At 43.4% G+C, this 144,179-nt stretch overlaps 1 protein-coding gene and 1 pseudogene across 5 annotated transcripts; both read right to left on the bottom strand.

Annotated features, from left to right (window-relative positions):
- Positions 1-12,736: 12,736 nt before the first annotated feature.
- Positions 12,737-71,647, bottom strand: RNF152 (ring finger protein 152). 5 transcript variants are annotated; one of them, XM_054984916.1, is made up of 3 exons: positions 71,587-71,647; positions 69,967-70,092; positions 12,737-14,691 (listed from the first exon to the last, which is right to left on the bottom strand). In XM_054984916.1, exon 3 carries the CDS (start codon positions 14,511-14,513, stop codon positions 13,902-13,904), a length of 612 nt encoding a protein of 203 aa, XP_054840891.1. In that variant the 5' UTR covers positions 14,514-14,691; positions 69,967-70,092; positions 71,587-71,647; the 3' UTR covers positions 12,737-13,901. The 5 variants fall into 5 exon arrangements, with proteins under 5 accessions (XP_054840891.1, XP_054840892.1, XP_054840894.1 ...); XM_054984917.1 differs by having other exon boundaries at positions 71,565-71,644; XM_054984919.1 differs by lacking the exon at positions 71,587-71,647 and adding an exon at positions 70,627-70,718.
- Positions 29,201-30,374, bottom strand: LOC129333902 (T-box transcription factor TBX5-like; annotated as a pseudogene).
- Positions 71,648-144,179: the final 72,532 nt, after the last annotated feature.

Below are 144,179 nucleotides of genomic sequence, written 5' to 3' on the forward strand. Positions count from 1 at the left end.
AAAAGGGAAGAAAGAGAAGGAACAAAAATCCAGAGAGGCTCTGGCTAAAAACACATCACAAAAATAACGACGCCCGTGCAAATTTAATTTTCTTATTTTGCTCACGCACCCTTCTTGTGCTTCCAGGGATTTTGAGATGCTACCGTTTTATGGTACAACCAGTTGTGTGACGCACAGAACAGGAGCCATAAAGCACCTAGAGTCAACCGTGTTATCTCTAATGTGTTTGTTATAGCATACAGCTGGGATCCATCTTTATTGACTGGAGTCTAGACATAAAACTAAAACTTTTCAAGGGTCACCTTCTTAGTGCCGTCATGTTAAAGATGCTATAAAATACAGCTTTGGATCTCTGTGGGGTTGACACATTAAGCAAGACATCAGAACCAGTGTCTCTTACGAGTCCAAAGTTTTGGCTAACTCCGGTTCTGCTAGTTTATACACCATTTCAACTCTTTACCCAGGCTGGATTTGAGGTATGGCTACCTGGCATCAAAGAGGCAAATGGCTTCCTCTTTAGCTGAAGTTTTGCCGCTGGGAAAAGCAATCCCAAGAAACTGTTTCCTGTGGCCACACCAGCCCCTGCACTGAACTTGATTGACTCTCATTCACCTCCTCTGCAATGATAATTTTCATAATGCAAGTGATTGGGCCCTTGGGGCAACGGCAGCATGCAAGCAGGGGTACAGGAGGACAGGAAAGGTAATTAAACCTAACTTGCCACCCAAAATCCTTTTTCCAACCTACCATTGCTGCAGCCATGTCAAAGGAGACAGGTTGTCAGGAAGGGGTGGAGGCAATCCTGGTCTTATCCCTGATGTTTCCAAAATACAAACTTATAAATTAATTAACAGATGGTATATAACACCAAAGAAACTTTCCCAGATTTCTTCCACATCTCCACCTAACTGCTGGAAAAATTGTGGGGAGGAAGGGAACTTTGCCCATTGTTGGTGGAGATGTAAACATATTGAATCATTTTGGAAAGCAGTGCTAAAGGAAATTTAGAAAATAACAGGATATGAAATCCCCCTGATGCCAGAAATTATTCAATTGGACCAATGGGATAAATACCAAGACCAAATTTCAACAATAAGAAGAGACCCAATAGCCACCCTACTAGTAGCCACAAAGAGTGCAATAGCTACCTTTTGGAAATCCAAGTCTACACCCTCAATTGATAACTGGCACAAAAAAAATCTGGGACCATTATATATCAGAAAAGTTATATGATAAAATTTACCAAGTAGAAAATTTTCCAAGAACAACCAACTTTATTGAGAAATGGTTTTCTTTCTTTGAATACCTCGAAAATAACAGTTCCTTACCTGGTCTTAAACTCTTTCATACATATGCAAATCTGTAAGTAATCTGTCAATTTAATATGTTAGAATTTACTTTCTCCTTATATTTGTTCAGATAGATGCTCAGATATAACCCTCTAAACTGCTTTAAAATGCACTCAATTGCTACTTATTATGACATGTTATGTGGTTATTAATTTTGATGTATGTATTTATTAACGGATTTTAGTATTAACTTCTTGTATGACTGCAAATTCATGATTGTATATAGTTTAATAGTTTATTGTTATCATTTTTTAAATACAGATATATTGATTAAAAAAAATGGATGGGAATATTGTCTTCTGCATTCACAGTGGCAGTGAAGGCAAGAAGCTACCACACCAGTCACCTTTGGAGGCCTTGTAGATGCCCCTGCCATCTGAGGGTAGATGGGCAGCAACCTCATAAAGGGTCTTCTCGGTTGTGCCCCCAAAACTTTGGAACTTCCTCCCATGTCTCCTTTTATTGTCTTCTTCCAGAGAGTGAAGATTTTCCGGTTTCATTTGGCCTACCTCCACTAAACTCAGCCCTCCTCCCTGGTTGTATTCATATGTATAGATGCTGATTTTGTGTTTGTATTTTTAAATTTTATATGTTCATTTTAAATATCATTTTAATGCTTTAAAGTTCTAATGCCTGATGTTCACCACCTGGGGACCCTGTATGCGGGGAAAGGGAACATATATGTGTTTTAAACAAATATATAACTTCCAGGCTCTCCCTTCTCTTCATTGTCTGAGCACATGATAAAGAACTGTTTCTGAGTATGGGTTCCATCCAACAATCCAACGGTGGTCTTAGCCAACAGGCAAGCGGAGCAGTTGCCCCAGGCCTTGTAATTGGCGGGGGGGGGCAACTGTCCACACACCCCTCCCAAAGGAAGGAGGAAAGAAGAACAGGCTCCTGCTGCCATTCACACCTACCTCATCTAGGGTTCGGGCAACTGGCGTCCAGTGGCAGCAGGGATTCCCACCTCTTATACAAGGTGAGAATCGCCCTTCGTTTGGCCCTGGTGGTGGGACTGGCAGTGGGGTGGCACGTGGCAGTGATTCTGGGGTCCCATTCTGGACTTTTGTCCAGGGAGGGCCCCAGGATCACTAAGACAGCCCCTGCAACCAGCTTTGCCAGTGGTGAAAAAGAAAGGTGTCCCTTTTGACCACCCCAACTAGACAACTAGTACAAAGGTTATTAATATAGCCCTAGGCAGTAACATCAAAAAAATACAGGATTAATACATACCCTTACGAGAAACACAATAGATATATGTACATACCTAAAACCAGGGCTTTTTTCCCAGCAGGAACGCAGTGGAACGGAGTTCCAGCACCTCTTAAAAATGGTCACATGGTCAGTGGCCCCGCCCCCTGATCTCCAGACAGAGGGCGGGGCCACCGGCCATGTGACCATTTTCGTCTAGGGCGATTTAAACTTTAAAAACTCCCCCCTTGTTCCAGTTGATCCAAAGTGATGTCATTGTGCGGTCTTGAGTTCCACCACTGAGTTCCATCACCTCTTTTCCCAGAAAAAAAGCCCTGCCTAAAACATTATGTAAAATAAACCTCATATGATGTATAAAATAGTTATTATAATTTAGCTAAAATTCTATGAGGAGCAACCAAGGCTAATTTCTTAAATTAATTGATAAAAAGGATAAAACTAGCCACCTTAAAGGTAATCTCTGGAATGGCGTCAGCTGGTAGAAAGTATATACAATCTTCCTCTGTACTAGAAAAGTTAGTAAGGTAAGGATGCAAGAATTTCTTACAGGTGGATTCATGATGAGAGCAATGTAGGATACAGTGAATAATATCGTCTACCTGTTTTAAATTGCAGGAGCAAATGCGCTGTTCCAGGGGTAGTTTTGAGAATCTACCCTGGAGATAAGCAGACGGCATGGTTTGAAAATGGGCTTGCGTGAATGTCCTTCTCTGGGAGGCATTAAGAGAGATCAGCCAGATAATGGGAGAAAATTTTATTTTTCTTAAACCAGGGGTACCAAGGTGAAAATTTAGATTGCCCAGCAAGGCTGATATCTCGAAGGGCATCCTGAGCAAAGATCCACTCATGCATATCTCCCAAATCCCATCCAACGAGGGCAGAGAATACAATTTGGAAATAGTGGAGAATACTTTAGACCACAGGTTCACATCCTTGTAGTACTGGAGACAGTAGCTTACCAGGTGATCATCAGAAATATAGACAAGCTTCTTATAATACTCTGGTTTCTCTTTTCTCTTCGGATCGCATAAATCTTTCACCTTTTGACCACCACAAAGTATGGTTGCCAGCTCCCTACCCATAGTGAGGGAACCCCACCTCCCACCCCAGACCCTGCTCCCCTGGCCAGGTGGGGGAGGGGGAGGAAGAACCTGGGGAAAGACATGCACGTGCGCACACACTCCCCCATGGAGCTGAAAAATGACAATTTTCTGACGTGATGGGGAGTGTGCACATGTGAGGGGTGCATACACCACTGCGGTCGATCCACCCAGCTCCCTGCTTTGACCCCCGGGGAACCTGGTGAGCCTTCCACAAAGTGTGTGCTGCAGATCATAAGACCTGCATGAAGAAAAACCACAGAGGATAGGGGCTGTAGCAAGGTAGGAAATGAGGTAGGGTGGAAAAGTTCACTGGAGCCAATCATATGAATTTACCCAGTAACCAGGGGTGTTTTGCTCCATTTGTACTCCTTTTTCCTGACCCATTGGTATGACTTTCCATGGAAACCAGGCAGCACCTGTGCAGTATCACAATGACCTCTCCTACTTACAGTGAAATCAGTGGGCTTCGACTAGAGTAACTCTGCTTTAGGATTTCACTGTTGGTGACAAAACTACCTTCATTGTAGCTTGGGTAAGGTTGCCAACTCCAGGTTGGAAAATCCCTGGATATTTGGGGGTGGAGCCCAAGGAAGGCAGAGCTTGGAGAGAGGGGAGCTCCGCAGGGATGTGATTGCCATAGAGTTTGCCCTCCAACGCTGGCATTTTGTTCAGGGCAACTGATCTCTGTAGCCTGGAGATCAATTGTAATTCCAGGAGATTTCCAGGCCTCACCTGGAGGCTGGCATCCCTAAGCTTGGGGTCCTGCTCAGAAAACCAAGTTTAACAGTGTGATCCTAAACCAAGCTATTGGACTCCAAAAGCCCCCAATTTTTAGCATTGTTTGTGATGCTAGTTTGTCAGTGAAGTACACGTGGACTGTGAAACTTGTCAACAACCACAATTACCTCCATTTCCCTATTATTCCAAGTTAAGCATGAGTAATAGGAACTAAGTTATTTGCCACTAACTAATGACCTACTTAAGCTTCACTTGGACACAAAAGCATGAGAGTTTTAATACATTTTGGGCAACAAACTAAGTCTAATTTCTGTGTCGTTTGCTTCGGATAAATGTTCACTCTTGTTTTCCTTATAAATTAAGAACCCATCACTTCAGGGGTCAAAATGCCATTGGGCATTTGATTAAATGCATCGCAGCAGTGTGATGGCTGAAATGGCAAATCTTGGTGCGCAGCCATCTCTAAGAAATGCATTTCCAAAATCCGCCCCTCTGAGCTGCTGGCTTCGTATCTTGCATCCAAAGTTTTTCAAGGAAACAGGCATGGCACTTATTTATGTGTAATTCATCATGACAGGAAGGAACTTGCAAGATCAGGGGTTTCAAGAAAGAGAGCAGAAAGGATGACAAGCCATTCCTGTCTCAGAGTGAAGAATTACAAGTCGCTTTTGGGGTCCCTGCAATCGGTCTTCCTTGAGAAGATAAGCAGAAAAGCCCAAAGGCGCCAACTGGATCAAGCATCAGTCGTAACAAATACAAAACAGTATCCTGACTCTCTCCTGGAGAGAGAACTTGGAAGAGTTTCTGCTGGTTTGTCCTGAGCACACGACATTGTAATGTCGAAATCCTTTTAGCATGCCACCACAATGATATTGCTGGTTACACCCTACACTCCTAACGGCCTTTCTGAATTGAGATAGGATCAGAGCCAGTACTGAAACCCAGGTGAAACAAACCAAAGCCAGGCAGGAGACTGAGCCGCAGCATTGAAAATGCAATCCCAACATGATGTTGAAGAACTAGATTCTCTTTGCAAGAATCTTCATTTCCTTCCTTTTTAGCCCTCTTCAGATGCTCCATCCACCTAATGTCCGGAAAGCATGTGTACCAGGAGCGCACTTCTGATACAGTGGAAAAGAGCAAGAGTCCAGTAGCACCTATAAAACTAACAAAATTTGTGGTAGGGTATGAGCTATCTGAAGAAGTGACCTGTGACTCACAAAGCTCATACCCTACCACATTTTTAGTCTTATAGGTGCTACTAGACTCTTCCTCTTTTCCACTGCTACAGACAAACATGGCTACCCATCTTGTTTTAACGTCTGATATAGTTAGTCATCATGTATGAACAATGGCAATGTGTGCATTTCCTTGCTCATGCCACTTCGGTACACACAAAACAAGAACCTGGGGGGGAGGAATCCATTGGTGTTTGTGTGTATTGAAGCTGTGTGCAAAATAGGCACACTGCCCCTCATCACACAACACGGTGACCGCATATATTGTGAACATCACAGGTAGTGCATGCTCCCTCTATATGCAATTGCCAGGATCCTGGTACATATAGATGTAAAATCCTGAAATGATCTTTCTCTTTCCAGACCATTTTGACTCTTCACCTCCTTGCAATTTATCTGCAAGAACTTGCTTTTTCACATACATATGCCAGACCTCTTCCTTCTCGTCTTAACAGCAATAACTGAAGAACTCGAACAACCAATGATCCGTCCTGTGCCTCCAGAGTCCACCCAGCCCCTGATCCATATAGTTTTGCAATCTCCTCTTTTTCCAATATTTTTTGAGCTGGAGACTTTCTTACTGCTATTACCTCTCTCCAGAGCTTCTTTTCAGCGGGAACGTGGTAGAACGGAGTTCCGGAACCTCTTGAAAATGGTTCCCCTACTCAATCTAAACTCCCCTCTGTCTGGAGATCAGGGGGCGGGGCCACCAGCCATGTGACCATTTTCTCCGAGGGCAACCCACTGAGTTCCACCACCTCTTTTCCCAGAAAAAAAAGCCCTGCCTGTCTCTGTTCTTACAGCAGAAATAGCAGAACGGAAGGGGTGTGAGATGTGAATGGGGGAGACCATTTTGGTCCACCACAAACGTGTGGCAGCTTCTAGCATTAATTTCTATAGCTCACAAAGTTCCAGTGGTCCTACTATCAATTTAGACAGTCTTAGCAATTGTTACAAGGGGGAAATGTTATAAACGTGCATTTTGTATGTATGAATATAAGAATCCTGAAGCACATTTCTTTTTTTACTTGTAATTGTTTGAGTGTATTGGTAACATATGTTTTACACTCATGATTCTAACTAAATTCTTTCTTCATTCCAAACAACTTCTTAGAGAACACCTGTCACCTGAAATCCTCTAATACACATCTAAAATCTTTATTATCTTTCCCCCATGACAACTGTATATTATATTGATCTCAGAATGTTAATCAGCGGCAGTGGTGGAAACAGTAAGCTGTGGATCAACATTTTTCTTACCGATGTAAGAAAATCCTATGTAATCTCTGGTAATGTTCTTGTTCAGGAGCCTGCTTAGGGGGGTGGGGGTGGAAATTAAAAACGCAAAAATCAACTAGAGAAATAAGACAACTGTTATTGATGCTTTGATGAAATGCAATTGCAAAGTGCCTTTCCTGAATATTTATAATGCATTCTATTGCTGCTGGCAAAATAAGGCGAAAACCCCTGCATGGGGAAGATACGAAGAAGGGCTGCACCTGAAATGCCAATCAGCTTATTCAACAGCTAAGGAAAGCATTAAGCAATTTGTTTGGAATTGGGTCAATATTAGTTTGAAAAGTCTTTTTGTTTGTTTGTAGAGAGAGAAAGGCAGGCAACTAAGCCTAAAGGACCATTTGCTACCAAGGAAAGGTCATTAATATATTGAAATTCCACTGCAGTCCTTCAACAGATTCTTAGCCTGATAAATACTAACAAGAAGCCCTTTGTGCATGAATTCTTGCAAATGCATGTTGCCTGGCACATTTACTGAACTGTCTCCATGCATTTCCAAAACAGGTATCTGACAACAAGGTTACAAAGCAACACATTCTCATGTCCGGCTGGAAAGATACAACATTGTGTAACAAGCAAGGTTTATTTATGAAATATAGTAGAAATGCTCCTTCACGGAGTGGCACACAAGCTTCATTGTTGGCCCAGTGTTAACTAGTCATTGTATGATGTTAAACTATGATCCTGGCATGTTAAATGGGGACTAGGAAGACACATTTCCATCTGACAAGGAATTAGCACATACGCCTTTACAAACATCAGTTCACTGTATATATTAGACAGAGCCTAACTGGAACAACAAAGATAGAATCAAGTAGATCCCTATGGCAAGGTCCTCCTCAGCACGTGTTGAGCCCAAAAAGCAGATGACGATGGAGTATGCTACTCGTGCTTGGTCTGGTGTGCCCTCTCCCTACCCTACCCTCAGAAACTGAAAGTGTGGCTGGATATATACATTATGCATTAGGAAGGAGGTAGACCGCTGAACAGTAAAATGGACTGCACCACCACTTCACGGCAAAGGAAGAGATCTGATCTGTTCAAGTTCCCTTGCAACTACAGAATTAGCAGAGCAGAAAGAAGGCATCTCTGCATGAAGTGATAGCTACTTGGAGTTCTTTTATACTGTGATAAATTATCACTTTGCTGGCTGTCGTATCTCTAACCACCTCCACAGTTTCCACAGCCTCAAGAAGAGGCTGGGTGAATATTTATCAGAGATGCTTTAGGCTGATCCTGCACTGGGCAGGGGGTTGGACTAGATGGTCTGTATGGCCCCTTCCAACTCTGTGATTCTCTGAGTATGAGTATTGCTTATGTAGACTGAACTCAAGTGATTGATTGGATGAAGAATGTCGATCCAAGAAGAGAATATAAGCAGAATACTCCCCCTGCTGGAAGGGGAATACCAGGGTCACTGCTTTAGCCAGGCCAAAAATCTTCAAGACTAAGCTTCTTTACCAGGCTTGTGGTCCAAAGCTAGTTTTGGTCAGCCTGTTTGATGCAGTGGTTAGTGTCAGACCAGAATTTGGGAGACCCCAGATCAAATCCCCGTTCTGCCATGGAAGCTCGCTGGGTGACCTTAGACCAGTCATACACTCAGCCTAACCTACCTTACAAGGTTGTTGAGGATAACATGGAGAAAAGAACAATATATGCCACTTTGGGTCACCACTGGGGAGAAAAGCAGAGAATAAATGAATAAATAAATACATCAAGGCTTAGTCGAATGCTGGGAGACTTCATTTCAGATAACTGTGACAAAGGGAGCTTCGACTCTTGAAAAATCATTCCCTAAAAAATCTTGTTGGTCTTTAAGGTGCTGGACTCAAAATCTTGCTCTTCATTTCAGGAGCTGGTCATTGAGTTTTCCCTGGCTGAGTAATGTGCCCTAAGCTCATTGCTGAGGGAAGCTATGGCCTTCCAAGCAACATGCTCCATGCTTGTATGAGTGCCAAGCAGCTGGGGGAGGGGCAGGGCTGACTTTGGGCAGTGGGGGGGGGGCGCAGAAGCAGGCACAAGAGGATAGCAGCACCAGCTAATGCATGCAAAACACAGTTCTGTTGCTTCACCCAGCCCTTGTTACATGGGTCTACTTAGTGGATAAGGCAACAAAGGCATACTAGTTTGCTCAGAAGGGTCTGCCACGTAGACTTGATCCCACAGTGGGCTGTGAGGGATGGCACAGAGGACATCTCACAGCGAGAATACACTGTGAGCTCATCTCACTATTGCTAACTCAGCATAGTTTGCCTGATTTTTTATTTTGCCTGAGAATGGTTAATTGCTAACAAAAGCAAGCACCGGAAGTCCAGAGAATCACAGTGCAGCCAACAAATGCAGCCATGGGACAGGCTGGCTTGCCGCTTGCTTGCTATTCAGTGCTTACTGATTGCGGAAGAGTTGTACTCTAGAATTGTGTTACGACAATCTGTTCTCACATAGAAGCTACTATTCGTGACAGGGACATGAACAATGCCTGCGTATCTTAGGTGGTCACAGCACTGTTTGTGGACTATGCAACCAGATGTGAGTGTATTGGCTCCACCTTCTAACATGTCTAGAAAATTTAGTTCAACAAGTTAGCAGCCCTAATTACAGGCTGCTGAGGTAACCCTCAATGTAGACATAATAATGATGATGATGATGATGATGTTCTTTTTATATGCCGCCCTCCGGGACAACTTAATGCCCCCTCAGAGTGGTTTTCACTCTGTTGTTATTATCCCCACAACAAAACACCCTGTGAAGTGGGTAGGACTGAGAGAGCTCCAGAGAACTGTGACTAGCCCAAGGTCACCCAGCTGGCTTCCAGTGGAGGAGTGGGGAATCAAACCTGGCTCTACAGATTAGAGTCCCGCGCTCTTAACCACTACACCAAACTGGCTCTCGTATGCATAAGCATACAAAACAGGCTATATGCACATCATTGCCCCACAGAGGCTCTATGGAGGCAACAGAGATGGCGGTAGAACAACATAGTGGTATAGCAACAAGTGCAAGGACTGTTCCATATCCTCCTTTCCATGTTGCTGTGAACCAGAATTCTTAAAAACCAAACCTTGGCACACCTGTTCCTGCACTATGAATGGCAGCTAGCGCTTGGTCAACCAGTTCCTTTAACTGACCCAACCAGGACTAAAATAATCACAATCACACATTATCTTTTAAGGGTAGGCGCAGAGAAATTGGATTTTTACCCCATATCAGTTTCTATAAACTTATGATCAACTTATGATAGTGATAAACATCTGCTAAGGGTCCCTGGCCCCAGGGAGGCCCGTCTGGCATCGACCAGGGCCAGGGCCTTCTTGGTCCTGGCCCCAGCCTGGTGGAACGCTCTGTCTAATGAGACCAGTGCCTGGCAGGATTTGTTATCCTTTCGCCGGGCCTGCAAGTGTGTGTATTTTTTTAACTGTGCAAATTTAATGTGCTTTAATTGTATATCGTTGTAATCCGCCCTGAGCCTGCTGGTGTGGGGAGGGCGGAATATAAATCAAATGCATAAACAATTTAATATAAGGAGAAGGTTATAATGCTCTTATCAAATAGACTAAAATAAGAGAGAAAGAGGAACATTTGAGTAATTTCCTGTCCAATTTATTTTGAGATTTTCCAGATCTCTCTTGCACAAACTCTATGAGAGCAGGTGGATATCTGGAGAGGTGCAGCACTCTGGTCATTACAGCAAACTAAACATCTAAACAATTCATATATTTTTTTAAAAAATCTTCAGCTACTATATAGTATCCTTTGGGCTTAATTCCAGGCAGGACACAGCCTTTGAACTTCTAAATCTCGGCCCCAGAAGGTGTGGGATGACTGAATACACCTATGCTATTCTACTGGTATTTCAGCACTCATTTTACCCAAGAATGAGTCTTTGCAAGGGTGTACAGGAAGAAGTAACAATGAAAAACAAGATCCTTCCACTGACGACAAAGGTTCTGAACACTTCTTCCTTTTCAGGCTCTATAGAGAGTGCGTTAAAAATTGTACTGCCTTTAAACCTATTTGTGTACTGACTAAAAATCCAGATCTCCCAGCTGTCCTCCAATGAAGCAACTCAAGAAAATAAGTTTTTTTTTTTAAAAAGCACCCAAAAGAGGAGCAAGTGAAGATATAGCTTAACGCTTCTGTATCTGGCACTTCAACTACGGCTAGCTGCTTCCTTTTGCATTACACCCTCACATATCCCATTTACAACATCTCTGGCAATTAGTCCAAAGGCTCATGTAAACATTGGCCAAAAAATCCAGTGCACAATGCTTCCAAGGATGAGAGTTCCTCGTGAGGAAATCATAAATGGAGTATCTTCTTGGAGTTACATGACAACAGATAAAATGGACAGTTTGCAAGCTTTAACGATAAAATGCACTACTGGATATGTTAAGCAAAACATGCATAATAAAATGTACACGTTTTCATCATTAAACAATGTAAGATTTCTGCATTTTATGTTGATGAGGGGGAATGTACAGTGAAGGTACTGCAAGTGGGTCCCCAAAGGTACAGTGAGTTTAGAAAAGGCTAGGCTAAAGGTCTTCTGAGAGGATGGTTTCAAGGGGGGGGACTTGAAACGAGAGCATCACCTACATGCTTGAGGAAAGAGTTCTACCTTTTGGGAACAGAAAAGGAAACAGTAGCATTAGTAGCTTGGGACAGTTGAGGGAGGTGGATTTAGAGGAGCTAAGATTATGAGTAGAGAGTTTACTGTATAAGAGTATGACCAGGTGACCTGTCAGACTGAAGCGGCATGGCCTATCTAGAGCGGCACCATGCAGTTCTCATTGGCGTTCCCCAGCACACTCACACAATTGTCAGCACTGTGCTGAATGGAAGGAGGTGGGAAGAGGGTGAGTCGAAAGTCTCCCCCCCACCCCCCAACAAGAACTGGGATGGAAGAAAGGCTAAGAGCACTTCCATTTGCACCTGCTCATTCCCACTTACAGAGACGTGTTATTTTTTAGAAATTTATGTTCCCAGTCCAGGAGTCAATCTACAGCTCTCTGTTTACATGCTCCTGACTTGCCTTTCAGGAGAAGTCATCACACCACCACCATGGACCCTTTCTTTTGCAGGGTTCACAATGCCCAGCAAGCCGATAGCATCCCGAGAAAACCCTTTGTCTGTATAAAGAGAAATTGCTCATGTAGGGTAGCAGGCATAAATTAACAGCCTCAGACAATTCCCAAGTGCTCCAAACAGTCTGCAACAAAGCAAGTTACATGCATTGTCTCAATATGATTGATAAGATAAGGATGTCCCAAGAGCTTTCATAACAGTACCTCCTCCCAGCTTCTGTATCAGTGTTATATTTTTCCTGAAGGATGTTGGTGTTTTGTTGAGATTCACAGAAAGCTATCAAGTTAGGCCCGTTCTCATCTAGTAATAATACTAATAAAAAATAACAACTGTGCTTATATACTGCTCTTCCAGACAGATTAGTGACCCACTCAGAGTGGTGATCAAAATCAGTGTATTACTATTTGAACAATACAGCTGGGGCTGAGAAGAGTGGCTTACCCAAGGCCACCTGCTGAGCTCATGGCAGTAGTGGGATTTGAACCAGCACAGTGCTGATTCACGGCCCAACCACTTAACCAGACCTATCCAATTGGGTTTCAGATGAAGAGAGATCTCCCCTCCCACCACCACAGCCTTCTTTAGATATCCACTTGACCAATACTTCTTCCTTGACCAAGGTGGCCAACTATTTCACTCCAATTGCCTCTATTTCCTGTCCCACTGTTTGACAAGGGTGACTTTTTCACACGGTAAAACCTTTAATGAAAGTGGGGTGCCACACGACTATTTTATTTTGCATACTCTTCATCATAACTACAGCCTCCATTAGCATCTCACAGGTGCAATAATGAACAAGAATCTATAGACCTCTCCCAAAGAAACACTTCCTTCATCAACACAGTTCTCAACCTACATTCAACAGTACAGGCAGGCATATGTGAATAAAACTCTTCCAAATCTCTTGAGGAAGGCCAGTCTACGCCTTGAGTTTGGCCATCTTGCTCTGGAAGTGCAAGTTCTTGAGATATCCCTTTTAAGAAGCTTATTTTGTCCTCTTGAAAAAGTACGTTTGGGGTTTACAGTTTCAAGTAACATTTTTTCACAAGGATATACGCAGACAAAATGTTTCGGCTGGATGTCTAGATAGCCTTCCTCTTTTCTTTTATTGCTTCTCTGCTTGGGTCCCATTTCAGTTAATAAAAATGCACTTAAACTATAGAAGGAAAACAAAACTGCACAGAAACATACACATATATTACATCTGGAGTATTTCCAATGCTTAAAAAAAAAATCTTTCCTTTCTATAACTACAGCACAGATTTAAGAAAACCTTTTAAAATTAATGTGCAATTTAAAAGATACCACCCCACTCCAAAGCCTTATTGAACTAAAGACTACTTTTTCACAATTTTCTCTGTTGCTGTTTAAAAATGAAAGAGCTTTCCCTATGCCTGGAAAAAAGCGCTGGATAATCTGACTTTCATGACTCAGATGCTTAATTCTACTTGAGCATACAGCATTTTTGATTTGAAACTGACTACTCGGCTGGGGCGGGGGCGGGGGGGGGGGGAGTTGGAGAGATCACATCCTATACTTGTACAGCAGAACCAGACATCTTTAGTCTCATAACATGATGAAATCATTGTAAATTACAGCTCATTTGTTAAGTGATTATGGTGATGCATGCAGTCTTCCTTGATACAGTTACCAGCAGATAAGCACTGAACGTGCCCCATATGCCGCCAACGTGTGTCACGGTCCTACTTTTTTTTTACAGCAGACTCTAGATTTTGCTCGGCGTCAAGCACTCGGTACTGGATAACAGTCCATGGAACAGTCCCAATGCTTCATCTCATGGGATCCTGCCTCCACCATAACCACCCTCCCAAACCCCGAAAATCAGCCCACAGGAATGTTGCCACTGCAGCCTCCTTTCAGCCGCAGGAGATCACAGTGAAACGCTTAGAGATGCACGACATGTTGTGGAGGACAATGCCCAGGAGGAAGACCAGGACACACGCCACCAGGATAACAGTGCAAACCCCTGACCAGGTTGAGCTTTTCACCATGCCCCTCCTGTCTTGTTCCTCGTCTCCTGCACCAGGGGGAATCCCAGCCTGCAAGGGCTGCTGCTCGGCTGGGATTGTCACCACAGTGACGGACTTCTGCTGACTACCTGGTAAGAGGCGACAGCCAATGTCTCCCGGCAGCAGGGACCTCTCCTTGGAAATAGGCAATGGCAACATGTAGCACCCATTGCTAGGAAGTTTAATGAAGACTGGAGTGTGCTCTGAAGTGTGGGGTATTGCGATCACGGCAATGACCTCTGGGTCATCTGGCAGCTGGGAGACAGAAAACCCAGGTGGCAGTTTAGTGATACCTCGGCACCACGGACACCTCAGATCTTTCTGGCTGGTCCTCATCTGCTGAAGGCAGACAGAGCAGCAGGTGTGTTTACAATCCAGCAATTTGGGCCTCCGTCGAGGACTGTAGTAATTGAAACAAATCTGACATTCCAGCAGAGTGTCCTGGGACAGAGTCTCCATTGTCGTCCAGCGGGCAAAACAGAAAGAGATTATCACGTTGCTTTGAAGTCCAGTCTAAAAGCTGCTGCCCAGAGTCCTCTCTGCTGTCCTTTCAAGGTGACTTCTTTGTATTCTGCCACTCGACAAGAAGGAGATTAGAAGTCTGTAGGGAAGCATCTGTCTAGAAGTCCATCAGTATCTGAGAAGAAAATTTAAAATGAACAAGGTTAATCATAAAGGTCTGCTGAAATACTGGAGGAAAAAATTCCCCAACCCATCTTTTCATTAATGCAAGAGGAACAGAAAGGGCTTCTCAAACTTTGCAAAAATTATCATAAGGGGGATTTCCCACCAGCATATTAAGCATAAGCAAATCAAGGTCTCCTATTACAGACGCCTAAAAAAATAGCCCTGGGCTCACTGATAAGCCAACTTTATTATAAAGAAGCGCTGAAAATGGTATGAAAGCCCAATAAGCTGATTCGATGCGTTATTTCAGCCAGTAAAAAGAAGAATGTTTTGCACGCAGGAAAAAAGGAGGTGGAGGGGGTTGTATATCTGCATGCAGATTTTAGGAAAAGTCGTCATAAATAATTCCAGAGGGCAGCAATGACTGTTGCAAAAAAATAAGAGCTTTGCGGCACCTTACAAACTAACGACATTTTATTTCAGCATAACTTTTTGTGGACTAGAGTCTACTTCTTCAGATGCAAGGAGTAGAGCCTCGTTTTGCAGACACTGAAGCTGTGAAGCTGCCTTTGGCTGAACCAGAGCCTTGGTCCATCGAGGTGAGTATTGTCTACTCAGACTGGCAGTGGCCCTCCAGCTTCTCGAACAGAGGTCTTTCATATCACCTCCTGCCTGGCCCTGTTAACTGGAGATGCCGGGGATTGAACCTGGGACCTTCTGCATGCCAAGCAGATGCTCCACCACTACCCTAAGAAAACAGTCTATTACGTAGGAAATTTTAAAAAAGGAAACAGTAGGGTCAAGGGTTGATAAACTACAGGAAGTACAGAGCAAAATGCAATCATATAAAAATTGAAATTGAAATCAAGAAACACACAGAGAACAATCACTACACTAGATCAGAGGCTGAAGGGGAAAGGGATCACGAAACACAAAAAGCACTGCACAAAGTGTACTTTTCTTGATTAGTTTTGAGTTTTACAGATTTGCATTTCACCATGTACGTCTTGCATTTAATGTCCCCCAAAGTTCATTTTTTTCCCTTTACATCTTACACAAAACGTCTGCATAGTAAGGATTCACACGTTGCATGTGAAGACATGGGCTCTAGTCCACAGAAGCATATTCTGGAATAAAATTCTGTTAATCTTTTAAGGATTCAAAAGATAGTAAAATAGTAACAAAAACTGGAAAATGAAATATTATTAAGATTTCTCCATTGCCTCTGCACAGGTGACATCATTCTGTGATTTTGAAATAAAAAGCTATTAACATGACTTTTGTTTTTTGAATGTTCCATGTATCTATGCAATTTTGCACATCATACCGAAGCCCTGTTGACATTTACCACTAGCAGCGTGGGAGCCGTTTCTCATAACAGCCAGTCCTGGGATGACATAAGAATCAAGGAACCATGTGATGGGACCAAATCCTTTCCAACCAACCACAGCCCTCTTTCCCAGCCAGAGGGTTATCAGGAGGAAACAGCTGCCCCCATGCATGTGGGTTCCTCTATTCTAGTTTAGGGTAGCATGGGAAGGTGGTCAAAGGAACAGTTACCACACTACAAGCATTTGAGCATGAATACAGCAAGGAGCTTTACGGCTGAGCACAGGAATTTAGCTTTCAGTTTGGCTACCCCTCCAACTCCTAGTTGTACCTGTTGCAGCAGTATTTATAGCCCTAAGTATAAGAAACTTTTGTGCCTTGAATTTTTAGAAGCACGGGGCTCTGACTACTCAACTGAGTGGATAAGAGGTACACTGAGGATCTGATCCCAATTATTTCTGTAAGAAAGACGTTCCAACAAACAAATTTTGAACCATATGGGCTCCCATAGTGCTTATTTTTTAAAAATTTGTGTTTACTCCAACACAAGTAAAGTTTAAAGTCATATGTGAGATTGGTACAACTCCCTTTTTTCTCTCTCAGTCCAATGGTTATATTTCATTTGTAGGATATCGTACTTGATCATAATCTATGTTATGGATAATTACAATAAAAGGTAAGGACATACACTTTGAGGAAATAGTGAAGCATAAGAAACCTGAAAGGCTGATATGGGTCAGAAGCAGGGTAACAGGACAGAAACACAACCTGCATCTAAACATAGGGCCAAACTACAAGTGATGCCTGACACTAGTTGGACACTTGTCAGCTCCCCTCAAGTTTTGATGGGAAATGTAGGCAGCTTGGCAGAATGTAGGACAAGTGACAGTTGAAAAGTCCACTGGACAGCAGTCGGAGAGCCAAGCTGCAAGACCAGGATGCCTACATTTCCCATCAAAACTTGAGGGAAGCTGACAAGTGTCCAACCTGTGTCATTCGTCACTTGTAGCTTGGCCCATAGAAGGAAGTTGTTAGCATATGTGTTGGTCCCAAAGTAACCAGAACACAGTCAGCATAATATCTTTTATTAGAGCCAACTAATAAGGTGGAAATTAGGTGTTAGAGTCCAGTAATAGTTGAGTGCACTGGGTATTTTATACCAGCCTATAGAGAAAGTCACATCTTTGAATGCTCCTCCAACATAAAGCCTCCCTGAAACTAGAAAGCTATTATCTACCTCACAAAGTAGTTGTTGCGAGCATAAAATGGAGGCAGAGAAGGAAAGCAGTCTATAAATATCTAAATAGTGTACCAGGGAAACAGATACTGCATATCCAAGCTGAGGAGGCATTTACTAAAGTGATAACTACCTGTTGTGTCAAGTGGAACAGTCCTACTGTGTCAGGAGGACTACAGCCACATTATTTCCATGCACGTGTGTATCTTTAGCTCTAGATACATGAAACTGCACAGTCCCCAAGCCAGCAAAAGTAATGTGTGAACAATATGTAAAAATCTATGATAAAGACAGACTACAATTATTTTATATTGATAGTTTAGATTTTAGATATATATAGATAGATAGATTAGATCTGTCAACATTTCAGCCCTTGAGCTATATCTAGTTAAACACAGATGCTTCACTAGGTGGTGGGTGAGAATGGCAAAAAACAGCAGACAGGAAAAGAACTAACTTCCCTCTAAACTGAGCTTGCTCCATACATATAGTGCATTAATGATGTCTGTACGGAATACTCACTTTAGACTCAGGGCCAAGCTACAAGTGACGAATGACACTTGAACGGCAAGTGTATTTCTCCCTATTCACTTGCCCTCCACTCAATCCACTTGCCGTTCAAGTGTCATTCGTCACTTGTAGCTTGGCCCTCAATCCAGAAATTCTTAGACAAGGCAGTAGTAACATCTAGTTAATGGCCTTACTGTAAAGAATTCCTTTAATAATATATTAAGTTCTGTAACAGGAACTGCTACAATTTTTATACAAGCTGAGTTCACATAGACATCCCCTCCCCCCCACAGACCCCTACACTTTTAAAACTGCGCAACTCTGCTGCAAGAACATTTCTACTTGGGTTTCTTTTTTCCTTATATAGCATTGCCTGTAACCTTTTCCTTCCATACAACAATTCACAGGTGCCACTTCAGTCATTATTGCTACCAACCCCACAGGTTCTGTGTCCTGAGCCTGGGCCTCTGAAGCATCAGCGGTTTCCTTTGACATTCTACACAATCTTCTACAGCTTTTTTGTAACACGAATAGTGATTTCTGAAGAAACAAACAGGGTAGATACCACTTCTCAACCCAGTTGTTACAATTGTGGTTGCCAGCCTCACGGGGGGCGGGGTGGGGCTGGAGAGCTCCCGGAATTACAACTGATCTCCAGGCAACAGAGGAGGTTGCACTACCCACAATTTTCCCAATACACACGGCCACCACTTTGTGTGACTAGAGCAATAGGTGTCTTTTCTAGCTTTGGTATGTACACACATGTACTCTCAATAAATAAAGATGCCAACCTCCAGGTGTGGCTAGAGATCTCCCAGAATTATACCTGATCTCCAGGCAACAGATATCAGTACCCCTGGAGATAACGGCCATTTTGGAAGGTGCACTCTATAGCATTATACCCTGCTGAGGTCTCTCCCCTTCCCAAACTACACCCTCCCCAAGCTCCATCCCTAAAATCTCCAGGAATTTCTTAACCTAGAGCTGGCACCCTATCAATAAATCTGGGTTTCTAACTGCATGTACCAAAGCTAAAAACTACACATTCATTCAAAATGGCAACCATGCCTAACGGGAGGGTCACAGGTAACGCAATCACCCCCTTAACCACTGTTTGAGTACAAGAACTAATAACTGAAAGGAGCTTGTATGAGCTCTGAATTCAAAAAGAAAGTTCATTTATTAGACTTTTATCTTGTTCTTCCTCAAAGAGTTCAGGTCAGCACATATGATTTTCTCCTCCCTCCCCACATTTTATTCACAGTTCTCTGGGGTTGTTCCCCCACATCTGCCCTCCAAGATGCCAGGGAGGAGGTTAGGCATGGGAGGCAGCGACCAGCCAACCCAAATCTCTCCAGACCAGAGTCAACACTCTTTGACTACTCTGGCTCTAATCCAATAAGAACATGCATTCCTGTAGTAGCTTGGTGTAACGAAATAAGAGTTTGTCATTCTGAATAAAGCTTTGAACCATATGTTTTTAACCAAAAAAAGGCAAAAAAAAATTCTAAGAGATGAAAAGCTATTGGTACGAAAGGTTAGCCAGACTGGAAAAGCAATATACATATATATCCAGGGCTTTTTTTCAGTGGGAACGCGGTGGAACGGAGTTCCGGCACCTCTTAAAAATGGTCACATGGCCGGTAGCCCTGGCCCCTGATCTCCAGACTGAGGGGAGTTGAGATTGCCCTCTGCGGCGCGGAGGGCAATCTCAACTCCCCTCTGTCTGGAGATCAGGGGCCAGGGCCACCGGCTATGTGACCATTTTCGGCGAGGGCAATTTAATCTTTAAAAAGCTCCCTTGTTCCAGCTGACTCAAAGTGACATCATTGTGCGGCCTTGAGTTCCACCACCTCTTTTCCCAGAAAAAAGCCCTGTATATATCCAACCCACAAAAGTTTTGCAAAGTTTTACAGAGCTAGCCCGGTCTCATATGAAGGCATAGCTGACTTCAGCAGCAGTCAAAAAACATTGTTTTATCCTCAGTACTTTGAATTAACTGATGACAGCCAAGAAAATGTTGCTGATGGAGGACACCCAGAGCTAGAAGAGAAGAAGATTGCCAGGGGTATCTTCAGGACTCTCCAAGTACAGAGAGCAGGGAGAAGGGAGGGCTGGGAGGCCAAAAGACAGAGAGACAACCCAGATCAGGGTTAATACCCTTGGCCAGTAAAGATCTGATCTTAGCTGAAACCTCTGCAGGGCTACGCTGTATCTACTAACGATGATCAAAGCTAACTGAGTATGAAAAAAAAACCCAGGTAGAATACAACTGGCAACCAGAAGGAAGGTACACTGGAAGCAAGAGAAGGAAGAGAAGACTTGGCTTCCCTGGTATGGCCTACCCCTCTCTTCCTATTTGTTGTACTTATTTTTTACTCACATGCAGAAGCAGAGCCAATAAAATGAGATCACTAAAAATAAGCAGATGCAAATATCTGGAAAATATGACCAGCACTGAGAAACAGAGTGAAGATTGTTTCTGCAGCAGCACACGATGAAACAGAAAAGAGTTTACACAGTCAATGGAAAATATCAGAAGGGAACAGTTGAACCCAGGAGACCTACTATTAGCATTGATGATTTTAAAAAAACTACTTTAACAGACGCAGGACAGGAAGAGTCTTTCACATGAGACTTAAAATGGAATTTGCTATAGTTCTGTACCACACATCACCATTGGCCAGAATGCTGACTGGCATCACAAATGCCTCTCTCTTCCATACTTTCTGACACATTATCAGTAATCAAACATTATCATTAATGAAACGAAAGAGGCTGAGAACTGATGGCATGGTTGTATGAGAAAAACACCAAAGAGAACACTAACAGAAGAACATTAAAAAGTACCACCAATATCTGTGCAGGCCTCTTACAGTCCCTTTATCTGGCTTTGACTTAACCTCCAGGTAGTGGCTGGAGCTCTCCCAGAATTACAATTGATCTCCAGACTACAGTGGTCAGTTCTCCTGAAGAAAATGGCTGCTTTGGAGGGTGGACCCTGTAGCATTATACCTTGCTGGGATGCCTTCCCTCCCCAAACCCTGCCCTCCCAGTCTCCAACCCCAAATCTCCAGGAATTTCCCAACCTTGAGCGGGCAACCCTACTTTGACCTACGACAAAGAAGCAAACAGCCATTTTCCTGGTAGCCTGTGGCAAGTAACAGTCACCTTGAGCTTCAACGTTTCCAGTTCAGGTAAGTCCCCTTGCACAGTTAGCATTACTTAATTTTTAAGCTCCTCCCAACCTCCAAACCATACATTAAAGAAAAAGGTTAAAACGATAGTATATTAGGAATTTAAATGCTCTCCGCTATCACACGTCTGCACTGGGCCACAAAGTGGGTTGCTAACACAGCTATGACGAATGCTGAAGTTGCAAGCTTATGCCGTGAATTGCATCCTCTTTCTGTAAGGTTAATATCAAGCAAGACAGCCTATTAGAATGCTTCACCTTTTCCAAGGAAGGTTCATTATGCAAAACTCCCCAAACACATTAAGAGTCCTTAGAAACCATTACAGGCCATATATGATTTATGGCAGAGTGTTACATTAATGTGTTTGTTGCCCTGAAGCTGTTAAAAAGTGGGGAGGAGGGAGGTAGAGATTGAAGGGGAGACGGTGGCATAAGTTATTAACAGAGAAATTAATTGCCAGAATCATCTGTGCTAAACTATAAACTGGATATAGCTGTTCGGAGAATTTTCAAATTAAAAACAGAAGGGAAATTCGTTTGGAATTTGAGTATGAGATGTTTATTCTGAAACAAAAAACGGCATTGCTGCTGCTCTCAGCTCCTAAATTGTTTGACTTCTCTAAACATTCCCCATGGAGAAAAGGGCTCTCCTTATTTATAGACTCTCCTGTGGTTCTAATTGCCAGAAGTATCTCAGCAGCATACAAACGAAAATGAATGTATTCCCCTGTGTAGAAGGAATGACTGTATCAACACACAAACAGTGACATACATAATGGAGGGGGGGGGAGGGATTCTTTTCCCTAGTCATTTTCAGAAAGGGTTGTAAACAACTACTAGTCTATAGTAAGCAAGGAATTAGGCAGGAGAGGTAGAAAATGATTTATCCTGCCCCTTTAAAGCCCCAAATTTCTTAGGCTGATGTGGGCAGGGATTTGTTTAAAAGATTTTGTAGGCTAGCCACTTTTGGTGGACTTATTTGCAGGGCTACCTTAAATAATCCTTGATGTGATGCCCCCCAATGTATTTCCTGGAATGAACTTCCTTCTTCCCTAAAGCATCTCTTCTTGAAAACATAATGCCAATTCTGGTTTACCTTACTGGAGAAAAGGACATCGGACTTACCATGAAGGATTACTCTATTTGAGGTAGGAGACAACCTGACGCTTCTCCCATAATACCTGAGGCAGGATATTAGGTCAATTTTTCTGCCCCTGAGGAAAGGGAGTGACTCCCCCTTCAGTTCAGAGCTTTCCATAGAAAATTACAAAGTGTGTCATTGCTCTTTGCAGCCAACAGAACTAAACTTGAAGAAAAAAAAAACTATCAGCAAAGGGGCATAAAACCAGCTTCTCTTCATAAGATCAAATAAGCTATGACCTTCAGTATGTTTGGTGTTCAGCTACTAGACGCTGGACCAAACAAGATGCTGGAAAATTTGCCCATCAAATCTTCAGTTTGCTTTTCCTCCAGAAGCAGCAGCCTTCGGAGGCCCCAATATGAATCACAACTATGTCGCAGTGAGTTAACAATCTCTTTTCTGAGCTCAAATGGGCCCCTCCAGAACTATATGCCCCACTGGGAGAAGCATGCAGCAAATACCAGCTCTGAGGGCCAGACACCAAAAAAAGTAACAGGAGAATAAAGGTTAACTCCCCATCCATACCAATCATGGATCTTCTAGCATCTCAGCTGATCTAGGCTTCATTTAACAGGGAACAAAGTTCCCCTCTTTTTCTTACTGATCTGTTAAGTCATTTTTACAACAGCCTCTTTTAAAGCAGAGATACTTTCCATTCCGTTTGGAGTTCTATGCCCTTCATTTGAAGCACAGCTTTCCAAATAGAATAAAAGCACAGCCTCCCCAGAACCTTTCTTCCCTGCCTTATTCACTGTCCCATTTTGGCATGCTCTTAATAAATAACAGCCTTAAAAAGATGCCTGAAAATCAAATCTCATTTAAAATAAATCTCTTCACAAACACACTGCTCACCAATGTAAGTCAGCGGATGACTGAGCTGCAATCAGGGTGTATTAAGACAGCAAACCTGTTACAGAAAATAACTGCACGGCTCTTTAAGGCAAAAAACTGAGTTGGCCCTAACATACAGAAAAGTCAAGAATTCATACACATACAAAAATTACATTCTTCAGATCCTCACTTAAATGCCACAAGAAGCAAATGTACATCTAAGGAAACAATGCCACTTCAAATGAAGGTTTTAATTGTTTGTCATTCCGCTCAGGTTTTCCTGCATTTGTGAGCAAGGTTGCGGAACTTGCTCTATCACACGCAAACATAATTTCCTGAGGAAGTGTTTTGTGTGAGTGTGTGTTGCTGAAGAGAATGGCCGAAGCTTTTGTTGTTATTGAAAGAAATGGCTTCATCGAAGTGGTGGGGAAATAAATTAACTCACATCGGTCTCTTTTGTTCACCTCCTCATTCGGAATAATAAATATGCACGCATGCTCATGAAAACGGCAGTCACCTTCTTCAGTTCATAATGGAGTGCTCAGATTATCGGTGAAAGAAAGAAAAAAAAGTCATTTAAATACTCACCTTTGTAAGTATGTGTTCATATACTGTGAACTTTTCAAAAAACCTTATGCTTTGAGGGAATACTTCCCATGTGAACTCTTCTGGGAAAACTCTTAGTTCATGTCTGGTTTCTCTGGCCTTGGTGAAGTGAAGGTGCATCCTAGAGCACATCCAATCCTCATCTCTGGTTTAGGGTTGCCAGCTGAGCTCTGGTAACTGGTGGGAGTGGGAGGGGCGGGGACATGCAAAGCAGACACATCATGACACGGCCACAACATCACTTCCGGCACAAACCTGGAAGTGAAGTCACCGTGTTGGTGTGACGTCCTATGATTCCACCAAACTCACTGCTGTGATGCCAGTCTGCCCCCTGCCCCTGCCCCGCTGCTCTACTGAGCAGCAGCAGGCACCAAGGCAGGAGATCTCCCAATACAGCAGAAGACCTGGCCGTCCTATGCTGGCTCCTCATTGCAGAAGTAATCTGGCGACGATGCAAAAGCTGACTTCCAAGGAAGCTTATTGGCCAGAAGCAATTTCTTGAAATCTCCAAAGAAGCTTCCAAGGAACTATAGTGTGCCTCTTAAACAGAAGAGTCCACTGGCACTTTTAAGACTAACTTTATTGGTCAGTCTGACGAAGAGAGCTGTGGTTCTCGAAAGCTTATGCTACAATCAAGTTGGTTAGTCTTAAAGGTGCTACTGGACTCTTTAGTATTTTGCAACTACAGACTAACATGGCTAACTCCTCTGGATCTATGACCTCTTAAACAGAGTTTGGAAAACTCTGCTTTACTCTATTTGGGCTTCAACTGGTTAGTTATGATCCTTAACTGTGTTGCCCCATAACGTTAAGTACGTTGCTCCAATGAGTTAATTCATTACTTTAAGGTTTTATTTTTTTTTAATTTAAAAACGATGGTTAGGGATACCCCACTCCGCATTCCGCATCATGGCCAGTCACACACACTCAGCCTAAACTACCTCACAGGGCTGTTGTGAGGATAAAATAGAGGATAAAAGAATGATGTAACCCGCAATATGTCCTCATTAATTAAGTAGATAAATAATCAATTTGTGCCAACAGGCGTAAAAAGAAGTTGCAGCTCCACTCCATCTAGGAAATAGGAGTTCACTCCAAATGACCTGCAGTGTCAGTCTCAAAGATGGTCTCCCAGTGTTAGAGGCACTCAGGTTCAGCTGTGTACCTCTCTCAGTCTTCTTTTGTTCTGCCAGCACCAACACAGCTAAAGGAGCATAAAAAGAACCATCTTCTCCACAACCCTCCAGGAATCTCTGCCACAATGAACCAGGAAGCCCCTGTAGCATCTCTGCCTTTATTACTGCAGGCACTGGAATAGTGCCTCTTTTGTGCTCACCAGGAATACAGTTTGGTGGCTCCTTGGGGTGAGCATTTTACTGTTGCCTCAGACACTTTCACAATGAGGAAATAGGATGCGGTCCCAGAGCTTCCCTGAGACATTGCTGGGTTCTTTGACGTCATCATTCCACAAACAGCAAGAAAGACACCTAGCAGCAACAAGCAGTTGAGTTCTAACAACAACAACTGATTTATATACCACCCTTCAAGATGACTTAACACCGACTCAGAGCAGTTTACAATGTTATTATTATCCCCACAACAAACACCCTGTGAGGTGGGTGGAGCCAAGAGAGCTCCTAGAAGTTGTGACACACCCAAGGTCACCCAGCTGACTTCAAGCGGAGGAGCGGGGAATCAAACCGGGTTTTCCAGATTAGAATCCTGCTCTCTTAACCACCACACCAAACTGGCTCTATTCCCTTCAGGCACTTCTCCTAACTGGATACAGGAATATATACAGAGGTGCATCAGTGACATCTGGAGAAATCTGTCACTTCCCTAAAGAAAGGGAGTTTGGAAGAGACTCCATCAAATATGGGAAGCACAATGTCCTTCAGGACCTCAGCCTTCCCAACCAGCATCACCTACATCTTGCCAAGATTCAGTTTCAACTCAGTCAGTTTTAGCCATTTAACCACAGCAGTCAGGCTGTGGCTCAGGAGGACCTCTACAGCATCACTGGGCTATTTGGACAAAAAGAAATATAGAGCTGGGTGATGTACGCAGAGGCCATACCTGTTGATTGGGGACAAAGCTTGCTGTAACAATCCTGTTCCCTGCTATACAAATTCATTCTACCCAACCCACCCAAGGCGTGTGAAAGGATCTTCTGAGTTGTTCCTTAGCATTAAAATCATAGCATGAAATAGTTGGGTTATTCAGGCCGACTCCTGCATTGAAATGCCAGGGATTGTCTTGACTTTCAAGCTGTACCTGTACTGTTGCTTTGTATTAGATAAGTCTTCCAGGTTCTATTCTATGTGCCTGACCCTTACACTGATGTGCTCTGTAATACTCACAACCAGGGCTTTTTTCTGGGAAAAGAAGTGGTGAAACTCAGTGGTGGAACTCAGGACCACACAATGACATCACTTTGGGTCGGCTGGAACAAGGGAGGAGTTTTTTAAAGTTTAAATTGCCCTCGTTGAAAATGGTCACATGGCTGGTGGCCCCGCCCCCTGATCTCCAGACAGAGGGGAGTTTAGATCGCTCTCCGCGCCACTGGCGTGGAAGGCAATCTACTCCCCCATCTGGAGATCAGGGGGTGGGGCCACTGGCCATGTGACCATTTTCTAGAGGTGCTGGAACTCCGTTCCACTGTGTTCCTGCTGAAAAAAAGCCCTGCTCACAACATTCTCTCATGTACATAAGTGCATGCATGCGGATACACACACAAACACACACTTCCCAGCATACTGTTGCTACATAATTGTGACCCTAAGAGGTGACACCTTGGACTACCTTTCTATGTTCTCTCCTGTTTCTTCTTGCTGTTTGTGTACTGCTTTACCCGCCTACTCACTCCCAACCCAGCCCAGCCCAGCCCAGCCCAGCAATTCTTGTAAAGTCTAGCTGGACTGGACCTTTTGCTGCCTTATTTGATCCTCCTGTTCTTCATTTAATTTGGGTCTCATAGTTTGACACATCTCTCCCCACTCTTGACCGCTTGTCTAGTTCTCTTGACACCACATCTTGGTTTTTTTCCAGTTATCAGTATAGTAGTTGCTTCTATTATGTCTTTTGTAAAATCAAGTTGTGAAAGCCAGGGCTTTACCTTAGTACTTTTATCATCTATCTCATATGCATAGCTGGAGTTTATAGTGCTTGAAGTTGCAGACACTGGTCTCCTGTTACAAAAGATGTCATAACCCTTTCTGAATGATCATAACCTAAGGGGAAGGCAAGGGCCATTTATTCCTCCTTTTGCAATTCTCCATGGTTGCTAAGGGCATAAATGCCTTCTGGTGTAAGCGAAGCACTAGTTCTCAATTGCTTTTATTTCTTGGGTGTGTGTAATATATAGCACTGCAGTTCTTCCTGAGCATGTATGTGGGGATTTTTATTATCGCTTTTTCTCCACAAGTGTTTAAGATGTGTTTATATAGTACCATTGCTTAACTATAGTTGCACTCCATCAGTGAATTTCAGAAGCACATGGGTATTTATACAAAGGGATTAGAACTGTAGTATAATCAAACTGTTCAGAAGGACATTTTTATAAGGGAATAAGCTTGTAGCCTATTGCAACGTTTATTGTATGTATCATCTTGTTTTTACTGCATTTTCTTCTACCTTTGTTATCCACTTTCTGCACTGTTTATATGTCATGCCTTAGAAAGTTTTCTGTTTGCATTGTTTTCTAATTCTGTAACCCTAGCTCTATTGCTTTGTTTACTGGATCTTTATGATGTCTGATTACATTCTTCTTATATTTTGTAACCTGCCTTGTGTCTCAGCAAGAAAGCTGGGCTATAAATAAACTATACAAAATAAAATAAATGTTTATATAAAGCTTTCTTGGTATGTTACAAACCTTCCATGCATGTATGTGAATGGGACCAAGCAGAATTTGTCACCACCACCTTTCTCTCCAAAGCATACATATGTTCACTGTACTTGGTTAGGAAGTTTGGAAAGCTCTAGAGTGTCTACATGCCAACAACAACATGAAAAACTACCATCATCAATGCTATTCCATTTCCATCTATATGAATTAGATGCTTAGAACATATACTTAAAACTTGGTCCTGAATCTAAAATGGTGTTTGTCGAAGCTGCATTCTCATACTGCATTTCCCATACAATCAAGCAGAATTATTCCAGTCTCAGCCCACTAAAGATAAGTCTCCTAAATCTGTCAAATGTTACCTCTCCTTTTTAGAACCAGATGAAACCTGCTGCATTGCACAGGGGCTCAATGGGAGATGAGCAATGGTGGTTGAAACACATCCCCAAAGAAATCCGTAGGAAGCTCCTTACACATTTGCTGCAAACAAACCCTTTTGGGACCTCAAAGAAAGGACCTTAGACATTCTTCAGATCTCGCAATTATTTTGAATTTCATCTGATAAGAGTATCTTCTCCTAACTCTTTCCATATCTGATCCAAAGCCTAATGCATTCCAGTTCCCCAGTTAAAATGCATCAGTAAGCCAATGATATAACAGCTGCCTTGCTCTCCCTTTCCATGCAAACAACTGGAGACAACAAAGCCAGTTGAAACTTGTTCCCTGGCTTTACTGCAGGTTTTCAAAGTAGGGGAAGGAGACTGCAACCTTCATAGACAGAAGTTAATGCCGGACTTCACCATGAAAATGTCTTATCCTTGGGAGTTCTACAGTAAGGAGTAGAACGGTGTGTCATGCAAGTCGGTATAAGACAGCATAAAGCAGCAGCCAAGGGAAAGTAGTAGTTAAGAAGAGGTGCTAGGCCAGAATAATTTATTACATATCAATAAGGCCAGTATAATTTATGATGTAATATATCAATATCAACTGCGAAAAAAGCATAATGTATTCTAGCTGATTTGCTGTAGCTCTCACATGTGCCAAAAGGCAGCCCCAAAAAAATTCTATTAGTCACCTGAAGACAAAAAAATAATGGGACAAACATTGGTTCAGAAACAATGCAAACTACGTTTGGGCATAAAGCCTGTTGAGGGTAAACATGGTGGTCAGCCTGTTGATGGTTTTTAGGAATTAAAGAGGGGAAGACATAGTTCCATGATCTGACCACATAATGCATTGTCCATCTCTTAGTGCTTGGATATGAACATTCAGTTAAAATCAGTCCCACAAAAGCACTGTTTTGCAGCCAAATTCCCCAGCCTCTCATCCCAATTGCTGTGTTAGCTGTTTTTGCTCCACTCTGGCATCACACCCACACCATGCACAGAATGGTACTGATGTGGAAGAAGGGTCCAGGGCACCTCATGGAAACAGAAACTCTGGTGGTTGGAGGCAGCTGAGAAAGGACTAGATGCTTGTTTGAGGTCCACACTGCTGGACAGTAGGCTGGTGAGGGACAGAGGTTTGGTGCTGAAACATGACATGTGTGTCCCCAATTTGCAGCAAGATATGATTAGCAACAGTGGTGAGGTGGGATATCAATGGCCTGGAGGTAAAACGGGCAAAAAATGCTGGCAGAGGAGCCTGTCCATTGTCTGTACAGTAGTCACTAGACAGAGGCAGTAGAATGGCATAGCAGGCCACTTGGTACACCTGTCATCTTCCAGGCTGGGCATTGCCTCCACAGAGCTGGTGTATATACAGGCTTTGCACTGAGCCGACCCATTCTTGTAAGAGCTGGCTCTGAGGCCTGCTGCTGCGATTAGCTGGAACGGTAGAAAGAATCATCTTCAGCAGGGGATATTTCCATGTAGGGCTTCTTGTAGGGATGCACTGTGGCAGGACATTCTTCTCTTGGTGCAGTGGCTATTGTACTGGGATATGGGCTGGCAGATGGTAGCAGGTCCTAAGAGGTGTGGAGACACTATTCTCATACTGGAACTGAGAGCCAATGTTAGAAGAGGCAGGCAGAGCCTGGATCTTGCCATTGCAAAAGCAATGGCTGGAGTCCACTTTCTGCCTGGCTGCGTTCCTGGGATCACTGGATACTGTTTGCTTTGCATTCTTGACATTCTGTGCCGCTCCATGTCATCACTCAATCTTTTCACAAAGGGCTTGTTTTCAATCTTGTGATTCTGGTAAGAGGTCTCAGCAATAAAAAAGCCTCTCTGGAAAAGGTATGGGTACAGAAGGCTGAGTTTTCGGAACCAGACATGTTCTTCGCATCAGCCTTGACAATATGGAGCCAGGGTGGGTATTTGTGCATAGAGCTGAAGATGATCTGGAAGAGAAGATGATGGGCAGGTGTCAGACAGAGGCAGAAAGCCGCTGCCACTGCTGCCGACCCCAGGGGTTGGTTAGGAAAACCAGCAGGCCAAGCCAGGTCAGTATTTCATCTGCTCCAACATCCTGACTCAAATAGGGACCAAGTAGAAGCCCCTGAGAACCAACAAACAGGGTACTCCTTTACTGTGCAGTGCTAGTATTCGAAGCTTTACCACCAGTGGACATGGAGGTTCCCTTTAATCATCTTTGCTAGTAGCAACTAGAGGACCTATCCTCCCAGTAAAACTTCTGGGGTTGCACGTGGCTGTCCTCTAGTTAAAAAGATAACCCACAGGAAGTACTTTTGCAGGCCAAGAACACTGAGGCTACATCTACGTTCCATTGGATGCTACACTATAGCAGTCATTTGCAATTGAACTGTCTCACCCGTGCAGGAATACCCAGTTGTGAATGATCACTACAGTGTAACTATTACTGAAATATCCAGAGGTGCATGGATACAGCCTGAGATATCCTTCACGTGTTATTAAATCGATGTCTGGAAACAGAGAAGAGCTGGGTGAGGAACCCAGAGAGAAGAGCAGGAGCTGTGGATGAGGATTAAGGCTGCTTTGATGTAACTTCAAAGCAGAATGGAGAAACTTAGCCATCTTCTTGGTGACATCAGGAATTGTTCAACAGTCTATAGACTTTGAGCGAGTCAGAGTTATATTACGGAAATAAGCTCTAAATGTATTTATGTATTTGTTATGCAGTATTCTTTTAACTTTGTTGTTTCTTTTTTGTAAGTGGATAACTTGAATTGCTGCTATATGCCAAAAAAGGCTAACTTGAACTTCATTAAGGCTGCTGTGGAAACACAACTTCTCAGTTACACTCCCCCGGAAGGATCAAATGCACAACTTGGGAGTACTTCTAGACAAAGAGTCCTTCCAAAAAAAATGAAATGTTAAAAGATGTCCATAACGCCTTTATCATATCAGACTGGCTCACCAGTATGGTGACAAGACAGCCACCTTTCCCTAAAAAAACCCATTTCCTCTGTAATGAAGATTGAACAGCCAGTCTAGATATTCAAAAAACCCAAGGTGCTGCTGCGGGCACAGAAGTTTCACAGTGGTTCCAGTTCCAGATTGTGCACAAGAGCCAGTCCAACTGGCAAAATGATCGATGAACTGGCTCTTGAACATCTCCACCACTGTCTCTAGAAACCACCTAGTCCTGGACCAGGACGTAAATTCCAATTTTCCTGCTAGAATGAAGCCACTGAACAATAATGTTCACATACTATAAAAATGGGCAGCCTAGCCATGGTTCTTTGCTCTGTTCTGACCCGTCCATGTTGGCCGCATCTCACCACCACGGGCTCAAGGTAGCTAGAATTCAACTAGAAATTATATCTAGCACATTTGTGCACTTTGCTTTATTTCCTGTTCTGCCTTTGGAGTTTGTTGAGTCCATTTGAATCCCTGGTTAGATCTGTACTTATTCCACCATCCCTAATCCTATCTTGTATCTAAATAAATGTCTTCTTGTTTCTATTTAGAATAAGAGTGCGTACATTCATTTGAGCCCTCAATACATGTCCCGTTACTTCTCAGAAATTATTTATCACAGCATTTCTATGCCACTTATCTCCCAAGAGAACCAAAGCAGCTTACAGAAATGTTTAGACCCAAATTAAACAAACTAATTTAAATAATAATAAACCCATTAAACATTTGTAGGCCCCCAGGCTAAGAGCCAACAACCTTTGCCTCTTGCCCTTCAGCTCATGCCTTTGACCGCGCTCAGCCCATGAAACCTTCAGGCAAGGAGACAAAAATATAGTTGAGATGTTGTGCAGCTGGCAAGATGTTCACCAACAATTCCCTTTCCTAGGGTTTCCATTTTCCAGCTACTCTCCAGAGAGAGGACAGAGAGGAACTGACAAACCCTTGGCAGAGTGTACTAGGTGAGAAATAAGCCTTGTAACCCCCACCCCTATTTCCAGGGTTCCTTTGTCCTTCAGCAACCCCACTCCCCTAGCACTTGTCACAGAATACAATCCAGAATACATTCGCTCACTCACTCACAAAATCCACTGTACAAAGACATGGACTCCCTAGCTTTTGCTTTCACCCTGAACATTTGCTTTACTTGGAAATATATGGATTAAGGTCATCCATGCAGCCACTTTGTGGTGGCACCCCCAACTCTTTCTCAAAATGCCACAAGCTCAAAAAGATTGTGGTCTACTGATTTAGGTGGCTGCTTAGAAAGCTGGAAGGAAGGCAGGAGTGGGCAACAAGAGGAGAGACACATGTTTGGTTCTCCAAGTAAGTACACTGAACTATTTTCTCTTCCCAGCAGAACCTTGCTGCAATACTCCTGTTGTTCAGAAACAAAGTAACAAAGGATGACAGTCCATGACAAGGAAAAGGCCAGACCCACAGGCAAAAACATCCCAAACTCAGTGTGTATGGCAGGGAGTGAGATGTAACGTGCAAAGCACAGATGTGTTTATTGCTGCTGCTAGGAGCACTGGGGTCTACAGTTCATTTAGGTGAGTCAGGGGTACCTGGCTGGTATTGCAGTATAAATGTGGAAGTTAAAAAGTGAGGCTCAAAAACACAGACATCCAATTCAACCCAAACCCAGTCTTCCACAGGACAATTTCCAGTCAGCTGCCCATATTCTTCCTGCATCCAGTACATAGAAACATAATCACAGGGCCAAGCTACACATGACGAATGACACTTGAACGGCAAGTGGATTGAGTGGAGGGCAAGTGAACAGAGAGAAATACACTTGCTGTTCAAGTGTCATTCGTCATGTGTAGCTTGGCCCACAGACATGAGTACTGAAAAGCAACAATCTGCTTCTGAGAAGATGGTATTATGAGACGGCTGCCTCTGCCACACTGGACTCTTCAATACCCTACACAGCAGCAAGTGCTTTGGGCATTTACAGCCTCAGAAATGTAGCTCAAGCCCCAAGAGCCTTGCCTTTCCAAAGATAGAAACCCAGACTGGGAAAGACATCTCTGAGTGCGGGTCAGTTTGTGAAGTTATTTGGTGTTGATGGAAGACAAATAAAATGCTCCCACAGCTCATTGTTTGGGCTTCTGATCCTTTAAAAGCTACAGGTAAAAAACCAAATGGGGCTTGGCACTTAGGTTTACTGCTAGTGCTGCAAGAAAAGGGCATTACTAAATACGCATGCTGTTTTAAACAGAGAGAATTAAACTAAAACACCTATCCCATTCAAGAGCCCTGTGGCACAGAGTGGTAAGCTGTAGTACTGCAGCCCAAGCTCTGCTCACGACCTGAGTGCAATCCTGGTGGAAGCCAGGTTCAAGTAGCTGGCTCAAGAATGACTCAGATCAGAACTACAAGTGACAAAAGGCACAGGTTGGACTCTTGTCTGCTTCCCTCAAGTTTTGATGGGAAATGTAGGCAGCTTGGCGGAATGTTGGACAAGTGACAGTTGAAAAGTCCATTGGACAGCAGTCAGAGAGCCAAGCTGCAAGACCAGGATGCCTACATTTCCCATCAAAACTTGAGGGAAGCTGACAAGTGTCCCACCTGTGCCTTTTGTCACTTGTAGTTCCGCTCTCAGCCTTCCATCATTCAGAGGTCGGTAAAATGAGAACCCAGTTTCCTGAGGGTAAAGTGGAGATGACTGGGGAAAGCAATGGCAAACCACCCTGTAACGAAAGTCTGCCAAGAAAACGTCGTGATGAGACGTCCCCCCATGGGTCAGTAATGACTCGGTGCTTGCACAGGGGACTACCTTTACCTTTATCTACCTATCCCATTCAGAAAGTAATACAAGTCACCACATGCACACTGAAATCCTTACAAACTAAAAGAAATTTCTCTGAAAAACAATAAACCATACTGGGTTGCAAATGAAACCTCCTTACTGCTATCATTCTGTTTAAACACGATTTATTCCTTGTCTAGGTACCATGACAGTTTTAGTTCAATACATGTTTCATGTTGTCAGTGGCTCCAATTTATATTTCAGTTGTGACTGTACATTGTTAACAAACAGGGATTTTACAGGTTCGGTTTCTGTGTTTAGGGATTCTGAAAGCCTTTTTTTTTTTTGGTGTGGAAACTTATGCTGAAACATACAGGCATTTTACTTTAAAATATATTGTATAAAAATTGGAAAAAAAATATTATGCCTTGGTATCTTTCCCACTGGCACAACAATGACACTATAATGGAAAATAGGTTTGCTTAAACCAGATTGTAAAAGCCCAGGGCACCTGAAGCAGTTTTTGAATCAAGGTACAGGAGCACAGGAATTCAACAAGCATTTTATAATGCAGAAAAGAAACTTGCTGCTAATAAATCAACAGTGCTGCGTTAAGCAACAGTGCCAATGCATTTTTCATTCTTATTTTTAAAACGGGCAAACACAGCCAAAGCACTAAAGCAGAGGCAGCAGAGAAAGCAGCGAAAGCAAAAACTCAGTGTGTGTCGTGTGTGGAACATGCATCAAAGAGACACCCTGGCGATAGCAACAAAAAATGAGATGCTTAACTGCTGTGTAATGGGCAAACTGCTTATGCAGGAAGCAATGCAGTCTTGCAAGCGACTATGAATCTAAGCAAGATTAAGAAAGAATGTTCACACTGGCCAATGAGATGTCTGTGGAAGGGAGACATTTGGAAACCCTAAAGAATTTCCTGAGAAATAAGTACCAGGGCACCTTCCAGATACCTGCCACATTAAATAAGGATCAGAGGCCACTTCTTCAGATGTCATGAATGGATGCTCACGATGCAGTCATGGTATTTAGGAGATTTAAGGGGGGGAGAAACAGCTGGGTCAAGGGGCCATGAAATGCAGAAAATACCGAGTGAAATGTAATCATGTAAAAAGTCAAATGCAATCAAGAAAAGTTCAGAGACTATTTACAACTGCAGTAACTGGCCAATTCTGTTCTTCTGCTAAGCTAGTTAATACCTATAAGTAGCTGAGGAGTCCCTACAAGCTTGCGACCAAGTGAGCTCTAATCTTTACAAGTGCCACTAGACTCCTGTTTATCTTTGCTTCAACAGACTAGAACAGCTACCCTTTTTAAAAGGCAGAAAGTTGCTTAACACCTGTATAAACAAATGTAGATGTCTGGCACAATCCCATTCACTCATACTCCATTCTACAAAACAGATAAATACACAAGTCAATGATTGCTGGAAAGCCAAGTTCCTGAATCACACACATTCGAATCACATCAACTTAAAGGGCATTCCAGAACTTCGCTCTCGAAAGAGTTAAACTGCTCGCTTAAAAACAAAAAACAAAAAACCCCTACACAACTACCCCCAAATAAAAATCAGTGCAATTGTCTAAAATTGCAAAAACCACAACAAGCAATTAGTCACCATTTTTCAGTCCCTTCACATCATCATCTAGAAATGCTGACTCATCTCTACTCGAATAGCCCATTGTTGTTATCTCTCACATACAGATGTGCTCTTTCATACCTGTTGGCAGAGAAAGTGGATTGATTACATAAGTCATTGAAGTTTTATTTGCTGTATTTGCAACACCTGAACGAAGCTTCGTTGCTTTTCGTTGTCATGGTGAAGTACGGTTAGAGAAAACTGAGAAAGGCACGAGAAAATCTACAGAAAAGGAAAGTAGTGGCATGCTAGTGAAGCATAGTGATTCGTGTTGAACTTGGACTGAGGAGACCTAAATTCAAATTCCCGCTCAACTGGAAGCTCACTGGACGTCGTCAGGCCAACCTCTCTTTCAACCTAAACTACTTCACAGGGTTGTTGTGAGGAGAAAATATAGGATAACCATCCGTTAATGTTACTGAGTTCCTTGGAGGAAAGGATAGGATCTGGGGAATAAACTTGCAGGGCACTCCGTCCTGATCACCAAAAGATGGTAAAATAATCTGAAACGAGCCCGTTTTTTGGTAAAATTGAGTTCAGCCATTTGGACATGATGACTTCTAGACTCAGGGTCAAAGTAGACATGTAGGTTTTTAAAGAGTTGGGTCTGGGTTCCCCAGGCCCAATTACAGCAGTTAAAAAGTAAATGGCTGTTAAAAAATAAAAGAGAGCTCAAATGGCATCAGAATGCCTCTGTGGGGGAAGGAGGGGCTCCTCCCTCCCCCCTCAAGCTATTTCCCCATGTCACAATAGCACAGGAGAAGTTACCCCCATTTTTACTGCTCCATGTGTACAGAATATTCCACAGAAAGAATAGGGGGAAACTTCTCCCATGCTATTGTAACATGGAGAAATGGCTTGAGGGGGGAGGGAAGAGCCCCTTCTCCCGGCCGGAGGATTCTTAGGCCATTTAGAGACTCCTTTATTTTTAACAGCTACTCTCCAAAGTTGCTGTGTAGCTGCAGGGAACTCGGGTTCCCCAGACCTAACTCTTTAAAAACCTGTGTGTATAGCTTGACCCTAGGGTTACCAGTAACCCGCTTGGGGCAGGGGATCCCCTGCTCCCACCACTGCTTACCTAGCCAACAGAGAGAAAAGGCAGGGGAATGCACCTCTCAGACAGGCCCGATTTGGTCCACTGTGGAGGACAGGAGCACTGCTGGGAGGGCCCTGAAGAGATCCAGAGCTTCACAGTGGGCCAAGTTAGGCCCTAAACGAGTCCAATTCGGCCCCAAGCAGTCCAAAATTGGTCTTCTGTGGAGCACGGAGTGCTCCCAGGGGTGGCATGAAGTACAGCACAATGATGCCACTTCCCAGAAGTGACATCATCGTGTAGCCCAGGAGCGCATACGCAACCACTGCAAGAAAGGTAAGTGCCAGATCTTCCACCTCCCACTGGGAAGGTAAGGGAACCTTGCAACCCTACCTGGCCCCCAGATGTTCAGTAATTATGATTTTTCATCTTCTGCTGAGTGTTAACAAGTTTCCTGATAACATCTCGTTATTTTTTTTTAAGTTAAAATTCTAGTCCTCAAATAAAAAGAACCATAGCTACAGGAAATTATTAAAGATTTCAAGGGGGAAAACATTTAACTCAATTAATTTGCTATGTATTGTGTCTTTCCCTTATATTCCCAAATCATGTAATTTAGATAAAGTACTTTAGAGACAGAGAATATAATCTGAATGTAATTTACATTAATCTCATTTAAGAATAACACAGCAAAACATGAGGAATGTAACAGGCTACAGGTCTACCAAACTATCAACTTGGTCAACTGGAGGAAGGATCAGCTTCAGACAGTGAGAAAGGGAAGATTTTAGAAAACGAAGGTGTTGGTCATTTCAGGCTGCTGATTTCTACTGAACAACTAATACAAATTTAGGAAAATTGGCTACTAAAAAAAAATACGGGCTAGTAATTTTTGTATATTTCTTCACAGTGTTGCTGTATGTTCAAAAGTAAGTAACGCTGCACAGGTATGGTCAATGCAAAGATCAGATATAGATTGAAGGGACAAGAATTCCGTCACCAAGGCAGAGAGGTAAGCACACTTAAAACCATTGATTTCAATGATCTTAAAATATGCTTGCTGGATTGTGGCTATAACTACATACAAATTTTATAACTCCCAGATAGCAGTAATAATCATCATTTTGTGGTTTTCCTTTAAAAGAAAAGCGAATTCTGTCATGATGCTGATTTATTTTGCTTTAGTAATAACTGATCATCTTAATGAGCTGCATTCCAAGTTCTTTATCAACGGACTGGATCCTGATGGCTTTTCCACTCTATCTCATCCAATTCCTATCCCTGCTATAGACCCCCCCCCACACACACACACACATGCACAACGACATGGTTTTTTGTGCATGCAGGCCCTATGATCTCCACACTGCACTTTTGGTAGTCATCAGCAGAAAGCCCTGACCTGGATGGTCCAGGCTAGGCCAGTTTGTAAGATCTTAGCTGCTAAGCAGAATCAGTACCAGTCCTCACTTGGATGAGAGATCACCAAGGAAGTCCAAGGTTGCTATGAAGAGGCAGGCAATGGCAAACACTTCTCCTTTGAAAACCCTATGGGGTTGCCCTAAATTGGTTGTAACTTGACAGCACTTTCCATCAACAGCAGAAAAAATAGTTGGCTCCAATCTAATATATTTTCCTTTCTGATGAGAATGGTTACTTGTCAAATGTCTAATTCCTTTTTACATTACAATAAAATATTATTAAAATATGTTTAGAATAGTTCTACAAAAGAATGAGCAACAGCCTCAGAGGAAAAGGAAGAAATAGGCTACTGGTTCAGCCTCACGGCATTTCCCAAAAGAACACAGAAACAGAGACGAGTATATTAGGTAAATGATTATTTGGGGGTCTATTAATAATCACAAATGTAAACACAGCTCACAATAAGGTTGTCTGGCAACTGCCAGGAGGTTTGGGGTAGAGACATGCAGGGGGACACAACAGTGCATCTGCCATTACATCACTTCCAGTGAAAACTCAAGTGACATGGGATAGCTCTAGGAATTGTTGGAATCTCTATGGTAAAGCCATAAGAGTTTCTGGTGATTCCTAGAGTTATCCTCAGTCACTTCCAGATTTTCTACAGAAGCGACATAACAGAACATACGATACTGCTGTTATTTTTCTCCCACCACCAGGAACCTAGAAGTGGGGCACACACTGCCCCAAACAGGAGACAGGCAAAGCCTAGATCACACCTAGGTGAGGCTTAGTAAATATAGCCTAATAAATATGTCTAGGAGGCATTTTCCACATGGGGACTGGTTTGTGCAATTTCCCTCTTGCAGTTGTAACTGCTAATATAGCATAGCGGCAACAAGGCTTCCACACAATGAGTTTTCCTGAAAGTTTTTTAATTGGCAATTTAGTAGTATATATTGATATACCATTATACCAAAATATGCACCAGGTTTATGAATTCCCAGCTTTCATTTTTAACATAAGATTCTTGCCCCTTTTTATTGAGGAGATATGCTGTTTTCCATATATCCAGGGGTCATTTCGTAGAAAAAGAGCTGGAGGAACTCATTAGCATAACTCATTAGCATATGCCACACCCCTTGACATCAACGGAAGTGTGTCATTAGCATAAGTGATTTGCATATGTCACACCCCCTGACATCACCTATCCTGGCTGTTTTGGACCCAATCCTGGCCATTCAGTGCTGAAATTGGGCCCAAAATGGCAAAAGGGGGCTGAAAATGGCTGAAAAGGGGCCGAAAACGGTCAGGATCAGGCCGCTGCTGAGTGGGAGAGTGATCAACCACCTGTCAGAGGCCTGGTCCAGGCTGTTTCGGCCCCAATCCAGGCTGAAACGGGCCCAAAATGGCTGAGAGTCAGGTAGGCGGGGCCACCTGACATGTGACCTCTTTGGGGAACTGCCGGAACTGTGTTCCTGTGCATTCCCCCTCGAAATGAGCCCTGCATATATCTCTGCCGGGAATTCAGAAAAGCTGATGTGTCCTTTTGGTATAGCATGTATCAATATAACACTAACAATCACTGACTAAAAAGAGAAAGAAAACCCCTCTGCAGCAGGGAGAGGAAATGGTTACTGCGATGAAAATGGTTGCCTGTGAACAGGACAAGGAAAAATTTAACTTTTCCACTCACATGACAGTCATCGAGTTGCTGCAATCTATCCAATATCTTTGGAGCAAAGCAGGTTGGAGAAAAGCTGGAGAAACCCTGGGAAGTGCACAAATATACCACCAAGCTTTGAGGAAGACGAAAAAAACCACTTCCAACAGCCCTGAACTCGGTCAAATGACCTGTGCAGAAACACCTGGGATGAACTGAATTCTGTCTGGAGCTTGCCCCAGCAACGGTAACGGCGTTGCAAATATTTAATTCCACTATTACCTCTCACTGTCAAACTCTCCATAGTTAATCTCTTCCCCTCTTTCATAATTGTGGGTTATTTTAAGTTCCTTTTTTAACACACTTGCAAAATTTGCAAAAAAAAGGGGGGGGGAGGAACACTAAAACTGTTAAGCAGCACAGAGAATCATATTAAACTTCTGATAAAAGAAATTAGCAGACAAAATTAACTAAAATGTCTGGAAGCATGGCTACACATCTGGCATTTAAAGAATGCTCTGATAATGAAGGAAGAATAAGTTAACAGCCAGGAAAAGACGTGGGACAAAAAAATTAAACCTTCACTTACACAAGGAAAAAGGTTAGCCACGCAAAAATAAAAATAGGCAGCGGAGAACCCAGTGACGGATCCCATGGTAAGGACTGTGCCCTCTCATCACAAACAGATCAATAGCAAAGCTGGTCATGCATTTCTGACATTGGAAGTTTGAGCTGGAAAGAGAGCTTTGTAACAAAGGTCCTCTACTACTATGTACCACTACGTAATGTAAGAATTGAAAGTTTAAAATAAGCAAGCAAAGCCCTGTCCTCCGATCTCCATTAATTTGTTTAATTTACACCCTGCCTTTCTCCCCAATGTTTATGCACAGTAATCAATGAACATGTACATAGTATAACCTTTTTGCTGAATTAAAAAAACTGAAGAGTTATAGTTACTAATAAAATAGGTTCAGGTGGGTAGCCCTATTGATCTCTAGTTGAAGAGCAAGATTTGAGTCTAGTAGCACCTTAGAGACCAATTAGATTTCTAGGGTGAGAGCTTTCCAGAGTCAAAGCTCCCTTCATCAGATGAAGGGAGCTTTGACTCTCGCAAGCTCACACCCTGGAAATCTAGTTGGTCTCTAAGGTGATACTGGACTCGAATCTTGCTCTAACAGAATAGGGTTAACCAAAAGGTTTACATGCCTTTCTGATTTTCCTTACCAATAAGAAATGATATATGCACAGAGGATTTCTGTTATCATTTGGGCAACGGCATCTGCCTTTTGACACAGTTATATTTGGCCAGCTTGGAAAGGAAGGAACATGAAATAACATCTGCCCCATGCCTATCAATACGTGTCTTGCTTGAGGGCAGATAGTTGGTAATATGCAGGGGTCATTTCATCGAAAAAGAGCTGGAGGAATTCATTAGCATAACTCATTAGCATATGCCATGCCCCTTGACATCACCAGAAGTGTGTCATTAGCATAACTGATTTGCATATGCCACACCCCCTGACATCACCTATCCTGGCTGTTGTTGACCCAATCCTGGCCCTTCAGGGCTGAAATTGGGGCCCAAATGGCAAAAAGGGGCTGAAAATGGCTGAAACAGGGTCCAAAATGGTCAGGATTGTGCCGCTGCTGAGTGGGAGAGTGATCCACCACCCATCAGAGGCCCGATCCGGGCCATTTCAGCCCCAATCCAAGCTGAAACGAGCCCAAAATGGCTGAGTCAGGTGGGCGGGGCCACCTGTCATGTGACCTCTTTAGGGAACTACCGGAACTGTGTTCCTGTGCGTTCCCCCTCGAAATGAGCCTTGGTAATATGTAATGCATCATTACAGACCAGAGCATTGGGTAGCTCTTATTACATATGCTGGAATGTTCATGGGGAAACCAGAGATTACTGGCCTAAGGCTCTTATGCTGAAACCTAGAGAAGGGACCACTGTTTTGTTGTTGCTCATATCCATTTAAATGGTTGCTCGGAACCGGGATGGCCAACTTCGGTATTCTGAGGGGTCTCTCCATTCTCCAGACAGACGTTCAAAGGCTGGATGCAGAAGCTGCAGCACAGACTAACTCACCCATCAGTGGTGCCATCATATGATTCGGTTTCGTTTTCTCAGCCATGCCGGACGCTCCTCTCGGCTGGTCCGGGAGGAAACGACCAGGCACCCTGACCGGGCGGCTGATCCGCAAGGATTAGCCCCCAGGACTCCCAGGGAGGGAGCCAGGGTCCGGGACGCGGCGGGAAGAACTCCCCGAAATCAATGCGGGGGGGGAATTGCCCGTTTGTCCCTATGGAGGCCGGCAGACATGCGCGGCGCCTCGAGTGCCGCCGGGCAACGAGAAACGGCAAGTAAAAGAAACAGGCGGAAGCCTGTAAACAAGCGAATCCCTTCTGTTCTACAAGCGTTTGTGAAGGAGAGGTTGATCTGAAGAAGACTCGCTCTTCCCCTTCGTTGAGTTCCAGAATTTTGTTGGCGCCCCCCCCCCCAAAATGGCAGCAAAGAAGCAAAGTCCCGCTCTCGGTAAGTCAATCTCGGCTACCTTGCAGAAGGGGGAGTCGCTCGAAGAGTTGGTGCGCAGGGCGGTGGTGGAAGCCATAAAACCCTTTGTTGACAAGCTGAACGAAACTGATCAAAGGGTGGGCTTAATTGAAAGCGAAGTGAAAACCATTAAGGCAGCAGCGGGGGGGGCAGAGAAGTCTGCTCTGGAAAGTGCGTCACTTGTGAAGGCTACAAAAAAGGAGCTGAAGTTGGTGGAGAACCAGCTGATCGGGCTACAGGTGGAACGAACGCAGACAATTTTGCGTCTCCAAAACGTGAAAGAGGAGGAAAAAGAGGATCTGTGGGAGGTGGTCTCGGAACTATTGGCGATACCCGCGAGGACGACTAAAGAAGAGGTTAAAAGCGCCATTTTGGAGGTCCGTCGGGCTTCTTCAAAATATGCAACAAAGCGACAGTTGCCTCGTGAGATCATTATTGACTTTTCATCTAAAAAGATTCGGGACACCATCCTATATAACTCATACAATGCGGATTTGGACTTTATGGGTTTGAAAGTCAAGATTCTGAAGGACGTTCCATTTCTAGTCCGGAAACGGCGTTTTAAATATAAAAAGTTTGCAGCTCTTCTGAGGGACCATGGAATAAAGTACAAATGGTTATTCCCGGAAGGAATATGGTTCAGATATAAAGATCAGGCCTATAAGATATTATCAGAAGATCAACTAAAGGATTTTGAGAATAAAAACCCAGAACTCTGCTGCACCAAGAACGAAGAAAAGGAGGAGCCGGAGGGGGGGGAGGAGGAGGAGAGCACCGCAACAGCAGTTGCACAGAGAGAACTGCGTCCGGGACCTAGAAGGGGGAGGAAAGTTTAATCAGAATTTGAAATGTTTATTCTCTGTATGATTAACCACTCCATCATTATCCTATGGAGCTATTTTTGTATTATGACAGTATGAAGGGAAACATTGAAGTGTAGTGTTTAGTGTTTGTAGTTCATTCCTCCCCCTTTTCTTTTTCCACCCCCCTTTGTCCCTTCCCTCTCCCCTTTCCTTGTGATAGTCTTGTGTAGTGTTTTGTAGTTATGAAAAATTAAAAAAAAAAAAAGTGGTGCCATCATATTTATTAATGAAAATATTTATACAATGGCACCAAATGTTATCTGCTGCTTTCTCCATAGCTCAAGGCGGTGTCTGAATTCAAATTTAAGAGATACAGAATACAATAAAAGCCCACACAACCCCCCCACCACCACCACCCCAGCAGGCTGCATCCCATTTAAAGCCCTAGCAAACAGAGAAGCCTTGCAGTGGACACCAATGTCCTAAAACATCTTTGTTTATACTTCATGTGACTGAGCTCCTTCCTCCCCCCACCGAAAATTACACCAGATAACCTTTGGCAGGCACTGTCTGTAATAGATAATGATAACATATAAAACACATGGCCTCTGGCTAATACACACTTTGTTATTGTTATATAAAACACATACTTAAAACAAGCTCAAATGCAATGTGTATTTGCATCGGTTTCTCTCTCTCTCTCTCTCTCTCTCTCTCACACACACACACACACACACACACAGAGGTAAGATGCACTTCTCCAGATGGAGGCCCTAGATGATGCATGCTACTAGATGCAGGAAAGGCATCAGTAACACAGACCAATAATAGTTTCACAGAATGAAGCCACATAACATATAGCACAGAGCCTGAAAAGCTTCCCTCTCCATCTTTCCCCAATTCCTCTTTCATTCACTCAATGTATAGCCTGTCCAAGGGGTGAACAGGGTTAACAAAAAATCAATTTAAAAATTGTAAATTTAAACTGGAATATTTTTGTTGTTGTCGTTAACTACTTTTTGGAGAAAAAACAAATAAACCTATATTAAGTTTTAATTTAAAATATGTTCAAACTCGATGAGAATTATACAATCTAATATATATAATTATATACACTGTGATAAATTATTCATGTAACCTTTGTGTTAAAGTTTTTTATAAATAGTTCACGACAGGGCCATGGGCTATATTTTGGGCCCAATCTTATGGGAGATACTCAGAGGCTCCTATAAAGATTGTTTAGAAAGGTTGCCATCTCCAGGTTGGGATATTCCTAGAAATTTGGGGGGTAGAGTCTGGGAAGGTGGGGTTTGGAGACAGAAGGGACCGCAGCATGGTATAACAACATAGCGTCTACTCTCCAAAGCTGCTATTTTCTCCAGGGGGACTGATCTCTGAGGTCTGAAGATCTCCAGACCCCACTTCGAGATTGGTGACCCTACCAGTGCATCCCATCCTGAGTCAGAGACATCTGATTAACTGCATTGTCCATGGGATGTTTCTATTCTTTGCTTCCACCTCCTAGAAGGCCAAGGGTACAACCTGACACCAACACCATTTGAAACCTCCACAAACATCAAGATGAAGAGTTCTGGATAAATCAGAAGCTTGCATAGTGTTATGTGCCATTTTGGTTTATCCTAGTAAAAGATACTTTGTGGGTTTTGTTTTGGGAGATTTTCCTTTGGACCAATGTGGCCACCTGCAACCTCATTCTACTCAGAGCTCAGTCTAAATCAGGGGTTCTTACCCTTTTTTGTGCCATGGACCCTGTTGTGGGGCTCAGTGATCGTGAGGACTCAGCAGAAGCCAGTGATCAGGAGGAACAGCTGCTGGAGGATCAGAGTCCACAGCCAGCAGCTGAGTCAGAGGCACTGACACCCTCCAGCTCCAACACCACCAGTGAAGCTCAGACACCAGTTGACCACAACCCTCCACCAGCAGCCAAGCCAGAGCCACCAACACCCTCCAACTCCAACACCACCAGTGAAGCGCAGCCAAGGACGTCCAAACCTCCAGCTTCACCCAGAAAGCTCTGCAGGCAAAGGCAACGTGTGGAACTGCAGGAGAGGCGGCAAAGGGCATGCCTCCTGGCTAGATGCCAGCTGTTTGTTGAGAGCGATGAGGAGTGACCACAGGATAACTCCCACAGCAGCTGGCTGCAAGCCAACCTCTCTATAAAACCCAGCCACAGAAGACCAAGAGGCATGGAAGCAACGCATCAGTTCCTGCTACTGCTGCGATTGCTCCACTGAACCTTGCCTTGCCTGTTACCTTGCTCTGTGACTTTCAAACTGGACCTTAACTTTGCTTTTGTATCACCCCCAAACTTACTGGTAATTGAGCTATGGACCTCTGGACTTGGCTCTTGGACTCTCTCCTGGCTTTGGATTAGCGCTTTGACTTTGGACCAGACTCTGACTATTCTGCTTGGGCTGACCCTGCCCACGACAGACCCCTTTGGCAGTCTGGTGAAGTCTATTGACCCGTTCTCAGAATAATGTTTTTAAATGCATAAAATAAAATATATAATTTCAGTTAGATTAGTGAAAATAAAAAGGTAATTTTTCCCATCCAAGTCCACAGACCCCTGGCCCTGAAAAGGTGTCCGTGGATCACAGGTTAAGAACTCCTGGTCTAGAAGATTGACAGTTTGAAACATGAAGCATCTTTAAAGGGATTTGTATCTTGAGAGGTAACATACTTGTTAAAATGGCCTCTAGTCCATAAAAACTTGTGCTAGAACAAATTTTGTTAGACTCTTAGTTGCCCGAGGCTGCAGTCCCAGAGTCTTCAGAGGTATCTGCTTCAATTAGCTTGAATAAATAAAATAACCAAATCATCATTCAGTTTTCTGATGGTGCTGCAAAATTCATCTGAAAACATTTCAAAAATCACTGCTTTAAAATGTATAGTGTGTACTTTCAAAAAATGAAGCCTTGTGATTCTGCCTGAGGTGTAAAAAATATGTATTGTTACATGTAACACCAAGAATGGCATTTTGTATAAAATAAAACCACTCTTTCTGACCAGTGCTTTAAATCCATTGGATAGAAATTGAATTAACACTGGCCAAAATGATCCTTTAAGTTGTCCTCAACCATAAAAATTCATAGCAAATAATGTTCATGTCCAACTTCGTGGCTGAAAGGGCTGTCAAGTCATGGCTGACATATCACATATGGTGACCCCTGCTGGGGTTTTTAAGGCAAGAAACAAACAGCGCTGGTTTGCCATTGCTCCTGCAACCCTCATCTTCTTCGGAGGTCTCTCATCCAATTACTAACCAAGACCAATCCTGCTTAGCGTCTGAAATCTGATAAGATCAGGCTTGCCTGGGCTATCTAGGGTGGGGCATGTCTAGTGTAGCCAGACTTTATTTCTTTAAAAAAGTTAGTGTGGCATATAGATCACAGTGTTCAATTAGGTCTGGAGAGAACCTTAACTGGCTATAAAATACACTGGATGAACTTGAACCAGTTGCTCTTTCACAGCCTCACAGTGTTGTTGCAAAAAACCATGTGTACCACCCTGAGATCCTTGGAGGAAGGACAGGATATTGATAGAGATATAATCTGACACTTTAGCCCATATGACTATAAAGTTCTACTTGAAACTTAGTCTTTTGTTACAGACTTGAATGATGTGCATTAGGAGAAATAAATGGTACAACCAAAGGAGAACATCTACCCCACCATTCACTTGTAATTTTTTTGGATATTGCAAATAATAAAACACATCAATGTACTAATGCAGGATTGATGGGTTTGGGTTGGTTGGCTGGTTTATTAACTGGGGGGGGTGGAATTGACTGAGACTTAAACACCTCTCAAATTTCATAAAACCTTTTTTCTAAATGATTGCAGATCTGTAGTGAATGTGATACACACAAAGCTTCTCTTTAATGATCTCAGCTCTGATGCAAATATCCAGGTTTGGTCTCCAGTCAATTCCCTTCTAGGGAAAAACAGACACTAGACTCGAGACCTAGTACCACTGGCTCCCCATCAGAGGCCCAAATACTGTAAACACAAAGGTATTTCAAAATCCATGCTGTGTTAATCAACACAAGTCTGTCAAACATGGCCAGAAATCTTAACTCTGAGCCTGAACCAATACATTATGTTGAGAAATCCAAGCTTCCATTGTTTCCATGTCCTAGTGAAGACAAAAAAGGCAACGGCAGAATGAGAAAAATAAATGGAAAGACTATGGTCACTCTCCAGCTATGTCATGCAACACATTTCTTTCTGATTGCCTCTTTTTCCTCTGTGGAATGGAGATTTTGCTGACATTTCATCAAGGGAAGAAAAAAAAATCACACCACAAGTCATGGTATAAACCAGGCAGCAAGGCAGATTTTCTAACATTTTCTCTTCACTCTTGCTGCAACCACAAGAAGAAACCAACAGTTTTTGAACCTGAAACGTCCTCTGCAACTAAACTGACCCCAGTGATCTTTTAATAAATGTTGCAAAGTATAGCCAAATCTCCCTAAATGCATGGAGTTGTGACAGATACAGGAGAAATTGAAGCCCTCTTCGAAAAGCATACTCCTGATACTTGCAATCCAGTCTTGCGGATGAATTCAGAACAGTTACTAGCCTACAAAAACATTTTACTGGCCCACCTCTTATACATACCTTTGCTAGTCTTCTAGGACACACCTACAGTCTAAAAGAAAGGAAGAATAGATTTTATCTTCCAGCTTTCCAAGCTTCCCTGCCCATGTGCCTGGAGGCAAATTCTTACCTGTCGCCTTAACAGAGTGCCTATTTACAATCTTATTGTAATCCTTTCCATACATTATGTTCAATAGTCTTGGACGGGGATGGGGAGGTGACAGAAATTTTCCAAGTGTATTGGGGGCTGTAGACTGTCTTCATTTTGAAATATAAAAGGGAACACATGCAACTCTAGTATGGCGATCATAACTATGCAACGAAGGTGGACCACATACATTCTTACCATCTTCTTTTCTTAGGGCCAGGCTAGACAAGACACCTGGCACAGGTTGTATACTCATGTCAGCTGACACCATTTTTTTAAAATAACTATTCTTATTTTATATTTTTTTCCAACATTAACAAAATGTAAACTTTTAACACCAAACAAGTGATTTATATAACAACATTTAAGATATTGAACGAAACAACCTGATATACAAATTTTTATATCATATACAATTAATGTAAAAGAAAATCCTTATTTTTTGGGGGGTACAGTGTTGTCAGTTGTAGGATAGTTGCTTACAAATTCAAAAAAAAGGGGGACCATTTTTCTATAGACGAAGGTTGATCATTGGGATTATTCATAGATGTTATCTGATCAGTTATTTTCTCCATTATCAACAGGTCCCAAACCTTCAGCAACCCCTGTTTGACAGTGGGGATCTTGTCTGTCTTCCAATTTTGAGCTAATGCAGTCTTAGAAGCTAACAACAATAAAGAAACAAGATTTTTTTCTCAATTTTGAAACACCATTATTGTTCCATAAGTTGAGTAAGATGGTTTCTGGACCTTTTTCTATTTTGTCCTGCGATCTTTTCTATAACTTCTAGAATTTTTTTCCAATATTTTTGTACATGTGGACAGGACCGCCAACAATGAATAAATGATCCAATGTTACCACAGGCTTTCCAGCAATTGAGATTTGTTTTTGCTTTACATTAATAAAGTTTTTGTGGTGTGAAATACCATCTTGAATATGTATTTATTTATTTATTTGATTTATACCCCGCCCTCCCCACAGATGGGATCAGCGCAGCTAACAACATTAAAAAATACATTAAAATCACAAAAACATAAAATCAATAATAATTTTTTTAAAATCATTAAAATAGTCCAGGAGCAGGCTATTTAAACAAATATTGGGAGTCTGTATACGAGCACAGCAGATGGCTGAGGGCAGCCCCAGAAGGAGTGGTGGTCTTAGATGGAAGAAGGAGGAAACCCGCTGGCACTCAGCTGAAGGCCCGGCGGAATAGATTTTGTATGACTGCAGTTTGATAGTTAAAGCATTGGTAGTTTATATTTTGGAAGACCATACCTGATTCCATTGATTTTCGCTAATATCCCTACCACAGTCTTTTTGCCAAGCTTTTTGTGGCGGGGTTGCGTGTTGACCAGATATTTTGATTCAATCATTTGTAAAGACTAGAGATTAATCCTTTAACACCTTTCCAGTCTTTGCTTACTAGTGTTTCAAATGGAGTTAAGGTTCTGTACAATAGAGCGTTAATACCTGTTTTGTTAATGAAATTGTGAATTTGTCAATATTGAAACCAAGGAAGTTCTACCTTTTTGTCTCTAGATAAGCTTTTGAACGCATTTGCTTTTTACTATATACATCACAAAACCTATAAATGCCTACATTTCTCCAGATTTTAAAGGTATCTGGGTTGTCTCCTGATATAAACCATTCTTGTCCTAAGAATTTGTTCCAAATGATTTCGGGGGAAATTTTAGGAGCTGCACATATGATTGTTCAATCTGCTTGTTTTTCGTTCTGAGTGATATACAGTATTATGTTTTTGAGTTGTGCTGCCTCATAATAGTTTAATAAATTTGGAAAACCTAAACTTCCTAATTTAGTGGGTCTTGTCAATAAATTAAAATTTATTCTAGGCTTTTTATTTGACCAAATGGATTTATTTAGTTTTGATTGCCAGACCTTTATTTCCTTTGGACTTACTTTGGTAAGGATGTTCTGGAACAAAAATATTTGGGTAAAATTATGGCTTTTATTAGTTCAATTTTTTCCAACCAAGTTAATTGTGAGTTCAACCAATCATGTAAAATATTTTGTATTTGTTTATTAAGGGGTTTAAAATTACATTCAGATAAGTCTTTTAAGTTGGTTGGAATAATAACACCTAAGTAAGTGTCTCCCAAGATTTCAATACCCATTTAAACCGGTAATTCTCTGTGGTTGCTTTTTTGGTATTTGGAAGGATATTTATAGGATAAATTTCAGTTTTTGAGTAATTAATGGTAAATCCTGAAACAGCACTGAAGAGTTTGATATTTTAGATAAGATTACTTAAGGATTTTGTTGGGTCACTTAAGTAAATGACAAAATCGTCTGCAAATAAGCTTAGTTTATGTGGTATTGAGTCAATAGTGATTCCATTTACGTTTTGATCCTGACAGATTGCATGTGCTAGAGGTTCAACTGAAATCGCAAACAAAATGGGTGAGAGGGGACAGCCTTGTCTTGTATCTCTCGTCAGTAATAAACAATAATTATTAACACATAGCTGGGCTAAAGGAGATTGATATAACGCATCAATGATTCTTAAGAAAATTGAGCCAAATCCCATATGCTTTAGTACAGTTTTCAAAAATAAAATTTCTAATTTATTGAATGCTTTTTCAGCATCCAAGGCCAGAAATAATTATTCTATTTGGTTGGTTCTACAGTGGTTAATGATATTCAATGATTTTCTAATATTGTCTGTGAGGGTTCTGCCAGGAATAAACTGACAACATTTTTAATTGATTTGAAGTTTTTTAGCACTGCATGCTTACCTATAAGTAAGCCCCATTAAAGACACTGAGGCTTAGGTCTTGAGAGATGCGCTTTACTCCTTTTTCCTCTAGAGGAGTGCTCACCACTTATGGAGGTAGTCATGACAAAGAGCAACTCTTCTGCCCACTTTCAAGAAACCCCTGGAATCTACCACACTCCTGTTCCCTGGGCATTGTGTTCGTTAAGGGCAGCAGGAAACCTTGGGGGAGGGGGGTACTCTGTGATTCCCCCATCCCCACCTGTCCTGCCAGATGCACACTCCCTTCCACTTGCCCCCATTCTGTGCACCTTTTAAGTGAGTTTGCACTTTGATGGGTGATTGATGGTTATTCTTCAAGTATGGTTGCTGGTGCTTCTCGCAAATGCCACTCCTGCTAACTGCTGGCCAAGCAGCCTGGGGGAGGGGAGGGATCGGGCTCTCTGGTAATTGCCAGAGAGCCATGGTGATCCAGCTGGTGAGTTTGAAAAGCCTGCCGGCGCTGTCTTCTTCCTGCTCTTGCCTGGTTTAACCATGACTCCGTGCAAGCTGACTGGCCCTCACTAACCGGGGAGAGTCTCTGAGGATTATAGGCTAAAGATGGGTATTGCCAGTGTCCAGTGACCCTTCAGTAGTGGCACCTGGTGCCCTGCACTGGGGACCAACCTCTGATGTCTCAGGGCTTACTTCAGGCTGTTGGGGGAGAGGAGAGGAGCCTGATGGAAGCAATGTCCTCCTTTTGCAGGGGAAAGCTGCTGTCTGTCTGCACTGGTTGATGTTCTATATTCTCTAATCTACTTTGAATCTCAGCAAGAAAGGCGGTGTACAACAGAGAAAAAATAGAATGAAAGGAAGAGATGCAGCCAAGCAATGTGCAGATCTGTGCATGCAATCCATGCCTTTATTACACAAGTCAAAAAGCCTCAAAACACCTACCCAGTGTTTCTCCATATCACAAGTTCTCCTTTCTACATCCAACGTCTTCTCTGCCCATCTCATTATCACTTTCAGGCAGAACCGGTTCCATCCAGCCTGTGCTAACCACATATTCCCACCAGGCTCCCCTCAGCTGCCTTTCCTTCCAGACAAGTAAGGTTCAAACACCTTGCTTTGAAAATCCTGACTTGTACCATCCACAATACATGCTTGGCAGAGACATAATGGAGAGCAATTTCACCACAAGCAGTGTCAAAGTTCTCATCATCCGCGGTGTCACAAGGCAGCAGGTGTTCTGCCACTCACTTTCGGTGCTCATATCTTGCTCAGCTAGAGGTTTCAGTACCAACTGTGATTATGCTGTACTCTGCCATTTTTGGTAGAACGAGCAAGATGCCCTAAAGAAAAGGATGCCTTTTGCTCCTCGCCCCTCCTGAATATTTACCTGCATCACAGTCGTGAAATGTTCTAGAAAAGGATGAAACTGGGGATACGGGCAAGTGTGACAGCTAGGAAGCAAACTTCAAGACACAAGAGATCCCTGCCATTAACAACTGGGTTCATAAGTTGCAGAACCTTTTTCCCACTGACAATAGTTACATGCATTCCCTCTTTTTTTCCCTTAAACTGTTACCAACTACTCCTTTGGACACCAATCAAACCATAATAAACAAATGAAGGTTCCTTCACGATTTAATTTTTTATATAATACCAATAGGTCAACTTCCCTCACATACAGAAGCAACAACAAAAAGCAGCCAGTTCCCTTTATCAATATTGTTTTAGTTATTCATAACTGGAATAGCTCAGTGTTAAGGAACAGGTGTCGAACTAGTATGTAATAGTATCTCTAGTAACTGTACAGATTTTGCCACCATTACAGCAGACAGTGGAGTGCCAATTGGGGGAAAGATAAGCATAACAGAGTAGACCTCACCTAACATCACCATTTCTTTTTGAAATTTCTTCATTTTTCTCAACATCTTGTCTTCGTTGGCTCTACCAACTAACCTAGGTAATTACATGCATATTGTCAAAACCCCTTTTCCTTGATTCAATTAGGGGAGCTACTAATATAGTCCTCTGACAGAAAGGAAATGTAGCCCCACAACCTTTTGACAATCAAAGAATTTAAGCACCTAAGCCTCTCTCTGTATGCCATGTAAGATCACACAGTAAGGAATATGGATTCTCAGTGTCAGCAGAAGCAGAACGGACAGACGTGGTCTCCAGATAGACATACTGTAGACAGCAGATATCAAACATCTGGTGTAACTGTGCCCTTGTGGTAAAGAGTTCAGTTGTATTACAGAGCAGATAAAGGCCATAGGAGATTTATTTTATTTAAGTTATAGTCTGCCTTTCTCACTGTGGCTCAAGGCGAATTACGCAGTGTAAGTCAATACTATCAACGTCTAGGACATTCAATAAACAATGTAAGAGGGTATGGATTGTAGAAATTTGAAAACCAGCAGAAATCAAATACTGAAATAATGCTGAGCCGAAACATAAGCAATTTGACATGACATACTAAACAATATACTTCGCAGTAGGAACTTACTTGCAACAACAGACAGTACACAGCAGTAAATTCTACAGTCCTTATCCCTTTATCCAAGCATCTCTCTGAACCATTCACTTACAGCATAGTCTTATTACCTGTGTAAAAAAGCCCTCTTGAATAACTGAGTTTTGCATAGTTTGTAGAAAGCTTAGGCAGTTATAGTTTAAAGAAAATCTTTATTTTTTAATTCCACGCACTGTTAAATGGCATGGAAAATAAGCATTTCTATGTATTTCTAGATGCTGGAGACAAAAGCCAAATAGTCTTTAGCTACTGTTGACAACTAGGAGGGAAGCTGGACTTTCCAAAGTATATAATCAAGGATTTGGCCAAATATTTAGCACCTTTACCTCCCACCAGGTGGAAAAAGAGGCAACAAAGACATTGCCTGCAATCAAGTCCTCCCAAAGAAATGAAGAATTTGGCGAGTAACTCCTATGCACGTTCCTTCTCCTGTTATTGCATAGAAATAAATATGCATAACAAAACATTGCATAGGAGTAAATATGCATAACAAGACATTTCAGAAAACCGAAGACATTTTAGAAGGGACTGACTGGATTGGGGGGAAAGGGTAAACAGTTTAGCTTGGAGAGAAAAAACACCTCCTCTTGACAATGTCATGCCGTATATACTTATGCCTCAAGGACATTGTCACCTGTGCTATATAGACTTGATGACACCGGCCATTAAGAGGATCCTGAACGCAATTAAAACTTGAGTTCTGTTAGATTTTCACATCCATCTGCAGTTTTATAATCCTCCCATCCATCAACTCTGAAAGAGTATTAACACAGACACTGGCTGGTCCCATACTCTTTTGCTGAGCTAGCTTTTACAAAAGATCTCCACCCCCACCCATTCAAAAACCCACTATAACTTCTAAAAAAAAGTCATGGAAATATTCAATTCAGGGCTCTCCCCCCCTCCCCAAAGAAACTGGCAATCCATCTCTGCAGCCAGACTGTGGGAATATGACTACAGCATAAAGATACAGAGCCCAGACAATATATGGATTGGATCATTAGCTATGGGTCCTGGTCAAAAACTTAGATCTTTATCTGAAAAACGCTGTACCTGGCCCTCCTGTCACTCGCCCACATCGCATTCCTTGGAAGTTCAGGCATCCTATCTTCAGTTTTACCATTACATTATTTGTGATTATTACATCACTTACTATTACATCATTACAGCCAACTGTGTATTAATGGTACATCTATGCTCCAGGTTTCTAACCTGGTAAAAAGTGGAGCTCAGCCCTCATTTAGAAATCTAAAAATGTGGCAAGGCTACATTTTTCCTACTATTTCAATGCAAAGGTCCAAGTAGAGAGCAATAATAAACATGATGTTGGGGAAGAGTGGGCGTTTTGAATTAAGAATTGTACAAGCGTGTGATCATGTGTCTGTGGTATAAAACAAAACAACAGACATTAGATTCAGTTGGCAGCATTCAGTCTTGTCCATACAGGACAGATCGAAAAGAAATAGAAGGATGATAGACCTGAAACTGCAGCACAATTTAAATTCCCATGGACACCTACCCAGAGATTCAACAAGACAGTGATACAGGGTTAGATCCAGCTATCTTTTTAATTCAATTTCATCCAATTCCCCTCTTCACGAGAACTCTTATTACACAGGCCTTTTATCCATGCAGGTCTCCCAACTGCTTCTGTGACCTTTATGGGGGGGGGGTTAAAGGGAATCCCTCCTTTCTTTTTCATCAACAGAAAAGCTGGTTGGGTCCACCCCACACTTTTCACAATTTCATGGACGCCAGCAATTGATGAACATAAGGAATGGGGCACACCATTTACTGTACCTCTTTGCGTTCCAATCCAGCCCAGACGCTCATTGGAAGGTATCAGAGAGAAGATTGGTCCTACCCTGACAACTTTTTGTATCCTTAAGGAGACCCACCAATCATTCTGGGAACTACTGCACTATTCCCCTTCACACTACTCTCCTTCACAATTCATGGATTCCTTGACAGTAGACACAATGAGGTTGGACTAGGCCTCGTCTTATGAAATGGAATGTCCACACTGCCCAAATGCCAGATGCACTCAGAATTTAAGTTCTTTGGCAGACTGAAATTTTGGAATACCATCCAGCCGAGCATTTGTATTTGAAAAGCAAATATCATTCAGGAACAAAACAATATGTAGTACAAAAAGATGTGGGCTTACAATTAAAAATGGGGAAAAAAGAAAATTCATTCTCTGGGAACGATAAAAATTATCTCTTTAATGTTCTAAAGGGAGGACACAGGCCGTCGTCACATGGGCTTAAAATTAGCGCGAAAATTGCGCAATCTACCGCAAAATTCCCACCTTATTCTGGCACTGTTGCGAGTCTGAGATTTCTCCTCTGGTCTCAATTTTCGCGCTATAATCTGCTTCCGTGTGACCATCCGGCATCGATTTCTATCCCATAATGACGGAATTTTCCCTTTCTTATCTTGACCCGTTATCCCAGACGCCCTTTCGCGCTCTCCTGCAGCGAGCTCCTTTTTTTTTTTAAAAAAAAACGTCCTTATATCGCTATAACGTCATAGTATTATAAAAATACAAAGCAATGAAAGAGTGTTCTTTCTATGCTGCTCGAGCAGCATAGACCGAAAAAGTCTTTCCGCTGCCCTTCGCCTCCGATGGAGGGATCGCAGGTGTGCATGGCACAGAGTGAACGTGCTCTGAACCATCAAAACAACCAGTTGGGCCACCAGAACTACAAGTTCACTCGGTGGAGCCATGGTTGAGTCTTCGGCGATGGGGATCACGTCAGACAGGGGTTTTTCTCAGAACAAGAGTATATTTATGGATGTTCAAATTAGGAAGAAAAACAATCTTAGCCAATGTTCAAGCTGCTTCCAGGGCGGGAAAACTTGGCCAACCTATCCTGCTCTTTTGGGGTTGGGCTAACGTTTGGTTATAACGATGTAATGTCGTTATAACGCAATAAAGCGGGGGGAAAAAATTTAAAAAGGGGGGAGGAGTTTTTTCTGTGCCCGTTCAAAATGACGGCACAGAGCGCTACGGTGTGAACAACTCAAAGCGGGAGGAGACGGTATTTGACAAAAGATTGCATCATGGCGCCGATAGGAACAATAGCGCCACATAATGGAAATTTGACGGAATAAACGCCCGTGTGACGACGGCCACAGTTTCTATTTTTCCCCATGCTGCCTCTACTATTAAACCCTTCCTCAAAAACATATTTCCAATTAGGTTTCAAGAGAAATTATTCTTGCAGTTGAAAGGTGATTATCTCCTTACAATTATGCCAATTTTCACCAATGACACTATGTCAGTAAGAAATGGATATAAATTGATGAGCATGAAAGAAAAGCAACACAGGGAACAGCAAATCAGACTAGGAGCTGAAGCACATTTTAGGTCATATTTTCTCAGTGTGCATGTCAATACTAATAGTCCCAGGGCGCAACACACAGATCTACTTTGAAAGACTGCGAGTAAAGATTAAAGCAGAAGTTCTGTGTTGCACTGAGCTTTTTCAAAATTAAATAAACAGATGAAATAGCTTGAGCCTCAAGTACAGGAAGAGCAGGCTGACAGCAGCCACCTCGCTGCTGCGTGAAGGGGCAGAGAGGAAGTACAACATGTTTTGAAGGCCTCCAAAGAGAGGAATCCCAGTGAAGCAAACCTCTGTTCAAGAAAACTAATAAATACATCAAAACAAGTCATTCTTCCACAGCTCAGCAGCACTGCCTGCTACGGGCAACTTCACAAGGCAGTACATCCATTTGCCTGGTTGCTTGTGGCACCAAAAAGCAATGCTGCCAGCTGAACAAGTTAGTAAGTTTTTACAAAAAGGAAGCAAGCTGGATCCTTCTTTTCTTCAAGGCCATCCTCAGCATGGCCAAATGTGTGTGTGTGTTGTTACCACCAACTCTTTAAGGAATGGCAGAATTGCTTTCTACCTCCTATTCTGTTCTCAAAGCTAAATTTCAAGAACTGAGCCAGCATGGCATAGTGGTTAGAGTCTCAGACTATGATCTGTGAGACCCAGGTTCGAATCCCCACTCTACCACAGAAGCTTCTTTGGTGACCTTAGGCCAGTTACCCACACTACCTCACAGGATTCTTGTGAAGATAAAACAGAAGAGAAGACAGAATTATGTACGCCAGCTTGGGTCCTCATTGGGGGGGAAAGGTGAGGTATAAATGAAGTAAAAGAACAAACAAATTTTCCTCAGCCCACCCAGCATTACTCAATCAGCAGTGCTCTAGGATGATCCTTACTAGAGATCAGCAGAAATCAAAATACGAACCAAAGTTCAGCACAAACCGGGCTGGTTCATGGTTCGCGAACCGGCAGTTCATCGGAGCCCATTTCTGATGAACTGCCACAAACTTTAGGCAGGTTTGTTTTTTGGACAACAGGAGATAGGCTTTCTGCAGACCTTCTGCTAACCCAGAAGTGACGTTTTCACAAACTAAGCAAACCGGGCCAAGTTCGTGAAAGCTTGTGGTTCGTGAAACATGATGAACCACGAACCGCACAGTTCATTTTTTCCCAGTTCGTGCCCATCTCTAATCCTTACCAACTCTTGATTTTTAAAAAGTGGTGGCAATAGCAGCTTCTGCCCTCCACCAGAGGGATGAGAAGTGGAAAGTGGTGATCCCCAATTGAGTATTTGGGTCTAGATTGTCCCACTAAACAAATTCAATCCAATAACAGCTCATTCCCACTGCGCAAGTTTCTATTGTACCATTATATTTAGCTTTTTCAGATAGCCTGGAACAGAACCACCAGCCTGTTACTATAACCACAGTTCGGCACACCCTTCTTGATACAAACAAATTCTTCATACTGAGGTCAGACTAGAAGGGGGGAGGGAATGGTTTGAGACCACATGATTTCAAGGGCCCCCAGCGCAAGCAAGCATGTGGCATTCATTCTTGACATACGGAACTGGTACAAATCGGGAAATGTGGAATGCTGTGACTGGCCTCATTGCACCAGGGTTCACATACCTGAAACATCACAGAAAACCAACTTTTCTTCAGGCTACTCTGTCACGCTGCCTTTTCTACTCAGATATACAACTGTATAATTATCCTCTTTGTACTGCAGGTTAAAGCAGATCAGATGCCGCAGGGTTTCGTTATCCATAACTTCGAAAGACAAAACAAATTCCTAGCCATGTGCAACTGAACAACACCAGGTGTCCTGGCTAGGCCTTAAGTCTTACTTTTCAGGACATATCTATTAGGTATTAAAAAGTAAATTAATTGGCAGTCCCAGTTCTTTGGGGAAGCTGCCAGTAGGATTCATCTGCAATAATTTGCACAATTCACAGCTCCAGAAACTTTTTTCTGTTTTAGTTTTAGTAGGAGGGAGGGAGCATACATGGATATACCTACTGAATAATAGCATCTGTGTCTTCTGTCCAATGCAAGAATCAGTCACTGTTTTGATATCACTGTCACACAGTGGATTTTTCATTCTACAAAAATTTAGTGTAGGATCTAAGTAATCAGACAAGCAGGACAGAACATTGGGTTCCATTGGGGTCTCAACACCCACAGATCAGAGGTGGTCATAAGCCAGGGTTTTTTTTAAAGGAGATAAAGTTTTGTTTCTCCCATAGCCTGCTGAGCTGGGAAGCAGTGTAAGTTTGATTTCACATCAAAGTTAGGCCCAAATCTGTCTCTGCACCTGCGAAAGAGTTGCCAACCTCCAGGTGGGCCCTGGAATAATAATAATATTTGATTTATATATTGCCCTTCAGGACAACTTAACACCCACTCAGAGTGGTTTACAAAGTCTGTTATTATTAACCTCACAACAATCACCCTGTGAGGTGAGTGGGGCTGAGAGAGCTCTGGAAGAGCTGTGACTGACCCAAGGTCACCCATCTGTCTTCAAGCAGAGGAGTGAGGAATCAAACCCAGTTCTCCAGATTAGAGTCCCAAGCTCTTAACCACTACATAAACTGGCTACACCAAACTGGAACTCTCCCAGAATTACTACTGATCTCCAGGTTACAGAGATCAGTTCCCCTTAGGGTTGCCAGGCCCCCTCGATCTCCCAGCGAGAGACTGGGGCCTGGCTCTCACCTTGGAGGAGCTCGTGTGCGCGCGCACTCCTGCAAGCGTGATGACATCACTTCTGGGAGTGACGTCATCACGCAGCCCCCGTTTGGGCGCTGATCGGGCCCGTTGTGGGGCCCTGCGGAGCACAGGAACGCTCCCATGCCCCACAGGGGCCCACAAGGGGCCCAATCCGCGCCAAAACGGGCCCAATCCACGCCCATTTTGGCACGAATCGGGTCCATTTTGACGTGGATTGGGCCTCTTTTGGACCCCTGTGGAGCGTGGGAGCGTTCCTGCGCTCTGCAAGGGCCCACAATGGGACCAATCTGCGCTCCACAGGGGCCCCGATCCAGGCCAAAACAGGCCTGATCCTGGGGCTGCTGTGTGCGGGAGCGTGCAGCACCACAGGGGGGTGCGCATGGATGGTGCGCCCCCCTGCTGGCCAGGTAAGTGGGGGCGGGGGTGGGAGGGTCGGGGTGGGGGTCTGGCAGCCCTAGTTCCCCTGGAGAAAATGGCTGCTTTGGAAGGGGAGACTCTATAGCATTATGCCTCACTGAGGTCCCTCCCCTCTCCAGCTCTTCCCCTCAATCCCCAGGAGTTGGCAACCCTGTCCTGCAACAAAACCTGTGGTTAGGGTTACCAGCCTCTGGTGGGGCCTAGCATTCTCCTGGAATTGCAACTAATCTCCAGAACACAGAGATTAGTTCCCCTGGAGGAAATGGCATCTCCAGAGAGCATGTTCTAAGGCATTACATCCCTCTGAGTTCGTTCCCTTCCCAAAGCATCGCCCCCAAATCACCACAAATTTCCCAAGCCAGAACTGGCAACCCAACCTTTTGCACTTGGCAGCCAACCAACTTAGGTAATATTATACTGAATACATGGCCTTGAAGCTATATTATAATTACAAATACTTTCAAATGTTTATTTCCATTTCTGAACAAACCAGCATTTATCAAGGCATTCCTTGATTCTCTCACACACAAACACACTGTACCCTATAATACAAGGAGTCAGAACTTTCAACTGCAGAAATCAGTGTTGCCAGCTCCATGTTGGGAAATTCCTGGAGATTATGGGGTGTAGCTTGTAGAGGGTGCAGTTTGGTGAGGGGACGGATCTCAGCAGGGTATAATGCCATGGAGAGCACCATTCATAGCAGCCATTTTCTCCAGGAGAATTCATCTCTGTGGTCTGGAGATCAGTTATAATTCTGGGAGATCTCCAACTATCACCTGGAGTTTGGCAACTCTAGCAGAAATAGTCAGTATTCATACAAAACATGGACAGATAATTAAAATGTGTTTGACCAATACATTCACTTTACTATTTGTACATTAAAAATTATTCTTTAATGCATAGCAATGTGCAAGAAACTCTGATCTAAACGCAACTGCTTCAAAATAATGTATGTTCTGCAGGTTTTTCCCCCAATGGAAACTGCCCAACTAAATTACAGTATATACAACTCCAGCTAAAAAAAAAAAAAACCACCAGTATGGTATTTTCACCAAAAACTTTGCCACTGTGCTAATAGTTTGATTTTGACATTGAGTTACCAAAGCTGTCTCTACACATGCTATCGAACAAAATGGACTCTTGAACTTCTCAAATACAAAGGGATAAGTTACTAGCAGTTCAAAATGTAGACAAACGTCCATGATATTTTGCAGGCAGGATGTGCTGTTTGACGACAGAAGAGGGCCCCAGCCCACCCACCAGCTTGCCAACCCCTCTCTTTGTTTTACTTCCTTCATTCTTCCCCCTCTCCACATAGGGTCACAGCAAGCTGACCTTGCCATGGGACCCCAGGAAGAGGGAGAAACTGGGAAGACCAAACTGCTGCCTGCCTTCTCTCCTTTATTCACAGGCAAGCAGTTCTCAGAACGACACGGCCCTGGAATGTAAGGGACCAGTGGAACATAAGAAAAGGGAGCATTTGAGAGTCTATGTAGAGAACCCCGCAGTCTCTTTCAAGTCCATTCATTGTCTCCTGCTGCAGTGTGCAAAACCAAAGACACTAGAATGTCAGTGAATCTGGAGAACTGGCAGAGAGGGAGAGAGTCAGTCAACTGGGAAACTTCCCCTGACCCAAATCACTCCTTCCCACCAGGACTATATCCGCTTGAGCAGGACCATTTCCCCACTGCCTTCAGTTCCCTTCCCTATTAAATTAGCTCTCAGCATTCAGTGGCAAAAGCATGCTTAGCCCCTCATCAGGCCTTGAGGAGGAGAGCTGGCATCTGTTATTGTTACTTTACAAACCAAAGCTTTTCAGGATAATGAGGGACTCCCCCATGTACGCAGAAATCTGACCTTGTCTATGGGTGGGCTTCTTTTACAACCATGTCGATAGGCCTTCAAACCTGAAACTTACTGTTAGAGGGAATGAAGAAGTACCAAGCCCTATCTACTTGTCCTAACTCAAATTGTTTAAATCAAGAGGCCTGCATCACTTCTGGAATGCTTCCTGGTTTTGCTCAAATTCCAGTACAAGATAAGTTTCTAACTGCAGAGCAGCCACAGAACTATTCTTTTCAGCCTAGTTCACACAAGCAAGAGATGGGATGGTTAAACCTCTTCTGGACTATTCTGCTGCAGATTACATGTGGGGACTCACAAAATAGAATATTTTACCCCCTCCCATGATTGCCAGCATCCAGGAGGGGATGGGAGGTCTCCCAGAATTACAAATTATCTTCAGACAACAGAGATGTTCCCCTGGAGAAAATGGCTGCTTTGGAGGGTGGACTCTATGGCATTATACCCTGCTGATCTCCCTCCCCTCCCCAACCCGTGCCCTCTCCAGGCCCCACCCCCAGAATCTTCAGGAATTCCCTAACCTGGAGATGGCACCCCCCCATCACTATTGTCTGCGTACAGAAAACTAGCATGTCAGGAAAAAAGACTAGGCTTACAGCCCTTTCCCCCACACATCTATGTGAAATTTAAAGTGGTTTATACTCAAGATATAGTCTTACCATTTAACTATTCCATTTTTAACCTGCTCAACCCCAAAGGAATGCAAAGAAACTTACATGGTTCTCCCCTCCTCCTTTTTAACCCAACAACCTTATGAGGAAAGTTAGGTGGAAAAAATGACTGACCCAAGATCACCCAGCAAGCCTTCGTGGCAAATGGGATTCGAATTCAGGACCCTAAGCCTCACCCCACTCTCCTCACCTCCTGTTTGTGAAAACTAGGCCAATGTTACCTATTATATAAGGACATGGCATTCAGGTTAAGAAGGGACCCTCAGATGTGGCTGTTCTTAATAGAGAAGATACTTTTGCACGGGAAAAGGGGGGCATATCAGCTGCTGTGTCCAAGAGATTATTGCCAACACATCTCAAAGTATGGTTGTTGAGCTCACAGCAGACTATCCACATCAGTCACCGGGCTACTGTATTCTATACTAGTTTTAGCCACAGGTCTGCAGCTGCAGAATAGCTCCATAGCTGCCCTGCAGAATTCTGTATTAAAAACTACTAACTCTCTAAAAGCTTTATTCGTTGCTGGCCCACACAGACCTCTACAGCACTAACAGCCTGGAAGAACAAAGACTCGGTTTACAAAATCTTCCCAGCCACCTGGAGGAAATTCTGGCCCACCTCAGGTACCAGTCAAGTAGCTGTTTACAAGACTGGTACATCTCAATTGTGTCACATCTAGAATGGAAAGTCACAAATATTAGTCACTGAGTCAGAATTTGAAACACAGTCAGAGCTATTGTGATTCAGAGTTAATGAAAAAGCACACCTTTACCTGCTGTAAAAAGAACTTACATGAAAACTTACATGAAAACTCTGATCAAGTAGTTCAAAAGAAGAAACAAAATCATCTCCCACTGAGCTGTCACTAGTAAATTTTCCTTCCCTATTCAGGTTTCTCCTACACCTTGCAATTAATTATACTGAACGAAGCTGGCTTTTTCAAAACGAGTCAACATTTTGAGAGTCCTTCCTAGAATGGCATGCTGGTGTTATTCAAGAATGGCACTAATTAGTATTGCTAAGGCCAACTCAGAGGTTAGACAACAGGGTGCTACCATTATAGAATATTCAACACTGCTGCTTGGATTGCATGTCATGCCATATTTCTAATCCCGATTCTGTCTTTCCCCCACAGATGATTAAAAAAAAGCATGCTTCATCTCAGTCTGTTAAACTATGGTTAACAGATCAATTTTCTGCCAGTTTACTCTGAAGAGTATTCCACTGAGCTCAATGGCACTTACTCCCTTACAGTTTTCCGCAGAATTGCACCAATTAAAGGTTTTAAGTGGTCTTGGTTTCATCCAGTTCACCCTATTCTATGAAATTAACTTTAGAGCAGGCTAATAGGTACAGTTGTCAATTTTTACTTAATTTTATTTAAAATAGTTTTATACTACTTTTTGCCTACTTAATGGGACTCAAAGCATCTTGCATCATGAAAACCAGAAAAAAACTCAGTCCACAGAAATACACTTAAGAAAAAGAGAGCAAACCATTACCCATCGTACTACTTAATCCTCGCGAACAAGACACCAAAAGCACATTGGAAAAGCTCTCCTTTAAAGAGGCTCTGAAATCTTTGCATACAATTGGTGTCTTCCTCACATCCCTTGGAAGTTTCATAAAATATGCACAGGGCCTATGGGCATTCCCTTTCACTGTTTCACTCTTCGTTTCATACATTTATTTCCCCTTTCTCCAAACAGTCCAGTGAGGCAATAGTTGCTCCACTGATGCATACAGAACCACAAACTGCAGACCTGGGCTCATGCTGGTTCCCTGTTGCTCTCAGGGGTAACAACAAATTCTGCCCTCATCCACCCACAATCAACTTTTTCTCCTTATTGTAGCTGCTCCTGCAAGAAGCACTGCTTTGCCACTGGTCTATCCTCGCCAACTTATCTCCTTCCACCTCTGTGCTGAGATAGCATCCTCCAGCCGCCTATGAAAAACTATCCCTCAGAGATACTTCAGTTAAGATAGCAAGTGATAACACCAACCTCAACCACCAAACTTTGGCCATTGTGAAATATTTTTCTGTTTCTTCCTCCTATACTTTTTTTAGGAAGGTACTAAATGTCAATCTATTGTACAGGGTACAGTTGTTACCCCTGAGGATTAGTGAAGTACGTACTGAGCTCTTCATAGCAAGAGATTATTTGAAAGAGGTCAGCTATGCAGCACTGTCACAGTAGCTAATGCTTGGAAAACATCACTCATCTTTTAAAATCTCTTTCTAAATAATTAGGGGGGGGGGTTAAGTTGGAAGTTTTCAGACATGCATGCACGCATTTTGCTTTATGCTGTTCACTGTGACAGACTCTGCAAGAGGTTTTCAAAGCCTCCTGCTACCTGCATAAAACCGAACTGAGCAGTTATCTTAGAGAACGTGACATGAACAAGACAAGCAGCAATTCCAGACCAGATCAAAACCAGCCATGGAGGTTTTTCTTCTTTTTTAGAAGTGGGGAGAATTTGCATGCTTTATGAACAGGGAAAGGCTGCAAGCTTAGTTTGAGCTTTCAACTACCAGCAACCACTTGAGAGGCTTACAGCAAAGCACAAAGCTGCAACTGCTATGAATATGTGGAGGTGTGGTGTGTTTCAAAAACGTGAGCTGATGTGCTGAAATCCGTCATGCTCTCAAATCTTGAGGCACTTCAGCAAACCTTCCAAGTTATTGCATGCCTCCACAATTAGCAAAAGCACTTTTCTTGCAACAGAGGGCAAAATGCTACCCACAAATGGTGAGAGATAAAGGGAATGTCTATCTTTCCCAAACTGCGCACTAAAACACTCTAGACAGCCATGAGAAAATAGACAAAGGTTCCAAAGAGTCAAAACCCAATACACCTATAAATGATTTGTTGCCCAGGCCCTGCCTGTGTTGGAAATGGGTGGTTGTACTGCATTAGGTTGTGATTTCATGAGTCAGTCAGTTCCCAATACAGAGGCGTAGTGGAATGACTCGCCCGCACAAGAAGGTTGCCTGTTGATTCTGGTTTGTATCACTGCTCCAGGCTTGCATTCTTCCAGTCAGGAAACACCCTCAGATTAGTGATTTAGCGGGCAGGCCATTCTGACCTTTACATGCATCAATGTTTTGGGGACTGTGAGGGCAAAAACCTGTCTCCAATGTTCTTTTTTAAAAGTGTACTTCCACTATCATAAATATAGGAAACTTTACGTACAATATACCTACATATACCTGCTGAAAATGAAGAATGTACAGGGCCAGGCAGAAAGGATTTGAAATTTTCATGCCACAAAGAATACAATGGGTCCTCCTCTAAGAGCAAGTAAGTATGTACAATACTGTCATCTGACGAACGCCGCTTTGGCTGTCAAAAGCTTCTATTCTGGAAATCTTGTTGGTCTTTTAAGATGTCAATGGACTGGAATCAATACACCTAGCACCTGAAACTATTCTCATGTTAATCACTTAAGCATGAGAAAAAAGTCAATTCACAAACCTTCCCAGCAGACTGACAGCACAGACAATTGAGTTTAACACATCTACTGCCTAAGCCTGGGATATCCAAATTCTGTATATCTGGGAGTCTTTCCTCAGCCTCATACTCTGAACCCAGGATGTACTGTCAGTTTAGACTATCCCTCTCAAGGTCACAAAAGCTCTACTTAATAATAGAATCAGCCCCATCAAGTAGACATTATCTGCAGGCTTCAAAGAGAAAGATATTTAGCACTGAAGTATGCACTGGCTTTGTTTCTTCCAGCTTGGAAATATTTCCTTATCAATGAACCTGCAGGTACACTTTTTCCACACTTCAATTAAAATTTAATATTTATTTATTATATACCACCTTTCTAGAGACCTGCTCAAAGTGGCGCACAAAGTAAAAATGATACCATAAAACCATACAAGTAACAGCATAAACACCAGCCATAAGACATCATAAAACACCACTGAGTGGCCTAAAATGATATTCATAAAAATAGGTGAGAAGCATAAAAAAAACAGCTAAAAACATGGAATGGACAATATCTTCTTCAAAAGAGTCGTCTTAAAACACAACAACAACAAACACCAAGGTGGCCTAATATTATATTCCTATTAGAACTCCACATGGATCAACTACCTGGTATAGATGTAAGGAGCAATAGCACAAACGCTTGGTGCTCCTTCCCCAGGACACTTTTCCCTGTTACCATTCAAGTATCAGCTAAGCATGCAAACTTTGCCATCGTGTTGTTTTTATGCAGCAGCCACCAAAAATTACTGCACAGCCTTTACAATATAATGGCATCAACCTATTAAAACTGATAGCTGCACCTAAAGCAGAAGCAGACACCTACAGGGACATTTTAGACATTGTTTAGGGTCCAATTCTAGCCCAAGGTCAGCTGATTTTTTGGTTTGTCTTGTTGTTAAGTTTCTAGCAAGCTCTTGGCTTGCTTTATCCCTGATTTTAATGTTAATAATTTCTGTGTGTTGTTTTTATGATTTTATTGTTGTACTATTTTTACTATGCAAGATGCCTCAAGAAGGTCTCTGAAGAGGTTGCATTTTGCAAATAATAAATCTCCAATTAGGCCCTTAAGCAGACACAAGACCCAAAGTAGGTATAAGCTAGAGCCTTTTTCACAGCCTTTATTCCTGTGCCCACATGTAACATTTACATTATTAAAAAGTGTTAATTTTTTATTTAAAGTAACACAATGAACATTCAGCCTGTTCCTCCCCACCCCCCTATGTTTCACCTGATTCTTTCTGGCTATCACCTGCATCTGCTGTGAGCCACAACAAACAAATCAGTTACACAATTCTTGTAAATGCAACCATTCTACAGATGGAGAATGCATTCTACTGTCCCTTCTCAAGCCTGACTTACACATGCAAGGCAATGAGGTAAGGCTGATGTGTTAAAATTGCTGAGGTGGTAGAATGAACTGTACCATATCACACTACAGGTGGAAGATGACATGTTGTAATTAACACCCTGCAGATAGAAAACAGGAACAACAAACAAAGAGGAGATAGACTTTTCTCCCTGCTTTCCTAGTTTTTTTTACTTGCATTGAATTTTGAGGCGAAGAAGCTGGAAAAAATACAGAATTCACCACTGGCAGACTTCAGTGATAACAGTCCATTCTGCCACCTCATTCTTCTGTATTTGTAAACCAGGCCTCAGTTGTAACTAAGGGTGCCAGTCTCCCTACCTGAGAAACAGAGAGCATGGGGGTGCAGGAGTGACAGTCCTCCTCTCCTGGTGAGCAGAGGCAGGCTGGATCATGCTGCATACTGGCCCAAGGGCTTCCAGTTTGAACCGGAAGCTACGGTGTCTCAGCAAGCCAAAAACAGTGTTTTTGCCCAATGGAGACACCATTGCTTCCAATTTAAACTGGAAGAGATGTCATTGGGCTTGCAGAGCCTGCATGTGATGTGCTCTGGCCTCCCTCTGCACAACATTCTCTCCCAGCCAGTTAGTGAGTGGCCTTGCGGGGGGGAGCAGAGGCTAGGGGCGGGCCATCCCCTGCCATGGCAGGGGACCTGGCAGCCCTAGATGTAATACAGAAATGCTTCCCAGCTGCATGCCACTGAGGTAAGGTTATCCAGCTCCTGAAAAAATGAGTCATATCGTCTCTGTTTCCACACTATTTCATTCAATGTGCAGATATCGTCATGAGCGCACAGCCAGAGATATTTGGGCATAACTCTGTATTATTTTACTTTTGATCAGAGCTCTGGCATGCTGGCAAACTTTCATTTTCCAGATGCGGGACTTCTACACCCACAGTTATAGGTCAGGAAGTTACACATCAACTGCAATGGGGCTCCCAACCCTTCCAGTGCTTCTGATTCTCCCCTGTAAAAGCCCCCACTAGGTTCCATCCAAGCTTGAAATCCAGCTGAAGGGCAAAAACTGTATTTAAAAACTGGCCCAAGAGGATCTGCACTTCCTTCCAGTCCACCAATTCTCCCTGCAAAATGCCCCACCTTGCATTTGCTTCACAAACATTTACTTCTGACCCTGTCTTATACTAAGACATGGTAAAGTAAATAGAGCCTCCGGGTCCATGCCCTGTCTAAATTTTATGCAAGCAAGCCACCTCACTGACTAAAAGAGAAACTAAACACATCTGTTCAGATGGCTTCCACCCTCGCTCAAAACCTAAATGTTGCATAGCACAAAATTATAGCAACTTCTCCGGTATTGTGCAAGCAAGGAGAACTTCACACATCTGGGGAAAATCTAAACCACAGAGACTCTGCAAATGTTGAAAACAAATTAGTCAGTAAGGAGAGAACTATAATTTAGTAGCTCCTTCAACACACTGTGTTCAAACTAAACTATGGATGCTTCTTATTCATTATAAACTTATTCCATTTATATCCTGCCTTTGCTCAAGGCAGTTTACATAAGATTGCCAAGCAATTCACCCATCCAAGCACTGACCAGTTTGAGACCTGCTTAGCTTCAGCAAGGTTGCAGCATTATGTGCCTTGATGCCCTTTAATCCCATTAAAGTTAATGGAAATTGCTTTATTGCCTGTGAAAGGGAACAAACAGTTTTCTGTCTTATGGATTTCATTCATGTATTACTTACTACCCACACACCTATTTTATCCATGGGCGATATAGAAACAGGATTAAGATCCATTTGGCTTGACCAGGCCAGTTACATCAGATTTCACCAAATTTTATACCAATTATTCCAGACAAAATTTCGTGAATGTTTGAAGATTCAAGAGAAAATTGGGTAAATGTGGACTATCATTAAGAAATGCTTGTCAGCATTCATTAGCAAAAGTCTGAAAAGTAACAAAATCAGTAGCCATTTTCAGATATTCACAAACTTTGTCTGAGATTGTTAGTATTGTCGGCATGACTGTGAAAGTTCACCAAGTTTTGGATTCTCAATATATCCCCAAAGCACAAGGTCATTGTTGTTCGGTGAGCTAGAGAAAATTGCATTCATACTTTTTCCTAGTGTGATCTGAACAGTTTATCTATTTTGAGGGTACAATCCACCCAGTAAAGTCGCCACGCAAGTCCTATTTATCTGAACGCTGCTTATACAGGAGTAGTGCCCAACAAAACAAATCTAAAGTTCTCCTTTTCTTGCTTTCCTTGACAGCTGTAGAAATGTCACCTTGGAAAACCAGCAGCTGTTACAAATTATCCACTTAGCTGCGCTCTCTCCCCTTCTTTAATTTTATTTCAAATGAAGGCACAAGGTAGGAAGGGAAAATAGCAAGTGGGGATTTATCTATTACACACAGACAGAGAGGGAGGTAAGTTCAGAAACTAGTTTAAATCTTATGGATGACAGCCTTATTAAAACTGTTGTAAGACTTTCCAGTTCATCCCTCAAAGGTTCGTTTCCAACTCCTCTTATTAACAAAGACAAAACAAAATTCAGTGAAAAGAACAGTACGAAAAGAAAATCCCTGAAAGAGATTTGATCATCATTCCTAGAAGTACTTCATTATTTCAGAAAGGCCTGTGACCTCAACTTAGGTACAGAGGCTGAAAACGAAAGACCTGTAAACCTAAAGACATTAGCAGATTAAGACAAAGATTAAGGAGGACAAAGAATTGATCCTAATAATTTGCAAAGGCAACAACGAAGCCAAATCAATGCACTGATGTCTTTCATAGTTTGACACTTTATTAACCCAGTTTTCTTTGATCATTTTCCTTCACCATATATTACACAAATGCACCCTGCGCATTCCCCACCCCCAATACACTCAGCATCAGCAACTTTGCTGCATTCAAATCTTTTACCAGTTTTATATTCAAGTCCAATATTGAATTGTTTCCAAAGAAAGTCACTCCAGTGAATTGCATGTTGGAACACCACATGATAGCTATAGCCATTGGTTTACATTATTCAGCCCTCTTTGTTTTCCTGACAACCTTCTCACATCCAGGCAAATTCCATTTTCCCAGTCTTCACACTAGTTTTTTAAAACCATAAACAGATTGACTATGCACAGAGATTTAAGTTGCTTTAGTTTTTGATACTGTGTTATCACAAAGCAAATAAGGTTAAAGCAAAACAAAGAACAACAGCCTTACATGTCTGTCAGATTACTGAATGCCTGCCTTCCTTGGCAGGCAAGTTACAAGAATAAGAGACCCGTCCCTAAATTCAGCTTGATTTTTTTGTGGCTGTTAATGAACTGCACAGCTCAGCATTGCTCACTTAAAAATCAACAGTGATGCAACCGCAGACATAAAAACAGAGTTCAGCGAGATCTCCATGTATGGCAATGCTCCAGAGGGAGCAGCGTTAACACAGCAACAGATATTGAACATATTTTGGGTGACATTACCTGAATCTCTCATTGCGTCTCGCTCATCCCTTTCTGCATGATGATATCAAGCGGGGAAACATTCAGCGGGTTGCAGGCAGGAGGCGACAATCAGGAAGCGCAGTTGTGACAAGAGCTTTGTTCTGCCTGCAGTGAAATTACAGGAAGCCAGGGTTAGTCTCGGCAGCAGCAACAAATTAGGAAAGCAAAGTGTCCTTTATAGCCCAAGTGTACATATACATTTGGGGGGGGGGGGGCGCTGGCTCGGACTACGAATATGCTATTGCGCATTTGCAGATTTCTCAGTTTAATGAACATGCAAGTTCATCTTTCCTATGGCTCTTTTAGGAAACAGCCTACCCTTTAGCAATCCCCTCAACGCCAGCCGGAGAAACAGACACCCTGTAGCTATTACAGATTAGAGTTGATATGGATGGAATACAGTTGTCTGTCTAGATGCAGCTATCTATAAATACAGCTGCTGATCAACTTGCATAATCAGGCATTCTGCTCCCATCACCTCCCCCAGCTAACTAACCAACTGCCGGCTTCCTCCCTCCACCTTTTTTTTTTAACAAAGAGAGTGTGTGGTTTCAAAAACAAAACAAAGGCTTACCCCTCCCAAATGCAAGGAAACATGCAACCTCCCCCTACTTTGCAACCCGCAATGCTCATCTCTACCCCAAGCTCCTGCTCTTTTGCTTTGCCCTTCCAGCAGTTGCTTCACCCCTGTCAAGCAGAATCCGACCAAATGAAAAGACCTCAACATCTGTCTCTTCTTCTCCTGGCCCCTCCTCCTGGGGGGGGGATCCATGCTGGAGAGCCAGAAAGAAAATATATATCGGTCTCTCTCCCCTCCCCCAAGCTGTGGCTTACAGGCAGCTGTTTAAAAAAAAAATGAGGGGGGGGGGGCTTTCTTAAAAGAGAGTCATACACCTTCTTCTCCGGTATTCAAAAATGGTGGGGGAAGAGGATGGAGGAGGGCTCTTCTTTTCACAATTTGGCCAGAGCTCCAGAAGGCATCTAAGGACATTTCCCATCACACCGAGACCCTGCGCGCACACAGGCTTCTCCCAACACGCTCAAAACTCACTCCACACATCCTCCCCCCGGTCTGCATACCCCCCGAGCAAACCTCTGAAGATTCCCCTTTCAGATTCTCGAACAACACATTTTATTATTATTCTCCAGGGAAAGCGACATAGAATCCCGGGGAGACAGAGAAAGAGGGACAGTTTCTGATCTTTGTCTCCCTTCCATCGATTCTTTAAATGCAACCTTTATAAAACGCTGCCCCCTCCCCAGAAATACTAGGAAAGAGCCTCAATTTCATAATCAGATGCCACTTTAAAAAAAATACATATTTCTTTGTTTGCATGAAGCGCGTTCAACAGTTTGGATTCAGGGGCTAAAGGTAAAGGAGGAGCAGGGAGAACTCAGCGCTCCTTGACCTTTCCTAACAGCGTTCATCCAGGGTTTCTCTCCCCTACCCGGTAACTTTCCCTTTCCCCAAAAAATATTGCATGTCCCCAGAAAGAAGAAAGCAGCTTAAAAAGGAGATGTGGCTTAGTGAATGGATTTTTACAAGATTACTATTAAAAAAGAAATAAGGGAAGTACATTCTGTTTGCATAGCTCCTACCCATGCATGTAGCCTGCAGCCCCGAAGCCTTGCCTGTTCCACCGTCGGCAGCAAATTGAGTAAAGGGAGCGGAGGACGGTGGGGGGGCGTCTAAAATGTTAAGACTGGCCACAGGAGGCGGGATAGAAAGGCTCCGCCTCCTTACTCAAAACTGCTCCGGCTTATGTACCTCTCGCTTTTGCAAGCAAAAAGGAGGCTGGCGACCATTTCTCTCCTCATACGCGAGCTGTGCCCACAAAATCACAGCGGGGAGGGGAAGCAGAGAGTGATAATCAGGTACCAGCGACAGAAGTCGATGCAAACACTGTCAATTGCTATTTCTTTTCCTCATAGTCGCCTCATATCCTTTACAGGCAACAATTCAACAGGTTGACACCCTTCCATACACACCAGTCATCGGACCTCCATGTTGGAAGAGGGGGTGGGGAGAAATAGCTGTAGCGTTGCAGTCGATAATGGAACATAGAGAATGCCTGACACGTTCCTTTTCAACTCTTCTTTCAGAAGTTAAGCTAAGGTTGCGTAACTTCTAAAATAGGAAAGTGCCTGCCCTTTAAATGAGAGCTTAGGTCGTTTTCTGTGCCCACCCACCTTCTGAGGTAGCTTCCAAGACAGCCTTTTCTGTGGTGGCCCCCCTTTTATGGAATGTCCTGTCCTTAAGTGTTTGCCTGGAACCTGATTCTCTTAGTTTCAGGTGCCTGGCTAAATCATTATTATTTGTCATTTCTTTTTCTGGCCAACAGGTTCTGCCAGCTGCATTCACACACAGAAATCCAGCAAGCGATAGGAAGCTGAAGTTGGTTACTTATTCCCAGTTCCTTATTCACACTTCCTTATTCCTTATTCGTTATTCGCAAAGCCAAAGAAAAATATTGTGGGAAAACTGAAAAGCTCTACACTCCAAAATGAAGTTTGCAGGGGCACATATTATACACCTTCATATTCACAAGACTCAGCATTCTAAGTGGACCTATGCTGGGTCATCCTACAAAACCCAGATCTTGAGTAAACAGCTTCAAAATAGGATCCCCCCAGAACAATTCAATAAGAAGAAAGGGGCAGCAGCTGCAGCAGGAAAAAACTTTGGATCACCCCAAATCACACAGATCCGAACTCCAGAGACTGTCCCCCACAAGAGGACATGAGCTGGTGCTGATCCAGTCTCTGGTTCTGGATCTCAGGCATTGCATGTGGCCTGCCACCAAGCACCCAGTATTAGACATTTTTTGAATAAGCAAATGGTGAAAATATAAGCCTCCTGCAACCCCAAATAATCTTTGGATCACCCCAAATCACACACCCCTGAACGCCAGAGACTGTCCCCCACAAGAGGACATGTGCTGGTGCTGATCCAGGCTCTGGTTTTGGACCTAAGGCCTCGCATGTGGCCTGCTTCCAAGCACCCAATATTAGACTTTTTTTGAATAAGGAAATGGTGAAATTATAAGCCCCCTGCAACCCCAAATAATCTTTGGATCACCCTGAATCACATACCCCTGAACTCCAGAGACTGTCTCTCCAGTTCAGGGGTGTGTGATTTGGCTTATAGTTCCCCACTTCCTTATTCACAGCAATGCCTAAAACAATATTTTTCCGGGCAGGCCACATAGGAGGCCTTAGGTCCTGGGACTGGGAACTGGGAACTGGGAACTATAAGCCCTCTGAAACCCCAAACAATCTTTGGATCACTCCAAATCACACACCCCTGAACTGGAGAGACTGTCCCCCACAGGATTATTTGGGGTTGCAGGGGGCTTATAATTTCACCATTTCCTTATGGCCTGAGGTCCAGAACCAGAGACTGGATCAACACCAGCACATGTCCTCTTGTGGGGGACAGTCTCTGGAGTTCGGATCTGTGTGATTTGGGGTGATCCAAAGTTTTTTCCTGCTGCAGCTGCTGCCCCTTTCTTATTGAATTGTTCTGGGGGGATCCTATTTTGAAGCTATAAACTTCAAACTATAAGCCCTCTGATCCAAAGATTATTTGGGGTTGCAGGGGGCTTATAATTTCACCATTTGCTTATTCAAAAAAAGTCTAATATTGGGTGCTTGGTGGCAGGCCACATGCAATGCCTGAGGTCCAGAACCAGAGACTGGATCAGCACCAGCTCATGTCCTCTTGTGGGGGACAGTCTCTGGAGTTCGGATCTGTGTGATTTGGGATGATCCAAAGTTTTTTCCTGCTGCAGCTGCTGCCCCTTTCTTCTTATTGAATTGTTCTGGGGGGATCCTATTTTGAAGCTGTTTACTCAAGATCTGGGTTTTGTAGGATGACCCAGCATAGGTCCACTTAGAATGCTGAGTCTTGTGAATAATATAAGGCCTCCTATGTGGCCTGCCCAGAAAAATATTGTTTTAGGCATTGCTGTGAATAAGGAAGTGGTGAAAATATAAGCTCTCTGAACCCCCAAACAATCTTTGGATGACCCCAAATCACACACCCCTGAACTGCAGAGACTGGGGGGTGCGTGCGGCAGGGCGGGGGGCGTCGGGGGGAGCGGCGCAGCCGCGACCCCCGGGGGCCCCCGGCCCGCCGAAGGCGGGGCGGGGGGCGTCGGGGGGAGCGGCGCAGCCGCGACCCCCGGGGGCCCCCGGCCCGCCGAAGGCGGGGCGGGGGGCGTCGGGGGGAGCGGCGCAGCCGCGACCCCCGGGGGCCCCCGGCCCGCCGAAGGCGGGGCGGGGGGCGTCGGGGGGAGCGGCGCAGCCGCGACCCCCGGGGGCCCCCGGCCCGCCGAAGGCGGGGCGGGGGGCGTCGGGGGGAGCGGCGCAGCCGCGACCCCCGGGGGCCCCCGGCCCGCCGAAGGCGGGGCGGGGGGCGTCGGGGGGAGCGGCGCAGCCGCGACCCCCGGGGGCCCCCGGCCCGCCGAAGGCGGGGCGGGGGGCGTCGGGGGGAGCGGCGCAGCCGCGACCCCCGGGGGCCCCCGGCCCGCCGAAGGCGGGGCGGGGGGCGTCGGGGGGAGCGGCGCAGCCGCGACCCCCGGGGGCCCCCGGCCCGCCGAAGGCGGGGCGGGGGGCGTCGGGGGGAGCGGCGCAGCCGCGACCCCCGGGGGCCCCCGGCCCGCCGAAGGCGGGGCGGGGCGCGTCGGGGGGAGCGGCGCAGCCGCGACCCCCGGGGGCCCCCGGCCCGCCGAAGGCGGGGCGGGGGGCGTCGGGGGGAGCGGCGCAGCCGCGACCCCCGGGGGCCCCCGGCCCGCCGAAGGCGGGGCGGGGGGCGTCGGGGGGAGCGGCGCAGCCGCGACCCCCGGGGGCCCCCGGCCCGCCGAAGGCGGGGCGGGGCGCGTCGGGGGGAGCGGCGCAGCCGCGACCCCCGGGGGCCCCCGGCCCGCCGAAGGCGGGGCGGGGCGCGTCGGGGGGAGCGGCGCAGCCGCGACCCCCGGGGGCCCCCGGCCCGCCGAAGGCGGGGCGGGGCGCGTCGGGGGGAGCGGCGCAGCCGCGACCCCCGGGGGCCCCCGGCCCGCCGAAGGCGGGGCGGGGCGCGTCGGGGGGAGCGGCGCAGCCGCGACCCCCGGGGGCCCCCGGCCCGCCGAAGGCGGGGCGGGGCGCGTCGGGGGGAGCGGCGCAGCCGCGACCCCCGGGGGCCCCCGGCCCGCCGAAGGCGGGGCGGGGCGCGTCGGGGGGAGCGGCGCAGCCGCGACCCCCGGGGGCCCCCGGCCCGCCGAAGGCGGGGCGGGGCGCGTCGGGGGGAGCGGCGCAGCCGCGACCCCCGGGGGCCCGGTTGTCTTTGTCTTTGTCTTTGTCTTTGTCTTTGTCTTTGTCTTTGTCTTTGTCTTTGTCTTTGTCTTTGTCTTTGTCTTTGTCTTTGTCTTTGTCTTTGTCTTTGTCTTTGTCTTTGTCTTTGTCTTTGTCTTTGTCTTTGTCTTTGTCTTTGTCTTTGTCTTTGTCTTTGTCTTTGTCTTTGTCTTTGTCTTTGTCTTTGTCTTTGTCTTTGTCTTTGTCTTTGTCTTTGTCTTTGTCTTTGTCTTTGTCTTTGTCTTTGTCTTTGTCTTTGTCTTTGTCTTTGTCTTTGTCTTTGTCTTTGTCTTTGTCTTTGTCTTTGTCTTTGTCTTTGTCTTTGTCTTTGTCTTTGTCTTTGTCTTTGTCTTTGTCTTTGTCTTTGTCTTTGTCTTTGTCTTTGTCTTTGTCTTTGTCTTTGTCTTTGTCTTTGTCTTTGTCTTTGTCTTTGTCTTTGTCTTTGTCTTTGTCTTTGTCTTTGTCTTTGTCTTTGTCTTTGTCTTTGTCTTTGTCTTTGTCTTTGTCTTTGTCTTTGTCTTTGTCTTTGTCTTTGTCTTCGTCTTCGTCTTCGTCTTCGTCTTCGTCTTCGTCTTCGTCTTCGTCTTCGTCTTCGTCTTCGTCTTCGTCTTCGTCTTCGTCTTCGTCTTCGTCTTCGTCTTCGTCTTCGTCTTCGTCTTCGTCTTCGTCTTCGTCTTCGTCTTCGTCTTCGTCTTCGTCTTCGTCTTCGTCTTCGTCTTCGTCTTCGTCTTCGTCTTCGTCTTCGTCTTCGTCTTCGTCTTCGTCTTCGTCTTCGTCTTCGTCTTCGTCTTCGTCTTCGTCTTCGTCTTCGTCTTCGTCTTCGTCTTCGTCTTCGTCTTCGTCTTCGTCTTCGTCTTCGTCTTCGTCTTCGTCTTCGTCTTCGTCTTCGTCTTCGTCTTCGTCTTCGTCTTCGTCTTCGTCTTCGTCTTCGTCTTCGTCTTCGTCTTCGTCTTCGTCTTCGTCTTCGTCTTCGTCTTCGTCTTCGTCTTCGTCTTCGTCTTCGTCTTCGTCTTCGTCTTCGTCTTCGTCTTCGTCTTCGTCTTCGTCTTCGTCTTCGTCTTCGTCTTCGTCTTCGTCTTCCGCCCCTCGCCCCTCGCCCCTCGCCCCTCGCCCCTCGCCCCTCGCCCCTCGCCCCTCGCCCCTCGCCCCTCGCCCCTCGCCCCTCGCCCCTCGCCCCTCGCCCCTCGCCCCTCGCCCCTCGCCCCTCGCCCCTCGCCCCTCGCCCCTCGCCCCTCGCCAGGGGGATGGGGGATTTTATTTTTGGCAACCTCTTCTACAAGCAAAACTTTTGTGGTACAAAGTTGTAATGTTATAAAATGGTAAAAACTTCATAAAATTGTAAATTTACTAACAATCCATCTCAAATAAGTATATAGATAATTCAAACAGTATTGCTTCGATAATCATATTAGGCATAAATATTAAACATAACTTTTAAACATTAAGTAAAAAGTATTAAATACTCGGTAGAGATGCGTTGAAGGTTTTATCTTAAATCCTGAACAGCTTGAAACCTTCAAGTGAGAACTGAAAACACGTTTCTCTGTTTCAGAGAAACTGTTTTTCAGTACTAAATATATGGGATGTATGTTTTTGTTGCACTCTCCCAACCAGGTGACAGACTGCTCCTAAGAGTTTAATGGCTTCTTTCATTAACAAACACTAGTTGTTTTCATTAAGTGAGGTATCAAAATATAAATGTTCATTTAAATGAAACAGAAAAATAGAACAGATGAACACAACAAGAATTAAGTTTCCTAACATTTCTTAATGAAATCTAACTCAGTCAGATTAACGATGAAATGCATTCAAGTTACCGTAGCACATATTACAAGGGTAAGTTTCCTGCCTAGATTTTCATGAGATTTCTTTTGGCCAAAACCCTGATCTGCTATTTGGATTACCATTTTTATATATTATCTTATGCAGAAATCTAACATCTTTTCATATGATAACATAGATAAATATCAAACCACTATTTACTATTTCCAATCATGTGACATTCTACCTAGCCAAAAGTACCACTATGCCCAGCTGCAAGATAAGAGATATGGATAGTAAAAATGACAGGAAAAGTTACATGACCAGATCATCCTTGGTCTCTGCTTACAATTAAAGAACATGTATTTGATACTGTTCACTATTTTTAATTGGCTGTCAAAGATAAAGAAGCACCAGTTATACACCATACTAGAAAAAGAACTACAGTGAAGTTCATACAGCGTTATTTAGAATGCATATGTTTCACTAAGTATGTGTTCTAAACCATAATCAGCAGTCTACTGGTTTGAATCCCACTACTGACATGAGCTCAGTAGGTGGCCTTGGGTCAGCCACTCCTCTCAGCCCCAGCTCCATTGTGGGGATAAGAATAACACTAACTTGTTCACTGCTCTGGGTGAGGCGCTAATATGTGTAAAAGAGCGGTATATAAGCACAGTTATTATTATTATTTATATTTCCATGACAGCATCCCTTGACCTGTGAAATTAAGTATTTTGATAAATATGAAAGTGATACAAAATATAAATGCATTGCATAATGTGTGAGTGTACATATACAAACTTTAAAAATTGTATTGGATAATACCGCAAAGCATGATTACTGAGAAAGCTGCTTTCACTGCTTTCAGTGTGGAGAGCTGCTTGTAGATCAAAACAACCTGGCGAGCTGTCTTCATGTAGAGTGCACTTGATTCTCTTGGCTTTCAATTCTGCTTTCGTTCAGCATGGGTAAATCAATGTGTCAGCAGTAAACATTTGTATCACTCCTCTCTGAATGACCTTTTAAATTTTACTACCTATCGTGTCAAAGCAATTAAAATTAACAATACAATTACTAAGCTGCTAAGATCAATTAATGGCTCTTAGGCTTTATTTATTGATCTAGTGACATCTTCAAAACCCACTGGTAACAGACTATACATACTTCTCTTCTGTCCACAATATATACACAAGGATTGATTACATATTCTTATCTTCTAAATTACATATTTAAATGACATATTCTTATCTCCTAAATTAATTAGTCAAACTCTTACATCAAGGATTGGTGACAAGTTGTGGACAGACTATGCTTGGACAGAATGTACACTGAGAATAAATGACATCAAACAAATTGGAAACTAAATAAATCACTTTTATTTAACAAATAAATTTCTTCTGAAGTCTCTTTAGAAATTAAACAATAGAAACAAACTATGTGGCATTCCTCAAATCCATGTGTAGGATGCTATGGAAGTGGTACTTAGAGGGAAATTAATCTCCATTGCCTCCTGTCATGAAGAGCAAAAAGAAAACATTAGAAATGAAATGATATCTAGAATAAGAAAACTAGAATATGAACACAAAAAAGGCCACCCAATCTATAAACTTACTTGCATAAAATTAGAGGGAAAAACCTCCTCACATTCTATACAAGCTATTAAAGGCACCCAGGAAAAACCCAAACTAATTCTGTAAAATTAGCCGATGTATTTGCTGAATACTACCAAACCATTTGTACATCAGACAATCCTGACACTAATTATATTTTAATTTTTTTATCATCACAGGAAATTTGGAAAAAAACTCACAAGAACATAAACAATATCTGGACCAGCCAGTCACAACAGAAGATGTTACAGTCACTATCAGATCCTTGAAAAAATAACAAAGCTTCAGACAGGGATGGATTCCCTGCCAAATTTTTACAAAAAAATACATTCACCTACTTTCAACTCCACTAACTGCCACATGCAGTTCTGTTATGATAGGAGATAGCATCCCTCTATCTTGGTCAGAGGCTGAAATAGTAGTTACTCCAAAAAAGGACAACAATATTACAAATACTAAATCTTCTCAACCAATACCCTTACTGAATCAAGACCAAAAGATCTTTACAAGCATATTTGCCAAAACATTGTCTAAATTTAAATAACCAACTACATTCACCTTGACCAGACTGGCTTTATGCCAATAAGGAATCTTTTTGACAATACACGTAACACTTTAACTATAATTAATTTCTGTGTAGCATACAAAACCCCTGCATTACTTCTGACCTTTGATATAGAGAAGGCATTTGATTAAGTGGAAATACCATATCTAAAACTTTTACTTCAAAAAATGGGTTTTGGCGACCAATTCTAAAATGCCATTAATGCTCTTTATCTTTCTCCAAAAGCTACAGTTAGGACTAACAATGTACATTCGATAGATATCCATATAGCAAGGGGAACTAGACAAGGCTGTCCCCTTTCCCCATTTCTGTTTGCCATAACTATAGACAGGGCCGGTGCTACCATTAGACCAACTAGGCAGCCGCCTTAGGCACAGACCTCAAGAGGGGCATAGTTTTATACAGATTACTTTCTTGAAAAAAATGCAACTGAGAAAACCTATTGAGCACCCCCTAAATGGTCCTGTCCACAGACATCAAGCAGCTCAAAAGCTCACCGTAACTTTATTTATTTATTTATTTATTTTATGTATACCCTGCCCTCCCCACAGATGGGCTAAGGGTTGCTAACAACATTAAAAAATACATTAAAATCACAGAAACATAAAATCAATAATATTTTTTTTAAAATGATTAAAATAGCCCAGGAGCAGGCTATTTAAACAAATACTGTATACAGGCATGGCAGATGGCTGAGGGCAGCTCCGGAAGAAATGGTGGTCTTAGATGGAAGAAGAAGGACACTCACTGGCACTCAGCCAAAGGCCCAGCAGAACATCTCCGTTTTACAAGTCCTGCAAAACTGTAACAGGTCCCACAGGGTCCAGATCTCCAGCGGGAGAGCATTCCACCAGGCCAGGGCCAGGGCAGAAAACGCCCTCGCCCTGGTTGAGGCCAGATGGATGTCCTCTGGGCCAGGGACCACCAGGAGTTGCTTGTCTGCAGAGCACAACACCCTGCAGGGGACGTAATGGAAGAGGCGGTCCCGCAGGTATGGAGGTCCCAGTCCATGAAGGGCTTTAAATACCAAGGTTAACACCTTGAACCAGATCTGGAACTCCACTGGAAGCCAGTGCAGCTGGCACAGCACATGATGAATGTGCGCTTGGATGGGCGTTCTGGTAAGGATGTGTGCCGCTGCATTCTGGATCAGCTGTAACTTCCAGGTCAGGCCCAAGGGCAGTCCAGGATAGAGTGAGTTGCAGTAGTCTAGCCTGGAGGTGACCGTTGCATGGATTACTGTGGCCAGGTCCTGTGGTGAAAGATAGGGCGCCAGTTGCCTGCCCTGTCAAAGATGGAAAAAGGCAGACCTGGCAACAGTCATGACCTGGACCTCCATTGAAAGTGTAGCATCCAAGGTCACACCCAGACTCCTCACCATCAGCGAAGGTTTCAATTGTACCCCATCAATGGCTGGGAGCCGGTTCCCAGCTCGATTGCCCCATGATCCAGACACAAAACCTCTGTCTTCAGGGGATTCAATTTCAGGCGACTCTGATGTAACCATACCGTCACAGCCTCAAGACCCTTGACCAAGGAATCCAAAGCAAGATCGGACTGGCCATCTGTAATGATTCCAAGTAAATGTATCTTTAAATGCTTGATGAGATAGGTGAAGAGTGGGGGGTGAAGGAGACGGATGAGTGAGTGATATGATTGGTTGAGGACTAAGAGGGTGGGCGGAGTGAATGCAGTTTGAGACTGAGAGTAGAGAGAAAATTTTTAGTCAGAAGAAAACAGGCTAGCTGTGTGCTGCCTGAATATGTTGAAGTGTTTATGAGAGAAATATAACCTGTGTGGAACCTGAACTGAGCATGTTTGTGAAAGGACACTCAGTCAGGGAAAGAGAGGCCAGCTGTGTGAATGAGAGTAAATGAAGTAACTTTAAGAACCGAGAACTACGTTTATGAAACCGATACGCTTCTTGACTAAATAAAAGTTTATTTTTGTTTTGTTATATCCCAGTGTAGCTGTTATTGCTATATCCCATTCCTATCTTCAGGGCCACATAGAACCACGAAGGAGCCTGACGCTTAGGAACGTTACCAAAGGGAAAATTTAAATAAAATATCTTGGAATAAAATATTCCTGGTGGCAGCAGACTACCCAGAGGGTTAAGGGATAGATTAAAAGAAAAATCTACCCTAAAGAAAGTAAAAGTCATAACACCATCCATCAGCAGATAGAGCTGAGTGTCATCCACATACCGGTGACAACCTAGCCCAAAGCTGCGGGCTAACCGGGCAAGGGGGCACATATAGATGTTAAATAGCATCGGGGAAAGAATCGCCCCCTGAGGGATGCCACATACCAAAGAATGGTAAGCAGACATCTGTTTCCCGAGTGCCACCCTCTGTCCTAGATTGTGAAGGAAGGAGTTCAGCCATTGCAGGGCTGTTCCACGAATCCCCACATCGGCAAGGCAGTGGGTCAGAAGATTATGATTGACCATGTCAAATGCTGCTGTAAGATCTAAAAGTATCAGCAGTGCTGACCCTCTCCAGTCCAGGTGTCGCCGCAGATCATCTGTGAGGGCAACCAGAGCCGTCTCTGTACCATGGCCAGGCCTAAAGCTGGACTAGAATGGATCCAGGATAGAGGCATCACCCAGGTATACCTGCAGCTGTTCCGCTACTGCCCTCTCAATTACCTTACCCAGGAATGGAATATTCGAAACTGGGTGATAATTGGCTGGATCAGCAGGATCCAGTGATGGGTTCTTTAATAAGGACTGCACCACTGCCTCTTTCAGTGAGTCTGGAAAAAACCCAGAACTCAGAGAAAGATTAATGATGTCAGCTAATGGTGCCCAAATCCCATCACCACCACTTTTCACCAGCCATGATGGGCATGGGTCCAGTGGGCACATGGTAGGTTTCACAGCATGCAGGACCCTGCCCACCTCCTCCTGGGAGAGTGGCCTGAATTGATCTAATATCAACCCTGAGGACAACCAAGGGGCCTCCAGTACATACACTGCATCAACTGTGGTGGACAGATCCCGGCGGAGTGACAAGATCTTATCTGCAAAATAGTCTCCAAAAGCCTCACAGCTTATTACCGAATTTACATTTTTATTTGTCCCATGCGTGAGGGACATTAAAGACCAAATCACTCTGAAGAGTTGTGCCGGGCGAGAACTAGTGGACGCAGTGGAAGCTGCATAGTAGTCTCTCTTTGCAGCTTTCAGTGCCATCTCATAGGCCTTCATAAACGTCCTATGAAATGTTCTTGTCATTTCATCATGAAGTCGCCGCCACACTCGCTCTAGCCGTCTCAGCTCCCATTTGATTTGTTGTACCTCATCAGTATACCAAGGAGCTACTCTAGTTCGGGGGCGGAGAGAGCGACGGGGAGCGATCTCATCAATAGCTTCAGAGAAACGGGCATTCCAGTCCTCTATCAGCTCATCCAATGAGCCACCAGGGGGCATCGGATCCTGCAGAGCGTTCTGCAATTCAATTGGATCCATTTGACTCCACGGGCGAGCATAAATCAGCTCGTTGCCCAAGCAGGAGGGGGTCATGGTGCCCAGACAAGCCCTCAGGATGAGATGGGCTGACCATGGCACTGCTATAGCTTCATCCAGATCCACCTGTATCCCGAACCCAAAGATCAAATCCAGTGTGTGTCCTGCTCGATGTGTGGGCATTGATACAAACTGGGAGAGTCCTAATGCTGCCATGGAGGCTATCATGTCCATGGCCTGTGAAAAGGTAGCATCATCAGCATAGACACTGATATCCCCTAAGACCAGAAGCCTGGGGTACTCCAAGGCCCAGCCAGCCACCGCCTCTAACAGGCCTGGCACAGCATCTGCTGGTGCGCTGGGCGATCGGTACGCCAGACAGATGGCTATACTCTCCTCGGCATCCCATACCAGGCCCACACAATCAATGCCAGCAATCTTTGGCAAGGGGAGCAGCCTGATGGAGAAAGACTCTCGAATGAGCACCTCTACCCCAACAAGACATTTCCCAATATGTAAAACAAATATAAGAAACCTGTACCATAAATGTGTTGGAATATATGTGTGTTGCAAGGTCTGAGATTCAGTCATTATGGGGTTAATGTGTTTACCTACCATGCTATCGTTTAGATTGACCTGGAAGGGGAACCTGGCTCAAAGCCAATAATCTGCAAGCCCAGAAAACTTGAGAGTGTTTGTAAACTGTTATTGGTCAACAGGTCAGGTGATTTTCTTTCAGGGTCAAGAAGACAGAGGAATAAGAAGATTCTCCATTCAGTTATCCCAGCTCTTTGTTTGTAACCAGTAGTGAGAATGTAGCTCCAGGCATTTGTTATTTTGTAGGCAATCCTGTTAACCTTTTTCCTTTAGAAGTAAATGATTTTAAAAGCTAAACTTGTGTGCTGACTCTCTATTGATTCAAGATCCATTGCACCTCTGAAGAAAAGCTATTTTTAACCTTTTTCCCCAACCAAGTGGACCAGTTGAAGTAATTATTAAAGTGAAAAAGATGCTAGCGATTTGTGTATATTGTTCTTTGAATAACAGCAGTATGGTATGGCTTTGGATAGGCAATATGAGATCATTAACTCTCAAAAAAGGCAAACCTTATGAGTTATATCATCCTGCTTTCAGATAATACTGCCAGTCATTGCTGCATCTCAAAATAGTCTAGGAGACTCAAAGTTATCTCAGAAGTCTCAGTCAACTTGAGAGGAACAATCCTTACTGAAACTACTCCTTTTTAGCTCTCCAGAGAGCCAGCTAAAAAGAAGAAAGCAAACAAACAAAGTAACTGCAGACAAAAGTATCTCCTTTTCAAGTACAACATAATTCTCTCTCTCATTGTCTCACAGCAAACATGAGAAGGGGGTGGGAGTAGAAGACACTCTGTTGTGCCAGCCAGGAAAAAGGTGGGGAAATAGCTTCCAATGCTACAAAAAGAAACTTTTCAGCAACTTGAGGAAGCCAAGCAAGAAGTGAGAAGGAAAACAAAAGGGAAAAGGTGGGAAACTGCCTCCAGAGCTAAGAAAAAACCCCACTTCATAGAGCAAACTGTATCCCAGCAACACCAAGAGAAGCGGCAGAGTGGAAAACACTAAATCTTCACAGCTATTCTGCTGTGTCTGGAAAGAAATGGGCAGAAAGTCAGCTTCATGGCTGCAATAAAAGGGAGGAAAGTAGGGAAATTCTACTGTAGCAATGCACAGAGCATACTTGCTGCAGAGGAACAAGTGCAGGGAAAAATACCTCTGCACTAGAACCTACAACTATATAGTCAAGCTTTTAAGGTTTCCTCAAAATCTGAAAATCCTTTAAAGAGTTATGATGACCTCGTCCAATCCTTAAGGCCACTTTCGGTAGGTGCTCGAGAGGGAAAACTGGTCAAGACCAATTTGTCATCTAAACCTTGGTTTGATCAAAGCTGTATTTGTGCTAAAAATGCTTTAATCTATGCCTATAAGCTAGCACTGAGAGCTGATGAAAAAACCAGACAGGATGCATATCATTCTCTTTCATTTTTAAAAAAGAAATATAAATCACTGGTTGCCCGCTGTAAGAAAGAACATACCAGAAAACTGTGGGCCAATATAATTGAATCAGCTACGAGCAAAAACTCAGTGGTGTTCTGGAAACTAGTGTCAAACCGCGCCTCCACAGCCGCCTCCTCCTTGGCTTCCTGTATCCCCCCAGATAAATGGACTTCTTTTTTCCAAAAAATGTATGATGATCCTATTCAACCCCCTCCTGCCCTAACAATAGAAAATCTGGCCAAATGCCCCCCAGTTCATGCCGAAGAGGTAAAAGCTTATATTAGCCAGTTAAAGAATGCAAAAGCCCCTGGGCTTGATGGAATATCTCCAGAATTACTAAAAACAAATAAGGACTGGTGGGCAACTTTCCTAGCCTCCCTATTTACTTATATTGATGAAACCGGCTACATCCCCAATGATTGGGGAATGGCTATAGTAGTCCCCTTCCATAAGAAGGGAAAGAAGGAGGATCCATCCAGTTATAGGCCCATCAGCTTACTAAGCATTGTAAGCAAATTGTCTACAAAACATCTGCTGGAGAAATTTTCAGACTGGCTAGAACAGGAGGATATAATTGCTGATGAGCAAGCTGGGTTTAGAGCTGGCAGGTCAACAATAGATCACTGCCTAGTAATGCAACACCTTGTAGAGAAATATGCTACAGGAGACCAAGCATCACTTTACCGGGCATTTGTTGATTTAAAAGCAGCTTTTGACACAGTCTCTAGAAATAGACTTTGGAGGAAACTGCAGGTCTCCTCTATTGATAGGCGACTGCTGTTCCTTTTTGGGCCTATGCACAAGCAAACTGCCCTGAGTAAGGTGCAGCCGAATTGGGCATTTGACTGACCCCATTCAAACTTACAGGCAGGTGTGCCTTCTAGCCCCCTTTCTGTTTATCTTCTACATCAACAATTTGGTAAACCTTTTGAATGACCCTGGATTGCACCCTCCCAAATTATCAAATAGGCACATTCACGTACTGCTCTATGCAGATGATGCTGTATTACTTTCTAGGACCCCCATAGGGCTGAAACGAGCCCTAAAAAAATTCTCCCAATTCTCTGATACTGAACACCTTCTAACTAATTACCAAAAAACTAAGATCCTGGCTTTCGATAAAAATCCAAAGATCAGACGATGGGAGCTTCAGAGGCATCAGTTAGAACAACTTAACAGCTTCAAAAATTTGGGTGTAGTTTTGCAAGCCTCAGGTACCAAAATAACACATAGCAGCTTCATTGCTGATGTGGGAGAAAAAACAGCACACGGTATACTGAAATTCTATTGATCACAAGGGGGGCAGTATGTACCGGCTGCACTCAGATTGTTTAAAGCCAAACCATTGGCCCAATTAGTATACGGATCATTCTTAGGGCTGCCATCCTCCTCTTTCTCTCAACTTGAGAGAGTGCAGTCCAAATTCCTTAGAGCCCTATTACAAGTGCCCAAATGCATGCCTAACTCATGGGTTAGACTGGAAACAGGAATGTTAAGGGTAGAGGCCAGAATCCCCATCCTTTCCATTTTCAAATGGCTGTCAGGATGTCTAAACCCACAAGGTCTGCTCCCTCTGTTATTCCAAGACAAATTTCAATCTAATTGGCAAAAGGCGACTCTGAAATCCCTGGGAAAATTGGGTCTTTCCCCTCAAAGTTTGCTAGTCATGGGGTTAGACCGAGAAAAATCAATCATTAAGCAGAGAGCGACAGACATTGAAAGACAAACAGATTTACTTAGAGCACCAGGTTTTATTTCTTCAGATACTACTAAATATATTGCTGCTCCTGCAGCCTACTTTTACTTTCTTGAATCCAGTAACTTCAGAAGGGCTAGAAGTTCAACTCTACCCTCTGCCGTTCTGGAAGGAAAGTTTAAAGCTGTCCATTACTCTCTTAGGCTTTGCTCCTATCCCCTAAGAGAAATTGACTCAATGGAGCACATCTTCTTTAACTGCCCAAGTCATAGTAAAATTAGAGCAGAAACCATCAGTCTATTAGTAGAAAGATGCCCTGGAAGTTCAAATAAAATCAAACTTGATTATCTTTTGTCTGATCGGAATCACCAGACAACACATCAAGTAGCAAGATTCTGTGGCCAGGTCTACAAGCAACGTAAATTGCATAAGGCAGACTGAATGTATTTTAACCTTTTAAACAATTAATTTATGATGATCTTATTTTTTTACTCTTATATTTATTCATCGTTCTTCCCCTGTATCCAGTCTCAACTGTTTTTAAACTGATTTGCAAATGGTTTTATATGTACTGGTCACAGACTGTAATAATAAACTTGACTTGACTACCTCTGCACTAAGAACAGCAGAAATACCTGAACCTACTTCATGGGGTGAATTATCCTAGCTACCACCAGAAGAAGCTGAGAAATGGAGAAAAGCGGAGGGTGTGGTGTCGGTGTTGAAGAGAATGATAGCACATTGAAAGAGCTCCGTCTCTCCCATGCCTGAAATTTAAGATTTATGTTGGAAGGGCAAAATAAAAATATTTACCCTTCCAACGTAAAGATACACTAAGAGATCCGAAATGCAGATTCATATTTATTAAAGGCACTACAGAAAACCAAACTTATACATTTGGCTAAATTTATGCCCCAAGCCAAGACAGCCTAATGAAATTCTAATACAAAGTTCATTAGAATACACATGTATCACTTAGTATAATGTGCTCTAAACCATATTTTCATGACAAACCCACAGAAACAGCAGCAACATAATCTAAGAGTATAATGGAGAGCAACAAAGTAAAGTATCCTGCTCACCAGGTTGGAGGCAAGTTCTGACAACAACAGGGCCATCAACAAAGATTCTCAGGTCAAACTCAATGGTCAAGTAACAGATTCCAAAATCAAAGACTGTGACCCACCAAGGCTCAGGCAGCCAGAACCTAAGAGCTCACCGGCAGCCAAGTCCAGAATACCACAACTGTGACTAGCTAATCCCATGCTAGCTGCGGCCTTATAAAGGGAGTTTCTCCTACAGGTGAGGCTGGGTTCATTAAGCTTCTTTCTCCAAACTGGCTCATCTCTGCTACTCAGGAGGAGTAGATCAGATCCTGTACTGGCTCTCCTGACATTTCCTCAGCAGGGGGAAGGCCGTGGGCTGCTAGGCATGCGCTCCTGTGCTTGGTCCATGCCTCTGCCCTTACCCTCAGCCTTCGCTGCTCCTGGGGTTCTTTGGGAGACAGTGGCAGGTCTGGCAGCAGGCAGGTCCATGCTAAGGCCACCTGTCTTGATGACACTATGGTTGCCAACCCTCCTGGAGATGCCCACAAATTACACCTGATCTCCAAATGACAGATTTTAACATTCTCCAAGACATGGAGGCTTCTTAGGCTGGCCTATGTGGAATTATACCCCACATAGGTACTACCTGACAATTGATGAGAACTCTGAGAGTTACAAATGACTTTCAAATGACAAGTTTAAATTATCTCAAACAGAATGGTGGCTTTGGAGTGTGGTTCCTGTGGAATTATACCCCACTGAGGACCCTCCATATTATGATTGCCGTACCTGGAGATCTCCCTCCATTTCAGCTGAACTTCATATGTCCTATTTTACCTAAATTGGAGACAATGGTGGTATTGGGTATTGGCAACTGGGGTGTCTGAAGCACCTCCTTACAGTAGTTGCCAACTTGGGGTTACGGGGGGCTTATATTTTCACCACTTCCTTATTCAAAGCCATGTCTAATACAGGGTGCTAGGAGGGACGCCACATTCAAGGACTTAGGTCCAGAATCAGAGACTGGATCAGCACCAGCACATGTCCTCTTGTAGGGGACAGTCTCTGCAGTTTAGGGGTGTGTGATTTGGGGTGATCCAAAGATTGTTTTGGGTTTCAGAGGGCTTATATTTTCACCACTTCCTTATTCAAAGCCATGTATAATACAGGGTGCTTGGAGGGAGGCCACATTCGAGGACTTAGGTCCAGAACCAGAGACTGGATCAGCACCAGCACATGTCCTCTTGTAGGGGACAGTCTCTGGAGTTCAGGGGTGTGTTATTTGGGGTGATCCAAAGATTGTTTTGGGTTTCAGAGGGCTTATATTTTCACCACTTCCTTATTCAAAGCCATGTCTAATACACGGTGCTTGGAGAGAGGCCACATTCGAGGACTTAGGTCCAGAACCAGAGATTCGATCAGCACCAGCACATGTTCTCTTGTAGGGGACAGTCTCTGCAGGGGTGCGTGATTTGGGGTGATCCAAAGATTGTTTTGGGTTTCAGAGGGCTTATATTTTCCCCACTTCCATATTCAAAGCTATGTCTAATATAGGGTGCTTGGAAAGAGGCCACATTTGAGGCCTTAGGTCCAGAACCAGAGACTGGATCAGCACCAGCACATGTCCTCTTGTAGGGGACAGTCTCTGGAGTTCAGGGGTGTGTGATTTGGGGTGATCCAAAGATTTTTTTGGGGTTCAGAGAGCTTATATTACCACCACTTCCTTATTCAATGCCATATCTAATACAGGGTGCTTGGAGGGAGGCCACATTCGAGGACTTAGGTCCAGAACCAGAGACTGGATCAGCACCAGCACATGTCCTCTTGTAGGGGACAGTCTCTGGAGTTCAGGGGTGTGTGATTCGGGGTGATCCAAAGATTGTTTTGGGTTTCAGAAGGCTTATATTTTCACCACTTCCCTATTCAAAGCCATGTCTAATACAGGGTGCTTGGAGGGAGGCCACATTCGAGGACTTAGGTCCAGAACCAGAGACTGGATGAGCACCAGCATATGTCCTCTTGTAGGGGACAGGCTCTGGAGTTCAGGGGTGTGTGATTTGGGGTGATCCAAAGATTGTTTTGGGTTTCAGAGGGCTTATATTTTCAACTCCTCCTTATTCAAAGCCATGTTTAATACTGGGTGCTTGGAGAGAGGCCTCATTCGAGGACTTAGGTCCAGAACCAGAGACTGGATCAGCACCAGCACATGTCCTCTTGTAGGGGACAGTCTCTGCAGTTCAGGGGTGCGTGATTTGGAGTGATCCAAAGATCGTTTTGGGTTTCAGAGGGCTTATATTTTCACCACTTCCATATTCAAAGCCATGTCTAATATAGGGTGCTTGGAAAGAGGCCACATTTGAGGCCTTAGGTCCAGAACCAGAGACTGGATCAGCACCAGCACATGTCCTCTTGTAGGGGACAGTCTCTGGAGTTCAGGGGTGTGTGATTTGGGGTGATCCAAAGATTGTTTTGGGTTTCAGAGGGCTTATATTTTCACCGCTTCCTTATTCGAAGCCATGTCTAATACTGGGTGCTTGGAGAGAGGCCACATTCGTGGCCTTAGGTCCAGAACCAGAGACTGGATCAGTACCAGCACATGTCCTCTTGTAGGGGACAGTCTCTGGAGTTCAGGGGTGTGTGATTCGGGGTGATCCAAAGATAGTTTTGGGTTTCAGAAGGCTTATATTTTCACCACTTCCTTATTCAAAGCCATGTCTAATACAGGGTGCTTGGAGGGAGGCCACATTCGAGGACTTAGGTCCAGAACCAGAGACTGGATCAGCACCAGCACATGTCCTCGTGTAGGGGACAGTCTCTGGAGTTCAGGGGTGTGTGATTTGGGGTGACCCAAAGATTGTTTTGGGTTTCAGAGGGCTTATGTTTTCACCACTTCCTTATTCAAAGCCATGTCTAATACTGGGTGCTTGGAGAGAGGCCACATTCGAGGACTTAGGTCCAGAACCAGAGACTGGATCAGCACCAGCACATGTCCTCTTGTAGGGGACAGTCTCTGCAGTTCAGAGGTGCGTGATTTGGAGTGATCCAAAGAATTTTTTGGGTTTCAGAGGGCTTATATTTTCACCGCTTCCTTATTCAAAGCCATGTCTAATACAGGGTGCTTGGAAAGAGGCCACATTTGAGGCCTTAGGTCCAGAACCAGAGACTGGATAAGCACCAGCACATGTCCTCTTGTAGGGGACAGTCTCTGGAGTTCAGGGGTGTATGATTTGGGGTGATCCAAAGATTTTTTTGGGTTTCAGAGGGCTTATATTTTCACCGCTTCCTTATTCAAAGCCATGTCTAATACAGGGTGCTTGGAAAGAGGCCACATTTGAGGCCTTAGGTCCAGAACCAGAGACTGGATCAGCACCAGCACATGTCCTCTTGTAGGGGACAATCTCTGGAGTTCAGGGGTGTGTGATTTGGAGTGACCAAAGATTTTTTTGGGTTTCAGAGAGCTTATATTACCACCACTTCCTTATTCAAAGCCATATCTAATACAGGGTGCTTTGAGGGGGGCCACATTCGAGGCCTTAGGTCCAGAACCAGAGACTGGATCAGCACCAGCACATGTCCTCTTGTAGGGGACAGTCTCGAGTTCAGGGGTGTGTGATTCGGGGTGATCCAAAGATTGTTTTGGGTTTCAGAAGGCTTATATTTTCACCACTTCCTTATTCAAAGCCATGTCTAATACTGGGTACTTGGAGAGAGGCCTCATTCGAGGACTTAGGTCCAGAACCAGAGACTGGATCAGCACCAGCATATGTCCTCTTGTAGGGGACAGTCTCTGCAGTTCAGGGGTGTGTGATTTGCGGTGATCCAAAGATTGTTTTGGGTTTCAGAGGGCTCATATTTTCACCACTTCCTTATTCAAAGCCATGTCTAATACTGGGTGCTTGGAGAGAGGCCTCATTCGAGGACTTAGGTCCAGAACCAGAGACGGGATCAGCACCAGCACATGTCCTCTTGTAGGGGACAGTCTCTGCAATTCAGGGGTGCGTGATTTGGAGTGATCCAAAGATTGTTTTGGGTTTCAGAAGGCTTATGTTTTCACCATTTGCTTATTCAAAGCCATGTCTAATACAGGGTGCTTGGAGGGAGGCCACATTCGAGGACTTAGGTCCAGAACCAGAGACTGGATCAGCACCAGCACATGTCCTCTTGTAGGGGACAGTCTCTGCAGTTCAGGGGTGCGTGATTTGGAGTGATCCAAAGATTTTTTTTGGGTTTCAGAGGGCTTATATTTTCACCGCTTCCTTATTCAAAGCCATGTCTAATACAGGGTGCTTGGAAAGAGTCCACATTTGAGGCCTTAGGTCCAGAACCAGAGACTGGATCAGCACCAGCACATGTCCTCTTGTAGGGGACAGTCTCTGGAGTTCAGGGGTGTGTGATTTGGGGTGATCCAAAGATTGTTTTGGGTTTCAGAGGGCTTTTATTTTCCCCACTTCCATATTCAAAGATATGTCTAATATAGGGTGCTTGGAAAGAGGCCACATTTGAGGCCTTAGGTCCAGAACCAGAGACTGGATCAGCACCAGCACATGTCCTCTTGTAGGGGACAGTCTCTGGAGTTCAGGGGTGTATGATTTTGGGTGATCAAAAGATTGTTTTGGGTTTCAGAGTGCTTATATTTTCACCACTTCCTTATTCAAAGCCATGTCTAATACTGGGTGCTTGGAGAGAGGCCTCATTCGAGGACTTAGGTCCAGATCCAGAGACTGGATCAGCACCAGCACATGTCCTCTTGTAGGGGACAGTCTCTGGAGTTCAGGGGTGTGAGATTTGGGGTGATCCCAAGATTTTTTTGGGGTTCAGAGAGCTTATATTACCACCACTTCCTTATTCAAAGCCATATCTAATACAGGGTGCTTGGAGGGGAGCTACATTCGAGGACTTAGGTCCAGAACCAGAGACTGGATCAGCACCAGCACATGTCCTCTTGTAGGGGACAGTCTCTGGAGTTCAGGGGTGTGTGATTCGGGGTGATCCAAAGATTGTTTTGGGTTTCAGAAGGCTTATATTTTCACCACTTCCGTATTCAAAGCCATGTCTAATACAGGGTGCTTGGAGGGAGGCCACATTTGAGGACTTAGGTCCAGAACCAGAGACTGGATCAGCACCACCACATGTCCTCTTGTAGGGGACAGTCTCTGGAGTTCAGGGGTGTGTGATTTGTGGTGATCCAAAGATTGTTTTGGGTTTCAGAGGGCTTATATTTTCACCACTTCCTTATTCAAAGCCATGTCTAATACTGGGTGCTTGGAGAGAGGCCACATTCGAGGACTTAGGTCCAGAACCAGAGACTGGATGAGCACCAGCATATGTCCTCTTGTAGGGGACAGTCTCTGCAGTTCAGGGGTGTGTGATTTGGGGTGATGCAAAGATTGTTTTGGGTTTCAGAGGGCTTATATTTTCAACTCCTCCTTATTCAAAGCCATGTCTAATACTGGGTGCTTGGAGAGTGGCCTCATTCGAGGACTTAGGTCCAGAACCAGAGACTGGATCAGCACCAGCACATGTCCTCTTGTAGGGGACAGTCTCTGCAGTTCAGGGGTGCGTGATTTGGAGTGATCCAAAGAATTTTTTGGGTTTCAGAGGGCTTATATTTTCACCGTTTCCTTATTCAAAGCCATGTCTAATACAGGGTGCTTGGAAAGAGGCCACATTTGAGGCCTTTGGTCCAGAACCAGAGACTGGATCAGCACCAGCACATGTCCTCTTGTAGGGGACAGTCTTTGGAGTTCAGGGGTGTATGATTTGGGGTGATCCAAAGATTGTTTTGGGTTTCAGTGTGCTTATATTTTCACCACTTCCTTATTCAAAGCCATGTCTAATACAGGGTGCTTCGAGGGAGGCCACATAGTAGGGCTTAGGTCCAGAACCAGAGACTGGATCAGCACCAGCACATGTCCTCTTGTAGGGGACAGTCTCGAGTTCAGGGGTGTGTGATTCGGGGTGATCCAAAGATTGTTTTGGGTTTCAGAAGGCTTATATTTTCACCACTTCCTTATTCAAAGCCATGTCTAATACAGGGTGCTTGGAGGGAGGCCACATTCGAGGACTTAGGTCCAGAACCAGAGACTGGATCAGCACCAGCACATGTCCTCTTGTAGGGGACAGTCTCTGGAGTTCAGGGGTGTGTGATTTGGGGTGATCCAAAGATTGTTTTGGGTTTCAGAGGGCTTATATTTTCACCACTTCCTTATTCAAAGCCATGTCTAATACTGGGTGCTTGGAGAGAGGCCTCATTCGAGGACTTAGGTCCAGAACCAGAGACTGGATCAGCACCAGCACATGTCCTCTTGTAGGGGACAGTCTCTGCAGTTCAGGGGTGTGTGATTTGCGGTGATCCAAAGATTGTTTTGGGTATCAGAGGGCTTATATTTTCACCACTTCCTTATTCAAAGCCATGTCTAATACTGGGTGCTTGGAGAGAGGCCTCATTCGAGGACTTAGGTCCAGAACCAGAGACTGGATCAGCACCAGCACATGTCCTCTTGTAGGGGACAGTCTCTGCAGTTCAGGGGTGCGTGATTTGGAGTGATCCAAAGATCGTTTTGGGTTTCAGAAGGCTTATATTTTCACCATTTGCTTATTCAAAGCCATGTCTAATACGGGGTGCTTGGAGGGAGGCCACATTCGAGGACTTAGGTCCGGAACCAGAGACTGGATCAGCACCAGCACATGTCCTCTTGTAGGGGACAGTCTCTGCAGTTCAGGGGTGCGTGATTTGGGGTGATCCAAAGAATTTTTTGGGTTTCAGAGGGCTTATATTTTCACCGCTTCCTTATTCAAAGCCATGTCTAATACAGGGTGCTTGGAAAGAGGCCACATTTGAGGCCTTAGGTCCAGAACCAGAGACTGGATAAGCACCAGCACATGTCCTCTTGTAGGGGACAGTCTCTGGAGTTCAGGGGTGTATGATTTGGGGTGATCCAAAGATTTTTTTGGGTTTCAGAGGGCTTATATTTTCACCGCTTCCTTATTCAAAGCCATGTCTAATACAGGGTGCTTGGAAAGAGGCCACATTTGAGGCCTTAGGTCCAGAACCAGAGACTGGATCAGCACCAGCACATGTCCTCTTGTAGGGGACAATCTCTGGAGTTCAGGGGTGTGTGATTTGGAGTGACCAAAGATTTTTTTGGGTTTCAGAGAGCTTATATTACCACCACTTCCTTATTCAAAGCCATATCTAATACAGGGTGCTTTGAGGGGGGCCACATTCGAGGCCTTAGGTCCAGAACCAGAGACTGGATCAGCACCAGCACATGTCCTCTTGTAGGGGACAGTCTCGAGTTCAGGGGTGTGTGATTCGGGGTGATCCAAAGATTGTTTTGGGTTTCAGAAGGCTTATATTTTCACCACTTCCTTATTCAAAGCCATGTCTAATACTGGGTACTTGGAGAGAGGCCTCATTCGAGGACTTAGGTCCAGAACCAGAGACTGGATCAGCACCAGCATATGTCCTCTTGTAGGGGACAGTCTCTGCAGTTCAGGGGTGTGTGATTTGCGGTGATCCAAAGATTGTTTTGGGTTTCAGAGGGCTCATATTTTCACCACTTCCTTATTCAAAGCCATGTCTAATACTGGGTGCTTGGAGAGAGGCCTCATTCGAGGACTTAGGTCCAGAACCAGAGACGGGATCAGCACCAGCACATGTCCTCTTGTAGGGGACAGTCTCTGCAGTTCAGGGGTGCGTGATTTGGAGTGATCCAAAGATTGTTTTGGGTTTCAGAAGGCTTATGTTTTCACCATTTGCTTATTCAAAGCCATGTCTAATACAGGGTGCTTGGAGGGAGGCCACATTCGAGGACTTAGGTCCAGAACCAGAGACTGGATCAGCACCAGCACATGTCCTCTTGTAGGGGACAGTCTCTGCAGTTCAGGGGTGCGTGATTTGGAGTGATCCAAAGATTTTTTTTGGGTTTCAGAGGGCTTATATTTTCACCGCTTCCTTATTCAAAGCCATGTCTAATACAGGGTGCTTGGAAAGAGGCCACATTTGAGGCCTTAGGTCCAGAACCAGAGACTGGATCAGCACCAGCACATGTCCTCTTGTAGGGGACAGTCTCTGGAGTTCAGGGGTGTGTGATTTGGGGTGATCCAAAGATTGTTTTGGGTTTCAGAGGGCTTATATTTTCCCCACTTCCATATTCAAAGATATGTCTAATATAGGGTGCTTGGAAAGAGGCCACATTTGAGGCCTTAGGTCCAGAACCAGAGACTGGATCAGCACCAGCACATGTCCTCTTGTAGGGGACAGTCTCTGGAGTTCAGGGGTGTATGATTTTGGGTGATCAAAAGATTGTTTTGGGTTTCAGAGTGCTTATATTTTCACCACTTCCTTATTCAAAGCCATGTCTAATACTGGGTGCTTGGAGAGAGGCCTCATTCGAGGACTTAGGTCCAGATCCAGAGACTGGATCAGCACCAGCACATGTCCTCTTGTAGGGGACAGTCTCTGGAGTTCAGGGGTGTGAGATTTGGGGTGATCCCAAGATTTTTTTGGGGTTCAGAGAGCTTATATTACCACCACTTCCTTATTCAAAGCCATATCTAATACAGGGTGCTTGGAGGGGAGCTACATTCGAGGACTTAGGTCCAGAACCAGAGACTGGATCAGCACCAGCACATGTCCTCTTGTAGGGGACAGTCTCTGGAGTTCAGGGGTGTGTGATTCGGGGTGATCCAAAGATTGTTTTGGGTTTCAGAAGGCTTATATTTTCACCACTTCCGTATTCAAAGCCATGTCTAATACAGGGTGCTTGGAGGGAGGCCACATTTGAGGACTTAGGTCCAGAACCAGAGACTGGATCAGCACCACCACATGTCCTCTTGTAGGGGACAGTCTCTGGAGTTCAGGGGTGTGTGATTTGTGGTGATCCAAAGATTGTTTTGGGTTTCAGAGGGCTTATATTTTCACCACTTCCTTATTCAAAGCCATGTCTAATACTGGGTGCTTGGAGAGAGGCCACATTCGAGGACTTAGGTCCAGAACCAGAGACTGGATGAGCACCAGCATATGTCCTCTTGTAGGGGACAGTCTCTGCAGTTCAGGGGTGTGTGATTTGGGGTGATGCAAAGATTGTTTTGGGTTTCAGAGGGCTTATATTTTCAACTCCTCCTTATTCAAAGCCATGTCTAATACTGGGTGCTTGGAGAGTGGCCTCATTCGAGGACTTAGGTCCAGAACCAGAGACTGGATCAGCACCAGCACATGTCCTCTTGTAGGGGACAGTCTCTGCAGTTCAGGGGTGCGTGATTTGGAGTGATCCAAAGAATTTTTTGGGTTTCAGAGGGCTTATATTTTCACCGTTTCCTTATTCAAAGCCATGTCTAATACAGGGTGCTTGGAAAGAGGCCACATTTGAGGCCTTTGGTCCAGAACCAGAGACTGGATCAGCACCAGCACATGTCCTCTTGTAGGGGACAGTCTTTGGAGTTCAGGGGTGTATGATTTGGGGTGATCCAAAGATTGTTTTGGGTTTCAGTGTGCTTATATTTTCACCACTTCCTTATTCAAAGCCATGTCTAATACAGGGTGCTTCGAGGGAGGCCACATAGTAGGGCTTAGGTCCAGAACCAGAGACTGGATCAGCACCAGCACATGTCCTCTTGTAGGGGACAGTCTCGAGTTCAGGGGTGTGTGATTCGGGGTGATCCAAAGATTGTTTTGGGTTTCAGAAGGCTTATATTTTCACCACTTCCTTATTCAAAGCCATGTCTAATACAGGGTGCTTGGAGGGAGGCCACATTCGAGGACTTAGGTCCAGAACCAGAGACTGGATCAGCACCAGCACATGTCCTCTTGTAGGGGACAGTCTCTGGAGTTCAGGGGTGTGTGATTTGGGGTGATCCAAAGATTGTTTTGGGTTTCAGAGGGCTTATATTTTCACCACTTCCTTATTCAAAGCCATGTCTAATACTGGGTGCTTGGAGAGAGGCCTCATTCGAGGACTTAGGTCCAGAACCAGAGACTGGATCAGCACCAGCACATGTCCTCTTGTAGGGGACAGTCTCTGCAGTTCAGGGGTGCGTGATTTGGAGTGATCCAAAGATCGTTTTGGGTTTCAGAAGGCTTATATTTTCACCATTTGCTTATTCAAAGCCAATACGGGGTGCTTGGAGGGAGGCCACATTCGAGGACTTAGGTCCGGAACCAGAGACTGGATCAGCACCAGCACATGTCCTCTTGTAGGGGACAGTCTCTGCAGTTCAGGGGTGCGTGATTTGGGGTGATCCAAAGAATTTTTTGGGTTTCAGAGGGCTTATATTTTCACCGCTTCCTTATTCAAAGCCATGTCTAATACAGGGTGCTTGGAAAGAGGCCACATTTGAGGCCTTAGGTCCAGAACCAGAGACTGGATAAGCACCAGCACATGTCCTCTTGTAGGGGACAGTCTCTGGAGTTCAGGGGTGTATGATTTGGGGTGATCCAAAGATTTTTTTGGGTTTCAGAGGGCTTATATTTTCACCGCTTCCTTATTCAAAGCCATGTCTAATACAGGGTGCTTGGAAAGAGGCCACATTTGAGGCCTTAGGTCCAGAACCAGAGACTGGATCAGCACCAGCACATGTCCTCTTGTAGGGGACAATCTCTGGAGTTCAGGGGTGTGTGATTTGGGGTGATCCAAAGATTGTTTTGGGTTTCAGAGAGCTTATATTACCACCACTTCCTTATTCAAAGCCATATCTAATACAGGGTGCTTTGAGGGGGGCCACAATCGAGGACTTAGGTCCAGAACCAGAGACTGGATCAGCACCAGCACATGTCCTCTTGTAGGGGACAGTCTCGAGTTCAGGGGTGTGTGATTCGGGGTGATCCGAAGATTGTTTTGGGTTTCAGAAAGCTTATATTTTCACCACTTCCTTATTCAAAGCCATGTCTAATACAGGGTGCTTGGAGGGAGGCCACATTCGAGGACTTAGGTCCAGAACCAGAGACTGGATCAGCACCAGCACATGTCCTCTTGTAGGGGACAGTCTCTGCAGTTCAGGGGTGTGTGATTTGGGGTGATCCAAAGATTGTTTTGGGTTTCAGAGGGCGTATATTTCCACCACTTCCTTATTCAAAGCCCTGTCTAATACTGAGTACTTGGAGAGAGGCCTCATTCGAGGACTTAGGTCCAGAACCAGAGACTGGATCAGCACCAGCACATGTCCTCTTGTAGGGGAGAGTCTCTGCAGTTCAGGGGTGTGTGATCTGGGGTGATCCAAAGATTGTTTTGGGTTTCAGAGGGCTTATATTTTCACCACTTGCTTATTCAAAGCCATGTCTAATACTGGGTGCTTGGAGAGAGGCCTCATTCGAGGACTTAGGTCCAGAACCAGAGACTGGATCAGCACCAGCACATGTCCTCTTGTAGGGGACAGTCTCTGCAGTTCAGGGGTGCGTGATTTGGAGTGATCCAAAGATTTTTTTGGGTTTCAGAGGGCTTACATTTTCACCGCTTCCTTATTCAAAGCCATGTCTAATACAGGGTGCTTGGAGAGAGGCCACATTCGTGGCCTTAGGTCCAGAACCAGAGACTGGATCAGCACCAGCACATGTCCTCTTGTAGGGGACAGTCTCTGGAATTCAGGGGTGTGTGATTTGGGGTGATCCAAAGTTTTTTTTCGGTTTCAGAGGGCTTATATTTTCACCACTTCCTTATTCAAAGCCATGTCTAATACAGGGTGCTTGGAGGGGGGCCACATTCGAGGACTTAGGTCCAGAACCAGAGACTGGATCAGCACCAGCACATGTCCTCTTGTAGGGGACAGTCTCTGGAGTTCACGGGTGTGTGATTTGGAGTGATCCAAAGATTGTTTTGGGTTTCAGAGGGCTCATATTTTCACCACTTCCTTATTCAAAGCCATGTCTAATACAGGGTGCTTGGAGGGAGGCCACATTCGTGGACTTAGGTCCAGAACCAGAGACTGGATCAGCACCAGCACATGTCCTCTTGTAGGGGGACAGTCTCTGGAGTTCAGGGGTGTGTGATTCAGGGTGATCCAAAGATTGTTTTGGGTTTCAGAGGGCTTATATTTTCACCACTTGCTTGTTCAAAGCCATGTCTAATACAGGGTGCTTGGAGGGAGGCCACATTCGAGGACTTAGGTCCAGAACCAGAGACTGGATCAGCACCAGCACATGTCCTCTTGTAGGGGACAGTCTCTGGAGTTCGGGAGTGTGTGATTTGGGGTGATCCAAAGATTGTTTTGGGTTTCAGAGGGCTCATATTTTCACCACTCCCTTATTCAAAGCCATGTCTAATACAGGGTGGTTGGAGAGAGGCCACATTCGAGGACTTAGGTCCAGAACCAGAGACTGGATCAGCACCAGCACATGTCCTCTTGTAGGGTACAGTCTCTGGAGTTCAGGGGTGTGTGATTTGGGGTGATCCAAAGATTGTTTTGGGTTTCAGAGGGCTTATATTTTCACCACTTGCTTATTCAAAGCCATGTCTAATACTGGGTGCTTGGAGAGAGGCCTCATTCGAGGACTTAGGTCCAGAACCAGAGACTGGATCAGCACCAGCACATGTCCTCTTGTAGGGGACAGTCTCTGCAGTTCAGGGGTGCGTGATTTGGAGTGATCCAAAGATTTTTTTGGGTTTCAGAGGGCTTACATTTTCACCGCTTCCTTATTCAAAGCCATGTCTAATACAGGGTGCTTGGAGAGAGGCCACATTCGTGGCCTTAGGTCCAGAACCAGAGACTGGATCAGCACCAGCACATGTCCTCTTGTAGGGGACAGTCTCTGGAATTCAGGGGTGTGTGATTCGGGGTGATCCAAAGATTGTTTTGGGTTTCAGAAGGCTTATATTTTCACCACTTCCTTATTCAAAGCCATGTCTAATACAGGGTGCTTGGAGGGAGGCCACATTCGAGGACTTAGGTCCAGAACCAGAGACTGGATCAGCACCAGCACATGTCCTCTTGTAGGGGACAGTCTCTGGAGTTCAGGGGTGTGTGATTTGGGGTGATCCAAAGATTGTTTTGGGTTTCAGAGGGCTTATATTTTCACCACTTCCTTATTCAAAGCCATGTCTAATACTGGGTGCTTGGAGAGAGGCCTCATTCGAGGACTTAGGTCCAGAACCAGAGACTGGATCAGCACCAGCACATGTCCTCTTGTAGGGGACAGTCTCTGCAGTTCAGGGGTGCGTGATTTGGAGTGATCCAAAGATCGTTTTGGGTTTCAGAAGGCTTATATTTTCACCATTTGCTTATTCAAAGCCATGTCTAATACGGGGTGCTTGGAGGGAGGCCACATTCGAGGACTTAGGTCCGGAACCAGAGACTGGATCAGCACCAGCACATGTCCTCTTGTAGGGGACAGTCTCTGCAGTTCAGGGGTGCGTGATTTGGGGTGATCCAAAGAATTTTTTGGGTTTCAGAGGGCTTATATTTTCACCGCTTCCTTATTCAAAGCCATGTCTAATACAGGGTGCTTGGAAAGAGGCCACATTTGAGGCCTTAGGTCCAGAACCAGAGACTGGATAAGCACCAGCACATGTCCTCTTGTAGGGGACAGTCTCTGGAGTTCAGGGGTGTATGATTTGGGGTGATCCAAAGATTTTTTTGGGTTTCAGAGGGCTTATATTTTCACCGCTTCCTTATTCAAAGCCATGTCTAATACAGGGTGCTTGGAAAGAGGCCACATTTGAGGCCTTAGGTCCAGAACCAGAGACTGGATCAGCACCAGCACATGTCCTCTTGTAGGGGACAATCTCTGGAGTTCAGGGGTGTGTGATTTGGGGTGATCCAAAGATTGTTTTGGGTTTCAGAGAGCTTATATTACCACCACTTCCTTATTCAAAGCCATATCTAATACAGGGTGCTTTGAGGGGGGCCACAATCGAGGACTTAGGTCCAGAACCAGAGACTGGATCAGCACCAGCACATGTCCTCTTGTAGGGGACAGTCTCGAGTTCAGGGGTGTGTGATTCGGGGTGATCCGAAGATTGTTTTGGGTTTCAGAAAGCTTATATTTTCACCACTTCCTTATTCAAAGCCATGTCTAATACAGGGTGCTTGGAGGGAGGCCACATTCGAGGACTTAGGTCCAGAACCAGAGACTGGATCAGCACCAGCACATGTCCTCTTGTAGGGGACAGTCTCTGCAGTTCAGGGGTGTGTGATTTGGGGTGATCCAAAGATTGTTTTGGGTTTCAGAGGGCGTATATTTCCACCACTTCCTTATTCAAAGCCCTGTCTAATACTGAGTACTTGGAGAGAGGCCTCATTCGAGGACTTAGGTCCAGAACCAGAGACTGGATCAGCACCAGCACATGTCCTCTTGTAGGGGAGAGTCTCTGCAGTTCAGGGGTGTGTGATCTGGGGTGATCCAAAGATTGTTTTGGGTTTCAGAGGGCTTATATTTTCACCACTTGCTTATTCAAAGCCATGTCTAATACTGGGTGCTTGGAGAGAGGCCTCATTCGAGGACTTAGGTCCAGAACCAGAGACTGGATCAGCACCAGCACATGTCCTCTTGTAGGGGACAGTCTCTGCAGTTCAGGGGTGCGTGATTTGGAGTGATCCAAAGATTTTTTTGGGTTTCAGAGGGCTTACATTTTCACCGCTTCCTTATTCAAAGCCATGTCTAATACAGGGTGCTTGGAGAGAGGCCACATTCGTGGCCTTAGGTCCAGAACCAGAGACTGGATCAGCACCAGCACATGTCCTCTTGTAGGGGACAGTCTCTGGAATTCAGGGGTGTGTGATTTGGGGTGATCCAAAGTTTTTTTTCGGTTTCAGAGGGCTTATATTTTCACCACTTCCTTATTCAAAGCCATGTCTAATACAGGGTGCTTGGAGGGGGGCCACATTCGAGGACTTAGGTCCAGAACCAGAGACTGGATCAGCACCAGCACATGTCCTCTTGTAGGGGACAGTCTCTGGAGTTCACGGGTGTGTGATTTGGAGTGATCCAAAGATTGTTTTGGGTTTCAGAGGGCTCATATTTTCACCACTTCCTTATTCAAAGCCATGTCTAATACAGGGTGCTTGGAGGGAGGCCACATTCGTGGACTTAGGTCCAGAACCAGAGACTGGATCAGCACCAGCACATGTCCTCTTGTAGGGGGACAGTCTCTGGAGTTCAGGGGTGTGTGATTCAGGGTGATCCAAAGATTGTTTTGGGTTTCAGAGGGCTTATATTTTCACCACTTGCTTGTTCAAAGCCATGTCTAATACAGGGTGCTTGGAGGGAGGCCACATTCGAGGACTTAGGTCCAGAACCAGAGACTGGATCAGCACCAGCACATGTCCTCTTGTAGGGGACAGTCTCTGGAGTTCGGGAGTGTGTGATTTGGGGTGATCCAAAGATTGTTTTGGGTTTCAGAGGGCTCATATTTTCACCACTCCCTTATTCAAAGCCATGTCTAATACAGGGTGGTTGGAGAGAGGCCACATTCGAGGACTTAGGTCCAGAACCAGAGACTGGATCAGCACCAGCACATGTCCTCTTGTAGGGTACAGTCTCTGGAGTTCAGGGGTGTGTGATTTGGGGTGATCCAAAGATTGTTTTGGGTTTCAGAGGGCTTATATTTTCACCACTTGCTTATTCAAAGCCATGTCTAATACTGGGTGCTTGGAGAGAGGCCTCATTCGAGGACTTAGGTCCAGAACCAGAGACTGGATCAGCACCAGCACATGTCCTCTTGTAGGGGACAGTCTCTGCAGTTCAGGGGTGCGTGATTTGGAGTGATCCAAAGATTTTTTTGGGTTTCAGAGGGCTTACATTTTCACCGCTTCCTTATTCAAAGCCATGTCTAATACAGGGTGCTTGGAGAGAGGCCACATTCGTGGCCTTAGGTCCAGAACCAGAGACTGGATCAGCACCAGCACATGTCCTCTTGTAGGGGACAGTCTCTGGAATTCAGGGGTGTGTGATTTGGGGTGATCCAAAGTTTTTTTTCGGTTTCAGAGGGCTTATATTTTCACCACTTCCTTATTCAAAGCCATGTCTAATACAGGGTGCTTGGAGGGGGGCCACATTCGAGGACTTAGGTCCAGAACCAGAGACTGGATCAGCACCAGCACATGTCCTCTTGTAGGGGACAGTCTCTGGAGTTCACGGGTGTGTGATTTGGAGTGATCCAAAGATTGTTTTGGGTTTCAGAGGGCTCATATTTTCACCACTTCCTTATTCAAAGCCATGTCTAATACAGGGTGCTTGGAGGGAGGCCACATTCGTGGACTTAGGTCCAGAACCAGAGACTGGATCAGCACCAGCACATGTCCTCTTGTAGGGGGACAGTCTCTGGAGTTCAGGGGTGTGTGATTCAGGGTGATCCAAAGATTGTTTTGGGTTTCAGAGGGCTTATATTTTCACCACTTGCTTGTTCAAAGCCATGTCTAATACAGGGTGCTTGGAGGGAGGCCACATTCGAGGACTTAGGTCCAGAACCAGAGACTGGATCAGCACCAGCACATGTCCTCTTGTAGGGGACAGTCTCTGGAGTTCGGGAGTGTGTGATTTGGGGTGATCCAAAGATTGTTTTGGGTTTCAGAGGGCTCATATTTTCACCACTCCCTTATTCAAAGCCATGTCTAATACAGGGTGGTTGGAGAGAGGCCACATTCGAGGACTTAGGTCCAGAACCAGAGACTGGATCAGCACCAGCACATGTCCTCTTGTAGGGTACAGTCTCTGGAGTTCAGGGGTGTGTGATTTGGGGTGATCCAAAGATTGTTTTGGGTTTCAGAGGGCTTATATTTTCACCACTTGCTTATTCAAAGCCATGTCTAATACAGGGTGCTTGGAGACAGGCCACATAGTAGGGCTTAGGTCCAGAACCAGAGACTGGATCAGCACCAGCACATGTCCTCTTGTAGGGGACAGTCTCTGGAGTTCAGATCTGTGTGATTTGGGGTGATCAAAAGTTTTTTTCTGCTGCAGCTGCCGCCCCTTTCCTCTTATTGAATTGTTCTGGGGACATCCTATTTTGAAGCTGTTTACTCAAGATCTGGGTTTTGTAGGACGACCCAGTATAGGTCCCCTTAGAGTGCTGAGTCTTATTAATATGGAGGTGTATAATATGTGCCCCTGCAAACTTCATTTTGGAGTTGTAGCTTTTCAGTTTCCCACAATATTTTTCTTTGGCTTTGCCGCTTTGCGAATAACGAATAAGGAATAAGGAACTGCGAATAAGGAACTGGGAACTGGGAACCAACTTCAGCTTCGTGCAAGCGATACTCTTTATCACTGCATCTCCCTGCTGGAAAAGGCAGCTGTCTGCTGGATTTCGCATTGCTTGACAACATCTTGTAAAGAATCTCTTGTCAGAAGCAGCCAAAGATATCCAGTGGATATTCTCATGTTGGTGACCAGCAGTTCATGTAGTAAAATACTTCTAATTGTTACAGCTCTGGTGAGGGATCTCTTGCAACCAATGTAATGTGGAGTTGATGCCAGTGAAACAGTATTCTTAGTGTAAAGAAAAACAGAACTGGATCCTTTTTTTTAGCTGTTTTAAATCAATCATACTACAACCGTTAAAATTATTCTTAAAGGGTAATCCACCCTGCAAGTGTATTAAAAAGAAATTATTGTAATTATTACATATGCAGTTATTCCAGAGCAAAGCAAGAGAAAACAAATTAGAGAAATTGGTTGCACGTGGTTCTTGACCTGGCAGAATCATAGCTCTGCATGCTGCCTCACGTAATATTTACTTTGGATTTGATTACATGGTCTGGGAGAGAAAGCAGAACATCAAAAGGACGGTTAACAGTAGTATAGGTGGAAGGCATTGAAAAGAAATATATGAAAGAGGTGATACATAGAGTATGTCTGTCAAATGTGAATTGCATATTCTCCTTGGTGCCCAATTCACATGGCAACCTATGGAGAAGGGCTTCAGCCTTCCACTCTGCTCCATTTTCCTGATTGAAACAGCCTGGGGACAGTGCTAAATTGAGGAAACCCATGTATTCCCTAAGATACACATGAGTTTTCACAACAGGTTAAATAGCGCCCCTCCCCAGAACTTTTCAGGACAGGAAAACAATGCTGTGGGGGAAGGCTGCAGACCTTTTTCCACACATACCAGAGTCACAATCTGAATTGAGCAACATGTGCAAAGAAATTGAGACCCTCCAACCCCATTACACAGGATGGGGATCCCAGACCCAACCTATGTATTCTGTAATGTGTGAACAGCAACAAACCAGTCAGATATAATGCAAGATGACAGTTTAACTATGATCATTTTATGAAACTAGGATTCCTTCTGCAGATGATCACTCAAATCCTGTTCGCCTTGAGAAATGCTGGGTGACATCTGCCGCGGACCCTACCCAAGATTTTCCTGTCGCTTTCATGCAGTGGTCAAAACCCCTAAGACTTGCCCTGGGATCACAAAGGGAATCAAACTCTTTGCTCTCCATTCATTATTGGTTTTAAGATCCCATCAGATTAGTTAGCATTGAGAAGAGTTTCTTCTCCTCTGTAGAGTTTCATTAGCCTGAGGGTTGAAGAATTAATTTCAAACCCGTTAACTATCATAAAGCTTGGATGTTTATTGGATGAAAATTGGGTGCCCTGTGTGATCCACAAAAAAGACTTGTTTCTCCAGGGCTTGTCCATAAGCAAGTTGACTTTTTTTTTAACCTGTCTTGTTCTCGTATTTCCAGCAAAATTGCAAATAGATATCATATGAGGAATTTGTACAGGTTTCTGTTTTAAAGGGACACCAGTAGGAGCAAGATTTTAATATCTGACAAACACTTTGAGGCTCTGACATTATACACTTTTAATTATAAGTAAAATCAATCGAATAGCAGCCAAACTGTATCAACTGAAAAATCTCCAGTTATAATGTATTGTCGAAGGCTTTCACGGCCGGAGAACGATGGTTGTTGTGGGTTTTCCGGGCTGTATTGCCGTGGTCTTGGCATTGTAGTTCCCAACTCTTACAGGATGACTCAGCTCAACCCCACCCCTCCTGAGTAGATATAAATGACCTGCCAACATCTTTTCCACACTGTGACACTGGGAGATCTCTGTCTTTTGGTGCTACACCTCTGAAGATGCCAGCCACAGCTGCTGGCAAAACGTCAGGAACTACAATGCCAAGACCATGGCAATACAGCCCGGAAAACCCACAACAACCAATCTCCAGTTATGTTTGAGGAGATTTGGTGTAATATGAAAAGTACATGATATTAGATCTGCAAATTCAAACATGCAGAATTATTGCTGGATATTGCACTTGTCGAGTGATAAACGTGCATCTGTAAACCATTCTTAATTTTAATGACATTAGCCAAGCATACATGCAAGTAAGCATGACTAGGATTTAACTATTGAGTAACATGTGGCTTGACTTTTGAGAACACTAAAACAGAATCAGATTATTTTCAGTTCTCCAGATTAGGAACTCTCTTCCTCTGATAGATTTGCCAGTGCCTAACCCTAAGTATCATTTTAAGGCGATACAAGGTATTTTCTGTTTGTGCAAGCATTCTGTGGTCAGGGATAACATTATTTTAGGTGTGTTGTCATACATTTTGAATTTTTTAGATAATGTCTTTATGTGTGTTCTGATAAAATGTAGATAAAATAAACGTGTCTTTCTTTAGATGTCAGCTGCTTGAGGCCCTTTTTTTCACTTGCTTATATTTGGCAGGGGGAGGGGGGAAATATCCCTGCTAAATTGACTGTTCAATTAGTGATTGCCTTTTCATTAGATTTGAATCAGTTACTCATCACTTTTATTTAGCCATTGGTATCATTACACTCTTTAGAATGTTGTCCAACAGATGCTCATAAAATAAGAACAGGGCTATTTTCGTCCTGCTTTAAACTAATCAACTAAATAATGTTTGATAAATATAAAACCAATTATAAATATTTGGTCAGTTCTGAATATACTTTTATTATGAAAAAAGAGACCATGATATAGTTCTTCAAATCAAGTACTGTATAATTTAAAACTAGTTACTAATTATTATGAGATATCCTGATATTTGTGTATGTTTGTAGCATATTAGGATTTTTTTATATTACAATATATTTTGTCAATTTGAATTCACAATCTGATTCTCCAAATCTGTTTACAGTGTCAAGACTAGCCCATGGAACATATGAAGTAATAACAAAGATAAAAGATGAGCTTCTGCAGACTCAATTTCCCTCATCAGAGTCCTTCCTCACATATCAGGGATTAAGAAACAAATCTCCCAGATTCAGAGCAGAGGATATGGCCTTGTAGGCCTGAATTCTGAAATTTTTCTCTAAGTGACTAGACAAATCTATGGCATGGATAGGTCTACCAGGACATTTCCAAGGATGGCAGAATTTCTGTCGACAGAATATGATCTTTTCACTTCCCCTTCTGTGTAACCTGCCACGGTGCCCACCAAAGCTTTTCAGAAAGTGAGTGGGGCCATTGCAAGGCAAGGCTTTTTACTGGCAGCCCTCATTCAAATGAAAAGATTATCCACAGCTGTAATAGCAGCCATTGCCACTGGCGAATCAGGAGAATGAGTTAGCCCTTGGGCTTTCCTTAGTGTGTGGTCCATTTGATCCTCAGGAATTCCTTTGTCTCTCTTTCATCTCTAGTTTCTTTTGCCATCTCCTTCGCACTTTCCTTCTCATGTGATTCTTTTGCAAAGTGAGTAGGGAGGTATTGTATTTAGCACCACCTTCTGATGCTGCTGGCTCTACCTCCTCCAGCAGCCATTTCAGGATGGTGCTTCTCAAAATTCCAGCGATTCCTGCAGGATGAAAAGGGTTGGGGAGCCCTGACCTGGAGGATCCTAGGGACTGTGCCAGGGTTGCCATTTTTATAGGGGATGATGCACAGATAGGTGAGTAGCATTTTGTGCTTTTAATTTGTTGTTTAGGGTTCTGGCCTGCTTCTTCTCCTACAAAGCAGGCTAAGCCGCTAAGAAAAGCTTAAATGTCTAAGGCTGATGGAAGCTGATGAGAATTCCAGTGGGGAATGCAGCAAAGACAACTGAGGGAATGGATGCCTCTTAACACATTACACAAACTCAAGTTTAGTTCAGAGAAAACCCCAACGCATGTCATATTTAACATGTGATGGTAAGCTTACCCTTAAACTGGGGGGGGGGGGTTGTATGTGTGTGGACATCATCTTCCATGCATGCGCAAAGGCTCAAAGTCTTCATCTCCTTTTCACCCACCACCCTTTAACTAGCAGAAAAAAGGAGGGCTATTTGCTTTACTTCCTGATCCCATGTGTCTGCCCAGGCATGGTTAGACAATATGGGAAGATCCTTTGCAGATGCATGGAACCTGGAACTGTCAGTAATGCCAATAGTCCTCCTCCACCCACAGCCCTTCTCTGCTAGTTAAAGGAAGTGAGAAGAAAGGAGGGGATGAAGAGGCCCCTCCTGCCTCCATGCACACAAAGGAGATGATTTCTGCGCCTCTACACACTGTTTTAAAGGTAAGCTTACAGTCATGTTAAATATGTTAAACATGAGGTGGTTTGTATAACATGTAAAGAGGCTGTGGATTGTGTAAGACGCTGTGGTCCTGTGGATGGGAGAAGGGTTAACACGGGACATGACATTTTCTCCTAGGCTGCCAAAATAATTTGTTTACTTAAAATACTTACATCTCATGACAGTTTTTCCTGGCCCTCCCACAATGCTTCCTAAGACTAAACCTATGCTGAATCTCTTATCCACTTTCCCCTTTTTTTAAAAAAAAATTAAATATTAATACTTTGCTTTTCTCCCCAGTGGGAACCCAAAGCAGTTTACAGTATCATTATTCACTCCTCTGTTTTTATGTTCACAGGATGCCTGTGAGATACATTAGGCAGAGAGAATGACTGGCCTGTGGTCACCCACCAAAGTTCCATAGCAGAGTAGTAAGGATTTGAACCTGGGTTCCTCTAAGCCCAGTCTGGCACTAGGGTTGCCAGCCCCCAGGTGGGGCCTGGAGTTCTCATGGAATTACAACTGATCTCCAGACCACAAAGATCAGTTCCCCTGGAGAAAATGGCATCACATCCCAACAGAGCTCATTCCCCTCTCCAAACTTCTCCCCAAGTACCGTCTGAAATCTGAAATTTCCCATGCCACAGTGGGCAGCCCTACAATTCACAACACTGGCTCTCCATCATAAAAGAGATGCCCTTGTTGAATAGTGTGTATTGAGCGTGACTGCACCAGCTTAAGGAGGATCCACAAAGAGTCCACACCTTGTTTGTTTAGTAAAGGTGTACAATACAATTTATTTACAGGTGGATAAAGAGCAATATATACAAGTTTACAGTCCAGAGAAACAAAGTGCTTCGCCTACACCTGGACTTGCAAGAAGCCCCTACCATACTGTACATAGTAGCTATATATACATGTAGACACCCAATCAGATACATGCATGATTTTAGCTGAGTCATTCACTTCATGGTCTCCTGACTCTTAAGTTAACCATCTGACTCTATGTCACCTGATGTGTCTACCGGTCATACTGATCGTTCTGATCTAAAGCCTCTGCACACTGGCTTTTGACACTTAGATATCAACAGCCCTCTGCCTTTCATTATTTATTACTGGTCTTTGGGGGAAAAAATAAACCGGTTCCTTACTTAGAAATGAATGTCTTCAGATGCAAAGGATGAGCTCCTTATACTAGCTAGCTGCCTTCCTTTTAAAAGCAGCCACTTTCCTCAGGACAATATCAGCTTGCACAAAGTCCACACAAATGACATATAAGTATATGAACTTTGAAGGTCATATCTGCATAGAAAAAGGACCATATTTAGGGATTGTGGGCGCTCAGCTTAACAGTATGAAACCACAACAGTTATGGCTCCCAAGACAATCAAGAAATAATAAGAAAGCAGAAAAATTCCAAACATGCTGCTTTTATGTACAACCCCCACTGCCTCCATTATTTGTACATGCTATTTTTTGCTGTCACAGGCAGCAGACTCTTTGCGCATATAGGCCCATTTCTGCTTCGGATGGCTTTAAAAGGGTTGGGCTGCCTTACACGGAGAATAAACATTTTATAATAGTGAGGAAGCATGTGAGGAATGTTCCTGCAGGCCATTCTCTTGATGTGTTTATGTTGTATATTAAGGGGCTAAGTTGTGGTTCCTAGTTAGAACCAGGGCTAAAGTCATGGAATTCATTCTATTTTTGATAACACATGTATATATTATTTTAAAAAATCCTTTCGATCACATACTAAAGGGCACTTCATTGTTATTATTTTATTAACGTTTTTAATTTTTAACACATTCTATGTGCTTATTTTATTGCACTTCTTTTTTAGTTACCCATCTGGAGCTTTTTTGTTAAGGTGGGGCATAAATAAGTAATTCAGTGCACACGATTCTTTATAAATCATTGTCTCAGTTTCTCTGTTATCCAGACAGCAATCTTGAGACCCAGCATGCTATAGGGATTAGAGTGTGGGACTTGGATTTGGGAGACTCGGGTTTGAATCGCCATTCCACCATGGAAGCTGGCTAGGTAACCTTGGGCCAGGCACACACACTCAGAGCCAAACTACAAGTGACGTCTTACACAGGTTGGACACTAGTCGGCTTCCCTCAAGTTTTGATGGGAAATGTAGGCGCCCTGGTTTTACAGCTTGGCTCTCCATTACAGCTGCAAGACCAGGATGCCTACATTTCCCATCAAAACTTGAGGGAAGCCGACTAGTGTCCAACCTGTGTAAGACGTCACTTGTAGTTTGGCTCTCAGACTAACCTTGAGGGCTGCTGTAAGGATAAAATGGAGAAGGGGAGAAAGTTGTCAGCTGCTTTGGATCCCCTTTGTGCAGAAAGGCAAGGTACAAATGAAGTACAACATAAACAATGCTCCGCCACAGCAGCTTTGCTCATTTGAACAGGACCTTCTGCGGTGCCAGTCTGCAAACGGACAACATCAACAGCTGGCTGTACAAACACATTCTGTGTGGTGGCCCCCACCCTATGGAATGGCCTGCCTGAATAAATCAGGAAAGCTCCCACTCTCCTGGCTTTCTGCAAGCTGTGCAAGACCACCTTGTTCAAGAGGGCTTTTTATATACAGGTCATAAGGCTCTGTTGTAAGGATCTGAGTCAGAGAGATGCTTTGATAAATGGACAGGAACTTTATACTGCTGTGTACTGCCTGTTGCTGTAAGTATGTTCCTGCTAAGTAGTTTCCGCGTTGTTTAATATGCCCTGTCAAGTTGCTTATGTTTTGTTTCAGCATTGTATCAGCTCTGTATTAGATTTCTGCTTTTTTTCAAATTTCTGCAGTCTGTACCCTATTGCACTGTTTATTTTTTTTTTAAAAAGAATTTTTATTGGATTAGAAACATATAATAACAATTATAATCACATTCTTTAATTTTTTCTAATTCTAACCCCCTCCCTTTCCCCCCCCCTTTTTATTGACTTCCAACAGTTTTCCAACCCCCTATCCACTTTCGCTCTACTCCTTCATATTTATTTTATTTGTTTATTATAATATACTTTCAGATTCTTCTAAGCACTATTTCCACTTCCTTTCACATATAAATTGTCATATAAATTGTCATATAAATAAAATCCTCTTAATCTATCTTCTTCATTAAAACTACTAATAATATTCATTTTGATAACCTGTGTTTTATCTTACTCCTTCTATTCTCTTCAATATGGGACAAACAATTTGCCCCCCTTTATACATCAATTCCAATACTTCTATACACATACTTATTATACACACTTATTGTCATTTGCTTAGGCTTCTGTTCTATATGTTGTTCTTTATCTATACATATACCATAAGTCTAACAATTAGACCTATCTTTGAATTTACGTATGTATGTATATATTCACTCTATGTTATACGGTTATCTTTCCAAAAAATATAGATTAGTTAATTTCTATCCCATTAATTCACATAGTATCAACGCTATTGCTACTTAATATAATACTTAAAAATCATATAAAGTTGCTTAGAATTTTTCCATTAACTCTCCACCCCCTCGGTATAGTCACTTCTCTCCTCCTGTGTACCTCAATAATTTTCAAACTGCCACAGTTCTCCTCCCACCTCCCATTTTTTCACCAAATATTGTTTCAGCTTTCCCCAGTCCGTGTTAAACTGCCCTGGATCAAGGTCTCTCAGTTTTCTTGTCATTTTGTCCATCTCCGCCATGTACAGCAATTTGTAAATCCAGTCCTCAGTAGTTGGCACTTCTTGTACTTTCCACTTCTGCGCATACAAAAGTCTGGCTGCTGCCGTCATATAGAATATCAATGTCCTATGTTGTGCTGGGATGTCTTCCATTCCCAAGTTCAGTAGCAGGAGTTCTGGGTTCTTGTTAACTTGAAATTGTAAAATCTCACTCATTACTCTTATTATTTCCCCCCAGTACTGCCTAGCTACCTCGCAAGTCCACCACATATGATACATTGATCCCTCATGTTTTTTACATTTCCAGCATTTATTAGACATATTCGAGTTCCCTAGCGCAATCTTCTTTGGCGTCAGATACCAACGGTAAATCATTTTGTAAATATTCTCTTTAATATTGGTACATGTCGTGATTTTCAATGTATGTTTCCACAAGTATTCCCACGCCTCCATTGTTATTTCTTTGTTAAAGTTTATAGCCCACTTCACCATTTGCACTTTGACTGTCTCATCTTCAGTATACCATTTTAACAACACTTTGTAGACCTTAGAAATTTCCTTTTGGTCTTCTTGTAAAATTACTTTCTCTAATTCTGAGTCTTCCATCCTTATCCCTCCCTTCGCACAGTCTGAGTAATAAAGATCTCTAACTTGTCTATATTGAAACCAGTCGTAGTTTGGAGACATCTCTTGTTGCGTTCTTATTCTTATTTTAAAGGATTCTATTTGAGTTATCTCCTTATACGTTAAACACTGTTGTTCATTATCGACCGTTCTTGGATCTATTACTTCATATGGAACCACCCAGGAGGGAATTCCTTCTTGTAGGTATTCTTTGTACTTCTTCCAAATTGTGAAGAGGCTTCTCCGAATATAGTGATGCAGGAACATAGAATCTGCTTTTACTTTATCATACCATAGGTATGCATGCCATCCAAATAATTTTTTGTATCCCTCTAAGGCCAGCAGTTTGCGATTTTTCAATGTGATCCAATCCTTCAACCATACCAGACAGATTGCATCATAATAAAGTCTCAAGTTGGGCAGTTGCATTCCCCCTCTTTCTTTTGCATCCTGTAACACTTTCATTTTCACTCGAGGCTTCCTGCCTGCCCACACAAACTCTGATATTTTCCTCTGCCATTTATCAAATTGCTTGGAGTCCCTAATGATTGGTATCGTCTGTAACAGAAACATAACTCTTGGTAACACGTTCATCTTGATTACTGCAATTCTTCCCAACCATGACAAGTTCAGCCTATTCCATTTGATCAAATCATGCTCTATTTGAGTCCATAATTTCTCATAGTTATTCTTAAATAGATCTATATTTTTTGCAGTCAATTCAATTCCCAAGTACTTCACCTTACTTGTTACCTCACAGTCTGTTATTTCCGTTAATAACTGTTGCTTTTGTTTAATCATATTCTTACATAAAATCTTTGATTTCTTTTTGTTTACATAGAAACCTGCCAAGTCTCCAAACTCTTTTATTTTTTCTATTACCTTAGGCATGTTTTCAATTGGATCTTCCACAATTAACATTATATCATCTGCAAACGCTCTGACCTTATAGGAAAAGTCTTTTATCTTTATACCACGGATTGCATTATCTTCTCTAATCTGCATCATCAAAATTTCAAGAACCAAAATAAACAACAATGGGGATAGCGGGCAACCTTGTCTTGTACCCTTTCCAATAATCAGTTTTTTAGTCAGCTCGTCATTCACCACAATTGCTGCACTCTGGTCTCTATAAATTTCTCTCACTGCTCTTATGAACCTTTCCCCCATTTGTAGCTGTTCCATGGTGGCAAACATAAAGTCCCAGTTCAAATTGTCAAATGCTTTTTCAGCGTCTACAAAAAAGAAACCAACCTCCTTATCACATCGCCTGTCATAGTATTCTATAGCGTTTATGACTGTCCTTAGGTTGTCTCTGATTTGTCTATTTGGTAAAAAGCCTGCTTGTTCTTCTCCAATAACTTCGGCTAGCCACCCCTTTATTCTCTCCGCCAAGATCTTTGCGAAAATCTTGTAGTCATTATTAAGTAAAGAGATAGGTCTGTAGTTTTTAACATTGGTCAAGTCCTGTCCTTCTTTGGGGATCAATGATATATTTGCTTCACTCCAGGTATCTGGGATCCTTTGGTCCCTCATAACACCATTGATCACCTCTTTTAAAAACGGTACCAGTTCATTGGCCATTGCCTTGTAAAACTTAGCTGTGAGTCCATCAGGCCCTGGCGCTTTTCCCAAGTTTGTTGACTGTATTGCCTTCCTTATCTCTTCTTCTGTTACTTCACTGTTTAGTTTAACTCTCCACTCCTCGGACATTACTGGCAGCTTCATTTTCTCCAGATATGCGGCTATCGCATCTTTATTCACTTCTTTCTTATCATACAATTTAGCGTAAAATTTATAAAAGGCTCTGCTAATAGCGACCTGTTCCAGGTGTACTTTATTGTCATCACATATTTTATTTATTATCTTTTTCTCCTTTCTTTTCTTCAATTGCCATGCCAAAAATTTCCCAGGTTTGTTCGCCCCTTCAAACGACTTTTGATTCAGTCTTTTCAGATTCCATTCCAATTCTTTATTTCTATTGCACTGTTTATTGAGTGTCCCAGCCATTGATTGTGTTGATTTACACTGTGTAATTCGCCTTGACTCTCAGTGAAAAGGGCGGACTATAAACAACAACAACAATAGTTATAATGGTATGTGGTCTTCTTCCCTTATTCGCTGTAGGAGTGCCTCTAGCAACTTCACCTGAAAAACCACCAATCAAGATATGATGATGGTGCCTCCCTCACATTAGCCACAAATAGAAGACAACCACTCCATATGTGATGTTGGCTTTAATGGTACACTGTCATCACCCAGTCTGGGAGCCTGCTGTCCTTTACATGGTGTGTAAATATGCAGCCAGAAAGAGCCCTGATTGTGTTTGCCTTGCTTGAGTTTTCATGGGGCTCCGCGACAATCAGCACAACACCCTCACAGCTCTAGCTAGAAGGCTAGGGTTGCCCCAATCCTCAGGCAACCCAAACACAGTCAGCAGCAGGGAGAGAGAGAGAATGGAATCTCATATACAAGGATCAAATTTCACTATGGCATCAAACTTAAAGCCTAAAAGCATAGTGGGAAAGCACGTGGCAAAGGCAAACAAAAAATGTAGGTCCCAATCTCACCCAAGGATATAGAACCATGACTTCCACGAGGTAACAATTATTCTTTGGGTCGTTTGCCAACAATTTAGATAGGGAAAGCCAGAGGGAGCAGAATAGGACACAGAGTCTGTTCGGGATACTGCTACCACTGGAAGTATCTCTTTTCTTTACCCCATTGGTATCTTCATTGAGAGATATTAATATAGCACAGCCATGGATATAACCCAGTGCTGGGTGTAGGGACTGCTTGAGGAAATGGATGTTTTAAAGATTTAAATAATAGAACAATTTCAGCTTATAGTATACTCAGCCAGGGAAAATAATGCAAGAACAAAACACAATGCTAATTCTAATCATTCTCCTTGTACATATCCGGATTAGAGAGAGTAAACTTCCTTTTTCCATTACAGTTGTGGTATCCACCTCATAAACTTTCCTTAGATGTTCTAGAAAGCAAGCCCTTCTTGGTCCTAATTTCTCAATAGCATCTTCTTCACTGTTTTTTCTTCAACTCTCCCTTTTCCCAACTGACTGTGACTGACTCTCCACAGCCTTAAGTTTTTACACTTCCACCAAACAGGTGCACAGCTTACTAACTTGATCTGTCACAGAAAACATCAGTCCTCTATCCGTTCTAATGACCTTTGTGTAAGATCAGTTTTTCTTATCCCTTAAAAAAACTTTACTGTTTTTATTTAACTGAAGCTCACATTTTGCCACACCGGATTAGGGCCACTCTAATTATATGGTCAATAAAAAATACACCAGGGCCTCTGATGCCTCTCAAAGGCATCCCCTTTCCTGTTCGATGCATGGAGGGAACCCAGCCATCCATATACTCTTAATAACGAAAGGGGATGATGTGGAGCAAAAAATCCATACACAAGCACAAACTTGACATACAAAAGGTCTTGCATTCAAACACTGGCTATGGACTACATTAGGAAAGGGGTATCAAACATACAGAAAATCTCAAGACACTGTAGCCTAGAGCTAACCAGTCACTGGCTTATGGGCCAATGGTCCTGAAATCATTTTACAAGACATTCATAACTTACGATGCCTTTCTTTTTACTCAGCTCCCCTCATCCAATCCAAACACAATTTCGTAATACCCTTCCAATGTCTTGCTCGTTATTTTCCCATCATATTTGTGATCACTTTCCACTTCTTAGTAGGTCTCTGGAGAGTGGACATAGAAATTTTCTAAACAAGTAAACCAAGCTTTGTGTTAACAATTACAAAGTGGTAACTGAAGGGGCCTCCCCCCCCCCTTGCTAATGTTTCTTGCTAATGATATAGATCCTCAGACCAGTGGAAGTGCTCCTATTAATCCCAGGCGGATGAGAATCAGACAGGAGGATCACTGTGTTGGCCATTTAAAATACCCTGCACACTGAAATGAAAAATCAAAGCAGATAAAATGAACAAAGAGGACCTTTAAACCTATCACTGCAGAATTCAAGACTGAGGTGGCAAGATAATTACCCACTGGTGTCCTAAGCAATTTCATAAGTTATGTCATTGGCCTCTAAAATACGTTTTAAACTTTAAATAAAAGGCAATGAATAATTGCCTGTCAAAAGATATGACACTTTATCTTTGAAAACAGGAGATTTTTGCTTTATAAGAGAAAGAAAGCATGTCTTTCTATTCAACCGAATTTCTTAAGGCCTGTGCATTGTATTCCTCTTTGAGAATGTATATGTTTTCATTCTAATTACCTTCCCAAAGTATGGTTGGAAGGCTCATGATACAGCAAGCTTGCTGAAGCTAAATCTGGTCAGTGCCTGGATTGGAGATCTCCTGGGAATCTTATGTAAGCACCTTGAATTTCATGGTGGAAGACAACTAGGATATAAATAAATAAAATTTTATTTTGATTTACATTTCATCCATCTTGGATTATTTACACATCGAATACAAATCTTTTTTTGATGGTTTGTTTAAACGAAGTTGGATCCAAAAAAGGGAGGAGGGGATCCCCTTTGAACACCAGAAAGGCTATGCTGAGCATTATGGGACCTGCACAGACAAAAGGCACGTGAGATGGAGGCTGAAGTAAGGAGGAGAATTAGGTGAGTCTAGGTGAAAAAGCTGGTTGGATCCAACCCAATACACACAGTAGGTGGGACTCCCTATTCTTGTGTCAAGGCAATATTTTCAGAGCCATTCTGCCTTAATGCTTAAAAATACAGCGATATTTTCTTTTAGCAATCTCTCTTGGGGGGACGTTCTTCCTTGACTTCAGATGCAGCAGTCAATTCGGAAGACTGGTTCATGTGTTCCTGTATAGCACTTGACTGTGCAGTAACTGAATACTTGTAGTCAGGGCTTTTTTTCAGCTGGAACATGGTGGAATGGAGTTCCAGAACCTCTTGAAAATGGTCACATGACTGGTGGCCCCGCCCCCTGATCTCCAGACAGAGGGGAGTTTAGATTGCCCTCCACGCTGTGGCGTGGAGGGCAATCTAAACTCCCCTCTGTCTGGAGATCAGGGGGCGGGGCCACCAGCCATGTGACCATTTTCTCCGAGGGCAACCCACTGAGTTCCTCCACCTCTTTTCCCAGAAAAAAAGCCCTGCTTGTAGTGGAATGTGTGAACTGACCAGTTGGATTGTTCTTGAGGTGATTGAAGGTTCGATCTCTGTTGATTGCTCTGTACTCATTCACATGTGCAAGTCGCTTTTTCATGCAAAAGGGGAAAAAAGGCTAATTGCTTTCATGCCTGGTTGGTGAGATTCCCAGAAGCATCATAAGGCTTTTTATAACTGAAGTAGCCAATTCTGTGGGAAAGACCTCTGTGATCGGCCTCTGTCCTTGAGTTTGGAACATTTAAACATTTTTACAGCCACATGAGAGCTGCTCAGAGATAAGCGGTTCCCATGTGGCCAAGTAGTCTTCCATGAGAAATATGCATGCGCGAACAAAGGCATTCACCAAGTCTTCCCATGAGACAGTTTGCTGGGCCAAAACAACCCTACGCTGCCCAACTTCCCTTCTGCTTTTGCAGCTTTCCAAATAGCCACAATTAATTCAGGTAAAATAAAACATTGTAATCTTTGTGTCTGCTTTCCTGCTGTATATGAATAAAACTTCAATGATAAGTTTTAGGAAGCTTCTAGAAAGACAGGAGAAGTGAGTATCTGAAAACTGACAAAACCTAAGAGGGGAATCAGACTCAGGTCTCTTGCTTCCTACTGCTTTGAACTGGCTCAGTCTTCTCTCCTTTCCCCCCCCCCCATTAGATTATTTTTATATTGCAAAAACAGCTGCTGTTGCAAGTTGCCGCTTGCTGGAGACCAATATTTCTCAGACCTGTTCAGCCATACTATACTCCAAAAAAGATTGCTGACAGTAATAAGTCATATCCTTCCCACTCTCCCATTATAGAGACAAATCCACAATTTAGACTCATCCCTGTGCAACCAGTGATAATTCTGTCACAAAAGCTTTAGTGATTCGGGTTACCCAGTGTATGCTGAAAATAAAAGACATGATTTTGGTCAACTTCTGAAGGTTTTTAAAAGTCTCCCATGATGTACCTTTAACAATTTGTACTTTACAGTTTGGATCGGCACTGTGCTTCTGATGGACATTTTTTAAAAAGAAGAAATCTGCTGCCAAAAATAAACCTCCATCTGTCCACCCGAACAGCCCTACTAGTTCTCCATCTTGGCAGCTATTTTGGCAACCAACAACATTCATTGTTCTTTCAGATGTAATTAGTTCACAGAATTTCATTATGAGAGGAGGGGAAAGAAAATATTTTCCTCTATCTCCTTTGGATGAAGAAAAATCAGACCTTCTGACAAGAATAAGATAGAATAACCCCCTCAAGATCATTATAACTTGGAAGATTAGATTCCTGTCAGGAATCCTGATTCCCTCTTTATCTTCCAACGGTCTTTTCTGTTGAGCCCGTGAATATATAAAGTACTTCCGTTCTTTACAGCAATAGGCCCATGCTCAGTTTCTGTCATTCCATGTAGTGGGAAATTATTCAGATTTGCACAACTTGTGCCTCACAACTTCATTTGAAGCAGCTTACAACAAAAAGAAAATCCATAAAAGGAGCCAGTTCACAACTTTAGGGTGCTATTGATCCTGGTGTACAGTTGGAGCCTCAGATCCCCATGGTACATAATGCATTTTTTCAGCTTTGGCTGGTTCACCCGCTACAGCCATTCTTCAAAAAGCGTGATCTGGCCAGAGTGATCCATGTTCTGATCACATCCAGATTAGATTACTGTAATGCGTTCTGTATGGGGCTGCTTTTGAAAATGGTTCAGAAACTTACATTAGGCCAAAAGGGAGCAGCCAGGCTGTTGTTGGGGTTGATTACAAAGATTGTACCACCTATGTGCTGAAAAATCTGCACTGGCTAGCCATCTGTTTCCGGAAACAATTCAAAGTGCTGGTTCTTACCCCTAAACGGCTTGGGACCAGGGCACAGTACAGTCTCCTTCCGTACTATCCAGGCTGCCAGTTAATACCTGCCTTTTAAACCCTGCCTTCTGTGATCTTCCTTTAGAGGTGAGGTGGGTGATGATGACTAGAGACAGGTCATCTTCTGTGGTAGCACCTTACCTTTGGAATGCCCTCCCCCTTCAGGCTCACCTGGCACCTACTTTATTTTCTTTTGGGTGCAAGGTTAAATACAGCTTTTTACCCAAGCTTTTAATTAGGAGTTTTATCTTAACAGCTTTTCAAAGGTCTGCTTCTGTTTTATGGAGAGTTCTTATGCTGCTTATGTCTAATTACTGTGGGTTTTGTTGTTTTTGTTTTGTTGTTTTTATTATTATACTGTGGTTATTAGTTTTATGTTTTTTAATTGTAAGCTGCCCAGAGTAGGACTCCAAAGAGATGGCATTGAAATATTCTAAATAAATAAATATAATTAAGTAATTAAAACAACCAACCTTTAATATACAGAAATATAAAATCTATAGTCAAGTTTAAAACAATTAAACTATCAAAACTGATAAGACGGCTGACTTGGATCCAACTCTTTAAAAGACTTGAACAAATAGATAGGCTTTAAATATCTTTAAACAGAAGGATCACTGACAATCTAACCCTGGGAGACTGTTCTAAAGACTAAGGGCCACTGCTGAGAAGGCCGTGTTTACTGCCGGTACAGATTTCAGTGGTTCTAACAACAACACATGACCCAATTTACCCTGTTTAGCAGGGAAAGTATTTATTTCCAGATCAAATTGAGTTGAAATAGGACCAGGGACATGTATTCTTTGGAGAGATTAGGATGAAGCCCTTTAAACCAGTGTGAATTGCTTGTGATGCCAGTAAGCTACAATTTCCTCCTCCAGTTCTCTAAAAGTTAGATCTCTGGGTGAGGTCATGGCAGATTTATCTTTTCTCTAGTGCACGACCATGTTTGTGCAGGCACATAAATACTAACACACTATGTAATGCACAGTCTGCCATTTTACACATTTTAGTAGAAGTTCATTTTGAACTCTAGCTAAAATATTTTAAAGACAATTATGTTTTGCTAGTATATCTTTGCTCAAACAAACAAAGCACATTTGTTTTGCTTTTATTTTAGTGCAACACAGACAGTTGTACGCATCATACAACAGGCAGAGCCTTTAATAACGTTTAAAAGAAATCAGCATGCCATGTACCCTCCTGCAGCTGGTAAACCCCACTGTTAGCCCCAGTCCCTTGCCCTCAAGAAATTAAGAAACAGGAGAAAATGTCCTCCATAATGATGTTCTAGGACTTTCCCCATGTCTCTGTCTTCTTCACCATAGAGATTAGGGGAATTCCTAGAGCATCATCCAGAAGTCACATCGTCCCCAAACTACACGTTATCCTGGGCACCACCCTAAAAATTTCCCAACTTTTGCCAAGGCAGTACTGGCAACCCTAAATAGAAAAAGGGTGCTCTGGATCCAGTTCTTAATCAGACTATCAGTGTCGTACAAGTTCACAGATCATCTAGAAAGCAGGAGTCTTACGGCATTTTCGATACAAACACATGTTTTATTTCATTATAAATAAGCTTCCGTGGATTACAGCCCACTTTTCAGTTACAATGGGGACCAAAGAAGTTTATGCTGAAATAAAAATATGTTAGTCTCTCCCAATATGATCCCTCATGAAGTCTGCATTCTTCATTTTGCGGCTCATTGGTGGTGCCTGGCCCTGAATGATTCGTCCCTCTTCCACCAGGTCAAGAGCTTTTCTGTTGTGGCCTCATCCTGGTGGAATGCTCTGTGTGACAACATGTATGCCCTAGGTTCCACAAGGCACATTGTTTCATCAGGCTTTTAACCAGCTATGATATATCATGGAATCTTTGCTTTTTTTACTATTGGTTGTATTTGTGGGACCTTTTAATTGTAGTGATGTTTTTAGTTTTAATATATAATATTTATTTTTGTTTTTAGTTGTTTTTAATGTGCCTGTTGGACGGTAGGCCACTGTAAAAGACGGAATGTGAAGTAGAAACCTTCCTGATCATCTTAATAGGCAAGGAGAGATGATCAAATCATAACAGAACTTCTCAAACATTTTGGGGGGGAGGGGGTAACCTGGTGGATGGCTAAAACAAGGTTTTGTTTTTCAATTTTAGGAAGCTTTGTAATCCTATAAAACTATCAGTATCTCAGAAGCATTTCCAATGGCAATGGAGTGTCCACATGGTAGATCTTCCTGCACTTCTCTTGCCCCGGTCCCCATAGCCACCCCACCCCTAGCATCATTATAGGGCTTTTTTAAAACTCAGTAATTGATGTATTGCTATAGCCCTATAATGGTATGGTAATTGCTGATTTGTTTTTAAGCCTGAAAAAGCCCTCCATTGGCTAGAAGGGGGATAGTAACCATGGGCTGAGGCAAGGAAAATAGTAGTGATGTGAGCAGGAGCATTATGGATACAGAAAATTAGAGTTCTGAAGGCCTCTTATGGTTGCTTTATCTAGGATTCTGATGAGTTTCTTTTCCTATGGTCTTTGTAATTGTTATTACAGCCGTTAACATAGATTCTCAGGAATCTCCAATAAAGGCTTTTCTCACAGTCCTATTTTTAACAGTAGGGCTATACTGTGTGCATTTGGATCACCCCTTGGAAAGCTTTCGTGTCTATAACAGAAGGTCAGTGCTCTGATTCCCCCACCCCCCACCCAGTTTCTGAATATCCTGAGAGCAGGGCTTTTTTTCTGGGAAAAGAGGTGGTGGAACTCAGTGGGTTGCCCTAGGAGAAAATGGTCACATGGCTTGGTGCCCCGCCCCCTGCTTTTCAGACAGAGGGGAGTTTAGATTGTCAATCTAAACTCCCCTCTGTCTGGAGATCAGGGGGCGAGGCCACCAGCCACGTGACCATTTTCAAGAGGTTCCGGAACTCCGTTCCCCCGTGTTCCAGCTGAAAAAAAGCCCTGCCTGAGAGACTTATACAGCAGCCATATGACTCTTTCAGCCTCCCTCACTTCTCTGTACTGGATCGTATAGAAACCTTTCCGAGTGCCTGCTAGGATGCGAGGTGTAAAATTACAAATCTCTCCAGTGCCTGTCATTTCTTCCTATTTTATTTTATCTTATTTTAGGTATCTTGTCCATGTTAATTGTCCAGATGTTTAGGACAGCAGTTCTAGGGAACAACAAAAGTTTATCCAATGCCATTCAACATGGCAGGAAGTCCATCTTGTATATACTAATTTTGTTCTTCCAGCATATGTATGAAGCTCTATTACTGCTACACTGCTCTGTTGGATAGTAAGCTAAAGCCAAAGCAGATGGCTTCCTACAAAATGGAAGCCAGGCTCCATTGATCTTATAACTAGCAAAAGACAAAAAAGGTAATTCCTTCCAGTATTAGGAGTAAAGTACACAATGCAGTCAATGCACTTTTTAAAAAAGCGTCTCTTATACCATTTTGTAAATGTCCGTTGGGAAGCTAGACAAAAACGGTGACTTAACTTTGGCTTCCTGTAGCAAAACTGCAGGGCATTGGCACATTAGCCCACTCCCATTCTGTGAAGCTGTACTTAATTTCACAGTTTATAGCAGGGCTGTCTCGTTTATGAAATATGCACAGCAGTTATACATATGGCTTTATTATTTCCCCCACTCAAGTTGCAATTAGTTATATCATCAGGCTCACATCACTGAAGCAAATTAGGCACTACCACACCATACAGAGCTACCTACCATTTTCTGTAAGCACTAGCTATTTACATAATAATGATAGGCCAATTTATAGTTTGACAATTGGGACCCACTGACTTTAAATATCACCAAAAAATTAATAATAACTCCATCAAGCAAAGTTTCTGTCCACCCTCATGGTAATAGGAGTCACCTCATTTTATAAGCTGGTGCAGATTTTCAAATTATGGGGATGAGCAATTGCATTTAAATTTGATGGTAAAGTCACAATTGCAGTGTACATCAGAAGCTCAGTTTTTGGAATGGTGGTTGTCTCAACGCACAATAATCCCCCTGAATTCTCACAGCTGCAACTGGACTACAACACAGTGTGATCTTCTTCTGCTCCTAGGCTTCACTAATTCTTTGTTTCACCTCTGGTACATTTCGCACTCGGTTTTTAGAGCGCGTTTGTACCTGTTCCACATCCCATGTTTGCAAGGTTTTCACACTTAAAAGCAGTCATGGGATGCAGTCCCGCTTTTTGTCCGCTGTATCCCCGATTTTCCCCCCTGCGGACATACCCCGATGTTTTTTTAAGTTCGCTGCCGACTGGCAGCTGGTCCGCATTTTGCTAATGTGAACACTTTTGCCTCCTTTTTGCTTCTCTCCCCCCCTCTCCTTTTCCCTGGGAGCTGATTGGCTTGTGCAGAATTAACCACTCCCACCCTCCTCAGCTCTCTGAACTCCTTGTCCACCATTTTTTTTAGTAAAGCGAGCTGAGGGTCATAAGGCTGCTTCTTCGTTGGTTTCCTTCCGTATGCATGCTGTTTTTTTTTTCAAAAGCCAGGAATGATTTCTAAGCTTGCTGCTAATTCCCTGCTAGCTTTAAAATCAAGGAAAGTGTTAAATAGCTGCTTTCTCCTTCCTCCCTTAGGGTATGCACACACATTCTTTTTTTTTTTTAAAGACAAGAATGGGTTGCAACGTTGTAATGTTCCTGCAATTTCTTCCTGGCTTTAAAATAAAGGAAAGTGTTAAATAGCTGCTTTCTCCTTCCTCCCTTAGGGCATGCACACACATTCTTTTTTTTTTTTAAAGACAAGAATGGGTTGCAACGCTGTAATGTTCCTGCACTTTCTTCCTGGCTTTAAAAGCCAGGAAAGGATTAAATGGCTGCTTTTCCCTCCCTCCCAGGCATGTTTCAGACTTTGCTAAAGAGGAGGAAAAAACCCAAGCATTTTGCACAGCCCTTTGGAAACAAGCCTCTGCTTCCTGGGAGGAGATGAATCGGCAGCATTTTAACCCTTTCCTGGCTTGATTTAAAAAAATGAGAGTGGTACATGTTTTCCCCCAGAACTCTGCCACCAATTGCCTCTCCGGTGGGCAGGGGACAGCCCAATCAGCAAAAAGGGGGGAAGGGTTCCAACATTGCAACGTTATTACGCATGCTCAATCTTTTTTAAAAAAGTGTGACGTGAATTGCAAGGCCCCAAAAGCCCAAAATTGCACCGAGGTTTTGAAATGAAGCACAGACACCAAATCAAAATTGCAGTGGACAGTGTGAAATGAACAGGTGCAATGCCGAAGCCACTGCGATCGGGGCGAATGCTCATAAATGGCGGTTTAAACCGTAAGTGCGAAAAGGGTCTATGATTTTTCTATTTATCTATGGATAACGCTAAAATATACTCTGATGGTAGAAGAGATGGAATACAGGATACTTGCTTACTCCAAGGGCAGAGATGTCTATTAAAGAAGATTGGACTGCCACCTCTTAATAATTTTGTGGATTGTTGCTATTTCAAAAACACTCACCAAAATATATAAAATTGGATTGGATCCTACCTAGTCTGTTCTTCTGGTGCCAATATGTGCCTCTAATACAAAGAACCTCTCACTGACAGAGGCGTACTCAATGAGTAATTAAGTTGTGAAGTTCAGTTCCCGTGAATGCACCGGTGGCCAGTACTATGGATGGCTTTAAAGGGAGGTTCAAAAGATTCGTGGAGAATAGGTACATGAATGGCTTCTAGCCATATTGGCTAATGGAAACTTGCACATCTGGGCCTCTCAGTAGTCTCCACACCACATCCAGTGCCAGAAGGCAACACAGGGGGCCTTATCCTCTATATCTTGTTACTGGCTCTCCAGAGTAACTGGTTGGCCATTATGTGAAACAATACCAGATTAGATAAACCGCTGGTCTGATTCAGCAGGGTTCTTCTTATGCTTTGATTTTTGACATTCTGCACTGCAGATAAAGAACGGACCTTCTTAATTTTGGCTGTTCTCCCAACAGCCTCACATCCCTTCACCAAAGCTTTTATCTGTTCCTTCCCACAGCCTTTGATCCTGCTTAATCTGTTTCCTGTCCCAGGTCTGTCTGCCATTGCTACGGCCCCCTCCTTCTGCAGGCTTATGCTGGGTCCCATGTTCCTCCATTTTTCAGCAATCTTCTCTCTTACAGTGTTGTGTATCACACATGCCAAGCTTCCGTGACCAGTGATGTTGGTCTTCCTATGGTTTCTTCTTTTAGTCATCATAATCAGCTGGTCTTACCTTCACAAGATAACTGGCCTGCAATGGTCCCTCTTGCAACTGAAATTAGTGATATATACATACATGTGAAAATGCACAAGGCAGAGAAAATTAAGCCATGTGTAAGGCTACCTTAAACTGGGTAGGACTTGTTTCTGAGTAAACATGCCTAGAATCAGGCTGCAAGGCCGCAGTTCTAAATATATTGAATGTAATGTTCACTTGGAGCAAATGGAGCTCATGTCCAAGCAAATTGCTTTAGCATTGTAGGGTTAAACCAAATTAAAATCAATAGCGGTTAAGTGCACACAGAGGTGATTTGCAGAGCAATCCTAAAATCCTAAATCCTAATCCTTTCTAAGTTGATTCTAAATCCATTTAAATCAATGGGATTAGAAGGGTATAACTCTGTTTAGGATTGCATAGTTGGTCCCATTGATTTCCGTGAGATTTCTGTGCAGCCAACTTTCCCTGAATTGTCCATTTAAGTGCTGTCTCTCTCTTGTGCCTATTGACTCCTTTCTTCAAATATAATTTGTGTCTATTATTAAATTTTAGCTTGACAGTATACACAGAGTGTATGAATATCAAAATGCAGGCCTATGAAGAAGATGGCAGTAATACAAGGAAATCTTTATATTCCTTTCACAAAGGAATTTTCTTGTTGCTGGGATAAGATTTCTAGAACCACTTAAAGACAAAAACCACTGTCTACAATGTCATAAATTCTCTCTGTTGTATAAGGATTCTTAGTATGCAAGAACCTTTTACTAGCATATTTTTAGTGCAATGGCTGATGCTTTTGCAGTGGTTATGCTCCCAACACTTTTGTATTGTGGCAAGGCTTGCCAGGTGGCAGGCAAACGCTTGGAGAGCCAATTTGGTGTAGTGGTTAAGAGTGGCAGGACACTAATCTGGAGAACCGAATTTTATTCCTCACTCCTCCACTTGAAGCCAGCTGGATGACCTTGGGTCAGTCACAGAGCCCTGGAGAATAGGCAAGGCTGTGGGGGTGATTGCCACATTTGTATCAGAGTCAAAGGTACAGGTTGGGAATGGGTGGATGCGATCTCAGCCCTACCCACCTCACAGAGTCATTGTTGCAAGGACAGGGCTTTTTTTCAGCCAGAACTAAGTGGAACCGAGTTCCGGCACCTCGGAAATACTCACGTTTGGTGGCCCCGCCCCCAGACAGAGATCAGTTCCCCTCATTTTCCTCTTAAGTGTTCCACCACCTCTTTTCCCAGAAAAAAGCCCTGCGTGAGAATAATAATAACATACTTTGTAAACCACTCTGAGCGGGCGTTAAGTTGTCCTGAAGGGCAGTATATAAATCAAATGTTGTTGTTATTGTTGTTATTGGTGATTTGCCTTTCTGCCTGCCAATTGCTAGAGATCAGTGGGAAGAGGCTGATAACCCAGAGATCACCCACCATTAGCAGGTAGCCTGGCCAAATGGCTGCAAGTGCTTCTGCGTCCTGCACGATGACATCACTTCCGGTTAAACTGGAAGTGACAGCATTGCTCATGGACCAGTTCTTTAAGAACTGGCCCTAAACACCAGAAGTGACATCATCGCGCAGGGCATAGGAGTGAGCATGTGCTGATGCGTGCGTGAGAACAGAGAAAAGTAAGTGCCAATGCCCCGCCATGCCTTTCCGCTTTCCTGACCATTGCAGGGATACCTGGCAACCCTAATTGTGGCACAGCATTTATGCTATGGGGGAGGAGAAGAGAGAGAGATGAGGGAGACTTCCAGGTTAATCGGATTAACTGACTTCTGGCTGTCCAAATCCCATGCTCTGGCTTATCTTTTGTGTTTAACCCCACCCCCCATCAGTAAAAAGGGGAGACACAAGCATTATTTAAATGGACGCCAGTGTGTTACCTAAAGCTTTCTTATTTTTGACCCTAAAAGAATAATATAGTACTTAATTATATGTATAAATTTCCTTTTCACATTTACTTTGACTTTACAGACCAGACACAGATGGAACGGAACAACAAACATTTATTTACAGAAAAGGTGTATCCAAAATTAAAAGTTTTGTATGCAATAATCAGTCTGGAATGTACAACTGCTCTCAACTTCATTCCCCAGAGATTATAAACTTTCCCCACTGGGGATTAACACATTAAAACTGTGCCTTAATTATCACTAGGGTTGCCAGATCCAGGTTGGGAAATTCCTGGAGATTTTGGGGGTGGAGTTTGGAGAAAGCGGGGTTTGGGGAGGGGAGGGGAGGTGCCTCAGTAGGGTATAATACCACAGAGTGCACCCTTCATAGCAGCCATTTTCTCCAGGGGAACTGATCTCTGTCACCTGGAGATCAGTTGTAATTCCAGGAGAACTCCAATCAACACCTGGAGGCTGGCAACCCTAATTATCACACACAAACACTGAGGGGAAATTTGATTCCTTTTTCTTCAGACAGGGTTCCTCGCCATTCAAGCTTCAACTGTAACCTTTTTACCACAGCTGACAGGCTTATTACTCGGGTTCCAGACTGCTCATTTAAGTCACAGAGATCCTGGTCAAAGAACCTGCACGTGGAAAGTTAGGTTTGTTTTGCCCTTAACAGGCTGCTTGTTTATTTCACTAAAAACGAGTTTCCATCCCTAACCTGACCCCAAACGCTAACTAAAAGCCAAAATAAAAAGGCTGTCTAATCTTACACTGTTATCCACAGCCACCAAAATCCCTATCTGAGAGGAACAGTATCTCTTCTCTCTTCTTAGGAGGAAGCTGGATCACCTCCTCTCAGCCAGTGGAGTTCCTTGGGCTCTGATTGGCTGTCAGTCAATTGGATTTGCACAAGGCTTAAATCACAAGGATTGGTTCAGAGCCCTGGAGAATAGGCCAGGCTGTGGGGGTGACTGCCACATTTGCATCAGAGTCAATGGTACAGTTTGGGAATGGGTGGATGCATAATACTGAGGATGTCAGACCAGCGCCTGGCAACCCCTGGAGCTTGGGAGGGGGGCAAAGGGCAGAAATGACATCACGCTATGCCCCAACATCATGTCTGGGCAAAAACGCAGATGTGACATCAGCTGAGGATTTAGAAACTGTGGTAAAACTAGCTGGCATTTAGCCAATGCTCTAGAAACTCTATGGTAATACAATTGAGTTTTTTGTATGTTGACAAATGCACTGACATCACAATAACTTGTTGGCTGATGCACTGACATCATGTTTTCACCTGGATGTGACATCTCACATAACACAACATCATCTCCCCCCCCCCGCCCCCGCTTTCTGTTTCTGTTGTTGGCCCCAGAGGCAAAGGCAGGGAGGCCATTGACAGGAGAATGCTTGCCCAGAGTTGGCTCTTGTATTCCTAGATGGGACAGTTACCTCTACCTCAAGTTTCAGATCGCATGATTGCTCCTCAGAAACCCCTCTAGCTCTGCACATGTCATAAAAGATAATTAAACAGAACTTTGTATGCAATATAAATGCCAAAATGCACCTATTCCTCTGCTGAAATGGAGGAATGGAAGGGAGAACAGCTATGTTGACAATATTGCCATTGTTGTGAATGTTAACACCGCAACTGCTGTTAAAGAACACTGCTTACTTGCCATTGTTCTTAAATATATTGAAGAGAGGGCCTTGAATCTTGCTGAGAATATTATTGAAAGTTAAAATAGTGTTCTGATTAGAATTTTCAGAAAATATGAAGGGGTCTTTGACTCATAGTTGTGCTTATTTTAATTGTTACCTTACCTGTTGACACAACTGGGAGCTTTTTGACGCTTTAATTTTTATATCAATTCTCAGTGTGTGAATAAATTCACATCTTCTGTATTGGGCTTCACGATAGGACTGTGTGAGTGTCTTTGGATTCCAAGCTTGAGGTGGGACAAGAAACAATGGATAATTCTGCAAGTTTTGAACATCTAAAGCTCCTCTGAGAAGGGTTAGACTGAAAGGTAACAAGTAGTACGGGACTTTCATGGGAGAGTAGAGAATTAAAGCTTGGTTTTCATAGTCTAAACTGTCACTGCACCACACCTGGCAAGTGAGAAACTGGTAAACATCAAAAAAGATATCTTAGACCAGGAGGATATAATGAAGGTGTAACAGTGACAAATAGGGCTGCCAGGTCCCTATAGGCTTGTGGGAGGGGGGCCCCAGCACTTACTGGTTGAAAATTCCTTTTGTATTTCCAGTGAGTTTTCCTTCTCCTTTCTATATATAGTCATAAGAATTTATTTTATTTTATTTTTTATTTATTTCAAATTTGTATTCCGCCCTCCCCGCAAGCGGGCTCAGGGCGGATAACAACATATTAAAATACAATTAAAAATTCATGTTCATTAAAAGCAACACATTTAAAACAGGATGGTGGACAGCCTTATTCAATTCCATAAGAATGGAATAAGCTCTGTTTTAATTAGTTGCTCTTCTAAATAGTTACTTTTAAAACATTAATCACTGTAAATTTGAAATTTTCAGTACAATTTTATAAGAATAATTTAATAACTTTTTATAACCTTATGGGAAATCAGTACTTATATTGCTGTATTATGCTACAGAGTCCCCTGAAGACGTTTTAACATAAATAAAACAGCAAAATGCATAGGGAATTTTTACCTGGCTAATAAAATACTCTTTTGTACTTGCACCATTGGCTTTTGCCTGTTTTCATTTTACTAGAGATTAATACACACATATTCATCGTTTGATGAATGTAACATCAAGAAATAACTCGTATGTGTGAAAGGGACATCACAGGTGAAACTTTTCACTTCAGACACTTTGATGTGAGTTTGTTCACACAATCAGCTACCAATCTTCAAGTGTACAGGAATCAAAGGCAGAGAAATCAAGTGATATACGTTCACGTGTGAATCAGGTTAGGTTCCACCAGTGTTCAAAATCAATCCTGGGTTTTTGTTTCATCCCTGAATTTTATATTTCACATTGTGAAATACATTCACCCACAATTTTAAGTTAAGGCTTGACTTGCTGCTTAATTTGAACATTTAAAGTAATTATAACCAACAGTATGACTTCAGGGGTTCTGACAGACCTCACATCCTGTTGTAAATCTGTTGATCAACCTATTGGTTCTAATCTTCATGTGCATGCCCTGACATGCATAGGGACTGCACGGTTCTCTTCAGTGACAGCAACTGTTCTGTACACTCATTGGGATGTAAACAGATTATTTCTAACATTAAAAGGAATGGAATGTGCCTGCTCATCTAGAGTTTCATGTGAACCATGTACACCAAGTGACACAATGCAAAAATGTATAGGCTGGCCCCTATGACACCATAACTTCTCTGTACCTGTCGTTTCCTTATCTTCCACTTTACCAGAACCCTCTTTACCACTGTTTACCACTTTACCACTGTTCCCAGAACCCTCTCTCCTTCTCTCTCATAAAAGACACACAGATATTCACACCTTGCACATAAACAATTAAATGCACACGTGCAGATTTGCACACACCCAGCTGCACAAGTAAATATATTCTCTCACACATCTGTTTTTTCTTGTACACTCTCCTTGACCATGATGCATGCTTCCATGCATGGAATCAGAATGCTTGGCTGCCCTGATTATGAAGGGACACATTGCTATGTTCTTGCTTGAAGTATCACCAGTTGGGGATCCGGTGCTTAATAAAGGGTTGAACTGCTATAACCTTTGGAATATAATATCCATAAGAGTGGTGGGGTGCAGGACAGTTAGGAGAAGTTTGAATCTGGGCAGAGACGGAAAGACTGGGAGAGAGAGATGAGTTAGCTGTAGGTTAAGCACCTTAGGCTGTTGTTGCTCATTCTAGGAATCTGACACAGGATCCGCAGTTGTGCTGTCTGCACCCAAAGTGTTCTGCTTGTATATGTGTAAATAAACAGACTTTACAAAGACGCCATAAATCTCCAGCCTTCTGCCAGCCAAAAGAAACAGAACTCTTCAGCTCTGCCCCAGGACTTCTCACTCATCAGGGAAGTGGGGAGTGCATAACAATATTTTAAATGCCTGCTGAGGTAGATGTTTGTGGAAAGGGGAAGTAGCATCGAGCAGTGTATTAACACAATCTGGGGCTTTGGGGACTTGTGGGATTATAAATTCTGACTCTGATGTTCCCTATGGCCTTGAGTATGTCATTAATCTGGGCTGCTTCTGTTTTCTCATCCATGAGCAAGCTGGTTTAATACCTGCTTTACTTCCCAGGTGCTATGAGGATTCATGAAACAGTAAAGGGGTAACAAGAGGAGCCCAACTTCTTCCTAGCAATGCCACCCAATCTTATTAAAAAGCAATTTTTAAGATGGGACAGTTGAGATAAAGTCTCTTTTCTGTTATTAGAATTTTAATTTCATTTTCATGTGTATAAAGTGAAGCTGATCATTTTCAAATTCCTGCTCTTTCATTCGGGATGAATAAATTCATATTTGGGTGTGATAGCTTTTAAACAGGCATAGAAAGTGCAAGAATGGCATCACTTGTTTTCAGCATTTCTTTACAATGTCCAAAATGGTATTTTCCCATTTCCTCCTGTAATCTCCCAAAACAGGATCAAGCAGAACGCAACAACTCATTTCCAGATGCCTTTCTAGTGCATTTCAGTTTAGTGTTGGTGGTGCAAGAATGCGCTATGGCTGTGCTCGCTCTGACTATTCTGTACTGAATGCAAAGCAGTGGAGTTAGAACAGTTAACAAACCTTCTGTCGAGCTACGTTAAAATTTTAAAAGTGGGGTTTCAGGGTGGTCAGAGCAATAGTATTTCTACAGACTTCCAAACGCATTGCTACTCATTTGTCTCTGCTACCCAGCTCTTCCTTTCTTCCCCTTCCTGTAGTTACTCCCACACAGATACTTTCCTTAATTCTTCTTAACACATGACTTCAAGTGGCATATTGCTCTCCTGGTTTAGAACTCCTTTTTAGCCAGAAAATCCATTTCATTGACTAGAGCTGACTTCTTTGCAACAAATGGGACTCTCCAGCTCAGACAGAGTAAACTCACATAAATCTGGGTTGTGAAATTTCTGGCGATTTAAGGGTGGAGCCTGAGGAAGGCAAGGTTTGGGGAGGGGAGGGACTATCTTACTATATAAAAGGCTAAGCATGTGCCAAATGACTCACTTCCTTCCCTGGTGGGCCACCAGAGAGCGTTGCATAGAGGGAAGACAAGGCGAGGCAGCCCGTACCTCCAGAAAGCGCATTGTGGCCGGAAGCCCAGGCTGGGATCAGGAGCGGAGCAGGTGGCAATGCCTCCCCCCTTCATCCGGCTGGGATCTAGCCAGGAGCAGGCAGCAATGCCCTCCCCCTGGCTTCACCCAGCTGGGATCAGATGCGGAGCAGGCAGCAATGCCCTCCCCCTGGCTTCACCCAGCTGGGATCAGATGCGGAGCAGGCAGCAATGCCCTCCCCCTGGCTTCACCCAGCTGGGATCAGATGCGGAGCAGGCAGCAATGCCCTCCCCCTGGCTTCACCCAGCTGGGATCAGATGCGGAGCAGGCAGCAATGCCCTCCCCCTTCACCCAGACGGAATGAGGTGCAGAGCTGGAGGCAATGCCTGCCCCCCCCCTTCACCTGGCCAGGACCAAGCGTGAAGCAGCCAGCAATGCCCGCCCCTACATTCACCCAACCAGGATCAGTCACGGAGGATGAGGCAATGCCCGTATGCCCGCCCTCCTCTTTCTGGCAACTCTACATAACAGGAAGCATCAACTGCCCAAACTCATGTTCAAACATCAGTATTATTAAGTACTGAGCTTGGTGCTCAGAATGATTTCAGCCTAGAGTGGTTTCAGCTCAACACAACATGCTTTATGGCAAGCCAGAACAGACAGACGACAGCAGACTGACTGAGCCAATATGTACATGTGAGTCAATGTGAGCCAATATATACATACAATATATACATACATACATACATACATACATACATACATATATACATACATACAATACATAATATATACATACAACCCCCCACCAGTAACCAATAGAAACATGCAGTCTAGAACGCCATTATTTGCATGAACTATATACAATGTATTGGACTAGCAAGCCAACGATCGGTCTTTATTAGAGAGGACTGATTGGCTGCTGCCCACAGAATGTAACCAATGAAGTGACACCATCATGCAGGGGCAGGGAGCACTCCCACGCTTCGCAGAGGGTTGATTTGGGCCCCAAATGGGAGTGACATCATCGCACTACCCCGAGACTGTGCCTGGGACACCTAATCCCCTGCCTCCCACCCCCACCAGCTACGTGAGTGGTGGCAGGGGGAGGAGGATGAGAGCAGGGGATCCCCTGCCCCCACCGGGGAACCTGAGATCCCTAGAACACAGTGCTAAGCACTGAGAAGCAGTGCTAAGCAGAAGCAGAAACAGGGCTACCCTCTGATTGGGGCAGCGTGGCTGGGACTGGCCCCTGTTCACGGCACCCCACAACTTCACCAAGCTGCTGCTCTGTCTAAGATTTGCTCTACGCTCTTTCAGCATCACCCTCTCCCTCAAACAAATCAAGAATAATGAATAATAACTATTATTACCCTTAGTTTTCCTATTCCTAATTACAGTAATAACTAAAATTCATCTTTTTAAAAAGTTAATAAAGAGCCTTATGCACTACATTTTCTTCACATCTTGCCTGGGCCCATGGGGCCTGATTCAGATCAGGACCATAGTGTGCAGGGAAGGAGGTTTAAGCCTTCCCCAGCGCTATTTTCCTGACTGGAAATGGTCCCGGGGAACTGCTTTTTGCCCTACTGAGAAAACCTATGTGCAAACATCAGTACCTGTAAGGCAAACAGCTGCTCCCTGGGGCCATTTTGGGTCAGGAAAAGGGCACAAGGGGAAGACTTAAGACCCTATTCTCCACATGCTATGGTCCTGATCCGAATCAGGCCCCCATGCACCTGGGAACTGAGTTCTGCATATGGAACTGAGAGCATTGGTCTGATGGAAAGGCCTCATGGCTGATGCAGGGAGGGTGCAAGGGAAACATAACACATATTGCTTGACCCTTAGAGCCAAACAAGACATTACCTTTTTTACAAGTTCACCACAGACCCACAGCAGTTGAGGGGAATGGCTTGTTTAAAAAAAGGAGAGCCCAAATGGGCTCAAAATGCTGCCACGGAGGAGGAGGGCTCCTGCCTTCCCTCCAAGCTGTTTTCCCATGAAGAAAACAGCACAGGGGGAGTCATTTCACCATTTTTACTGCTTCACTTGGAATATTTGTGCTTGTGAAGTAGCAAAAATGAGGAAATAAATAAATTCCCGGTGTGGCAGCAACAATGTGCTTCTCTACATTTAAATAACCTGGGAGGGGGCGATCACAAACATCTTTTATTTTTAGGGAATTCAGGATGGAACACCTTAAAACACTTGGTGTGGCAGCAGGGAACATGAGTTGGAGGAAATGAGTACAGTCCACAGTGAACTCATGAAAAAGATAACATCTAATTTGGCCCTTAGACAAGACCTAAACTTGGGTTTGCAAGACTTGAACGCAATAGGTGAGTTACGTTTACCTTTCGCCTGTGTGCCTGTGGTATAAAGTCCCCAGATGTCCTTGATTTGTAATCAGACTTCAGAGATCAGTTAACAACTCCAGTGTTACTTCATAAACGAAGATAAGATGAACCTACAACAATTTTATGACATGTGAAGTATACTGTTAAACACGGAGGCATTCTGTGTGCATAAACAAGCAGGGCAGAGAACGTGCTTTGCTACATTTACAATAACCTTGGACCTTGGGGAGGACAATCACAAACATCTTTTATTTTTAGAAAAAGCAGGATGGCACACCTTAAAAGGCTGCTGGTAACTCTATAAACATCCTGAATATGCCTTTTCGCCAAAGGCATATATGCAGGATGTTTAGAGGAACAACAATCTTTTCTTTAAAGAAGCTGCTGTTGTAATGCTGGCCATTTTCACATGCCCCTGTAACCCTACAGAAAATCGCGCAAAACTCATGGCACGAAGCATCTTCCTAGCGCCATTTCCCGTCACGATCCCGTTTAATGGCACGATGACATCATAAATCACGCCATTAAATGGGATCGTGACGGGAAATCGCGCTAGGAAGACGCTTTGTGCCGTGAGTTTTGCGTGATTTTTCGGAGGTTGCTGGGGTGTGAAAATGGCCATTGTAACATATAGGTCTGTGTGGCTGTATAAAACCATCAGGGACCTCATCCGAAGCTCGGTAGACATTTATATGTGGGATTTTCCAACCTGCAGGTTCATTTAGTCAGCTGGAAATACTGCTGGAGAGTTTGTCTTTTGAGTGGTTTTCTTTATGGACAGAGGTTCTGGCAGACAAGCAAAAAAACCCCTATTGCTTGTCTACTACTAAAAAAAACTGCTACTGAGAAATGCTTGCTGAAGTATTGGGCTACAAGAAACAATACCGGGAATATACAGTCAAAATTTTTGGATTTTTATAACAATATATTGGTGCAAAATGTGCAAAAGTGCAAAGTGTCAACAATAAATACAATCTATAATAAATACAATCTATAATAAATACAAGGTAACAATTATACAAGGTAACAGTTGTTTGTCCGTGTTTTTGTAATGTTCATAAAGAAACGTCTGGGTGAGAGCTGCAGTAGAGCCTTCTTAGGAATGTAGGCAGACAGTCCCACAGAGGAGGGTGACCACAATCCAAATCAAATGAAAATATTGATGTGCCGATGGGATTATGCTTGCATATTATACCATTCCCGTTTCGTATATACAACTTCTTCCTGGGCACAGTTATTGGACTGTGGACATAAAGTCAATGTGTATTAAATATATTATCACATATAAACAATCAGAAATTGCATCTCATATTAAAAATATATGACTCACTGTACACCTTCCTAATGGTCTTCAATTAGAACAGCTCACCACATGATATTTTCATTACTGGCATAAACCACCATTTCAGTGCAACGGACATTTATTACAACAAAAGGGGGACTCCAATATATACAAAAGCTGACTAGCTAATTGATTCCCTTTAGGACATAGCATCTCTTAAAGATACAGTTACATCCATCATCCAACAAGCATCAGAATACAAACATACAACAAGGGCTCAGTTTGAATGACTTGATACTCTCTGTGATACAGCCATTAGGAGAAAAGGCAAAACACACTAATCTAACCACTAGGACTTACTATCTTAAAAAACAGAATAAACAGTCATATTATTGAATCAATTTGCATAGCTAAACACCCTCTGTACTATGGCCATAATGAAAAGAGGCAAAATACACTGATCTAACCACTAGGACTTATTACCCTAAGAAACAGGATTAATCAATCTCATTGTTGAGTCCATATGGTGCCAGACTCTTTAGTTTGAATATCCACTTTGTTTCTAATTGGAGCAGCTTTCTGGGGCTATCTAAAGTGTAAGGTTCCTGGATCATATCCACTACCGTGATCTTAGATTCATGAAATTTGTGCTGACATGCAGTGTAATGTTGTACCAGTGGCGCCTCACCTACCCTGTTCCTAATTCTCGAAATGTGTTCTTGAATTCTAATTTTGAGGGGGCGTGTGGTGCTGCCCACGTAAATGGAAGGACAGCTACATCTAATCACATAGACTACATATGGTGTTTTACATGTAGAGAAGCCTTTGGATTTGCCTAATCTACCCTCTACAACTTCTTCAAACTTAACCATGAGGCAGCATACATTGCAATCCCCACATTGGTGATGGCCCCAGGGAGCTAGTCTACTCAAACTGGTAACCTCACTTACGTCGGAGTTCAAACAGGAGAGTGAGGTTACCAGTTTGAGTAGACTAGCTCCCTGGGGCCATCACCAATGTGGGGATTGCAATGTATGCTGCCTCATGGTTAAGTTTGAAGAAGTTGTAGAGGGTAGATTAGGCAAATCCAAAGGCTTCTCTACATGTAAAACACCATATGTAGTCTATGTGATTAGATGTAGCTGTCCTTCCATTTACGTGGGCAGCACCACACGCCCCCTCAAAATTAGAATTCAAGAACACATTTCGAGAATTAGGAACAGGGTAGGTGAGGCGCCACTGGTACAACATTACACTGCATGTCAGCACAAATTTCATGAATCTAAGATCACGGTAGTGGATATGATCCAGGAACCTTACACTTTAGATAGCCCCAGAAAGCTGCTCCAATTAGAAACAAAGTGGATATTCAAACTAAAGAGTCTGGCACCATATGGACTCAACAATGAGATTGATTAATCCTGTTTCTTAGGGTAATAAGTCCTAGTGGTTAGATCAGTGTATTTTGCCTCTTTTCATTATGGCCATAGTACAGAGGGTGTTTAGCTATGCAAATTGATTCAATAATATGACTGTTTATTCTGTTTTTTAAGATAGTAAGTCCTAGTGGTTAGATTAGTGTGTTTTGCCTTTTCTCCTAATGGCTGTATCACAGAGAGTATCAAGTCATTCAAACTGAGCCCTTGTTGTATGTTTGTATTCTGATGCTTGTTGGATGATGGATGTAACTGTATCTTTAAGAGATGCTATGTCCTAAAGGGAATCAATTAGCTAGTCAGCTTTTGTATATATTGGAGTCCCCCTTTTGTTGTAATAAATGTCCGTTGCACTGAAATGGTGGTTTATGCCAGTAATGAAAATATCATGTGGTGAGCTGTTCTAATTGAAGACCATTAGGAAGGTGTACAGTGAGTCATATATTTTTAATATGAGATGCAATTTCTGATTGTTTATATGTGATAATATATTTAATACACATTGACTTTATGTCCACAGTCCAATAACTGTGCCCAGGAAGAAGTTGTATATACGAAACGGGAATGGTATAATATGCAAGCATAATCCCGTCGGCACATCAATATTTTCATTTGATTTGGATTGTGGTCACCCTCCTCTGTGGGACTGTCTGCCTACATTCCTAAGAAGGCTCTACTGCAGCTCTCACCCAGACGTTTCTTTATGAACATTACAAAAACACGGACAAACAACTGTTACCTTGTATAATTGTTACCTTGTATTTATTATAGATTGTATTTATTATAGATTGTATTTATTGTTGACACTTTGCACTTTTGCACATTTTGCACCAATATATTGTTATAAAAATCCAAAAATTTTGACTGTATATTCCCGGTATTGTTTCTTGTAGCTTTTGACTATCCGGGGTTTCCCTGCTTTGTTTCTGAAGTATTGGGCTATGCAGTTGTTACAAATTCAGACCTTCAGTCAATGAAAAGGTGGCAATTCTGATATTGTGCAGTGGGTCTGAAAAGGATACAATGCATGCTTGATCAACCCGATTCATGTCTTAGTATTAAAATGAGGGAAAACAAGCTGCCATCGCTTGCGAGTGCAAAGTTTAAAAGGTGGGGCTTTCCAGAGCTTTTTTTTCTGGGGAAAGAGGTGGTGGAACTCAGTTGTCAGCACCTGGGCAACTCCTGGCAAGAGGTGGCGTCCCTCCACATGCTCCGGGGTGATGTCACTTACGGGAAGTGATGTCATCACACAGAGGCGGCCCTGTGTGATGTGATGTGATGATGTCACTTACGGGAAGTGATGTCATCACACAGGGGCAGCCTGCTCCCCTCCTCCCAGCTGAAGCCCGGGGAAGCAAAATTGACTCTTTAAACTTCAGCTGGGAGGGGGGATTCCCAGCATTCTGGCTGAAAAAAGCCCTGGGGCTTTCTACAATAAAACTCCCATTTTCATATTTATCTCAGAAGAACCCAACCAATTAAATTCAAGTGCAACATTCACATATATATTCTTGCCATTGACGCTCCGATTTGTTTGTTTGTTGCAACGGATTCTAACAACAATGGCTTGTATCGTTCTGTTCAGACAGTGGAAGAGGCTCCTTCCTTGGAAGAAGTCTCCAGGGAGTGGGGGAAGGCATCCAACATGACGGACAGGATGGAGTGATAGGATCCAAGCAAAATGCAATCCAGCCTTTTTTAGTCCCTCCCAGGGCATTGCTGAGGCCTCTGAATTCTTCTGGTAGTGTTTCCTATGAAAATGACCTCAATCACTTCAAATTGGGGACAGCCAGCAGAGATGTTACGTGTTGTATTGAAAACACATTGTGCAACAAGAAAAAGCACTATAGAAATATAATAAACAAGCAAGCGACGCACATGCTTGAAGGGCATCTCTCATTTTCCCCTCTCCCACTATTTCCTCTTTCCCTGCCTGGAAAGCTCGAAAGCCTATCCCCTTTTTCTGATTCCTTCTCTCCCTCCCAGCTACCAGACCATCTACTGTTACCTGCCTCGTATCTTCAGCTTTCACTCCCCCAGCAGCCTCTTCTTTGGAAAATTATGGCTCAGTTGCATGATGGTTGTGCAGCACTTACTACTGGGCTGGGCCCAGGAACCTGCAAAGACTTGAAAGGGATACCTCAGTTGCTCCTGTATTCCCATGCTATACTATTTCCTCCTTTCCTCCATCCTCTAGTATCCACAGATTTAGCCATGTTGAGAACTATACATATTGATTAATAAATAATTCCAGGATGTCTCTCAGTCCCAGAATCAATCAGTCCAAGGTTGATTCCATACTAGTTATTTAGCCTGGAACTGACACTCAATTTTTACAGGCAATCCAGATGACCGAATAGTCAATTCATTGCATTGCAGTACGTTCTGTGAGATTTTTCAGACCTGATTTGTGGAGATTTTTTCAAAACTTACAATGCATTTGCAGTGCCAGGCTGTTCTGTGGTTGTGTTGGGCAAATCCAACTCAAGGTCAATTTTCTTCAGGCCTTTCTTAGTCCCATGTGGGCATACAATCTAGCTAGAACAGGACATGCAGAATACAGACTACACTTTCTAGAAAAGACCAGTTCAGTCAGTCAGAGGACACACACAAAACAAGACCCTTTGTCCACATTCTCTTCTGCTTACCTGTGTGTTTCCAGTGTTTCCAGAATTCAGAGAAACTGAGGGCAGGGAGAGGGAAATTGATGACTAATTCTAAAAATTCTAAATTTGTTCTGTCACATTCTTTCAACGCTGGTGCAACATTAGTGCTGGGTAAGACTCAGGACTCTTTACTCCATTTTGTACTGTACCAAACATAGGCAAGGCATAAGGCCTACGCACCAGCGGTTAAAACTGAGATGATCAAATTGTTAAAAGCTTTAAGTGGTTGTGGGGTTTTTTTTGGTAAGGGATTCAGTGTATTTTTATTTCCGTAAGAGATGAAAGCACTTACATAGTCTTCTGTTATATGAGAAGTGTTTGTAGCTGTGTTGGTCTGCGACAGAACAGCAGGATTTGAGTCCAGTGGCACCTTAGAGACCAACAAGATTTTCAGAGTGTAAGCTTCCAAGAGTTGGATTCAGGTGTCTGGAGAAGGGAGGTCTCTGACTCATGAACGTTGATGCCCTGAAAATGTCATTGGTCTCTAAAGAGCCGGTGGACTCAAATCTTGCTGTTTTGTTACTTGAAGGAGGCCACTACAATATTGCTGCCTTTACTATGAAAGGCCACCATTTTGAACTGCCTCCCCCAAATAAGATAGATGTTTTAACGATGAAAGAAGCAGTCCTAAAATCATGTTGGGTCCTTTGACAGTATTTCAGTAGCAAAAAAAGAGTTAAGAAGGTTTTTTAAACAGCATCTGCATTGACAAAAAATATTGCTTGTCCTAAGGGTATTTCATGATTTCCATTTGACATGCTTAATGTTCAAGGCCAAGGCCTTTTCCAATAACTGAGGTCACTTTTCTTTATCCTTGGCTGCCCAACCATTGACAGGCTTCCTGGAAATATATCACAAATGACAGGTTGGAAGGTCATTTGTATAACTGTAGATACATATGAGCCATTTTTATGTTATTCTGCTATCTCGCTGGAGTCTAGAAGTGGAGTATGATGATATCTAAGTTCTTGGAGGTCTTTATCCTACCCCTCCCATATTTGCTGCATTAGAGACTGAACCAATGGCAAGTAGTTTAAATTTGTGCATCAGTATTTTCAGATTCTGAGAAGATGGGTTCTTTTGGAACAAAGGCCGAATCCACACTTCCTTTTTGTTTCCGCGCCTTTTTCGCAAGCGGCGCGCTATTCATGCAGATACTCACACGTTTTCCCATTCCGCATGTTCCCTGCCATCACCGCGCCACTATTGCGCCTTCCCTCAAAACCACGTGATATTGGCGGAAATCCGTTTTCTCCCCTTTTTTTCACAGTGCATAAAGGTCGGTATACCGGTAAACCAGTGAGCAGCGGTTTGTGCGGGAAAAGAAATGGTCACCGGAGTCAAGATATCGGTATACTGGATAATTGACCTTTTTTAAAAAAAAACGGAAGTGACGAGCGCCGTCAATTCTGACGGCGGAGGATGGAACCGCCCACTGTGACGCTTTACTCAGTGGCGTGTGGAGAACTGATTGCGCCATAAAGACGCAATGGAAGGGTGAATGTGAAGATGCACAGCATGGTAGCGGAATGAACCCGATTGCCACGACTGCGCAAGATAAGCTGATGGTGAGTGAGTGTGGATTCGGCCTAAGTGGAGTTTCCTTGGGCATGATAACTTTCTTTTCTAAGTTTGAAAAGCCACTGCAGTTCTATTAAGGCTTGTGGATAAGGGGAAAAAATTAAGTGTTAGTTTTATGAAGCTAAATTGGGTGATTCACACATGTATATTCATCACTTGATAAATACAGTATCGTGACAATTTGCATAAGCAAATTAGCCTCCACGTTTCAGACTTATCTGATGAACTTCCATACCATTGCATTCATATCATTTCCCCTGTTGAGCCAGATCCCACATTCAGGAGTGGTTCAGCAAGTGATAATCAAATGTTGATGTATAGCAGATGATGTGCTTTCATCAGTAAAGCAGTCCTGTGTTTTCTGAACTGAGGTGGGGGTGGGTGGGAAGGAGGCATTTTTTTCCCAGCAGAGATTGGAATGTTCTTAAAATTAGATGAAAGATGTCTGGCGACTCAAAATATCTGACATACACCATACCACCCCTGGTGATAAGGGATTTGCATGGAGTACATCAGTTATTTTTTGGTAAACAGTGTGTCATCACAGTCCCTATGTTCTAAGTCATGGAGTGTTCTCGATGTCTGATTTTAAGAAAACTTCAAATGAGACTACTGCTGCTCAGTTAAAGAGCATTACATCAGCTCAGCCATCACTTCTTGTTTCTTACTGAAGAATACAACATCTTCTCAGCCAGACCAACTGGGATTTGAACTGAACAGCAGCTGGTATGGTATTTATCATCACTTCTGACCTGTAACCAAGCCCAGGCCTGCAGAGATGAAAGGCCAGTGCAATTAAGGCCTTTTATCTCTTCCACCAAATTGAGGACAATTAAAATAACAGTTATGATGGGAGGGGACACTTTCTTGGTTGTCCCAACTCCCAGACACAACTCCAAATCGTTCCTGTCTTAGCATTCATCTCTGATTAATTTCTAATGTTTGTTCAATACATTAATAAGCATTGTATCATGCAGAGGGGACTAAATCGTCAATATAATAAAACCTGCCTGTCAGAGTATACTCCTGAAACAGCCTGTCAGAAAGAAAAACTCCAGTGAGACAGTCCCTTCTTACTTCTGGCGAGGGAGGAAGAGCATCTGTTCCATACTATGCCTCAGTGATTTTAATTACCCTTAACTATTCCTAATCTACTTGTTTGACTGCCTCAGAGGGATTTTAGGAAGAAGGAGATGGAGAAGTGAGAGATTATGGCTCTCTAATTCTCTGCTGCATTTTATCTTGCAATGACACTTAACCTTGGTGCACACGGAATGT

Source organism: Eublepharis macularius, chromosome 7, assembly GCF_028583425.1.
Source record: "Eublepharis macularius isolate TG4126 chromosome 7, MPM_Emac_v1.0, whole genome shotgun sequence".
Classification (NCBI taxonomy): Eukaryota; Metazoa; Chordata; class Lepidosauria; order Squamata; family Eublepharidae; genus Eublepharis; species Eublepharis macularius.

What these genes read in the sequence shown, in the direction of transcription:
- RNF152 (XM_054984916.1), bottom strand. Translation starts at nt 14,513, where the DNA reads ATGGAGACTCTGTCCCAGGACACTCTGCTGGAATGTCAGATTTGTTTC.